Source organism: Rutilus rutilus (genome assembly GCF_951802725.1).
Source record: "Rutilus rutilus genome assembly, chromosome: 6".
NCBI classification, from domain to species: Eukaryota; Metazoa; Chordata; class Actinopteri; order Cypriniformes; family Leuciscidae; genus Rutilus; species Rutilus rutilus.
In genome coordinates, this window is record NC_140214.1 from 31,819,193 (window position 1) to 31,963,371 (window position 144,179).

At 38.2% G+C, this 144,179-nt stretch overlaps 3 protein-coding genes across 9 annotated transcripts; 2 read left to right on the forward strand and 1 right to left on the reverse strand.

Moving 5' to 3' along the window:
* Positions 1–6,529: 6,529 nt before the first annotated feature.
* mpp7b (MAGUK p55 scaffold protein 7b) lies at positions 6,530–66,572 on the reverse strand. The gene is made up of 18 exons (XM_084411466.1): positions 66,429–66,572; positions 65,111–65,187; positions 63,255–63,373; positions 60,702–60,779; positions 56,039–56,119; positions 53,293–53,433; positions 50,470–50,551; positions 49,725–49,810; positions 48,554–48,628; positions 48,245–48,441; positions 47,342–47,406; positions 40,238–40,276; positions 24,288–24,452; positions 20,390–20,470; positions 14,351–14,444; positions 11,538–11,646; positions 9,891–10,034; positions 6,530–7,113 (listed from the first exon to the last, which is right to left on the reverse strand). The coding sequence occupies exons 2-18, from the start codon at positions 65,136–65,138 to the stop codon at positions 6,934–6,936; spliced, it is 1,764 nt and encodes a 587-aa protein (XP_084267592.1). The 5' UTR covers positions 65,139–65,187; positions 66,429–66,572; the 3' UTR covers positions 6,530–6,933.
* A 6,770-nt stretch (positions 66,573–73,342) lies between these two features.
* wacb (WW domain containing adaptor with coiled-coil b) lies at positions 73,343–93,776 on the forward strand. Of its 7 annotated transcripts, none has more exons than XM_084411306.1 (13): positions 73,343–73,844; positions 74,052–74,085; positions 74,723–74,915; positions 78,107–78,183; positions 80,403–80,518; positions 80,598–80,710; positions 80,831–81,067; positions 82,561–82,683; positions 83,664–83,815; positions 87,283–87,380; positions 91,841–92,009; positions 92,121–92,248; positions 92,335–93,776. In XM_084411306.1, exons 1-13 carry the CDS (start codon positions 73,804–73,806, stop codon positions 92,402–92,404), a joined length of 1,551 nt encoding a protein of 516 aa, XP_084267432.1. In that variant the 5' UTR covers positions 73,343–73,803; the 3' UTR covers positions 92,405–93,776. The 7 variants fall into 7 exon arrangements, with proteins under 7 accessions (XP_084267432.1, XP_084267433.1, XP_084267434.1 ...); XM_084411307.1 differs by having other exon boundaries at positions 91,844–92,009; XM_084411308.1 differs by having other exon boundaries at positions 83,670–83,815.
* A 5,677-nt stretch (positions 93,777–99,453) lies between these two features.
* Positions 99,454–103,650, forward strand: bambib (BMP and activin membrane-bound inhibitor homolog b). The gene is made up of 3 exons (XM_084410608.1): positions 99,454–100,018; positions 100,850–101,131; positions 102,085–103,650. The coding sequence occupies exons 1-3, from the start codon at positions 99,943–99,945 to the stop codon at positions 102,498–102,500; spliced, it is 774 nt and encodes a 257-aa protein (XP_084266734.1). The 5' UTR covers positions 99,454–99,942; the 3' UTR covers positions 102,501–103,650.
* Positions 103,651–144,179: the final 40,529 nt, after the last annotated feature.

A 144,179-nucleotide genomic window follows, 5' to 3' on the forward strand; every position in this document is an offset into this window, starting at 1 on the left:
GGTGATTCAAGTTTAAGTGAAGTTCTCGTAAAAATTGAAGCATTGATGGCATATTTCCATCCCAAGCATATTTCGTTCTAAGAGGTGGTCTGTTTTATCCATCTTGATCCATATTGATCGCAGAATTGCTTACCATCTGATGGTGAGGTCAGATTCACCCAGTGTATAGTGGTTCATTAACTAATCAATCTCATGTGCTCCAGTCAGCTGTAAGAATGGTGCGTTCGGCTTGAATCTGTTGTGATTGGCTCTCGATATGTTTAGAATCCCTCTACTTCTCCAGTGTGTGTCTTGTATTCCTCAAGTCTCCATAAATAACGCTTAATTGAAACTGTCCAGCTGTCAGAATGATTACACGCTTTAGTTCGCCATTTGGCGGCAAGAGAAAGAAGTCTATGCGTGCTTGGTTATACAGTACAAGTTTGTGGGGAATTCTTCACTTTCTTAGCCAACATAATCATGCCACTGGAAAAAAGGGCGAGCAACTTACTGAAAACTTAGACGTACACCTGTGTATAGTGCACTAGAGTGATGTGTGCAGATGCTCTTATCAGCTTCGATAAACAAATACTGAAACATTTCTAAGGTCGGGGAGGAGTGGTGGTTTTTGACTATTCCACACTTGGAAAGAAAGAACGGCCAGCTAAAGGACTGCTAGCTCTAGCATGCAAAATCGCAAAGCCATTTTTGCATTGAGCCAACACAGTTGCGGTACAGTGGGACAACTTTATGAAAGACTAAATAAAACATTTTGCTGGTACAAAAGCATCCTGTTCCTGGAGCCTTTTTTTTTGTTGGGAATTTGATCTGTGGACTGTTGAACCAAACAATTCCGCTTTCTATGGCATTAGTTTATTGATTTATAGGAAAACATTCAAATTGTGTGAATTTTGTCACAGAACAAGAGAACTTGCTGAACTGAAAATATTTAGTTTAAATGTATTTTCTTTTTAATCCCAAAAGCAGTTTAAATTTCAGTGAATGCTATTTAGATTTAAATTAAGCATTCTCTCTCTTAAAAATAAAATAAAAATGATATATAACAAGTATCAATATCAATATCTATCTATCTATCTATCTATCTATCTATCTATCTATCTATCTATCTATCTATCTATCTATCTATACATATAAATATATATATATAAACATACACCAATTTTAATTTTTCAAGCTAGGTCTAAGACTGTATGTATATATATATATATATATATATATATATATATATATATATATATATATATATATATATATATATATATATATATATATACAGTGGTACGGAAAGTATTCAGACCCCCTTAAATTTTTTCACTCGTTGTTATATTGCAGCCATTTGCTAAAATCATTTAAGTTCATTTTTTTTCCTCATTATTGTACACAGCACCCCATATTGACAGAAAAACACAGAATTGTTGACATTTTTGCACATTTATTAAAAAAGAAAAACTGAAATATCACATGGTCCTAAGTATTCAGACCCTTTGCTCAGTATTTAGTAGAAGCACCCTTTTGATCTAATACAGCCATGAGTCTTTTTGGGAAAGATGCAACAAGTTTTTCACACCTGGATTTGGGTATCCTCTGCCATTCCTCCTTGCAGATCCTCTCCAGTTCTGTCAGGTTGGATGGTAAATGTTGGTGGACAGCCATTTTCAGGTCTCTCCAGATGCTCAATTGGGTTTAAGTCAGGGCTCTGGCTGGGCCATTCAAGAACAGTCACGGAGTTGTTGTGAAGCCACTCCTTCCTTATTTTAGCTGTGTGCTTAGGGTCATTGTCTTGTTGGAAGATGAACCTTCGGCCCAGTCTGAGGTCCAGAGCACTCTGGAGAAGGTTTTCGTCCAGGATATCCCTGTACTTGGCGCATTCATCTTTCCCTCGATTGCAACCAGTCGTCCTGTCCCTGCAGCTGAAAAACACCCCCACAGCATGATGCTGCCACCACCATGCTTCACTGTTGAGACTGTATTGGACAGGTGATGAGCAGTGCCTGGTTTTCTCCACACATACCGCTTAGAATTAAGGCCAAAAAGTTCTATCTTGGTCTCATCAGACCAGAGAATCTTATTTATCACCATCTTGGAGTCCTTCAGGTGTGCTTTCATGTGTCTTGCACTGAGGAGAGGCTTCCGTCGGGCCACTCTGCCATAAAGCCCCGACTGGTGGATGGCTGCAGTGATGGTTGACTTACTATCTCCCGACTGCATCTCTGGAGCTCAGCCACAGTGATCTTTGGGTTCTTCTTTACCTCTCTCACCAAGGCTCTTCTCCCCCGATAGCTCAGTTTGGCCGGACGGCCAGCTCTAGGAAGGGTTCTGGTCGTCCCAAACGTCTTCCATTTAATGATTATGGAGGCCACTGTGCTCTTAGGAACCTTAAGTGCAGCAGAATTTTTTTTGTAACCATGGCCAGATCTGTGCCTTGCCACAATTCTGTCTCTGAGCTCTTCAGGCAGTTCCTTTGACCTCATGATTCTCATTTGCTCTGACATGCACTGTGAGCTGTAAGGTCTTATATAGACAGGTGTGTGGCTTTCCTAATCAAGTCCAATCAGTATAATCAAACACAGCTGGACTCAAATGAAGGTGTAGAACCATCTCAAGGATGATCAGAAGAAATGGACAGCACCTGAGTTAAATATATGAGTGTCACAGCAAAGGGTCTGAATACTTAGGGCCATGTGATATTTCAGTTTTTCTTTTTTAATAAATGTTTATATATACATATATATATATATATATATATATATATATATATATATATATATATATATATATATTTATATGTATATATATATATATATATATATGTATATATATATATACATATAGATAGATAGATAGATAGATAGATAGATAGATAGATAGATAGATATTGATTATATATCATTTTTATTTTATTTTATTTTTAAGAGAGAGAGAATGCTTAATTTAAATCTAGTTTTCCTATAAATCAATAAACTAATACCATAGAAAGCAGAATTGTTTGGTTCAACAGTCAAACCCCCCCCCCCCCCCCCCAGGCTCCAGGAACAGGATGCTTTTGTACCAGCAAAATGTTTTATTTAGTCTTTTTTTTATTATTATTATAGCAAATGGCTGCAATATAACATAGAGTGAAAAATTTAAGGGGGTCTGAATACTTTCCGTACCCACTGTATATAGAAAAATGGATCCCAGTGTTCTTCAAAATATCTTGTTCTGTGCAGAGAAGTTAAACAGGTTTGGAATGACTTGAGGTTGTAAATCATTTTTGGGTGAAAAATAAAAAATAAAAAAAAATAAAAATGTTTTAAATGATTCAAACAACTACGAAATAGTATAATATAAGCCTTAATGAGCTAATTATACATTTTAAATAGAGTAAATGATTTGTGTTGTACAATGTAAGATCTCAAGGTTTACATGAAACAGGGTTCTAGTATGGCTTCTGAGGTTTGGCAGTAAGGTGAAAAAAAACTTCAAGGCCTGGAGATGCGTTTTTTCAAAGTTAAACTTCTTTCAACTTGGGCGCTGTGTCTTTAGAATACCGTGTCATGAGCGAGCACAGCAAAAGACCCGAGACATGACATTTAAAGGGTTAAAGTGTGTTTAAAAAACATCCCCCTATCAAAAAACTTCATCCCTGCGTGATTAGGTTTTGTAAACATGGAATGGTTAACTTGATTTCACTGCTGACCACAAATGGTCGTTTTGTTGCAGAGAGGAAGGCCTGAATGTGATGATGGCCAAAGCCTGGCTATAATTTGGGAAGCGTTTTGACATTGGGGAAAAAAAGTTTGCTTTGTTTTATGAAGTTACATTAACATTGTTCTTGCACCGCTTTTTCGGCTGTATTTTGTGATAATCAGGAAAGCACAAATCTCTTGTTCAACATGAATTATGGTAGCATATTTAATTCAATCAGCTATTTTAAACCCTTGTCCGCAGCTCTATTGGACTTGCCATGTTTTTGTTGGCATTGTCTTTGTGTGCATGTGCGCGCATGAAGTATCCTGGTCTTTTTAACGCAATCGGGCCTCGCTGTTCAGATAGCCTTTTAATAGCGATGACGTGAGCCCGTGAAGGAACCTGACCTCTCATAAAGCCACAAAGCCTGGGCTGTCTACCCATCCGGCTCCTTCACACAAAACCAGACAAATACAGTGTCCATCTCGACATCCAGATTTATCTGTTTCTATACTGCCTCTTTCATGTCATTATACATCAGTTAGAGATTTTTTTTTTTTTATTGACATGAGCCATGACTGACTAATAAACTAATTTCTCATCCACCGCAGATACATGGAAACTGTGAGAGGAAAACGACAGTATTTAAAAGATGTGATTTCATTATTAAGAAAGAGGTCCCTGAATATATATATAGCTCAGCAGGTGATGTCAGGTGTGACTATTGTAGAAGGCGCACAACGAATGCGATATAAACATAGCCTATTTATTCTAATTCACAAACTGGACAATACTGGACAAATGAACTGCAGAAAGTCAGGGCTTAAAAACTCAGAGAACGTAATCACAAGAGAAACAGAACAGGTGCGTCGAATCAGGGATTAAGGAAACTAATTAACAAACAGTGAAACAGAGCATACATGTGATAGGTGGAATGCTTTTTCTTTTGAATATGTATTAGTTTTAGGGTAGGCTATGTTTACACGACAACGATACGTTTTTCCTTTGAGTTTTCTGCGTGCAGACGGTACAACCGTTTTGTTGTTTACACGGAGACCATTTTCAAAAACTTGCACTTTGAAACCCGTTTTCAAAAGTTAGCGTTTTCAGGCACCCAAAACGCCATTGCCAGCCAAACCGTATAAAAAGTTCAATGTTTTTATTTGAAAATGGTGTCGTATAAACAGACCCTTAAACTCTGTGAATGAGGGGCTGTTTACATGAAAACGTACATGAAACGTTACATGAAAACGTTCACCGTTTTCAACTAAAAACGTAAAACGTAAAACCGTGTTTTGGCCGTTTATTTACACGAAAACGGCGCTTTGGGTGCCTGAAAACGCAAACTTTTGAAAACGGGTTTCAAAGTGCAAGTTTTTGAAAACGGTCTCTGTCTAACAAAAGAAACACAAATCTCTGAAAACGATGACGTCATGCACATGCTTATTACGTGTTCAGTCTATAGTGTGTCATCGCCATCTACTGGCCTGGCAGCAGAATACAGTGTTTTTAGTCGTTTTTGCGGATCCGTGTGAATGGGGATTGTTTTGACAATGGTGTCCTCTGTACGTGGAAAACTCAAAGGCAAAACTTCTCCGTTTTAAGCATACCGTTTTCATGTAAACGTACTCTGACTCTGGTGATAATGCAGAAATATGACCTTGCAGTGTCTATCAAATGATCCAAATCAGCTAGAATTCTGTCACATTAATGTCTAAAGAAATTGTACAGTTGTACCAACCAATTGAAAGAGGTATATGCAACAAAGAGTTGGTGAATATTTTAAACCACACCATTTAATACATTTGCCTGAAATGATAATATTCATACATGCACGTGTGTTTAGATGTCAGAGTTCACATCAGATGTCATGTCAACATCATAATTTATCACAGGCTTCACAAATTATTATATCAAAATGTAACTGTTAAAAAAAAATTGTCTTTAAAAAATAATGTCTAAAACCACATTATCATGACCTTATTTGACGAGTCCTGTTTGGAGTGCTAAATTACATTCATGCAGAGAGTGACAACTGCATTCCACAACCAAAGTGACTGCGTGATATTTACAGGAGTAAGAACCAAATTATTTGAGCGAATTTGGTTTAATGTGTGGTTAATACGTACCATATGAACTGAACCACAATCGGTTTCACATATGAAAGTAGGAGTGAAGGCTTAAAGCACTGAATGTCTCAAATGCTGAAGAACAAAGACACAAAACTAAGTCCTGATATTTACTATCATAATCTGTCACTTCTTTAAAAAGATTCTGGCATGCCACACTGCATCTTCAGTCTGCTCTTCCTTTCATTCATTCATTCATTCACTGGAAGGTAAAGGCATATATGTGTGGAGTTCTGTCCCTCATGCTGACCGGGCAGCCATCCAAGGAAACCCCAGGAACTCTCCCGTTACTCTTTAATTCTGCTTTAATATACTGAGTGCTGGTAAAAAAAAGCCAACATCCTCTTCCTCTTCTGGCTTCCACTGGAACAACTAAGGTCACCTTGAGCAAACGTCTTCCTCTTAACTTCCAACTCAACTCACCTTTCCAAATGCATTGTTTGAGAAGAATTGCTACTTTTTAACCTTAAAAAGCAGTTGTGGTGCTTTGGATTGATTCTTTTGAGAGGTTAACTCATGGATCACCTTGTATACCTGCAAACGTTAATGTTCTTCAACAACGCCAAGGCATTTAAATCACTGAAAACCCCAGAGTTCAATGTCAGGAACAAATCTAAATTTGGATTGGAACTGTTTGTTACAAGAGCTAGCTGGATGTGTTTCAGGGGTCTAATCCAGAGTTCAATCTTGTAGTCACAAGTTACGAAAAGAAAAGAAACTGTAGTCCTATTCCACCTCACTTAAACCAAATTAAGAACACATCTTTTTAATGGAAAATCCACGTCTGTAAGTTATTAATGTCAAAACATGAGCCACAACAGTGCACAAAGCAATTTGTGTCTAGAAATCATTCAGTAATATAGCATAATGTATATCATTATGTGGGAATTAGGGGGAGATAAAAAATTCTTTACAATTACTTGTTTCTCAACATAAACAAAACTGTTTCAACTTCAGTGCATTGTCATGAGTTTGGTGGTTATGAATGGAGTTGATTCATGACAGGCCAGCGCACACTGCTTATAAGCGTATAATTACAATAATATGGTGTGCCTTTTTTATATGCAGAAAATCTCCAAAACATAGTCAAAAGTTATTATGAGTCTAAGTGGTTCAGTGAACATGAATTGCTTTCTCAGACATGAGCCCATGTATTTGGGATCCAGCGAGTCTCTGTTTCTATCTTTGTGAGTTCGTCTCTCAGCTCGGTGAATGCCATGGCCAGATCGTCATTGATGATCACTTTCTCAAACAAGTGGCCGTATTTATTCTCCATGGCTTGGGCACTGGAAATCATGTCTTGAAAGTCCTCCTCCTGTAAATAATGAATAAAATGGCCATGCATGAGTATAATATTACTGTATTTTTCAATATAACAGTTAGGTCCATTCCTAAAATTTGATTGAGATACACTCTAAAAGGCCTGATATTTATGTGGTGCATTCATGTCGGAATTATCGTAATTATGAGATGACAAGTCAACGTTTGGAATTTCATAATTATGGTAATTCCAAAATGGCTTGAGCGCACTATTAGTATAACAACACTTGTTTATATCACTCAGCATGTCTGAGATCTGAATAAATGGATGGGATGAATGGGATTTAAAAAATTATCTTAATTTTAATAATAATAATAAAAAAATGCTATGATAAAAACCTATTAATTGGCTAAAAGTAAGTTCTTTACCATATTTAGTGAAAAACGATAGTTCTAATGCCAGGTTCAGACTAAACAATATTTTTGTCTGTTACGATAGTCAGTGTGTCAGATTATGCGATTTTGACTCCTAAATTCTTGTTGTGTTGTGGATGAGAAACATGTCAGACTATGCGTTACTCCTTGACCAATCATCGCTTGCCGTCTTTAATGACATGCGTGATGTCATCGAGCAGGCGGAACTAACGACTAACTTTCGGAAACAAGAGCATTAACAAACAATGGCTACCAAAGCAGTGTGTTTTGTACTGGCTGTCTTGTTGTCAGAAAAACCCCCCAAAAAGAAAGAATTCCTCCTAGTAGCAGCACCAATACCATCGTCTCTCTTTTGTCCATATTTGAAAGCTTCCTATTGGTCAATGTCACAGATGTGATGGAACCCATCGTGGAGGACAAAAAAAAAAAGACATGCTAGTCTCTCTGTCAGGACGTCGTAAAGTATCACAGATTCGGCGTTGGTTGTCGTCCACTATGACACACTGTATGAGATAAAACGATCGATTCTTGTGTCCCGACGGCCATTGTCATTTACGAATCACTACGACACCCTATGTAAAATTGATTGTGCCAAAATTGGGCTAATATCATGTAGTCTGAACACGGCCTTTTTCACAGTAAAATACTGTTCGTTTTTGGGCGTGAACAACAACAAATCATCTTATGATTTACAGTTAAAAACCGTAAATTGAAATTCCCAGAAATGGACCGTGAGGTGTGACCTTACTTTTTAAGGTTTTTCATTGAAAAACTTTTTCATCTTAGTTTTTTCTTTTCAGTTTTTTACTTGTTACAGCTTACGTTGTGAATTTAATGTTTATTACATTATTTTAATCCATATCATGTGTTGAATGTCAATAAAATATACTTTTTACTGTAAATTTAAGGTCAATCTGTAAAATGTAAAATGCTGCTCCATAGTTTTTATGGTAAAGATCTGCCAACCACGACTTTTCACAGATTTTGTACAACCCAATATTCAATACGCCCTCAACCGAATCAGTAGAAAGCACATCATCTGATTTGTGTTAAATACAACATAGGGATCAACAAGGCAGACTAATACAAATGTAATGCTGATGGGTTTTTATATCATTTGCAGAATGTATGCCAGAAGAGTTAGATTCCACGGGTTGCAGATGGTACATTTACGTGAGATGCCATGCTTTTCAGTGTTTTCCTTGTTTCGGTCAGCCTAGTGAAAGGAATTCCTTAAGTTTAAGCTTTAATTTATGTTCTCTTACGTATATAGTCATCTTGAAGCATTTAGAAAAATAGCCATGACAGTGAAGTTACTCATACAGTTCAGTGTATTTAAGTGTTCCTGTTAAATTCATTCAGGTCAATGGTCAGTATGAGAAATGTTCTTCCTCAGCTATAACATTGTCCACTATTTTTAACAGTGAAAAGACATTTTTACAAATAAACCCAAAGCTCCAGATGTTCCAAAAGAACACTTCTTGTCTATAAATGTCTTTCTGTAGCTCAAAAGGTATTTCACTTTGTGGTTTATGAATTATAAAAATGATATGACATTCTGCGTCAGCCTGAACTGGCTTGGATTGGAGTAAGAAAAGTAAAGAAGACAGTAACAACGAATTGTTCCACTAAATCATAAAAACAAGTGATGTCCAAATGTGTCTTGTTAAGGTCAGTGCTCAGGGCAGTTATACAGGACACGTGTGTCCTTGGTTAATATGGAAAGATGAGCAACACATTTGCACCCAGGAGCTTGGTAGTTTGTGAAACAACATCCAGGTGTGAGAGAGATGACCCAAGTCTTTTATAAGACCCTGGGGTAGACTTAGGTGCTCACGCTCACAGCATGACACAGATGGGTCTCAGTGGGGTTACCAGCAAACCTTCTGCCCCAAGCCTGAAAGACCCTCAGACCGTTGGGAGCGTAAGAAGACAAACCTGTGTGTGCTCATGGGGCACACCTGCAGCCCACCCTGGAGAGGTTTTTAAAAGGGACCCTTTCCAAAGAGGTGCATTAAATGCCAGAGAAGCTGATGTACGGTCAAGACGATGGGTCAGGTCAGACCTTGTCCATCTCAGCTGTGTCCTGAACTGCTGTAGGAAGGTCACGCATTGAGAATTCTCCCATTCCATTTTTGATCCCGCATTGATTCCACATTATATTAAGTAAGGAATAATGCCGGGCCATTGAATTATTCGAAATATAATGCAAACCCGAGGTGGTAATGCGGCCACAACGCAAAGTCGTTGTATATTCAAGTAACTATATTTATTTTATAGATGCAAATCTTTTTAAATGAGGATAAACATAATCAGACAGCACAGAAGTTCTGTTAAACAACCATAATAATCAAACACACAGGGATGACAAGAAACTACAATCATTATATATCTTACCGTAAAGATTTTTGTGACTGTTTGCTCATCCTGACTTGCCAGAACCTTTGCTTTTCTTCGGCTCAGTCTTAAGCGCTCTATTGGTGGAGGCTTCACAAATACAACATAGGGTTTAAACTCAGAGGAATATAAGGCTGCTATGATCTGTTAGAGAATGGAGAGAAGAAGAAAAAAAACAGTGAACAAATGACAGTGAGCTATATGGCAACATATGAGACCTAGGGCCCTATTTTAACGATCTGAAACGCAAGTATCAAGCGCGAAACGTAAGTAACTTTGTGGGCGGATCTCTGTTGCTATTATACCGGCGGGATAAATGACTCTTGCGCCCAACGCAAATCTAAAATGGGTTAGTCTGAAGTAGCTTCATTATTCATAGGTGTGGTTTGGGCGTAACGTGAAATAATCCAATCAGAGCGACATCTCACATTCCCTTTAAGAGCAGGCGTGCTTGTTCCATGGCGGTTTGCTATTATAACGGCGGATTTGCCAGACGCGCGCCAGGAGCGGTTCACAGCCGAGGAGACCGACATTCTCGTCAGGGCCGTAAAACACAGAGAAGTGACATTGGGGATGGGAGAAACCCACCCAAATTAGCTTCGGTTAAACAGGCGTATAATAATTTGGGTAAATGTGTAAGCTAGATTTATGCCTATTTTTTTCATATCTTCATGGACACAACAAGATGTTCCCTCGTGTGTTAATATTTTTCCTTGTAATAATGTATGATTTGCAAAAATGAAAACTGCTGCTTCTGTGTAGATGAGAGAATCAAAGTGTATGCGCGTTGTGCACACGCTACATTGATTATGGCCAAGCATGCGCCCTTAAAATAGCATATGAATAACATGCGCAACGCGCCACTGACTTTAGACTAGGTTTTTCCTTGTCAGTGGCGGAATTGTTTTCTAAACCTGCAAAATAGCACCAGGGAACGCTTGCGCCGAAACACGCCTCGAAAAGTTCATTCCCAAGTTTACCGGCGTGCGTCTGTGGAGGGAAAAGTCTGCTGTGCGCGGGTGCAAAATAGGAATGATACATGCGTCGGTGTACAAAGTCAATTGCGCTGGGTGCAAGATAGGGCCCCTATTCTTCAAAATAATACAGGACGTTGCCTGGTATGAATGTGTCCATGTTATATTGTAACTGTTTCATTTCAAACCAGTTTTCTATGGTATGAAACACTAGACACAGCATCACCCATATATTCTTTGTGCTCACATAGTAGGTTCGTTAATACAGTGAGAATGTTTCTATAAATGTTACAAGCTGATGAAAAATAATCAGACCACAGGAAATGTACCAACTGGAGTAGAGCTGACAGAAGCTCCCCGTCCAAAATGACATAATTCCTGCCCTTGAGTCCGTGTTCCAAAGTCAACAAATATGACATGTAATATAGGACTCCCTGGCTCTCGCTCACTCTGTTTATCCCCGTTTCTCTCTTTTCCTCTTTCGCTTGTGCTTCTGGAGAGAGGCACAAATTGTGGTATTTGTATCATATGCTGCATGTGTGGTTCTTTAATAATATGAAATAAAATCCATTAAAAAATATGTTCTGAAAGGGGCCGCTGTTGTCGAAGATCCCTGATCCAGCGCTCCTTGGCACTCACACACCCTGCCATTCATGAATGATCTTTGACTCACGTGTGGTTCCACATCCAACAGGCACACCTTGCTCTCCGCTATGACCCTGCGCACCGAATCCAGACTCGTACCATAGTAGTTCCCTTTATGTTCACCATACTCCAAAAATCTAGGTGAAAAATTTCAGAGAGCATGCAATATGGGGAATATAGACATTTTTATAAGCTCTAATAATTTAAACTCTTTTACATGACTGTTTTGAATAACATGCTATGAAAATAGCTGATAAATAACAAGATGACCATAAATCATTAGAAAATAAATGACAATTTAGAGCATGCAAACATAAATCTCCAGGTGATGGTTTCCAGTTTGCTGTTACACACTATTGGCATGTTTCTTTACTTCATTTCAAAAAGTATTCGCCAACAGTGCAATATCATCCATTTGCTGCGCGTACAGTATATGTGCTGTTTGAAAGCGCTACATACTTGGCTAGCATTAGAGTTTGTAGTAAAAGGTGGATTAATGGTACGTGTCCTAAACTGTCATATGGCTGATACATCGTGATTTAGTATTAAAGAAAATAATGCTATATAAAATGCTTTGTCTCTTGTCACACAAACATCATCACACTCATTCAGAGTAAATTGTAACATATTTCAGCATATTTTTTGGCACAGTATTTGTATCAGTATCAGTATTTTGGCACAGTGTTATGAATGTTATGTATGTGTTACTTTTGAGGGATGGTCTTCAAAGAATGATCCAAAATTAAAATACAATGCTTTCAAAAAGTGTGTCATATTTGCATAGGAAATAAGACAGTAAATCATTTTGTGCCTCCTCTGTCATGTTTCTTTTTGAAAGTCAGCTGTGCTTCTAATCCTATAAAGTGAATTAGAATTGGAGAGGAGAATTCACTAAGAATTAATTATGTCTACTTATTTGTGCATGCTGCTAGTTGTTTCACTCCTGAATCACTAAAGGAATTATGCAAATCAAGTACGAATAATTACACAAGAACAAATGTGTAACACAATATTAACATTCTAGTAGCTACTATTAACTAACAAGAAATTCGAATTATTAAATTAGTAAGTAATAGCACTCAGTTAAATGAGATCATTTACTATTAGCTAATCAATAACAACTATTTTTCTTACCCCCAGAGAACTGAGAACAATTTCACAATTAATGCAAATAATGCATAATGCATTTAATTCTAAAGTGTAACGTACTAGCAATGACTCAAGTATTATCAAATCCTTCAGAAGGAATTACTTTCACTTGGAACAACATTCTGAAGTGAAGAGCCATTCCGAGTCATAATCGAGCCCTTACTTGTGGGTCACTATGATCTTCACTTTAGACATACTACATAAAACCATATATTTCCACAAGTTACGTTAAATAAATAAATCACTGTAAGTTACAATTTTTCAGGGCATTCGGCTGATGACTCAAAATGTTCCAGTAGTCTCCATGACTCTCTAGTGATGCAATGAGAATTGTGGACTCAAACTGCCTTCTCTTTGTTTAAATAGTAATAATAATGTGGGGAGAAAAAAAATAATACAACTAATGTAATGTTCAGAGGGATGATGGAAAATTATCCATCGGAGTAAGGTCCTGAAAACTGCATTTAAAAATCCAAATTTAACTCTTTCTTATTGTTATTGTATATTTCTGAGCAGTTTGTAAGATATTTGAACAGTAAAAAGATGATCACAACATAGATCAAGTAGATCGAGTCCATCAACACCCTCAAAGCTTGCACTTGTCAATAGCGGGGAAGCGTAAATAACGGAAAAGCATGCCGATGGCTGGGAAAGAGTTAAAATTATCCATAGTTGTATGATGACTGATAAAATGTACTATTTATTAACAGTTTCCCCAGCTTGTCTGCTATTACCAATTGTTAAAAGTGGTGAAATGTTAAAGTAGTAGTTAAAATGTTAATTTGCCGACATTAGTTATTGATAGCTTCACATTAATTATAGAACTGTACTTAGTTTCTTCATTTTTGGGAGGTATGAAAAAGACCAGGGCCGTAGCTAGGGCATTTAGGGTCCCACTCGATTGTAATTGCAGGGGGTCCCTCCGAAAGCCAGGGGCCCCGAGAATCCTCACCACCTTTCTCCAGTTTTCTAAAGTGTTACTCATTTGCCTAGTAGATGGTTTCTACTGAAGTAGAGGTTCCTACTGCTTGAGTTGTGGTAGTAACTTTGGGCTTTAGCCTTTGCCTTCAAGGCATTTGTATGATAATCAAAGATGATGGTAATTCAGAGGAGTGATGCAAAAAGCAGTCCGCTTTTCCTCTCTCTAGTGCGCCTCTCTGGAAAGTTGGGCTGTCTGCTCTCTGTCATTCCTGTCTCACTTGCTTCTTTCCCTATGTCCAACTAACAAGACAAAAAGTCATTTCAAACCACAGAAGGCTCTTAAAATATCCCCCTACTTTAATATAATGTGACACTGTTCACGGACACATGCTTTTGAGATTTCCTCTCGTTTTTGAGTGAAATTTGGAGAAAGAGTATTTCCTGTCAATGGTTGTGATCTGCGTTTCAAGCATTAACAAGGATTAAATGTGTGATTTAAATTCCAGGAGCATCTTTAAAGACAGGAATAATGCAGTTGGCTTCTTATAAATCCACAATTTTAAAGTCATTTTTTAGATAACAACAACCAGGTAAAGTGGTAGATTTCTAGAAGTGTTATTTGATTTTAAAATCTTTTTTTTCAGATTATAATCTTCCATAATTGCCCACTAGACAAAATAGGTTTAGCAAAGTAAAACAACACAACCCGAAACTAGCTTCTAGAATAAACTACAACACGGGCTGGGTACCATTCATGAGTGTTTAGCTTACTTGTGGTTGAGGATATCTTTTTCAAAAGTGTGTTTGGAGACAAAATGGTACTCCACCCCTTCTCTCTCTTGCTTTTTCTGCTCCCGAGTGGTATCTGTTGAAATTTAAAAAGTCTGGAAATAATCAAGTGTCTTAATGCAGTCCAAATCAAATTAAACCAAACCAGCTGATAAACAGGAACTTCAGATTCATTTGCAGATCCCAGAGACCCTGATATGCATGTAAAAATAAAAGTAATGTTGAAACTAACATATTATAACATATTTTTAATAGCTTTCTCTGACCTCAAAACTACTTTTCAGATATCTTTATTGGTTTATCCATCTGGTTTACCACAAAGTAAAAGAAATGTGACTGGTATCCATTCTAGTAACATTATTTCTGTTTAGTGAAAAATGAATAATGAAGTGGAAAATGCAATAAAAGACACAGTATCGTAGCATGTGTAGTTCATTGCATTTGTTCATATTTTATATATGGTGTGCCTGAGACCCCAAACATGAGTAATATAATATTTTTCATAATGGACGATTAAAGTATCTTATCAAGTAAATCTCATGAAATTAGGAAAAGACATCATCATGCTGTTACTTCAAAGTCAATTCAATTGTTGAGCTCTTAAAATTGCTTTGGGGTCTCTGAGACCCCAAACAGAAAATGAGTGTTAAAAACAGTTTACATGTACACTTGCGTAACGGATGTAGGCCAGTAAGAGCTGTGCGTGTAAACCTCAATCCCCTTGCAACAAGAGGCGTCCTTGTTAGCGTGCCCACCTCCCACACCGGAGACCCCGCTTCAAAACCCGCTCGGGGCAGGTCTAGTACAACCGATCACACTTGCACATTTTTACGTTTATTTTTAGAGAGATAATTGACATTATGAAGAAATCATGGTGGAGACCTTTGTGAAAAAGAAGTACACTTTAGCAGTTGTTTAAAAAGAGTACTTGTTATGGAAATAATATAAAAGAATACACTTAAGTGTGAACTGTAATGTTTTTGACACTTAATTGCACGTTATTTATAATTAAATGAGAATGTTTTATAATGTTCAAATTTATACTAAATGCAATTTGTTGGACCCACTTCAGTAGGACTTAAGTACATCTTTATACGTAATTTCATAATTATTTCTATTGTCATTAATATATGATTAAAGTGTACTGCAAAATGTACTGACATATTGACTGTTTTAATGGTATACTAAATTGCTTATTGAAACTTGTATGTATATTGAAACTTGTAAACATATATTTGTAATTCCCCAATTGTAAAGATGCAGTTGCAATTAAAGGAGCTGTATATAAGAAATGTATTTCAATTAATCATAAAATGGCCCTGATATGTCACTAGACATTAAGAAATCATGTTCATTTCAAATACTTATATCACTGACAACAGTAGTCCGGCCAGGATATTGTCATTTAAAAGTGAAGTTGCAGCCCTCAACTAATGTTGATGTTGTCATGTTGTGTTTTGGCCTGAAGCTCCACCCTCCACCTATCTACCAATCACGAAGTCAGTAGTGTTTCGGCATCGGGGTTGCCAGCTCAGCTCTAGTTACCACAGCTGCAGCTACAAACATTCCTGCTGGATCCTGCAGCCTATCTGGCAACCTCGAGTCAGGGGGGAGGGGGAGGGGGAGGGGATACACCGCTCTACAGTAATTTGAAAGTGATTGCAGTACCAGTTTTGGCCACAATCTTACATACGGCTCCTTTAAGTGCATTTAAAATACAGTAATTAAATGTTAATAACACACTACAGTTAAAATTATAATCAAGTACTTTACATGTGTTTTAGTATGGTAGTCAACACAGCAAATAAGTAAAAGATTATTAAAACGATTTTATTTTACATTATTTCAAAGTTCACTTTTCAGTTGTTTTTAAGTTTGTTAAGAAACAGTGATGAATGTGTACTCTCTTTAAGTACACTTAAGTGGCCTTTTATTTCATTCATACTATATTATATTATTGGCAAGTACAGTTTTTAGACAAAACATTTGCACTTTTAAGTTTTGAAGTACACAGCCAGTGCACATTTAGTACAATTAATCACACTTCTTTTTCAAACTGTCTCTGGTAGCATGTGTCCAAAACTGAGCTGGGGTTAGGTAGTAAGACCCTTATTAAACTAGACTGAGTCACACAGAAAATATGCTCAGAGGTGAGCTTAACAAGGCCCGAGGAGCTCACCACACACCCTAACTCTAATTGTCCACACGTTCTGTGCATATTCCTAAATAAACAATAAACTTTTACTGCCACTGCGGGTGCAAGAAGTCGGGCAATGTGATTTGTGTGTGTGCAAATCAAACAACAACTTTCTGTTTATGAAGCCCATCAACAAAACACTGTTCCCAGTCATGAAAAAGCGAATACAAGCCCATTTCAGTGAGTCGGCTTTGAAGTACACGCTTCATTTGCACATTTAGGGGCCAGCGGGAGTCTGTTAAAACCTTTTATTTCTCTGAACTAGTGATCACAGCTGTTGTGGTTGTCATTAGCTGTGACTGTCATGTTGATCCTAAACCACTACCACCATCTTAGCGATCGATTTTAGCACTCACTACTCAAGTGTCATAAATCAAATAAATGGACGTGTCAGACAAAGTTAGACCCTAACCCTGTTTTGCAACAGTTCGGAAGCTTGAAGCACAGTCAGAAATATGGAAAGCTGCTAGTTTGAGCTTCCAGCAGGGAGAAACAGACATGACAAGCGCCAACCTAAGGCAGGAACATGGCCTTTTTCCAGAATAAGGAGAAAAAGTCCCACCGCTCCCTCGATCACCGCATAGACAGTCTAGCTGTTAGTGGCTGTGATTATCCTGTTCTTTCATCGCTCTATCACCCCCTGTCCACATCGCTCTTGGACACCCAGAGTGGCAGTGAAAATCTGGTTCTGTTCTCATCTCCACTCTGGCAGTCTGACACAGCTTTAGGCCTCAGTGTGGAAAATTTTGATGGTCTGCCTACAAATTATTCATGAACATTTACAAGAGTGTGGCTGTTCTTGATTCTTCTTTGTCTGTTTGCTTGCTTGGAGGCAGAGTTATAAAGACAAACCAAAATTGTATCAAATCAGTTGATATTTCACTGGTTTTGGCCATCCTTCTGTTAGACTGTCAGATGAATTAGTTTGAATAGCTGTCAGCTGTTAAATTTAAGGACACGATTAGATAATACCAGTTTAGGTCAACCAATTACTAAGCAATGCTTCATTTTGTTCAGTCTGTGGTCTAAAAAGTTTGCATTAGCAATTTACAACACATGGTCAGGTCAGAGTGTCTGAATACATTTTGGTCCCGAACTTTTTATACATTTTACTGGTAGTCCACTGTATGAAGAATTTGTGGGTATAATTTGTCTCAGTTTATTTTGCTATACTCACTTACATAAATGAACTATAGTGTCCTGCACCCACTAGTAAAAAAATATCACAAATTATATCTGGTGTCCGAATAATTTTTGGTTTGACTGTATGTGCAATTTAGTGGTTCATATGGGTCCGCAATTGTTCAGGAAGTAAAGTAACATGCACATGCGTCTTTACTTTGGATATAAGCAAGAGTGAGCATGCAGTGTAATCTTGAGCCCCTTTCACACAGCGCATTGTACCCGGGAAATTGCCGGCAAATTGCCGGAACGCCTTCTGTGTGAACGCAAACACGACCCGGGATTGATGCCGGGATCGATGCCGGGTTGGGGACCTAGTAACATTGCCGTGTTCAGTCCCGGGACGCGCGCTGTGTGAACAAAAGCCGTAATAATGCCGTGTCGCAGTGATGACGCTGAAGCGCGGGATCGTTCGCCAGCTGTGAAGCGGTACGTAATGCGCAAGTTTATGATCGAATCAGAGAAATAAATGGACAAGCGTGGTTTCCCGAGAGAGAAATCGCAGCTCATAAGCAAACTGAAGACGCTGCTGAGACATTACAAGTCACATCGATGTCACGTGTCTTTCCGGGACATACACGGGTTGTGTGTGAACGCGCTCTCTGATTCCGGAAAATCACTGGCAGTGTGAATGAACCAAAATCAAATGAACCCGGGTCAAATCCCGGGTCACTTTATCCGTGTATTTTCCGGAATCTCTGTGTGAAAGGGGCTTTTCATAGTTAGTGCAATCAGAACAGCAACTGAATGTCTCCTCAAGAGTTCATTTGCAAGTAGCAGAAAGTTCTGGTACAATCACACTCGGAACCAAACCACAGCAAACGTGCCCAGTGTGAAAACTCCCTAAAGCCAAGTCAGTTCACTTGGCGGGAAACAGGTGTGTAGACAACCGAGGGTGCTTGCACACTAGTACTTTTTGGCAGCAGAATAAACGGTAATATCTTTTTAGGAGACCGCTGATTGTGAGCTATTCGTTTGCTGCTCTGACTGCACACACTGTGTGGGACAGCTCTCACATTGCAAATTTTTCCATGATTCCATGCTGCCAGTGTGAAAGCCCCCTAAAAAGGTGGTCCGGGGTACGGTTTATGTGAACTCCGGTGCGGTTCTCTGCTGATCTGAACGGAATCTTACTAAATCGTGGAAGTAAACCTTTGATGACGTACGATTTTGTCAAGTTGAGTTTGTGCTCACTTCGATGACAAGCGAGACTGACGCACTGCAGGCAGAGAGATAATTGCGTAATCTCATTTCTGCTCACCTCCAGCAGAAACTGTCTCCCGTGTTCTTTCGAACCTTTGCAGTACATCTGGGGCAAATGGACGCCAATGCTGTTCTGTGTTGGTGCTTTGTAAACAAAACCAAAATTTTACTCCAAAGTAAAAAACTCAGGGGAGCAACAGTGGCCCTGTTTCAAATGACACATTTCATGTGCACTTATAGGGCCCTATTTTACCAATCTAAGCGCATGGTCTAAAGCGCACGGCGCAAGTGCAGTTAGGGCGTGTCCGAATCCACTTTGGAGGCAAAATGGTACTCCACCCCTTCTCTCTTGCTTTTTCTGCTCTCGAGTGGTATTGGCGCGCGCGGCACATGATCTAAAAGTGTTTTCCCTATTCTCTTAATGAGTAATGGGCGTGTTTTGGGCGTAACGTGTAAAAAAACAATCAGATTGTAATTTCCCATTCCCTTTAAAAGCCAGTTGCTCTCGCACCATGGCAGATCCGTTTCCTCTCTGGAGAAGCGCTCAGTTTTAGTTGCCTCAAAATAGCAATACGCCTGAACACACCTCGTGTTCAGACCAGCACGAAACAAATGCATTTGCTATTTAAACAACGTGGCGCAGGAAGTGAAAATGATAACTGCGTCGGGCTGAAACTAGCAAAGAAACACTTGCGCCGCGCCTGGCGCTGCATTGCATACACCGGGTGTATGATAGGGCCCTTAGTCTTGTAGTCTTTTGTGAAGTCCACAAGACTGTAGGGTGTCCCAATTGTCATTTTAGGTTTCAGAAGGATGCTCACAAGTGCCCCCTTTGCGGTCGATATGCGCCCTCGATGCTCCGCAGCAGACTTCTTCCCGACAGTCAAAACGGTGTTACATCACAGAAGTGCGGACTCGTAGGAAGACTGCAGGTGTTCAGGGTTCCAATTGGGACGGAGCCAGTATCTATTTTGCAGTCTTTCTCCGGGGGTTAACAGCTGCCATCTGACGTCAATAACCTTTAAAACTAATATGTTTCCATTCAGCATTAAAATCTAACAACAATGACGTCATAAATGTGCTTCTTTAGCACAAATGAAGCTAAAAGCGGCAGTTTTAAGAGTAACATGTTAAGAGTAAACAAACAGGCTATATCAAAAAGGCGATTGTTTTTCATTTAGCCATGTTTTTATTCCCACTATATTATTCCCATTCATTTTTCTATGAGTGGTCCATCTAATCCTCTTGATAATGTCTCTGCTGTTGTTTAAGTACTTTAAATTCAGAGTAGCTTGCAGTTTGGATGGTTACAGTTTCCCCAAAACTGAACTATACTTAAAGCAGCTCTAGAGAGGTTTACACACACAGGTCTTCTTGGTTGTTTGAAAGAGATAAATACAATCAGGTTGATTTATTGCACAAATGTTATGTGAACTCACATGGCACAGTTACACTGAAGTGTTCTGGGTCAGAGAGTAGAAGTCTTCTCTTCAACTCGGTCACACCAACCCCAACAGGCCCTGTGCAACACACATAAACACACCAGCAGTTTATCACTAACCAATTAATCAACAATGAGAAAGCAATAAAGCAGCAGTCAGCCTTCACTGAATAATTCATTCAATATAAACACAAGCTTATCTAAATCACCAGTATACATTTTCATCACACTTCAGCACTTATGATCCCTGTTCAAATATTTTATCTTTTATCTTGCGCCCAATATAAAAGACTGCAGACTTGGCTGGTTGAGTGGTACATGAACAACTTCAGTGAAGTCCTTGTTTGTAGGCGGACATGTACTGTATTTAAATGGACTGTCTGGGCCATGAAGTGGCCCATTATTCCGACAGGCATCTGCTGTTTCCATCACTGGGACGCAAGTATGAGGATGATGGGGTAATGCTGTATTGATTTCAAGCTGTGGCTCCCGCCACTCGCACCCATTCCAAAACACAGATCCAGTCTCTGCTCTGGCTTGAGCATCCCCAGAAGGTAAAGCCATATTCCTGTAGTGAAAATGAAGAATCTGTCTGGTGCCCAGTCAAGAGAGACTAAAAGCCAGTGTCTGCCAGCCGCAAACAGACAGGATGGTCCCTGCGGGTGCATCTCAAGAAATCAAAGTATGTATGCAATCGCCACACTGGCTGCAACTGGCCTTCTCGATGTGATTCAGGAGTGAAATTCCTGCCATTCTGATAATGCATGAAATGCCTTCAGCCAATTCACTTCACGTTTGGCCCAGTCACAGCAAACGAGTTTCACAGAGTAAGAGGAAAGAACAGAATCGCATTGAAGTTGAATATGAAAATATCAAACCATCTTGTTTGACCTCACGTTAGCTTTCTGCCTGCCCTCGTAGTCATCATCCACCAGTGCTCATCTTGCAAACAAACCTGTGGGTTGATGGTCTTCGAAATATTTGCAAGCTATGTCTGTGGTCAGTTGAACAAACACATTAAGGAAGATACAGTATATTTTCATTCCAGGATGTCTTTTAAGTTATAGTTCTATATGGCATTCCTAGGCAAGCAGCGATCATAGAGTTAGTCAAATTAGACGTTAATGTTCTGTATCCATGGCCAACATAAACTCATGAGAATGACATACATTACGAGTGAAACTGGTCATTTGTGCAACAACCTGCTCATTAGAGATGAGAAAACTGCTTTGGTGGGCTCAAACTATTGTGGACATCTTGTTTGTCTCATATGCAAAATAAGAAAAATGACATATTAGAAAGTTGGACATTTTTTAAACAAATATCATGAATTATTAATTTATAAATATCAATGTTTTTTGGGAGGAGTCACATCACATGTTATATTACAACCTGAACTAACCTTGCTTTGTCACAAAATCAAATTATCTAATATTTTAAGAGACTTACTGACCTTGATGTCAAGGGTCTGTATGTGTTAGACTAAAGTTTTTAAAATAAAATAAAATATATAAAATATAGAAGAATTTATATATATATATATATATATATATATATATATATATATATATTTTTTTTTTTTTTTTTATTATAAAAACTTCTTCATTATGATACCAGGATAGTTACATTACCCTGACATTTTATGCCCAAAAACTATATCAAAATGCATATAAAAAAAAACATGCCCATTAGAAAAGAGATATGTAAAATTGTATGTACTTATAAATTACAAATTTATTATCATGTCTGTATCAATTACATTTGAATGTATTTTCAATAAATTAATATATAGAACAAAACTATAACATAAATAAAATAAATAATGTATAAACTACATACGATTTTTATATAAGACATGTCATGTCACTGGCCCAAATTCTCCTTGTCTGAATCCAACATAACTCATCAATGGTAGACAACCCAAGTTCTGACTTTGCTGAGATGATTTAACGTCTTTGAAATAAATCCACGCAGTCCTTGAACACATTGGCTCTTTGGCCAGACTTGTCAAGGCTCGCTTGAAGTCCTTCAGTACTGGGAGAGAGTTCACAGTGCTCCTGTACGTTTTCTGTTGTTTGTTTAGGAAAGAAGTCTTGCATTCACCTACACCTTGCCAACAGCTGTTCTCACCCCTGATATATTTAAGAATTAATGCTCTAGATTTACCACAGGGACACATTTTTGATTCAACAGTGGATAAAAAAAGTGAAAAAGTCTGAATGATCTCACACGCCTCATCGAATTTCTAAGTAGAATATCATGCATTCGTAATTATGCAAACACCAGAGCAATGATGACGTTTTAGGCATACAGTTCCTACTTTTATGACAATAGAAATTCTACCTGCCAAGATGCCATTCAATTCAGAATATTTATATATAGATCCTCAGCAACGGAGAAGCTGAACTCCCATTTCATTAAACTCGTGATAGCTCTGGATTTCATGCTTAATGGAATGTCAACTTTTGATTATGGTCATTTTCTAAACTCTTGCAACTGATGGACTGTGGCAACAGGGAACTTAAATGACATACAAAAGTAGTGTGTGGCTCCAGCTGTGTGAAGGGCTTTCATGTTTAGATAATAAGCACATATTCTGTTAGCTCATTTGGAGTCTGCCTTTGGAAAATGACTTTGAGGTGAACATTTTGCAGACCCAGGTCTATGTCCAGGCAGTACAATGAAAACAGATACATCCATGTGTTCATTTAACCTTCCAGACTTGCTCTTTCTCTACAGTATCTTTATATTTCATACAACAGGAAAGAGCAATATTTCAGAAAAAGCAATATTTCACCCCAAAATAAGAATATGAACATATACACACACACACACACACATACACTGTTAGAAAAATCTGTAGAAATTACAGTATTACTGGCAGCTACTTGCCAGTAACTTACTGTAGATTTAAATTTATGTTATTTATGGCAACAATTTGTTCAAAATTAAATGAACATTAAACATTAACAAGTCTTTATCTTTACAGAATAAAACTAAAATAACAGCCTCATGCAAAGCATTCTGGGAACCAAAATCTGAAGGAAAAAAACAGAAAAAGGTTGATGAAGATTTCTGGTTCCCAGAATGCTTTGCATTAGATTGTTATTTTATAATTTTATTCTGTAAAGACAAAGACTTGTTAATGTTTAATGTTCATTTAACTTTGAACAAACTGTTGCCAGTAAATAACATAAATTTTAATCTACAGTAAGTTACTGGCAAACAGCTGCATAACTACAGCAAATTTTTTACAGTGTATATATATATATATATATATATATATAAAATCACCCTCACTGTTCCAAACTTGAGTTCATTTTGTTCTTCTGAAGAACACAAAAGGATAATATACTAGAATATTATACGCATAAAAATTGCATGCAATTACAACGAACAGCAACTGAAGCTGTCAAGCTTCAAAAAGACACAAAAGAATCAGAAAAGTATCGTAAATGTGGCCCATTTCCACGCGCTCTATTTCAAGCCTTCTCAAACATAGCTTTGTGTGCTTTTAAGTTAAAATCCTTACATACTCCCCAGCTCTCCTTCATTAGCGTTCATGAGAGATGTAGCAACGTCCGATTTGTGAATGATTCACTAAGTCTGATCTTATTTTTTTAATTAACTGATTGATCGATTTCACAAAGATGGTCAGAACGATTTCCTCACAAATCAGAATGTTCTGGTTCACAGCTTACTGGTGGGGAAGGTGAGAGTGATGAAAGATGCTAATTTTGGTCTGAAATATAGCTACCACATGAGTTTTTTGGACAGGTTTTCATCTAAATATTATGCTACTTTTGCATAATGGTTCCTTTTTGAAGTCTACAAACATATGATGAAGAATTACATTGTTTTGATTAACTGTTTCTTTAAGCAAGAATATTTCTTACCAGTTAGAATCACAAGGCGGTACGGCTCTTCAAGGTTTCTCTGGTGAGGCAGAACCTCCTGATATATTGGCAAATGGATAATGGCATATTCTTTACCCATCTTCTGCCTCATCTGTTGACTTGTGTTGTCCTTCTGGCTCAGCCGGAAACTTTTCCTTAAACCAGCTGTGGGAAGGGAGAAAACTAAATAAATGTAATTAAAATCAATACTTGAACTCTTTTTAGCATTTTTTTATTGATTTGAATTTTCATAGGTATGAAATAATATGTCAGGCTTGATTTGATTCCTTTTACACTTATATTTAATAATATATTTAGAAATTACTGCATAATTTCCTCAGAGTTTCAACCAAGTAAAGTTGCCAAAAATATTTGGACAGTGGTACTTGCATCTGTTTCTTATTAGACAAGTGTGTTTGTCTGGATTATTAGTGCATGTTTTAGATAGCTGTCAATGTCTAGTTTTGCTTTGGAATTGATTCTTGGAACCTGAAATCAGAAATGAGGACCAAAATAGGGTCAACAAAACTGAGAAATTAGAATACGTAAATCCAAGAGGTAGTCAAAATAATAGTCCAGGCAAGACCAGCTGTTTGGTAAACCTCTGACAAATGCAAGCATTCAGTGACCAAAGAGAATTAACAATGTGGTAGTCAGAGGAAAACATTAACTATGAAGAAACCCCTTCAAGAAACTGTCCAACAGGAGTATTCTCCAAAGACTATCCGTGTGATGGAAGATTAAGTAGAACATTTCAAGGACAGTGGTTCCCAACCCTGTTCCTGGAAGCCTCGAAGCTGTACACATTTTGGATGTCTCTCTCTTATCTGACACACCCATTTCAAGTCTTGGAGTCTCTACAAACGAGATGATGAGTTGAATCAGGTGTGTTTGATTAGGGAGATATCCAAAACGTGTAAAGTTTGGAAACATCGCTCTGGGATATCAAGCAGAACTGATTATTGTAGACCATAATTAAGTGCAGAACAGAATGAACACAATGACTCGTACAAACCTTACTTGGAGAGGCTGAACATAGGCTTCACTATAGTGGTAAGGTGGATCGACATCTTTGTTCTAACTGCTTTGTCATGCTGATGCTTTGTGAACTGCAGATGAGTTATCATGGCCAACTCAGTGATTGGAGCATTGAAGTCCATTAAGAACATCACATAAAAGTTTGAAAACTTTTGGAAGAGCTGAATCCCCTTTACTGAAATGGGTTAGGGCCAGTCCTTAACAATTTAAGTCTTGCTCGGATCTATTTCCATGCAATCAAGATATGAGAAATCTCAAGTAAGACATTGTGGAAATGTGAAGCACATTGTTCCGAACTTGGACAAAGTTCCCTTTCTATAATAGCTTTGTGGACAAGGTACTTAGTAATAAGCATGCTGTCAAGGTATTCTGTTAAGCATGTCTCAAAGCATATCACTGATGAAATTCTGGAAGACTGTAGTAACCTGAAAGACTGGGAGACCGACAAAGTCAATTAACACATTCATTAACTGGTTCAGGTTTGTTTAATATGGGCTAGTTTAGTTCTAGCTCCAATCAAACAAACCTGAACCAGTTGATGAAGGTTTTTGGGATTACTAGCAAGTATGGCAGGAACAGGACTGGACATCCCTGATTTAGAGCCTGCAAAGATCCAGCTTTGTGAAGATGGTGGAACCTTTAGGAAACTCAAAAGCTGAAGCCATCAACTTAAGAAAATAATTATTGTATGATATTTTTTTTTTTACCAAATGTAGTTCTTCATTACAACAAGGAAAAACTTGCATATGCAGGAGATGTGCAGGGATGGATAAAACCAAAACCAGTGACAAGGTCCTTGTCTTGAGGTCTTTCTCAAGCAAGATAGGTACCAAGTGGTAGATCTTTTGCAGGGATGGACAACTCCGGTTCTGGAAGGTCACGGTCCTGTAATGATTACCCTGCTGAAAAATCCAGTATAAATTCCATGCTGGTCCAGGCTGTTTTATGCTGGTTTGTGCTCGTAGAGCTGGATAGTGTTGGTCTAGCTGGTGGACCAGCATAGTCATGCTGTTCTCAAGCGAAATGGAGCTGGTGAAGCTGGTTCACCAGCATAGTCTTGCGGGGTTAAGTGTGAGTAGGCCAGTTTTCTGAATGCAAGCAGTGTTTTGGGGACAAGCATTGTTTTTGCTTGTTCATTTATATATTCATCAAATTCATTATTTAAAGAAAAAAAGATTAGTACATGATTTATGATAATATATAATAATAACAATAACTTCTGTAATTTCTTTTGCTCTCTTTTGAAAGTAGAACTGAGAATTTTAATTGTTTTAACTATGATTATATTATTAATCACTGTCATCTTCAGTTTTGAATAACAAAGACAAATATCAAACTGGTAAAACGTTTCAAAGGATCAAAGGACTTATCTCCTGTTTCAAAGGATCTGTACACATATCAGTTAAAAAGAGCTTGTGTACATTGTAAAACAAACCAAAAATCAAGATATGAAAACAAAGGAGATTGCCAAATAAAACCATAATAATAAGCAGTTTCTTCAATAACTGAGGTAATGAAAAGAGCCATTTCAATGGCACAGTTAATAACAGCTTGATAATGAAAGTTCAAAATTGTTGTTGAAAGTTGTTTTTAAAGACTTTCATGCTCATTTAGGAACTACCATGTGTCAAAATCCAACTGTCAGTCACTGATTCCAAAAAGAAGTGTGAAATATTGTAGACAATTATTGATAGCATGCACTTTCAGCAATTGCTGAAATATTTTATTTAACCAATGTCAAGGGACAAGTGCCCAACTAAAGGGTTAATCACCATAATGGTGACTTCAAACAGACTTCAACAATATTTGTACATGTACCATATGAAAATAATAAAGGCAAACTGGTTTGTAATAAGTGAACCTGGTAATGCTGCTTTTGGAGTTTTTGGAAATGTTATTTATTTTATTTGCAGATGATTTTATCTAAGGCTGTGTGTCTGCTCATCTCTTTTTATGTTTTTGTTGTTCCTCTTATCTTCAGAGATTCTGCTTGTTAACTGCATTTGTCATCCCTAATGCTCAATCATTTTTGTAGAGTGAATACTTTATTTGGGATCATGCCTATGTTCCCACAGCCCTATGTTCCCACAAATGGCCTACCCCTGACCCCACCCCTAAACCTACCCGTAACTGGGGTTTAGACAATGTTCCCACAAATGACCTACCCCTGACCCCACCCCTAAACCTACCCGTAACTGGGGTTTAGACAAATCGTAAAAAAAAAAAAAAAAAAATCTTAGAAATGTGGGAACATAGGGCCGTGGGAACATAGGGCTGACCCCCTTTAGGTCACTACCTGCAACACTGCTTCAGTGTTACTTTTACTCTCTATAGATTTGGACAGTATTAAAATTGAGCAGTGTTTGTTTAACACTGATGATTTTGCTGTGTACAAGTAAACATGTAACCGGCAACAGGTGTTTTTCTTTAATAAATAATTTATTCGAATTAATTGGAAAAATGTCTAAAATAACTATGAGCACACATTAAGAAATGTAATATGTAACACAGGTTTTGTTGTTGTTGTTGCTGTGGTCTTGCTGGGATGATACCAGCACTCAAAAGACAACATATGCTAGTCCAACAGCACACCAGCACCCCAAGCTGGTCCCAGTGTGCAAAACATATGCTAGTCCACTTGCACACCCGCTTCCCATGCTGGAGACCAGCAACCAGCATCCCATAGAATCCAGCAACCAGTGTCCCATTAATAGAGACGCTAAAATTATGCAAGTGAGCAGACCTGAGTAGAAGTGTCAAAGCAAGTCAAGTCAAGCAGCACCATTTTGGATGCACTCAATGTGATGTATGACAGATGCTGGTATCAACGACTTCATGGTACTTCAATGCAAACTATTCTGCTATAGTAAAGTGAGTAAAGTGAGATCTAATCCAAAATTTTAATGTGTATATCTAGGGAAAAGGGTTTCTTTTCTATTAATACAACAGGATGATAAGGAACCCGACCACCTCTTTATCAACACTTTTAGCAGGCATATGGTATCCCAAAAGCTCATATCTCATAAACTATCAAATTCAGCAGCGCAAACTAAACATACAGTAATCACAAGCTTTAATTCAACATATAAATCAAACAAAGTATTGCACAATAAACAAACAAAAGATCTGAGTTTTGTAGGATTTTTGTGGAAAAGATACATATATCAAACTCAATTTCCAAGTAATATTCAACAAACTGACATAATTTATAAACAGATTTGTAAAAATGTTGGGTAATCACAGTCAAAAACATTTTCTGCCATGCCAAGAAATTAAAACGGGAAGCCATTCAACAATTGTCCAATTCATGTGGTAGCTACCTTTTATAAGTCTCATAAACACATTAGAGGGACACTGAATAGCTGTTGATGTTCATCTACACCTCTGGGAATTATGTAGAGGAGGGCCTTGAACATAGGAACATAACTGTCTTGATGAACAGATGTAAAGCATATCTCACATTGTCTGCTGCAGTATCCCCTGTACAAATACTTGTTTGATTGGTCCCACCAATATTAATCTTACTGAATCCCTTAAATACTTCCAGACGTTTAGTGTCCCACATAGAGAGCAAAATCCAGCCTGAAGGCAAAGCTGCTTCTGGATAAATAAATCAAAAAGAAGCTAGAAAGTTTTGTTAAAAACAGTTACTGTGCAACTATAAATTCGAGCCCGATCTCACGGGAAAACGTACAAATTCTACGAGGTGGCTTATTCGTACGAATTCATACGACCTGACTCTAAGTTTTTTGCAAAATCGTACATATTTTACGAATTGGCCAATTCGTATGAATTCATACGAATGACCTACCCCTGACCCTGCCCCTAAACCTACCCATCACGTGGGTTTAGACAAATCGTACAAATTCGTACGAGTGAGGTCGTACGAATCAGTACGAATTAGCCAACTTTTTATCATTCGTACGAATTCGTACGAATTGGTCGTGAGATAGCGTTGTAAATTCTGTAATATTTATTAACAACGTACTAACTAGGGTTAGGGTAAAGATGAGGGTTTGGTTTAGGGTTAGGTGCACGTATGCATAAAATGTACTGTTATTACTATAGTAAGTACATGGAATGTGTGCTAGGACACTGTAAAATAAAATGTTGTTATACTTTATTTTGATGGTCCACTTCAGACACTCCACTAACTATAAGTAACTGTAACTACGTCAACTAACTCTCATTGGAGTATTAATAGCCTCTAGTCGACTGTTAGTAGACTGTTAGTTTATTGTTATGTGTTAGGGTTAGTAGAATAAGTTGACGTACTTGCAAAGTTACTTATAGTCAGTAGAATGTCTTTTGGAGGAGCATCAAAATAAAGTGTCAATGGATATTAAGCACACAGTCTACTAATACTCTAATGAGAGTTAGTTGACATGTAGTTGCTAAGTTACTGTAGGCGCAAAAAAACATGGCGGTGGCAATCTCATGTTATAGATCAAGATCAAGATTATTTATAAAGGTTTTTAAACGACCAAACACACTGACTTACACGTATTTGAGAGTTGGAATATCAGATAGTTGATGACATGGTAAGCAAGTTTGTGAATATTTTGAATAAAAAAGGAAAAAGGAAATAAAAGCGATACATCTGTCATACAGTGTTATTGCGGCTGCAATAGGGGAATGTTCTATAATAACGGTCGCCTTGAAAAAACTCAATCTGGGGGGTCAGTTAGACTATATTAAACTTACGCGTGAAAGATGCGTTTTGGTTGATCAGATCACAAGTGGAAAACACTAAATACAGGTGTGAACTGGGTTTTAAACGTTTTGAGCTTGTCCACTTTAAACCACTTTCAGAAGTAATTCGAAAACGCATTTGACTGGATTGCTTTCATAGTGTAAACCCCAGTTTGTTTTGAAGTAAAAAAATGTACCAAGTTCAATTTTCTCTTACTGATTTCTAACACATCTGTAGTCTTGTGGATATCAGAATAGAAATGAAAGCTGCTGCTCTCCGTATGTTTTAAGACAGTCGAGATGACATGCAACTTAATTCTCTCAAACTTGAAGAAATTAGGACAGAAGTGGTTGAAAGTGGACAACAGAGACAGCTTAAAACACCAGGTGTAAACGGAATGTGTCTCCCTCGTCTACTTGTGATCTGATCAACCAAAACGCATCTTAAAGTGTAAACAGGGTCAAAGACAGATCACCCGTAACATCTTCCCATCAAGAAGCATGGCCTCACACCTTATCTACAAAAAAAAAAAAAAAAAGTCCACCAGAGGAGGGCAGGAGGGGGCTTAGATGGAGGATGCAGGGCAGGCATGAGGGAAGGCGGAGCAAACAGTGGAAGAATCCAGGGAGTATAAGACAGAGGCAGAAGACAGGGAGGGTTAGGGGTTTTGCCTGTTTATTGTATATCATGTTTATTGTATATCAGGTTTATTCAATTACTGTTTTTGCCTTGGTTCCCTCTTTGGACAGTCTATTTTGTTCACCAACCCTTGCCTGTATATTTTGACCATCCCTTTGGCTGTTGAATTGGATTTATTGTTTCAATAAACTTCTGCAAATGGATTCAAACCCAACATCAAGCCTGAGTCCGTTAAATGGTCTCCTTACTGCCAAGAACACTGTTTTAACTCAAAGATCACATTACCATGTTTTACCACGAGTGTGGAAAGCCCAGATACTCACAAAACTACAGTGATTCCAGTTGAAAAATGAATTCTCAGAGGTCTTCAGTAAGGCAAAGGCAAACCAACTGCCTCTCCATTGGCCATTAAACTTCTCCCAAATATTGCACCTCCCAAAGCAAAGTTTACCCCTTGTCACGTCCAGAGACTCTATGAAAGAGTCATATTGCTATGAAAAACTATATTGAAGAAGCATAGCATCAGGCTTTATCCGTCACTCTACATCCCCAGCAGTGGCAGGGTTTTTCTTTGTGGAGAAAAAAGATGGCACATCCAACATGTCAAGACAGTCCTAACCCGGCTCCAACAGAACCAATTCTACATCACCTGTACCACATTTTTAGGATACATCATCAAGTCATCAAGGTGAGGAAATGGACCTATCCACAGTCAAATCAGTCACCGAAAGGCCATAGCCTACAATGTTTTGATATGTGAACAAATTGTGTAAGTGTTTTCATACATGATCGTTGGGTGTAGGTAATCAGTAAATGAGTGTGCCATTTAAATGCTAGCGTTTCCCAAATGAAACACAATAGCTGTTCGTTTTTCACACTTGGTCTCAAGATTGGTACATGAGTGAATGGTTTCACTGCATGGGCCTCAAGTACCACTTTTAGTGTGTAGGCAATAAAATAAAAAAAAAACTGTAATATCTGGATGATTAAATTAACCTTAGCATTGACAGAATACATTTTAAGGTGAAAGCCGTTTCCCTCAGTTTTCTGTCTTTGACAGATACAATAAGGGGAAAAAAAGAGTTCATATTCTTCATATTCATATGATTCTAATATCTAGCACAAAAAAAAAAAAAAAAAAAAAAAACAATTCATGATACATAAGCTATTATGAGGTTATAGGAAAATGTTTTAATGAGCACAACAATGCTGCTAAAGATGTACCAAAGACAATTTCCTAGTCCATGACACTATAATTCCATCAGCCTTTATGCTCATCACTGTTCACAGATGACCTTGGTTACAACTAATGAACATTACTGCTTGTTTCCATCCTGTTCAAAGAAAGCTGAGTGGCTGGCAGTAAACAACTTGGAACAGGCCTGATCCTTATTGCAACTGATGACTGGTGATCATAACATGATGGTGGTGCTGACAGAGGCTGACTTTATCAAAAGATTAGAAATCTGGAACAGGCAGCATTTTTGGTGTCGGAAAAATTACAGAAACATGGCTACATGACCAGTTTCAGAAAATAACACCATGCAGGAGTCACCACTCCAGAAGGTTAATGTTCCTTAATTCATAGGCTACACATAAGCAGGGATTTCACCACATGCATGCGGTCTCACGGAAGCCATGTTGTGGGCAAGTCGAGGCCCTGTCTTACTGAAATGAAATGGGCATCTCCTAGCTCTGACATCTGTGAAATTACACTCCGTGGGTAGAACAGCCTCTGTCTTATTATAAGTTAGAGATGTTTGAGTTTTTGGAAGCCGTTTTGTAGGGATCATGGTAATCCTGGCGGTCATGTTGTTTTCCAGAGTCTGTAACATGGAATATCACTGCAGACAGGGCGCAATGGATCTTAATGCCATTTCATGCAGACTGCCTAACAGAGAAAAAAAAAAAACCAAAAAAAAAAAACAGGATACATAACATCTTGGTTACTGATGTAACCCTCATTCCATGATGGAGGGATGGTGACATTATGTCAAAGACTGACAAATGGGGTCTCACTACATCCCCACCTGCAGGTATTTGCGCCCTGATATTATTCACCACTTGAGGAGGTTCTGAGGTGACGGCATTTGGTGGAGCTGGTAGTGGTGTTGCCGAAAAGAGAGAGAAGGAAGGAATTGATCCCTGGGACAGGTGGAGGGGTAGGAAAAGCTCAAGAAGGGGGGACGGGAGGGGGAAACTGTTACGGGACAGATGTGAGGGATGGCTATATATACCGACATTTCAATAGCTATAGCAGGATCTTTTAGGAAAAGGGCGTGGCCAAGTGTACCCAAAAGCCTATCAGTCCTAAACAAAAACTCTGCGACATTAGGCGAGCATATGCGACACATGATTCTAAACAAGCATGCAAACTTTTATGGAGATCGAGCCATAGGTGGGGCTAGGACTGTTGAAAAGCTTTTTAAAAAACATACATTTCCTTAATAAATTGCTTGAATTGGCTCATCTCTGATCTAGGTGGTTAAAGGCTTGCTTAAAACAAAATGCCTTAAAAAGGTCTTAAAGGGGACCTGTAAGAATTGAGAAATGCCAGGCAGTCTGGTTGAGCAACGACCACTCCAGAGAAGACAAAGGATCTTCCTGGAAATTAGCATTTGACTCTCTCTTGAGAAACTAGCATCCCCGAGTCAATCACCTCCCCCATGTTGTCTCTCTCTCACGCTGAGATCACTAGATATTCACCCAAAAATCTATATGGTTTAGTGTTAATAATTATCACACAGTATTATACATGTTTGGTATCATCTGAAATGTCTCAGTGCGATTGGTACAAATGTCTCATTCCCAAAGAAGTAAACCAAAAGGTTATAAAGTTCTTAAGTGTTTAGAGATAACTTGCACATAGAGGAGTGGTGGGTCCTCCAGGCAAATGGCAATCTGCTCCCAAAAAGGTGTAAACTCTGAATGCAAATTCCCATTGTTAGCAAATGTTTCCTAAAGAAATGCAACAAGAGGCTCAGGGCAATTTGTAACTCAAATTAGCCAGCGATGCGGAGTGTATGCAGGTACTCCGCATCATGTATTTTATAATGTCAGGTTCGCATCTTCTCTCTTTATTCCAGAGCATTTGATGTTTTGTATTTATTATCTTTGAACTGATTATAAAAATTGCCATGATACATTTACCTGACATAATAAATTGTTACATTTGATTTTATTCCGACTGACTCTGAAATTGTTATCCCAAGTAGATTAAACGGATTTGTATGGTACCGCAAGTTTTGCGTCAGATTAGTGACGACTAATATTTGGCATTAATTCAAGTGTACTTGGTTCCCTTTCAGTTCAGTCACATTCAACGTAGTCAGACGTACCGACTGATTGGGATCACGCTTAGGGAGCCTGTCATCTTCGAGTATTGTTAAAACGAGCCAATGCACATTGGCGTGCGTGAATTGCATCACACGCTCCGCCCCGCAGCGCGGGTATAAATACGGAAGTGGATGCACGCACCAGTTGTCTTTCGCTTCAGAGCCGATCGGTCTCTGAAGAGTGTTGTGTATACAACGAGCGTGTCTGTGTTCTTCTGGAAGACTCTCCCAGTGCTGGTGTTTCTACAGCGAGTGCAGCGGTGATCGCGAGCTTCTAGGGTCTCAACTGCTGTTTAAGTATTTTGAGTTGTTGACGGTTGGTAAGAGGGCGTGGAAGTGAGTGCTTCACTGTTTCAGTTCACTGTTTCAGTGTTGCCACAGTCATTCCCCTGTGTGCTCCGGCACTGATGACGGGTCCCATTTCCTGAAAGAGCAACACGGGTGCGTTTGCGTCTTTTTCAAGATGCCATTCCATCCGTGCGTTTCTGGGTGCAGTAGGGATCTGTCCCCCTCTGACGGTCACGATAGGTGCATCACATGTTTGGGCTTACAGCACGCTGAGGCAGCTCTCGTGGATGACTCACTGGGGAGCAACCGGTGGAGCTCCCCGAGGAACACGCTGGTCCCTCTGTAGTGGACCGACAGGCCGTTTCATTCGGGGCCCCTCCAGAGGACAGGATGTCCATCGCAGCATCGGAGGGAGAGCTGGGCTCTGGAAATGATGACTCGGCTCCGCTGCCTCGCTGAGACCAGCGCTCCGAGACCAGCGCTGCCATGAGCCAGATCCAGAGATGGCAGCTATGCTAAAAAGGGCCGTCGAGGCGGTAGGGCTCATCTGGAATCCTCCACCGTGTCCCGAACCATCTCGGTTGGATGATTGGTTTCTCGGGGCGGGCCGGGCTGAATTGCCGGGCAAGCCGCCCCAGTACCTTTCTTCCCTGAAGTGCACGAGGAGCTTACTAGGTCGTGGACGGCACTTTTCTCTGCCCGAAGCTGTCTTAATAGTTCCTCCCCCCTCACTACCCTTGATGGAGGAGCGGCAAAGGGTTATGAGGCTATCCCTCAAGTGGAGCGGTCTGTTGCAATGCAACTGTGCCCGGCGACCTCTACCTCATGGAAGGGGGATCCTCGTCTCCCCTCTAAGGCCTGTAAGTTCTCGTCCGTCCTTACGGGCAAGGCTCACAAAGCCTGTGGGCAAGCCGCTTCTTCTCTGCATGCCATGGCGCTGCTTCAGATCCACCAGGCCCAAGCACTCATGAACATGCACAAGGGTAGCCCAGACCTTGAGCTCATGGGTGAGCTTCGCACTGCAACCGACCTCGCCCTCCGGGGCACGAAGGTTGCAGCTCGCGCGATCGGTCTGGCGATGTCCACCTTAGTGGTCCAGGAGTGCCATCTCTGGCTCAACCTGGCAGATATGAGGGATGCGGACAAGGTTCGATTCCTGGACTCCCCCATTTCACAGGTTGGGCTATTCGGCGATGCAGTGGAGAACTTCGCCCAACAGTTCTCTGCTGCCCAGAAGCAGACGGAGGCCATCCGGCACATCCTGCCCCGGCAGCCCGCTGCTGCCTCCACCCGTCCACCTGGGGCAGATCCTCCGCCTGATCGTCGCAGAGGGCGTCCGTCTGCCGCCGCCTCTGCTCCCACTGAGCCACCGCAGCAGCCTCCACCCAGGCCTCAGTGTGGACCCGACCGCTTCCGTTCAAGCTGGAAACACAGAAATGCATTTCCCAATGGTCTGTCCCCGAGATTGGTCTGCAGCGTTCGACCTGAAGGATGCGTATTTCAGATATCTACCCTTCAGCAACACTGGCCATGCCGGTGTTCTTGCGTTTGAGGGGTCGAAGTCTCTGTACAAGTCCCTCCCTTCGAGTGCTACATAGCCAGTTGGGTCTTCAGGTCAACTGGGGAAGAGTAAACTCGTCCACGGACTGAGGATCTTTTACAGGTTGGAGGTGGACTCGGTCTACACGCCCCTCAAGAGGAACGTGTCCGGTCGGTGCTAAACAGAAGTGAGAAAGGGTCCCACTGAAACTTTTCAGAGGCTCCTGGGGCATATGGTAGACACGGCCGCAAATAGGTTGGCTTCCTCCATATGAAGACCGCTTCAGCACTGGCTTCGTGACCGAGTCCCGAGGTGGCCGGAGCCGAGCGGCACGCTCCGTGTGACAAAAGCCCGGCCTGCCACCAAACTCTCAGCCGTGTTCAGGCCTTTTGTTTCTCCAGGCCAGACGCCCCTAGAACAAGTACCTACCAACACCAGCTGAGGGGCTACGTATAACAGGCATGCAGTAACAGGGTTCTGGGCGAGCTTCCAACTGCATTGGCATCCATTGCCTCGAGTTGCTAGCAGTACACCTTGCTTGATGCCGCAGCTCAGCAAGCCTGCACTGCTCAGTACAGCGACCGTTGCGCTTCGCTTCCTTCGCATTACGCAACTCGCCCGCCACCTCCTCCTATGGAGTCAGAAGCTTCTGAGGTAACTTCATCCACTTTAAGTTACGGCCGGCTTAATCGTGCCGCCACGATGGCTGTGGAGAGTGGAGACTTCATCCCCTTCGGGGCCGCACAGTTACATCTGTTTGCCTGCCTGAACTTGTCCCATTGCCAGTTGTGCCCCGACCGAGCAGAAGACCCTCGGCACACGTTAAACAAGGCGTGAGGATATATATCATTATACATTTTTATAATGATAAAAATCCACCCACTTCTTTTTTTTATTTATTTTTTTATAAATCATAAGCAGTGTCTCAGAACAAGCCATTCACAGAATGTGGGCAAAGTAACGTCACTTTGTACAGGCCCCGCCCACGACTATTGACAGACTCTGCCGTATTAGCATAGAGCCCGCTCTGAGCAAGTTGTACACAGTCCACAATTGTATCAACGCCAGAGCAGCTGTAGCGACAATAATGTCTCGTAAGCAACTCAGGTGTTTTGTTTTTGGATGTAAGAGTGAACAAAGCAGTCTTCATTTACTCCCGAAATCAGAGTGGAATGAAAGGGAGAGCATGCACTTTAAAACAGTCCATCAGAGTTGTTTTACGGATACAAAGTTTACCAGTTTAAGCACTCCCCGAAAAGGCAAAAGGTCTGTATATATTTGTTTACTGTTAGCTGTAATGAGTGTTTTTGTGTAATTCGCTGTGCATGTAGATGATAATACAAGGAAGAGAAAGAGTTTATGAATAAGACTTTAATGTGAACTTGTACTGTGTTTTATTTAGCTCTTACGGTGATTTTTTGGAGTGAAAATCTCCATGCAGCATATATTTTATGGCTCTGGCATCATTGTTCGACTCCAGTTCGAACATATAAAGCTGAACACTGCTACTGACAGTTTCTGACATTTTCAGTGCGTGAGATTGACCTGTTTTGTTGTTGCCGGTGTGCCAGACCATGAGCTCTTGAACCTCTGCTCTGTTCTTGACAGGGGGCTGGGAGCAGCAGCTCACTTGCATTTGAAGGGTGTTTTTGCTCACCCCCCAAAAGTGGCAATTTTAACATAAAAATCTGATCTATGGGGTATTTTGAGCTAAAACTTCACATACTATTCTAGGTACATCAGATACTTATTTTACATCTTGTAAAAAGGGGCATAATAGGTTCCCTTTAAAGCGCTTGAACCCCAATAATTGCTGCTTGCAGCTATATTTTATTTATTTATTTATTTGAGCTTGTAATGTTAAATTAAAATGGAATAACTAGATTTTTGGTAAAATTACACATTCTGTCTCAGTGTTTTTTTTTTTTTTTTTATATACAGTGTAAAACTATATACATTAAGCTCCAATGTTACTTTGTTCCCAATTTCTTCTGTGTTCCGCAGAGGAAAGATAAATGAGTAAATGATGTTAGAATTATTTGGACTATCCCTTTAAGAAATAGTGAGAGGTACCCCAAAACACACTGGATACCCTCTACATGTCCAGACTGCTGCCCTCACGTTCCTAGAGAGAGGCACAGAGCCAGCCTGATGAGACATTAAATCATTGATAGTGATTTAACATGCGAGCAGTGATCCTACACAGACACAGGCACTATCCCATGCTGTGGAATCTGGACAGACAATCCGCTAATATGACGGGAAGCGCTTTGTTATGCGTCTTCAGAAACCATACGCTGCACTTAACCTCATCAAGCACTCAGTCCACATTATCTGCCACAAACGGTACATAAAATGTATGACATATTATATGCGGTTAGTTGCACCAGACTGCATGCTAAAACCATTATCTGTTTGATGGAGAATTTTGATTGCCATATTACCGAAGTCTACTAATGCACATGCGCTGTGGCTACCTGACACCAAAAACATCCAAAAGATCTGGAGAAGTAAGCAAGCTTTCTGGAGTTTCAAACATGCGTTAAAGTATTGGGTCTTTGTTGCATGTGGGACTGCATACTGATTAAATAATCTGGTTTGTAAATAGAGCCTGTTTTTAATGCGTCCCTGTTTTTCCACGTCTGGATCTTATTGGGATTTGCTGATACCTTTTCCAGGTTTCCCCAGTTTAATATCCCACCACACCTCTCCCTCATGACCCTTTTCGTATCCCACAATATCCTGGGCCTTGTATCTCTGCGTGGCTACTCTGAAGAGCACCTCTAAATTTTTGGCTTTGCAGAATAGATTTATATAAGAATGTTGACAATTGCTCAAAAAGCATCCAGTGCTACCAGAGCTCTCCATCTGTGGCAAAGGCATCCAAATTTCCATCACATACTTGCTTGCACTGCTGCTGTGATAAATCTGAAAATCTGGAGCTGGCAAAATAAGCCCAGTATGGCTTGGTCCCATTGTAATGTCTTAAGCATGTTTTCTTGAGGGACTGCAGCAGCCCTGACGCTAGTTTGGCCATTGTGTGTCATGGAGATTAGCTGTGGACATGTTGGCTTTTGAAGTGGAATCAAGGTTGCCAAAGAGCTGAAAATGAGGCGCGTCTCTGCTAGACTCATCCGGTAGCCTTGCCGCTAAATGAGCACAGTGCACGTTCCGCTCTCCAATGGCCTTTATCACTAATGGACCAGCACAAAGCACCCAGTCTGAAGCCATCAGAGCCTCTTCCATTAGCATGAATGCTCAAACCAGATCAGGCTAAATCTAAAACGAATGACCCTCACCTTGAATAAACATCATCCTCATAATGGTGTGGGAACGTAATGCAAAAGTACGAATGAAAAGAGGATAAGATGGATATCTCTAACAACTATCTTGTTCATTAGCACTCTGGCAAACAGGCCAAGTCATACACTGTAAATAAAATAAAATAAAATATGTGACTGTTTGCAGTTGAGTTAACAATACCATTATTTGGGCTCAAACAGCAAATGCATATTTGCATTTATGCATCTTTAAACAGACAAGTTTGATTCAAGATACATTTTACATGTTTCCTTGGAACTAAACCTATGCCAGTTCTACATTAATATGTTTAATGCAATGATTTTTTAAAACACTAAATCTGATACTGTATGATTTTTCATTCTTCTTTCTAGAGACTGGTTGGAAATTATAAAATGAACTGTCTAATTATAGGTTTGTGAAAGAAAAAAACTTCAGGTTTTATACAACAAACATTAAACATTAAGGGATGCAGAATTTGGTCATAAGAATAAGACATTAATATGTGCATTATAAGTACTAATAAACAGCCAATATCCTAGTAATATCGATGCAAATAAGCAAGTAGCTAAAAGTGAGAATTGGACCCTAAACTAAAGTGTTACAGGAAGAGGGTCCCTTGGAAGAGGGCCATCATAATTGGAAAGAGTTCTAACTTTTAATTGACACAAATAATTTTGCAACATTCCTCATACATGCTATATTGAAAAAAAGTTGTTAAACTAATTTGATTATTTTAAACCAAATATTCTTATGTGATGAAATGATGAACTGGATGATGACATCACTGTTTTCACCAGAGATGACCTGAACTCGTTTCAGAAATTTATGAATTTTACATAGTTACTGAACCGAACTGAATAAACACTGAAAAGACTTCAACTGAATAATGATTGTTCACTGTTTTCTTTTTAGAGCTGCTGTACAGTAGAATTGAAGTCTGTTTTTTTCCTGATGATCCCTGTAAAGCTGCTTTGAAACCATCTATTTTGTATAAAGCACTATATAAAGAAACTAAAGGTGACTTGACGTGTCATACTGTGTCAACATTTCTGAGCATTGATGTTCTAAACAGTGTATGGAGCTACAGTTACCATTCAGAAAAATAAATCCTCACCTATATGTATGCCACTTAACGCTCCATAGTCCACATCCTCTGGTCATAGAGTGAAAGCAGGGTGTAGAGAGAAAGGACAAAAGTGCACTCTAATCAAATAATGATAAATGTGAAATGAAGTCAGGGCAACCCTTAATCAAGAAGTGGTGAAAGAAAGGGGTAATTTGCAATGTTACTGTTTTTTACACATGATGTAAACAAAGACAAAAATACCAGCAAATTAGAGCTGGGTTACGGTTTTGTGATTATGTGCTGAAAAGGATGAAAAATTACCTTCCATGTTGTCTGTTCAGTGTGAGTGAGAGGACAAGAGAGAGAGAGAGAGAGAGAGAGAGAGAGAGAGACAGAGAGAGTTGATCAGAAGTTGCACTCACAACTAAGAAATAGTTTTTAGAAAAACATTGATTTTGACAATCTGTAGAAGTTTCTGATGTTGAGGAAATACATTTTCATTCTGAGATTACACAGACATAGCTATGTGTCAAAGAAAGAAGCTGCACTTAAATATATCAAAAGGCTTAGCACTTCATTAATCAATCTTACTGTATAATCAGTGAGCGTATGATGTCAAATTTTACTGCCAAAATTTGTACCATCATGGTCGCAGAGTTACACAGCACCCTCACAGTTCCAGGAGAGAGAGCAAATGGGGTCCAATAAGCTTTAGCAGGTTTTAAAAAAAAATATTTAGGTAGTTAGTTTTATATTACATTATATTATAAGATATTTCACATCTGCCCCTAAAAATAAAATCTAATGTAATATAATAACAATTTACCTATTGCTTTGTTTCACATTGCAGCTTTTAGGGTTAATCAAACTTCATACTACATGAGATTATAGGAACATCACAGAGGGCATTCCTTTAAAAACTCTAAACACCTCTCCTCATCTCTACTCTTTCATTTGGTGGCTTTAGAATGTAAACGAGATGACAAGGGTTTTTTGATGGATGTACCATAAATTGAAAAAAGAAAGGAAAATGAAATTATTTTGGAAGAGAACCTGCAAATGTCCATCATGCTGTGGCCAGAGTGGATTTTCGGAATAGTAAATGCAATTTTTTTGTGCCCAAGCTCAACTTGTCCTAACCATGTCCTCACCTGCGGTTCATTGGGGAATGATGTGTTTCGTGCTTTTACAGAGCCAGTAAAAATGCTGGTGCTGTCTTGAGTTTAACGTGGCATTTTGGTAACCTTCTGCTCCGACCCAAGCTCTGTGTTTGAGTGTGTTATAGGGGAGGCCGTAAAGTGACCTCGTCGATCATCGCCGTGTGAGGACTCGGAGTCGCAGAGCAGCTGTCACTCTCCTCGCATCCAACCCACAGATGGAGCTTTTTATTGGGAAGGCTGTTGCTTTGAACAGACCTACAATGGCTTTTCAAGATGAAATCAAACTGTTCCAGATCCATCTATTGGCTTCTCCCTTTTCCACCCCGCTTTAATTCCCTCAACAATTTATACTGCAGCTAAATGAAGACTTTGCACAATGACAACTACATGTTTTGGTGGACAGCATCACTGTGACTCTCACTGAACAGCATATTATTGAGTTTTGATCTAGCTCCGATGTAATGTTCAGGTATTACTCATTATTATTCACTCATCCGTCCGACTCATCAAAAATGCAAAATTAGCATAAAATAAATAAATAATTGCATCAAAAAATACAAAAAAATGCATTGCTTCGCTTCAGAAGGCCTTTAGCCATATGGATTACTTTTGATGGATGGATGAGCTTTTTTGGGCTTCAAAATCTCAGGCTCTACTCACTCCCATTATAAAGCTTGGAAGAGCCAGGATATTTTTTTATATAACTCCAATTGGTTTTGGCTGAAAGAAGAAAGTAATATACACCTTGGATGGCTTGAGGGTGAGTAAATTATGAGATAATTTTCATTCATAATTCATAATTAATAATAATTATTATAAAAAAAAAAAAAAGATAATTCATTTTTGGGTGAACTAGCCCTTTAATAAAACATCCTGTTAACACATGCAGGAGGTCACCAATGACCCCTTTCTATGTTTAGTGTAATTTACAGTAATACATTTAACCAATGTATACTAATTAAATCTTGACAAAATACACATCAAATATTATTCCAAAAATAGTAGTAGTATTACTACATAAATATAATGTATTTATTAATATTTTTGTCAAATGATATTTATTACATTACTGTAAAGTAATATTCAATACTATTACAATAAAACTGAAAGAGCAGCTTTGAGATTCTGTGTGTAGTTAGTAGACAATAGTTTTTTACTCAGGTTTTTATTCCAAATCTGGAGAAGTGTCATGTCTTCCTGTCTTCTAACACATCTTTACTTAGTCCATCCTGATGTCTTAAGCAATACAAGATGGACTAAGATTGTTCTGAACAGGGTGTCTGCAATCTATCCGTAGCTCAGTATGAATGTGTTCGCACGTAGTAAAACATTTTTTAATATGTCCGGCACAACCACTGTGATTTACAGCAGTTCCTCAGACTTTATCAGGTCATTTATTCAGCTCATGTCTCCAGAGAGCAGCTCCAGGAAGATGCCTGGCACCCTTAGACACGCTCTACTCTCTGACTGACACTAACAGTCTTTGTAGTGATCTTAAGTGTGACATCACTCCATTTCCACAATCATTTCCACATCACTCACTAGTCTAACACAATGTAAAGGATGTTGAGTCTGTCCTTTGTTTATATATTTCGTCCAGCAAGAGCTCAAAAATAAACAACACATGCTAGGCTTATAGGCTATTTGTTGTGTTTGATGACTTATTTAACATACTGTATAGTTTCCACTTTATTTCAACAGTTCACTTTAGACATTCTACTATACGTAACTTTGCAACTACACGTCAACTAACTCTCATAAATTTGGAACTACATGTCAGCTAATTGTTAGGGTTCGGATTAGTAGAAAGTTGACTGTGGGAAGCAAGGCGAGGCCGAGAGCCATGAGAGAATGGCACGATGGTGATTGATAATGAGCGTGCCGCACCGGCCTCGTATCTCACGGAGGACGTACGGAAGCATATAAGGAGGAGCGATAACAGTGAAGGACGAGAAAGGACCAGGCCTGGACTTTACATTATGTTTAGTTTATGTGTGTGCGGCAGTATGCGAGGAGCTGCCAATTTTACTTTCGTTTTGTGTTTGTTTATTTGATATTAAGCAGCAATTTAGATTGTGTGTTCATCCCTGCTCACACTACATCACAGGTGGGGATACACACAATCTTTATGTTGTTTGTATGGAAGCGGAGCGGAGCATGCACAGTCAGCGCTGAAGGGTGCTGTCTGTGTACATTGTAAACAGCTTCTACTACGGACCGAGGCACTGGGTGAGGCACCGGTGCTGCAAATATCCAGCTCTGAGGAGTTGGATGTTGAAAGCATCAAGGCAGGAGAGCTTAAGGGCTCGCCACCTCATTCTCCAGCCTATGAGGAGCTGGTGGAGGTTGTGACTCGTGCTGTTGCCAGACTGAACATTGACTGGCCAGCTGAGAAGCAGGACGTTCATCCCAAAAGTAAACGAAACGAACGCTTCCTGCCCTGACGAGCATAGCCTTTTTTTCGTCGGGGCCTTCCATTTTTTCCCGATCTCCACACTGAGGTGTCCAGATTGTCTAAGAAACCGGTCTCCTATCGAGTTCACAGTGCAAAAACAATAGTTGGCCGCAAAGAGCACGGATATGGGGCGATGCCTAAGGTGGAAGAGATGCTAGCCAGCTATCTCTCCCCAGACTGCATCATCCCTAAAGGTTTTGACACTTCCCACCAAGCAAGTCGTAACTGCTTCAGCTTGGGTGGGCAAAGCATATTGAGCGTCTGGTCAGGCTTCAGCTTGCTTACACACCATGAGCTTGCTGCAAGCCTACCAGGAAGATTTGTTAGTAGACCTGGATGAGGGCGAGGGAATTGGGCCTGACACAGTCACAGAGTTGTGTTGGGCCACAGATCTTTCTTTCCGGGCCACCAAGGAGACGGCTAGGTCCATTGGTCGTGCTATGGCAGCTCTGGAGAGGCATTTATGGTTGAATCTCAGTGCCATCAAAGAGAAAGATAAGAGCCTCCTTATGGTTGCCCCGCTATCACCTCTGTCAACACAGTCGAAGAGAATTTCCAGGAGGACAGCAAACAGGCGGCGGCACTCCAGAGGCTCTCCCCCCGCCACTCTCAGGTCTCTGGGACTGCTGAGTAGGAGCAGCCCCAAACATCGAAAGCAAGCTCCTCACACCATGCCACACAAAAACAGAGCGCTGCTACCTGAAGGGGCCATAGAATGTGTTGGCACATTAAAATGTTGGGGTTAAGGTTAAACGCCAAGAAGAGTGTGCTTTCTCCAGCACAGAGGACCACTTTTCTAGGCGTGGTGTGGGATTTGGTTACGATGCAATCACGGCTTTCCCCTGCACGCATTGAATCAGTCGGGTCAACTGTAAACCGAGTAAAGCTAGGCCAGTCACTCACTGTGAAACAGTTTCAGAGACTGTTGGGTTTGATGGCAGCAGCGTTCAAAGTGATACTTTTTGGCCTGTTGTACATGACACCCCTACAGTGGTGGCTAACGACTAGGGGGTTTTCCCCAAGGGGCAATCCTTTTCGCATGATCAAGGTCACCGGGCGATCCTTACGTGCCTTGGTTATGTGGAAGAAACCCTAGGCCAAAGTCCCGTGTTGGGAGCTCCTTGTTGCAAGATGCTAACTACGGATGCTTCCCTCACGTGTTGGGGAGTGATTCTAGAGGGTCGCTCAACTCAAGGTCTCTGGAGGGGGCACCATCTCTCCTGGCATATCAATCGCCTGGAAATAAAGGCTGTCTTTCTTGCTCTCAAGAATTTTTCTCCAAGATCTCAAGGGTTCAGTCAGACAACACATTGGTGAACACCAACATAAATCACCAGTGTGGTTTGCGCCCACATCCACTCCGCAAACTGGCGCACCAAATCCTCCTGTGTTCGTAGGGAAAGCTGATTTCACTCAGCTTACATCCCTGGGTGCCATAACCAGGGAGCAGACATCATGTTGAGAGAGGGGCTGAGGCCAGGCGAATGGATGGTGCTCAGCCAGGCACTAATGGATCTGTTTACGTCTCGGAGATGTCTTACTGTCCATTCTGGTTATCCCTCACACATCTAGCTTCTCTGGGACTGGATGCTATGGTTCAGGCTTGGCTGAGGCTACGTCTCTGAACACTTCCGGGAGTTCTGGAGAGAGTTCGCCGGTACAAGGTCCGTCTCACCTTGATCGTCCCGCGGTGACCGGGCAGAGTGTGGTTCTTGGATCTTGTGTCTCTCTTCGATGGCTCTCTTTGGGAGATTCCGATCAGGAGGGACCTTCTGTCCCAGGCAGGGGGCTCAATACTTCACCCCCGCCCGGAACTGTGGAAGCTGAGGGGGCCCAGCTCATAGATTCTGGTCACTCAACTGAGGTTGTTGAGACCATCCTTCACTCTAGAGCTTCCTCCACGAGGAAATTGTATGCCCTGAAGTGGAGAGTTTTCACTTCTTGGTGCAGTGTTTGTCAGCTGGGCCCAGTGAACTGCCCTGTTGGTACAGTGCTGGAATTCCTGCAGGAGCGATTTGCTGCGGGGTTATCCCCGTCCACTTTAAAGGTCTATGTGGCGGCCATAGCTATTTACCACATTCCTTTGGGTGGAATGTCTTTAGGGAGAGACACTTTGGTAACACGTTTCCACCGTGGCACATTGAGGCTGAGTCTTGCAGTATGCACCAGGGTACCGGCTTGGGATCTGGCCTTGGCCTGTCCCTGGCTCCCTTTGAGCCTACTGAAGAGGTTCAATTCAAGTTTCTGACTTCTGAGAAGTTGTTCCTCTTAGCTATCACTTCTCTTAAAAGGATAGGAGATTTGCAAGCTCTGTAATTTGCCCAAATTAAATTGTCAAATTAAATGTTTTAATTGTGTCATGTGTTGTCAGGTCTGCCCCTCCTTCCTACACCTAAAGTAGGAACTGAATTGCTTTTCCAACTTGAGAACTACATACAGTCACAAAGAATTGTTCTTTACACAGTCTGAACCAGTGTCATAGACCATAATAATGTCAGCATCACTTGGCCAATGAGTATAGTGTGGCCTTCTCCTAATGCATCCTATAAACGTTGTTGTATGTCTTGCACACACCCAATCTATTTTTCTTATAGATAAATTTGGTGAAAGGCAGCTCTTCACATGCAATTATATGGGCGATCTTGAATTTCATTTTTAGCTCCTTCCATTTTTTTCTCATGTAGAGAACAGGTTTAATAAGAATATCAGAATTATGTGATATAGTGGATATATTTAGCAAAATGCACCTTTCTATAGTTATTTTTCTAGCTGACTAACAAATTTATTAGTATTGAATGGCTTTTCTGAAGTACATTTGACTTAAGCTGTTTTATACAAGCTCTTTCCAAGGTCGAAATGCTGATTGAGCGATCTTTCAGGCCACATTAAAGAGCACCAAAACAACATTTATTGCATGTATTTTGTGATAAAATTGACAGAATTTGAAAGCTGAAAGTTTGTTAATTGTTTACTAAAATTAACAAACACATTAAAAGTGACATATTAAAGGTGTCAGTTACTGCGGTTATGGATGGCTGGAGTTTAGCTACTTTGTGTGCACGACCTTCCTGCACTTTTGGATGTTCATTCATTGACACTTCTCCATAGTTTTCTATCTCAGTAACTCAGTGAGTTTTTTTTTTTTTTCACTGCAAAATCACATGTAAAATTATATTGTCGCCAGTGGCGATCTCAGCAAAAATATCACTCGCAAATTAATATTCAGCCTATTACAAACGCATGTCAAGCTAATAAAACATTTAATGGTTTTCCCAATGCACTACGCTCTAGCAGTTTTCCTCTTAATGAGACATCTGACATGATTTCTCAGTGAAGGCTCAGAAAAACTGCACAATGAGGGTGCAAATTAAAGGTACACCCTACTGCCTTGCCGGGCTAAAGTCTGCAAATGCACCATTTTGGACAGGGCTGGAGAGAGTGGATATTTTTAGCATTTGAATTTTTCAAATAATGTCTTATCTGCATGTTGTTTTAATACAGCTCTGTCTAGTAAATGTCAGGGATTTCTGAGCTTACCGCCGAATGCCTTCGACACTCTGGGTGGGTGAAACAGAACTTCAGGCCTCTGTAAAGTAACTCTCCTGTAGGAAAAACATTGAAACTATGCTGAAAACACAGTTAGCTCCAGTTAATTTCCTTCAGCATTCATTTTTGCAACCATGTAAAAGTCTTAACGGTCACTTTTGATCAATTTAATCCTTGCTGAATAAAGTATTGATTAAAGAACCCAAACCCAAAAGTTGACCCCAAACTTTTCAATGGTAGTGAATATTATACTACAAAAACAAAAACAAGATATGGATATAGAATTTGTGATCTGCAAGTCTAAAAGTAATAAATACAGACTATTTCACAGACAAAACTCTCTTTTACGGTTCTGCTCATTGAAATCAAGTTTAAGTGTCTCAAACCATTCAATTTAACTTATCTGGCAAACTATTCAAATGCACATAAATCAACTAGCTTTTAAATATGATTTTGGGACGTATTAGACGGTCAGTGAACGGACTGTGGTAAACGTGTCATCTAAGGCTGAGACTAGATCAAGTTATTGCCTATAGTAAACCTTTCAATGATGTCACTGTCATGTCATCAGTTGAAAGACACACAAATAATAAAATCTCAGCAGGCTGATAGATTCCCATTGTCTTTCCAGGGACCCCAGTGTCCAGACAAAAGACATTTTATTTAAATGTTGATGAGATTGATTGTTTTTCTTACAAGATTTAAAGTTTGACTAAGGGAGTGTCAGACTGAGTTGCCATTGACTGTGTCTAATTCAACATTGGGAACATGATGACAGGATCCGAGTCTGACTGACAACATCGGTGTATGACTCTGACAACAAAAGGATTTAGTTTCTTCAGTCTAGACTTGGAGTGAAACTTTGCAACAGTCTGATTATGAAAGTTTTCTTACCTTTCCTGAAGCTGTCTTGAGGGAATCAATCCAGCCCTGAGGTTGGCGTCACCGTGCCGTCTGGCCTGCCACCAGGTGTCATCTTCTTGGCTTACAATCTGCAACACATCTCTTCTCCAGAATTCCAACCCGGCGTCTTTGCATGGAATAGCGGGATCTGCTTGGGGATCATAGTCAAAAAGTGCCCTCACAAAGATCTGCAACAATCCACAAACACATGTTGATGTCACCAATTATGGCTTAAATTATCTGGAGTGTAAAATGCAATGCAGAAAACGACTCTGTACGCTTTGATTTTCATCAAGGGACCTTGGTTTCTATGGTCTCCGGCTCTTCTTTGGTGCCTGGGATGACTGTGAAGGTCACTGCTCCTTCTGAATGGGCCTAGAGGATGTGATAAGGACATACAGGCTCAAGAAAAGCTTACAAGGTTCAGATTGAATAACACTTACTCTACTGGTCAAAAGTTTGGAATAATTACGATTTTTTTAATGTTTTTGAAAGAAGTCAAGTAAAGTCACCTTTATTTATACAGTGCTTTTTATAATACAAATTGTTGCAAAGCAGCTTTACAGTGATAACAGGAAAATATTCCTCTTATGTTCATCAAGACTGCCTTTATTTGACCAAAAATACAGTAAAAAAATATTAATATTGTGTACATAAAATGTATAAATTGTAAATAATATTGTTACAATTTTAAAAAACAATATATTTTAAAATGTAGTTTATTCCTGTGATGGCAAAGCTGAATTTTCAGCATCATTACATAGTCTTTAGTGTTACATGATCCTTCAGGAATCATATTTATATGCTCATATAGCAATTATTATTGGTGCTTGATTATTAATAATAGTTATTATTGTTATCAATTTTTTGTTGCTTAATATTTTTGTGGAAGGCGTGATGCCTTTTTTTCAGGATTCTTTGACGAGAGTTAAAGAAACAAATAATTTATTTGAAACAAAAACCTTTTGAAACATTATGGATGACTTTACTGTCCCTTTTGATTCAAAATATTATTATTAATAATATTATTTATTTTACCTACCAATCAAAAGTGTGGGGTATAACAGTTTACACTAAATATTAAGCAGCAAAACATTCATACAAAACATTAATGATTAGCATATTAGAATGATTTCTGAAAAAATTCTAATTATTACAAACTTTTGACTAGTAGTGTATAAACAAAGATAGAATGCAAATTGTTAGGCTCCAGAAAACCCTCAAACACAAATGCACACTACATCAAATTAAAGCACAGACACACCAAATGCCCAAACACATTCAAGCATGCAGCTTAGACTAACATCAGTTTCTATTCTGGATATTGCTGGTCTAGCCAGCTCAGCCGTGTTGAAAAAGAGAGGTTTGCTGGTTAAGCTAATTAAGAAGCCTGATTGGGACAGCAGCACACTAGCATCCCATGCGGGGAACCAGCATCCAAATACGCTGGCGACTGACCAGCAATGCATACTAGTATGGGAATGATCTCCTCTGGGTTCTTGTCCTCTACTGGAACTCCATTGACTTCCTTGAGTTTGTCACCTTCACGAATTAGACCTGTGGCATCCACCAATGAAGCAATGAGAAGAAAGAATCGGCAGAAAGAATTACGTTGAACATTGTGAGGTGAATTAAGTTATTTCAGTACAAAGCTCCATGTGTCTTATTCACTAACCACTCACAATCCAACTTCAGGAACTATAAGCATAACTATAACTATAACATGTTTGGGGCGTGTATTACACTGTTGTCTTATGTGCACCATTTCTTTTGCCAGTAGCATTCAGAATTCTCTCAAATAAGCAAGACTTTTGAGTGTGCTTTTAGCCTGTAATTAGTTTAGTTTTAGGGTTATGTTGTTGTTGTCGTTTTACATGATGTATATTTTAAGTTTACAATGTTACATGTTCAAAATATATAAGTTACATGGTTTGAAACTACTCGCTTTTGTCTTAGTTTTGGTTTATGATAATAAACTTGCAGATTTGAATGTGAGCTTGCAGTCTTTTGAAAGAAAGGAGTGGGGTTTAAGCTGACTAAATGATTGGAGAAGTCCAGCATACATCACTAGAAAAAAAATCTGTCATTTTTGTCAGGGAAATTTCCATTTCAGGTCGACATAAAGGGTTATTTTATGGCATCAATCTATACACAAATTTAGTTTCTAATTATAAGAGTGTTGATCAAGAACACAATGGTGAAAGAGGTTATAATACCACTCCGATCAGCAGCTCCTCCTCTCAGGACCCGGGCTACAACTATAGCACCAGAGGACTCGTCTCTCTTTATGGTGGCTCCCTGGAACATAGAAATGTTTGTTGAGGGTCTGTAGGCTGTCATTCAGAAATACAAGTCGAAGGTTTTAAAATTCATTCAAAGCAAATCGACTGTAAAGCACAAGTTCATATATCTGGAGGGACCAATTTCTAGCAAACAATCCCAGTTTGCCTTGTAAATCAATATGTGACTGTCAGGATAAGTCCAAGAAGAAATCTGGACAGAAATTTCTTTAGAAAGGGCAATACAGGTGTGAATATCACAATAGGAATCTTAAACACATTATGCAGTGGGAGCTGAGTGTTAAATGTTCCATGAAACCATGACGAATAAGTCAAACTTAATGAGGAAAACTCTATTCATGAGAGCTCAAATTAAGACAAAAAAAAAACTTTTGTTTAAATCACACAGCTTGCTGACATATGTCAAACATCAGATTAGTTGTATTTCCTTCATTTGTCTGAAGGGGGGGAATCACCAATCTTTCAGGTTCATTAGATCTAAACACACATCAGATTTGACCTTTCTAAATTATACACAACTGTGTTTTGCTTCAAGTCCATTTCCATTTCATTAGCACCATCTCACATTGCTTAGAGAGAAAACTCGTTTCTGTTTTCACATGCCTCATCTCCCAGCACAATCAATACACCAACCATGGCCACCACACCACATGCACTAATACTGTATAGGTTAAACTCTCCAAAATATATTAACAACTTGCAGAGGTCCTGAAATAAACTAGTCCAAACTATGGTTAAAAGAGCATTTTAGTCCTCAAAGGGCCTCTGACATGACCCGTTTCAGGAGACCAGGCTTTAACAAGCCTGTTTAGAAGCAGACAATGATGGCAGTCAAGCCACATGGGACACTGATACAGGAGTTAGGAGGCCCCGCATAGTTCCTTGACCACAGAAGCCAAAATGGCCTGTAATCCTTAATCACAGGGCTCAGGTCCCCTATTAGAAGCACAAAAAGATCTCTGGATTGTGGAGAACTTTCTAGTTCCTTCACATAAATAGAACACGGAAAAGCCACGACCCAGTGTTTATAGCTCACTACTAATGGTGCAGAGAAAACAGATGGGTTCTGCTCCAACACAAAACGATCATATTTAAGGTTAATGGTTTAATCACTGATCACTAACGCCATCTGCCTGGTCTGAAAACCGCAGACTTGGCAACACTGATTAGATCACTATATATATGCAAAGAAATTGAGAAACAAACCACTGAAATAATACAAGAAAAGAAAGTGTAGATAGATACCATTCAAAAGTTTGGGGTCAGTAGATTATTTTCTTTCTTTCTTATGTTAATCAATCAAAAATGCAGTGGAAACTGTAATGTTTAAAAATGTTATATATATATTTTAATAATAAAAATAAATATATTGTAAAATGTAATTTATTCCTGTGATGGCAAAGCTTATTTTTCAGTATCATTACTCAAATCTTCAGTGTCACATGATCCTTCATTCTGAAATGCTGATCTAGTGATAAAGAAACATTTCTTATTATTATCAATGTTGAAAACAGTTGTGCAGCTTAATATTTTTTGTGGAAACTATGATGCACTTTTGTTCAGGATTCATAGATGAATAGAACGTTCAAAAGAACAGCATTTATTTGAATTTAGTTCTTGAAGCAGCGTAAAAGTCTTTACTGTCACTTTTGATCGATTTCATTGCTGAATAAAAGTATTAATTTCTTCTTTCTTTTTTTTTACTTTTTAATGGTATATTGTATAAAATTAGGTAAGCCAGATATACAGACAGATTTTTATTTGATGAAACTGCATCTATTTGTTCCCTTCAGACTTCTGGAATATTTTGTGTATTTGACTTTCATCTGATTAATTCATCATAGACTATTCCATTCTAATCACAATCATGGTAGAATCAACAGATAAAAAAACAAACAAACATTGAGTCTAGTGAGTGGAAGGCAAGGAGGGACTCTTCGTCACGGTCGTACCAAAAACTGATGATGCTCTTTCCGTTCATTCTCTGCAATTCATAAAGCCTCATTCAAATGGCTGCCTCCTTCGGCATTATTCGCCAGATGTTATAGACAAAAGGAGTAATAACGGAGAAAATCGCCATTTTACAAGCTATGCATTGCGAATGGGAATACAGCCACATTGTGCGTCAGAAGTAGAAGGATAACCCACAGTAAAAAGATAAACCTTGTTTGAGAGGGTTCAATCTGAAGTCATGCGTTTTACATGCAGAGTGCTGTTCAGTGTTTCCTATTTGTATTCAAAGCATCCCATTTAACTAACACAATTGTAAGTCCAGATGGTTTTGTTCAGTGATGGAAAATATGATTCTGGAGGTAGAGTTGAGGGCAAAACTGATCCAGATTGCAATTTGATACTCTTAGCATTATAGGATAATCCAAATCTTCCCTCTAAATTTGCTGGCCTTATTAGTGTTCTGCTGATTACAATCAAAAACAATTCAGCGAAGTAATCAATTTCAGTTGATTTCAATTGATTCCTAATCAACTTCAGAGCCACGACCTTTACCTAAACATGAGGAATGGAAAGTTAACCTATGGATGATTTTAAAACATTATTCTTCAAAAATACGTTTTTAAAGGTTTCTGATAGTTGACAGGGTTGAAGGGAGTCCAATGTACTTTATATTTAAAGCTGAAGCAGATCTCAGAATGAATGAACTGCTGAGCTTTCTACTACTGTAACCTGTTTTTAACCAGCATGATATACTATGTTTTACTCACGTTATCCAGAGGGACCTACCAGTGGCTCCTGGTTTTTCATCAGGCAAACAATCTTGATCGAATCTTCCTCTTTCTCGTCGTTATCAGGGAGTGGAGGCAGAGGCGGCAACCGAGGGTCAAACTCTTTCTGGGCCACCATGTCATGCACTGAGAGAAAAGCCTGAAGAGGATAATGAGAGCACAGGTATGAAATTATCTGGTCGGGAATTCGGTTAGCAGTATTTCTATGGGATAATGGTGGAGAAAATGCATTTATTTTTACAATTTTATAATTGTATCTAACATTACTATAATAGTATAAAAAAGATAAAAGGTTTGCCGATAACTATTTATATAATTTGCTTTAATACAAAGACAATAAAAAAAACTTTTTTTTACAATACTGTCTTTATATTTTTTTATTATTCATAGATTTATGTTACGAAAGGGTCTTTATATATAACAATATATGCCTTCAAGAAAGGGGCGCATGAAAGAAATGCATATTTTGGGGGTCAAAATACATAATTTTGGGAGTTTGAAAATACCTGTTTAGTTGTCATTATACAAAAAATAAATACAATAAAATAATAATAATAATAATTATATATATATATATATATATATATATATATATATATATATATATATACACTCACCTAAAGGATTATTAGGAACACCTGTTCAATTTCTCATTAATGCAATTATCTAATCAACCAATCACATGGCAGTTGCTTCAATGCATTTAGGGGTGTGGTCCTGGTCAAGACAATCTCCTGAACTCCAAACTGAATGTCAGAATGGGAAAGAAAGGTGATTTAAGCAATTTTGAGCGTGGCATGGTTGTTGGTGCCAGACGGGCCGGTCTGAGTATTTCACAATCTGCTCAGTTACTGGGATTTTCACGCACAACCATTTCTAGGGTTTACAAAGAATGGTGTGAAAAGGGAAAAACATCCAGTATGCGGCAGTCCTGTGGGCGAAAATGCCTTGTTGATGCTAGAGGTCAGAGGAGAATGGGCGGACTGATTCAAGCTGATAGAAGAGCAACTTTGACTGAAATAACCCCTCGTTACAACCGAGGTATGCAGCAAAGCATTTGTGAAGCCACAACACGCACAACCTTGAGGCGGATGGGCTACAACAGCAGAAGACCCCACCGGGTACCACTCATCTCCACTACAAATAGGAAAAAGCTACAATTTGCACGAGCTCACCAAAATTGGACAGTTGAATACTGGAAAAATGTTGCCTGGTCTGATGAGTCTCGATTTCTGTTGAGACATTCAGATGGTAGAGTCAGAATTTGGCGTAAACAGAATGAGAACATGGATCCATCATGCCTTGTTACCACTGTGCAGGCTGGTGGTGGTGGTGTAATGGTGTGGGGGATGTTTTCTTGGCACACTTTAGGCCCCTTAGTGCCAATTGGGCATCGTTTAAATGCCACGGCCTACCTGAGCATTGTTTCTGACCATGTCCATCCCTTTATGACCACCATGTACCCATCCTCTGATGGCTACTTCCAGCAGGATAATGCACCAAGTCACAAAGCTCGAATCATTTCAAATTGGTTTCTTGAACATGACAATGAGTTCACTGTACTAAAATGGCCCCCACAGTCACCAGATCTCAACCCAATAAAGCATCTTTGGGATGTGGTGGAACGGGAGCTTCGTGCCCTGGATGTGCATCCCACAAATCTCCATCAACTGCAAGATGCTATCCTATCAATATGGGCCAACATTTCTAAAGAATGCTTTCAGCACCTTGTTGAATCAATGCCACGTAGAATTAAGGCAGTTATGAAGGCGAAAGGGGGCCAAACACAGTATTAGTATGGTGTTCCTAATAATCCTTTAGGTGAGTGTATATATATATATATATATAAGTATAAATATCATAATGACATGACTGACCAATCAGAATCAAGTATAGCAGATAGCAAGAATTGAAGAAAGATTAATTTATCCTTTACAATAGCATTCAAAAGATTGGGGTCAGTAGTTTTTTTTTTTTTTTTTTTTTTTTTTTTTACAGAAATTAATACATTTCTTCAGTAAAGATACATGAAATTGAACAAAAGTGTCATTTTTAAATGTTACATTTAAAATGTTACAAAACGAAATACTAAAATTACCAAAAATAAACAATCTTACAGACCTCAAACCTTTGATTATATATCCAGGGTAAAAAATATTCTCAGGAAATCAAGTAAGTCAACAATCAACACAGTTGATTGGTCTTCTCACTTGGCCTGATAAAGTATCTTTCCACACTGAATATCACCTCACTGAGGCAACCCAGTTTTGCCTTATAAAATGTGAGAGCCAAACAAACGATCCAAGAAGCAACATATCATTAGACCAATCACAAATAAAGCTGTCAAGGCCCTCATAAGTAAAACTCCTGAACTCTATAAACTTAATGTGTGGGTCTGTTTTGTAACAGCTCTAAATGTGAATTTTCTTTCTTTTTATGTCCAGTTCATGCTTGATGTCAGAGAGTAATGTACATTTTCGATATTTTATCAGTTGCATATAATCATCTGCTCCAAAAGAAGAATATGCAAGCCTGCAACAGACAACTTGTGAAAAGAAAGAAATACTCATAACTTGGATTGATTTTACACCAAATAATATGAATGTACTTTATCTAATGACACCAGCCCACCATAAAAGCAGGAATACTTTTATCTGCTTCTGTTTTCAGTCAGTCAGATATGTCAATCCACCTTTCTTGTGATCTTGACCAAATCTTGACCCACATGTACATTCTCTTCTCACCTGTACATGAGGTTTGGAGAGCAAGTGTAACAACTCTGTTGTCTCTGGGCTGGTGACAACACCACGCAGCTCTTCCGCCAACTGGAACGAAACATGAGAAACAACAAAATGTGATAATGTCAATATGTTATAACAGGCAAAAGTCTCTGACCATCCCTTTTGGCGTATAGTTTTTGTATCATGAACCGATCTGGTAAGAGTTTGCTTTGGCAATGCTTGGTGGTCTGGTTCAATCTATCCCAACCCACTTGACAATACTATGCGAGTGTTTACATAGCAGGTCAAAAAGCCACAGAACCATGAGCCCTGGAGAAATAACTGTTTCTGTTGTGGTTCAGCCAAGCAAAAACCAACTAGACTGAACGTGGTTGCGAGTAACACCGGACCTGACGTTAAACATACATTAAATCTCCAAAACTGAAATTTTACACTGAGCTGCAACGCAAGGAAAATGCTTTTAAAGGCTTAATGCTCCAAAATGTCCTCCTCGTTTTCAGTCTGAGAGAAGATGGAAATCGATATCACTTCAAAACCACTCTTTGCCTTAATGAAATACAGCGTGCACAGTCAAAAGATGGCGATAATCTTTGTTTTAAGAGTCTCTGCAGAATTGAGTTGATAAAGACAGGGCTGATTCTTTTTGCAAGATGTGCAAGGAAGAGGAAAAACTTTGTTTTATAGGCTAATAGAAATTTGAATACTGTTAAAGGGAGATAACTGTAATGAAGAAAGAAAGAGGTTGAAGTGTAATCCAACTGATAACGTAAAAATGGTAACGTTAATGATTTTGCGATTTTTACTTTACAGGTCAGAATACTGTGTTGGTTTGAAATCATTAAGATTTTTGAATGTTTTTGAAAATATCAAAACTGCATATTGGCTGCTTTTACTTGATCAAACTTACAGTAAAACCCAAATCAGCATATTAGAATGATTTCTGAATGATCATGTGACACTGAAGACTGAAGTAATGATGCTGAAAATGCTTTTTTTTGCCATAAAATGATGGTGCACAACTTACTGATTCGCATGATGCTTCCAAGACTATCAAATGGAAACATAAACTTATGGGAGCATCCAATGACAACTGGATCTAAGTCTTCAGATGACACACAGCTCATATTACCATGACTTACTGGAACACAACACATGAAATAAGCGTCTTTGCAGTTGTGAGTGTTTCTTGCATTATATGACATGGAAGACATTTATTTGTCCAGTGCGGCTTCATAGTGAAATCAATGTGACAATCGATGGAGCAAGTGGCTGTTGCACCAACTGGTTCAGGTCAATGGCCATGTTTATTGATGAGTGCAGCTTTCTCCTTTCTCAGATAAGCAGAGTCAACAGTAACCCATTATTAATGTTGCATTTCTCCAAAACACTGGTTTAGTCTCCCAAGGCGTGTCTCACAAAGCAGGTTGAGGAAACTCACAAGTGACTAATGATTTGATCCTGATTTATCAGTTAACTATGATTAACCATAATGAGTGTTTTTTCACATGAAGTGTGACATTTACGAACATCATGTGAAACAGAAGAAAGTCAGTGCGATTCAATTCTCATCTTAATGAATGTAAATTGTTTATGTAAATTAAAATGCTAACAAATGTTGTTAAACTTTCAATTCATACATGATCATGCAGTTCTTGAAAATATACAAATGTCATTAAACTTCAGGTCATATAGTACCTAATGGACTTTTTTTTTTTTTTACATTTACAAATGTACAAATGCAAAAAGGTGTTTGGTAGCTATGAGTGATCTAGATTCAACAGAAAATTGAACAATATAAGAATGACTGGTCTTACTTTATATTAGGTGTCTTTAACATGCACTTACATGTATGTATGTATGTATGTACAAAATAATACTAATAATAATAATTAGATACATTTACTTATTGTGTTCATGTACTATTCCAGAACACTCAGGTTTGGTGTATGGGTTTAAGGGTATAAACCCTAAACTGATAAACAGTGCACAGTGGTAAATTTGATACTATAAGGGAACACGGTTCAAACTGTTAGGCTACATTGTTTCGATATATATTTCCTTAAAAAAAAAAAATCTCCTGTTGATGTATGATTCAAGGAATATCCTCTGTTTAAGGATATAGAATACTAAGTGTTGAGGCAATAAGAACATGTTTTGCACCCAAATTAAACCATGTGTTGTTTTTGTCTTTAGCTAGCATTTAGTTAAACTTAGCTATTACACAAACCTTGTTACAGCTAAAATGCACATAAAGGTACTTAATGATTAGTAAACATTTATAAACATTTACAAATAATGAACAGTTTCAACTTTAGATTGGGGTCTGCAAAACATGAACAAATAATTAATAAATAATTTGTAAAGATATGTAAAAAATTTGCCAATTTGCCATTGAAATGGCTGCCCATGAAGGAACTAATTGATTAGTAAAGGTACACTCTTAAAAAAAAGGGTTCCTCGAGGTTCTATATAGAACCCTGGGGTTCAGTACTTGGCCAATAGAACCTTTTACCAAAAAAATGGTTCTATGTAGAACCCTTGCATAGCAAAGAACCTTTTTTTATTAAAATGGTTCTATAATTCATGTTTCATGTTTAACACATTCACAAAGCTTTTTGAGTCAAGACCCATGAGAATGACTGCTGTAGTCAAAAACAAGAGTAAACAAATATTAATATGAGCTGTACATTAGCATGAAACTTATATTTCCTAATATATTATAGTTTAACTTTTTGACAAATCATTTTGTGAAGAAAAAAATAAACTAACCAGGAGTTTTCTTTATTTTGTATACCATATTGTGATGGTTTTAATCTATCGAAGGGAACATTAAAAACAAATAATCGTAAAAATGCTCCCTGGTGGCGTACATGCGTTGCGTTCTGGATTGTTTATATTTTCTTATTTAATAATAACTCGTTTAATAATAAAGAACCCTTAAATGGTTCTATTCAGAACCATCTAACTTGGATTCAAAGAACCATTTGGGGTTCTTTTTATGGAACCCTTTTAAATGGTTCTATATAGAACCATTTTGGAGTTCCATATATGAAGCGGGTGATAGAACCATTTCTTTTAAGAGTGTATGCAGGGTGATCTGAGGATTACAGCGGGAGCTCTTCCACCGGATGAATCCCTGTGGCCCCTCACTCCTCTTTTCCATCACAGGCTGTGGAGCTTCCGGCTGTGGTTGCTGGGCCTTCTAATGGAGGCCCCAGCATCTCATTCAGGGTTCCTGCAGAAGACCGGATGTCGATCTCTGCATGGAACGGTGGGCTAGAGTCCTCTGGGGATGAAGATTTGGCTGCCCTGCGTTCGAGTCGAACCCGGAGCTGACTGGCATGCTTTCCAACCCTCCACCGTGTCCAGATCCTGGGGAAGACGATGTCCACCCTAGTGGTCCAGGAGCACCATCTCTGGCTGAAACTGGCCGAGATGAAGGAGGTCGACAAAGTTCGCTTTCTCAACTCACCCATCTTCCAAGCTGGCCTCTTTGTCCCTGTCAAGAACTTTGCCTGGCAATTCTCGGCAGTACAGAAGCAGACGGAGGTGATTAAACACATCCTGCCCTGTCAGTCTGAGGCTGCCCCCCGCCCCCGCCTGCTCGTCACCAAGGGCGTCGAGGAAGTTAGAATCATTTGAAACATCAGAGATTGACATTGTTCGAGCACAGCCCTGTCCCTTCTTCTGTCACAACAAGTGCGGGGGGACCAGGAGGCTTGCTCAGGCTCGGAAGGGGCAGCAGTGGTAATAAGTGGCTTCCTAATTCGTCAATCATTTAAACATAACGTTGAGTGTGACTGACTAATAGGGAAGGAGGAAGGAGGAAATGGAGACGTTACGCCCCGTAGCCACAATTCCTGTACCTCCTCTTGCACGGCCCGGACCCAGTCTCAGCTCCTCAGCGGAAAACTTAATGTGAGAATTTTCACGCTGCCTTATATACCCGGCTGCAAATCTCACTTGCCAATGTGCATTGGCTTGTTTTGTTACCACTCGAAGGTGATTGGGTTCTCAGGCGAGATCCCAGTTCGTCAGTCGTTCTGAAGTAACGTCATCGTTCCCTCCTTCAGGGAACGGGGACGATCTTCATAAGCTTTTAAAAAAGGTTTTTGTTCTTCATATTCACAATGGTACACACACATATATAGCATGAAATAATACACATTTTAGATAATAAATAATCTGAGTTGTTTCCCAATCTTTCCCTACTTCCTGAGACAGGCCTCTGACCAGCATTACGTAGCATTATCGGCTCAACCAATGGTGCAAGTTTAGGGCAGGACTATTTGTTCGTCCTACCAGGGGCAGATAAAAGGGGTGTTGGGGAAACTTCTTTGAAACTTTTTTTTTAATTTCCGTTTCATCATGTTGGTGGTTATACACTGCGGTTTTAAAGAGTTAAGGGAAAACCAGGTCATTTTGGGCATGTATACACAAAAATGCAGTTTTGGCCTTAGGAGTTGCCAAATTATTTCATTAAAAAAAATAACACAATAAATAAGTGAGTGTCTGTGAGGCTGCATGTGCAGCACAAATATTTATGTGGCTCTGGAGTGTTCAATATAGTAATCCCTTCCAGTACACTTCAAACCGACAACACTAAACAGACTACAGGTCCTGCAACTGAATCTCGTCCCACTAGATGCCCCAGAGGAGAACTTACGTCCTGAGCCAGGCCCTGTGTGCTATCCAGCAGCGGAGCAGGCCGCTGGGCCCTGTACTTCTGCAGCCTGTCATAGACCTGTGAGAAGAGGAGAAGTGGCGTTAGGCTGTCGTCCAATGCCCAGAGGGTTAGTGCTCACCCCTTTGACCCTCACCCTTGAAATTCATCTAGTAGCAAAATGTTTCTCTGTATTTTGTGAGTAATATATCACATTATATGAGCAAAAGTAACCAAAAGGTAATATATCAGTCAAATACAAACTAACATTAAAGGCTAAGGGGTTTTGGGTGTTTATCTGTCTGTCCATCCACTTGGCTCCACTTTATGTGGGGCATAAGCAATGGGAAAGCTATTAGAATATCAGCCAAGAAAGATGTAATCATATTTACGGTCCTCAGCACTCATAAAGAGGAACATGTTTCAAAACAGATGTATTAAGTAAAACAATTTTAAATTTTTTAAAAGATGATATCACACACTAAATCCAGACACATTTTGGCCTGTAGGTTTGGGGCCGCATAGTATTTTTACAGACTTGCTGTCACTTAATGTTTCTTGTTGTTTCATAATGCAACATAGAGGAAGGCCAAAATGATGTGAATTCATATGTCTAAATAAATATGTAAAATATTTATTTCCACAATAAGAGAACTGCCATTATGTCAACCCAGTGATATGCAAAAACTACAATTTATGGAGATGTATTCTGACTCAGACCACATGCTACATTTATTTCAGAATTTTATGGTACATTTCTTGTAAAGTTTCTTCTTGTTTGTAATGGCAGTATAATTGCTTATTTTCCAACAGAAAAAGAGCTCTGATTTCCTTTACAGTCAAAATGGTAGAGCCTTGGAAAAAGCAGAAAGATTCTCTTTGCGCATACTTAGTATAATCCTTTAGTTGCACGTTTGTGTTCGCTGCTGCTGAGACGGACTCTGGCATTAGTTGGAACTTGTTTGTGTGGTGAGAATTGGTCTGAGATATTTCAGACTCATGCAGAAATGTTTTGTACAAAATAAATGAATAGCTTGCTTATTGGGGGACACCTGGCAATGTAACAAACACTTTTTTTTTTTTTTTTTTATGGCTCCTCAACAAGTGTGTGGGTGAAGTTTCAAGAATTTTTTTAGCATTGAATTGTGACTATAAAATATTTAGAATTATGTTACAATTATTATGGTTGCAGGTTTATATGATCTCATTTCAATTTTAAAACTACATGGAATATTTGTTCTTTTAAAATCACTTGAATTTTTCATTATTTGAACTGTAATGAAGGAAAAAAAGATTATAAAGTTACAGAACATAATACATACACCTAGTTACATACATCCAATACTATTCAAAAGTTTGAGGTTGGTAAATTTTTGTTTTAAACATTATTATGGCCTCTTATGTTCACCTATGCATTTATTTTATATAAAAAAAAAAATCGTAAATCAAAAAATATTATTATAATTAAAAAAATATATATATAGTAGCATTTATTTGAAATAGTTTTTTAGCAATATAAAAGTCTTTACTGTCACAGATCACATCCTTGCTAAATAAAATATTAGTGCATTTCATTCATTCATTCACTCACTCAGAAGAATAAGAATAAAACATCATAAATGTGTTTTATATCCTTTGCACATGTTTGTATGAGCATTTTTTATGATATAGCATGAAGCAGTATTCATAAATGCTACTGGTATTTAATGTAGTGCATTAAAATGATCATTGTGGCATGCATTTGTATGACAGAAACAGCTTTCAAACTATTTTCTTGAGTAGTTCTGTAGTTTCTCTAAGGAAAGTAAAAAGTCAGATTGATTGGAAAATCTGATCCTTTCTTAGCATTAAAAGAGCAACACGGAGCAAGAGCACTGAACACTTAACAGCTCCACGTGACTCATGGAACAGAGCACCAGCAGTCCAGCTGAGCTGTGTTTGGGCTTTTATCACAGTCTCCCTTTCCCCTTCGACCTCTCCTCAACTCCCCCTCTCTCAGTGTCGCAGACAGCATGTGCTGGATTCATTAGACTCGTCTGCCAGCAAAATATGATGCTGGGTGTGCACTGACTGCAGTGTTTGGAGAACTCAGCTTGCAAACGATTTCATCCTGAAGAAATGCCAGTGTGCCCAGTGCCCATAACTAAACAAAGTGAGTAAATGAGTGAGTGAGTGAATACATGATTAAAGTAGTGTAGTGAGAGACTCACTCACTGAATGAATGGATGAACAGGAAAGAATTTTGAAATAACGAGTTATATAATACTGAACAAGGTGAAATATGTAATATTGTATGTTATTTTATTTGTTTACCTGCCCAGGGACAGCAGATGTATCTTAATTGAATAATCTTAATCTTAATTGTGCATTGTCCCTGTAAAAAATAAACAATAAAATAAAGTAAGCAAACTAAGAAAATGTGAAGGTGCAGGTGTATTTCTTATGGTCAAGCTAATGGAACAACTTGATCTAAATAATTTCACCCAATTCGAGTCGTAGCACTGGCAAACAGCAGTCACTAAAGTGGGCTGGGTGGCTGCTAAAATAAAATCTGACCTTAATAAGCAGATGCAGAGTATTGCCCATGAGCATGTCCTGTAGAAAAGTGCTGTCCTCTGAGGTGTCCATGTGACACTCCAGCCCATAAAGCAAAGAGGCCAGCAACCTACACACGCCTGAAGATAAGGAGAGGAATATGATAAACAATCTATTAGTCTCTACTATTCTCTGAACTATTCATTACTATCTTTATCATTATGCATTTTCTTTCCTTTAAAGGCATAGTTCACCCAAAAATGAAAATTAGGTCATCATTTACTCACTCTCAAGTTGTTCAAAACCTGTATGAGTTTCTTTTTCTGTTGAACACAAAAGAAGATATTTTGAAGAATGACAGTTGACCAAATTGACAGTGACTTAAATGGTATTTTCTTTCCTACTATGGAAGTCAAAAACCTGGTTAGCGACATTCTTCAAAATATCTTCTTTTGTTCTCAACAGAAGAAAGAAACTCAAAGGTTTGAGGGTGCCGGTGAGTAAATGATGACAAAAATGACTCAAAAACAAAAGCGATCTCTTTAAGTGAGCAAACAGACATGTAAATAAAGGATGTTTATGATTTGTCTCATTCAAATGTCACCCTCTACTGGTATTAAGTAAAAGTTTGCAACTCTCACCCTCTGTATTGAAACTAAAACATGATGGTTAAATTCAGAAATAGTATATGGCTTCTTTGGCTTTTTACATATTTTATTACTAAACTTAAGTTTAGGAGAGGTGCACCAGACTTTAAACAACATTTAAAACAGCTGAATTGAAGAACTACTTCCATATACAGTGCTGGTCAGAATTATTTGCCCCCTTGGCAAATATGATCAAAGATGGCTGTAAAAAATAAATCTGCATTGTTAATCCTTATGATATTTTAGCACAAATCGAACCTTTCATTGAAGTAAAAGAATTGAAAGTGGGGGGGGAAATCACATTATGAAATAAATGCTTTTCTCTAAAACACATTGGGAACAATTATTTGCCCCCTTTTATTAAATACTATGCAACCTCCTTTTTCCAAGATAACAGCTCTGAGTCTTCTCCTACCTGATGAGTTTGGAGAACACCTGACAAGAGATCAGAGACCATTCGTCCATACAGAATCTTTAATGCTGTGGGCCTAATTTTCTGCCAGATGTTCTGGACCTTCTTGTTCAGATACATGGATTCGATAAAATACCAACAGATAAAAAATCAAAACCTGACAGCCTGTGCTAGAAATCTTATAACGGGCCATGTTTGGATCTTCCAACAGGACAAACATCAAAATCAAAACAAAAATGGGTCCCCGAGCACAAAACCAAGCATCTGCAATGGCCATCCCAGTCCCTGACCTGAACCCTATAGAAAATGAGTGGGCTGAACTGAAGAGAAGAAGCGCCAGCATGGATCTGGGAATCTGAAGGATCTGGAGAGATTCTGTATGGAGGAATGGTCTCCGATCTCTTGTCAGGTGTTCTCCAAACTCATGAGACATTATGGGAGAAGACTCAGAGCTGTTATCTTGGAAAAAAGAGGTTGCAAACAGTATTTAATAAAAGGAGGGAAATAATTGTTCCCAATGTGTTTTGGAGAACCCCCCCCCCCCCCCCCCCCCACTTTCAATTCTTTTACTTCAATAAAATGTTAGATTTTTGCATTCTTTTTTAAAAAATAAAATATCAAAAGGATAAACAATGCAGATTTATTTTTTTACAGCCTTCTTTGATCATATTTACCAAGGGGGCAAATAATTCTGACCAGCACTGTACCTTCTATACGCCTCTGATATAAAGCCACATCCCACAGACTCTGCAGTCTGAAATCTGAAATCTATTCACAAGCACCAAACTGCATTCATGACCCTTAAACATCCTTCTCACCTCCTGATCCAGATGATGAGTTTATCATTACTCTGTGGTTTGGTGATGGTATTATTAGACAGAAGATGAAGCCCCTGCTTACAAAGAGAAAAATAAATAATTAACATTTAAAGCAATAGATTGATATTAGTAGACATATATGAAGTTCGTGATAATATCTCAAAATAAACCAAACCTAAAGATTATAATTCTGTAATTTCAAGTGGTTTCACATATGATAATACTTCCACCTAGTGGTACATATTTCTCCTCTTGCTTTTAAGTGGAATGTGAAAATAATGTAAATATATATATTTTTGAACTTCAATTTGAATTAAAAGTGACAGTAAAGACATATACAATGTTACAAAAGATTTAAATTTCAAATAAAAATTATTTTACATTCAATAATCCAGAAAGAAAATGAATCACTGTTTCCACAAACATACTAAGCAACACAACTGCTTTCAACACAGATAATAAAAGTTTCTCGAGCAGCAAATCAGCGTATTAGAATTTCGGATGGATCATGTGACACTGAAGACTGGAGTGATGATGCTGAAAATTCAGCTTTGCATAACAGGAATAAATTATATTTTACAATATATTAAAACAGAAAACAGTTCTTTTTCAATGGTAATATTATTTCACAACAGTTTTTGATCAAATAAATGTAGCCTTGGTGAGCATACAAGGCTTTTTTTATTGGAAAGCAAAGATTTAAATCTTACTGACACCAAAGTTTTGTATACTAAGAATTTCTCAATATTGTATTTGGAACAATACATATTGCTCCTTTGTTGATTGTAACTATATTTTACAAATATATTTTAGCTTTAGATGCTGCTTTTCCTTGTTTTTTTGCTTTTCCACACATTTTTGTGCTTTCAGCTCCATTTCAATTAATTCTGTTTTTCTTATTATACATAACCAACTCTTTTATTCCATTTCAGCCTCAAAAAGAAATCTAATTTTACAATGCCATGTTATTATTTAGTTTTACTAATATAAACATCTTCTTTTGTGAGATCATTCTTTAAAGTCAAAGAGTAGAACATCACTTAATGTCAGTATTGGAAAACTGCAATAGCACACTATTCATTTTGTAGGATTCCTTCACTGTTGTATCAATGCTCGGTTCACTTGGTACCGGACTGAAAATTGCAGTGTGACCCAACATATAAAACAACACGGTATGGACTGCATGCTAGGATAATTATCCTCCTATATTAATCTGCTGAGACATCTCTCACTAGACCCTATAAACAGGATTGACTGTGATTGTCACAAAACTCTTATTTGTATCAGAAATCAAACATTGCAATATTCAATAGCTTACCTGGCCTGCAGAATGAGGTATCAACAATGCTCTTGTCTGGTAGTTCACTTCTAAACTCTGCATGAAGGAAAAAAGAGTGACAATGGCTCATTCACATTTCAAACACTATCAGGCAGATTGGTAATCATCAACAATGACCTGAATGGAGCAGACAAGCAGAAACACTCAATAATGCAGCGCAGCATTTGACCTAATTTAGTTGTCCCCACACATACTGTAGCACAAATAAATCTTCTGCAACAAACAAACAGGCACATTCAAATCCAACAACATTTATTGACTGACCTATTTCAAGTACCGGTAGATATCTGATAATATGGACATGTAGCGCCTTCCAGGACAGAGAAGAACTGCAGAAACTCCCCTCATGTCTCTCTTGTGCTGGACTAGTTTAATGAAACTAAACTAATATTATCATTAAAGTATACATATTTACTTATGTAAACCAATGTGAGCATAATTATTGGCTTTCCAATAATTGGGTCATTCTTAGCATTCGGTGCCATTTGAGTCCTCATGACATAATGTGGTATATTTTGAGTAAAAATGGGCTAATACTTGTTTCTAAATGATCATCTTAAATAGTTAATCCCCCTTTACCATAGAACACAATAATATGAACCCAGGATTAATTCATTAAAAAATAATTGCTCTGATTTTAGTGCAAGTAGGCTAAACTGCCATGTCCCCAAGTAAGCTTGCATAACTTCAGCCACAAATATAAGTAATAAAAATCAAATAAACTCCAATTTTTTTTAATATTGATGTATAATCTTATTTCTAATATTCCTCACCAAAATATATTTTTTGTTAGTAATACATTTTTAATGCTTAAAGTCTTTAAAATATGTTGTGTCCCTGAATTGAATGTCCCCCCTGTTACTCTGATGGAAAATTCCTCTGAACACGCCTCTTGACTGTTCCTCTAATCACATGATACTCAGGAATTTGAATACTTTTTGGCGGCAAATTCTCTTCAAGAAGCAGAGTAAGTATCACTCCTTAATTCACCCTTTTTTCAATGTTTTAGAATGATTCACTGATGTGGTAAAGCATAACATGTCCACCCTGTTATGCCTATTTATAGTGGAAACTGATAATTGTTTGTAATTTTGAAAATATGGTTAATAAACAGTTTAAAAATCTTCCTCAGTGATCACTGCACAGTAGCTTGTTTTTCATCACATGAGTAGCAATGGCTAACTTTAGCATAAAATGTCCCTCCTGTTACTGTCCACCCTGTTACTGTTTTGCACAGTAACAGGGTGGACATATTGTAACAGAGTGGATGTAAATGCTAAATGAATAAGTGTTTACAGCTTGAATTGGTACTTATAATTAATGTATTATACATTTATTTGTTATATACCTTCAAGAAAGAGTAGCTTAAATGGTATGTATGTATTTGTCAGGAAATGGCACTGTTGTCTGCTGCAGAAAAGCAGCAACGCTACAGGGCACATCGTGATGCAGACCCTGAAAAAAGGCAGATACCTATCTGTACCTATACTATATAAATATGTTTAAGTGTGAATTTTAAGTTATCTGAAAAAAAATGTAAGTTTGAATGTTGATGTGGTTTCTTCTTCAGGGGGTGCCAGGGTAAATGAGTTGATGACACTTATTGTTGTTCAGTGGTGTGATGTCCACCCGGTTACCCCTCTGTCCACCCTGTTACCTCTGTGTTTTTTTAAGTTAATAAAATAAGTTCAACAAATGTTATGCATGTCTTTGTGGTTAATTTTAGGGAACGAAAATGGGACATATTCTAAAAGAAATGTGTTGAAATTACCACTGTGCCTTAAAATACAACAACTTTTTTTCAAGATAATGCTTGTTGATGAACACTTTTTGTTTCCGGTACAGACTGCATCTTATGGGAATGTGACGTGACAAAAGAAAGAACGACTCGGATCGGGAGGTGAGGTAAACTAACAGACCGAAGACCTAGCTACGCAATTAATTAATACTTTCTGTTTCTCATAATTTGCCATTGGCTGTATTAGTATTAGTAATTTAAATGGAGAAGTTGGCTAGTAACATAACATTTCAATTATATTCTGAAGAAATTAATTGAAAAAAGATCTGTTCATTTTGCTGAACGAGACTCAAACATCCGAGTCAGTAAAATGATCCGAACTTCCTATCACTAGTATGCAAATACATACGTTTACAGACAGGTAGGACAAATTGTGAACAGATTCAACCAGTATAACAAAAAGTGTTAATGAAAAACATATGCTACATTACCATACATTTATGCTGCAAGTGTTACCTTAAAATTATATTTCTACTTTATCTAACCTGAGAAACCTCTAGTTTAATTTTGTTGGTTTAACCTAATGTATTTGAAAAAAAGAAGCATTTGAATAATCTTTGCTTTTCAAAATTAGTCATAAAACAATCACTCTTGGTAAAAGCTGCCTAAGTGCTAGCTAGCATGTTAGCTTAGCATAGCATAAAAACTTTTATGGGGTGGTTGAATATGATTTCACTTTTCTAACTTTAGTTAGTGTGTAATGTTGCTGTTTGAACATAAACAACATCTGCAAAGTTACAATGCTCAAAGTTCAAAACAAAGGGAGATATTTGCTTTTAAAGAAATCACTTTTTAAGGACTACAACAAATGGCTGGTAGGGACTACAAGACAGTCCTACAGACAGACTACAAAATTGACATAAACCTGCCCCCGGGAACGTGATTTATAGATTATCATCATGACAGAATATGCTAATCAATGACTAGAAGGTAACTACACATAAGCTGCATAAATTCATCATCTAACCTTTCAGAAATGTCCTGTTGCATTCTACATGTTGTCACTTCTTCTTGAGTCTCTCCATCTTTGTCTGACTCCGGTTTGAACATAAAAGGCTAAAAGTTTTAGAAATGTTCAGTGCATGGCTGTGTGAGATAAAAGGACACAAGCTGTTGAAGCTCCGCCCTCTGTGCTGGAAGCAGCAGCTCATTTGCATTTAAAGGGACAGACACACAAACGGTGCGTTTTTGCTCTCTCTCAAAAAGTGACAACTTTAACATGCTATATAAAAATATCTGTGGGGTACTATGAGCTAAAACTTCACATACACACTCTGGGGACATCAGAGACTTATTTTACATCTTGTGAAAAGGAAATTATACCACCCCTTTAAACCATTTGCTCCAAACTCACTTTATAACATCAGTCGGGTGTTAATAACCTTCTGTGATCTGGTGTGGCTTCTTATCACAAAATGAGGCAGAAATATTATTTTATATTATTATGTACTGTGATAAAGGTGTTGATTGCATATATACTTCATTCTTATGAAAATACTTTTTTTTTTGTCTGGTTTGGATAGATAAATTGTTTGCCGCTGGAAATCTTATCGCATCGCGTCTGGTTAGAACACAGTGTTAGGCTGTTTAAATTTGCTTTTCCAAAGCTGCAATTTCTTCCAAAGGCCAACTCAAGCAACAGAACTAACAGGCAGCATCATGAGCTGTTTATTTTCCATGTTTTGTCTGTACTGCCATACTCTGCCATACGTAACACCACCCCTGATCTTGCCGGCATATGGTGGGGAGGAGTCGGAGCTGGCCATAGGGTCTGTGCAGAGGACTTGTCTGGTTCTTGTGGTCTTTTCTGAGGATCTGTGCCGATGGCTGTCGTGGAATCTGTCTCTAGGGCTCAACTAGTTGTCATGGTCTCAGCTGACATCCAGGGCTGTTGTGGTCGTCAAGGTGCTGGTCCACCGTCTGATCTAGATACGGACCGGATCTGGCTGACTGTAACCTCGGGATAAGGATGAAACAGAGAGACTAATATAAGCGTAGATGCCATTCTTCTTAGAATTTAACAAGTACATTGGTTGTCATGGGAAGTGTTCCTGGTTGTGGTTGACCTATAATTAATGCAGCCTAATAGTCCTTTAATGGATTTTAGGAGTGTGACTGTGTGTTATATGCTAGGCTAAAGAGATGGGTCTTTAATCTAGATTTAAACAGACAGAGTGCACTTATATTTTACCGTAGTCAGCCAGATCCGGGCCGTATCTAGATCAGATGGTGGATCTGCACCTAGACAGGACCACAACGCATCCCTGAAGTGTCAGCAGAGATTGTGTCAACTAGACTCTCCCCAGTGGGACTCTCCCATTGGCACTGATCCTCAACAAACTCGTCTCCATACCGTCGTGATGACTCCGACTTCCAACCAGATGGAACTGGATAAATATTCAGAATGATCTGATCCAATCTGACTTCTGACCTGTAATGCTGCCTGAATCATAATCATACACTGTTTGTTTGTTGGCCAGAGGAGAACTGGCTCCCTGACTGAGCCTGGTTTCTTCCAAGGTTTCTTTTCTCCATTCTTTCACCTGATGGAGGTTTGGTTCCTTGCCACTGTCGCCTTTGGCTTTTGGTTTGCTTAGTTGGGGACACTTAATATTTAACAATATTATTGATCTGCCTGCATTGACACCATTAAATGAGAACTGAACTGGTTCAAGTCATACCTCTCAGGTAGGTCCTTTAGGGTGTCGTGTAGGGGTGTGGTGTCTACGTCAAAAAAAAAAAAAAAAAGGACACGTACTGCGTTAGATTAAACTGGGAAGGTTCATAGCACTTGCATATTGTTGTCCTATTGTTAGTTTAACTGCTTCTATTGTTCTCATTTGTAAGTCGCTTTGGATAAAAGCGTCTGCTAAATGAATAAATGTAAATGTAATATGTAAAACCTAGCTACTGGGGTGCCTCAGGGCTCAGTGCTTGGACCACTTCTCTTCTCCATCTACATGACATCACTAGGATTTGTCATTAAGAAACATGGCTTTTCCTATCATTGCTATGCTGATTTAAAACTAACCTTAGATGGAAATAACTTAACTCTGCTGTAAAGCCGAAACAATCTCTGTTACCTTAAATTATACGCTTATCTCTGTAAAGCTGCTTTGAGACAATCTACATTGTTAAAAGCGCTATATAAATGAAGATGACTTGACTTGACTGATGATATAGGAAGCTAGGAGTTGTAATTGATGATCAATTGAACTTCACAGACCACACTGCTAGAACTGCCCGGTCCTGCAGACTTGCCTTATACAACATTAGGAGGATCAGGCCCTTCCTATCAGAGCTTGTTCTATCCAGACTGGACTGTTGTAATGCTCTCTTGGCTGGTCTTCCAGCTTGCTATCAAACCTCTGCAACTGATCCAGAATGCTGCAGCTAGTGGTCTTTAATGAGCCGAAGAGAGCATACATCACTCCTCTCCTCACAAAATTGCACTGGTTTCCATTTGCTGCTCGCATCAAATTCAAGTCACTGATGTTTGCCTACAGAACAACCACTGGCTCTGCTCCCTTTTACCTAGACTCATTACTCCAGATTTACATGCATTCCAGAAACTTGCAAGTGAACGTCGTCTTGTGGTGCCATCTCAAAGAGGCACAAAATCTTTTTCTTGGAGCTTTACTTTGACTGTTCCCTGCTGGTGGAATGACCTGCCCAACTCAACCAGAGCTGCTGAGTTCCGTATAGCCATTTTCAAGAAACGGCTGAAGACGCATCTTTTTATTGTTCTCCTCATTTGTAAGCCGCTTTGGATAAAAGCGTCTGCTAAATGATTAAATGTACAGTGTAATGCAATGTTATGAACTGAGCTGGACGATGACATCACTGTTTTCTCCAGCGAGGCTATAAATATAAATGAACTAAATGAATAACTTTTTTACAACAAAAGTTAACCATCACTGAACTTACTTAAGCTGGACTATGACGCTATTTTCTACTAGAAAATACTGTACAGCCAAAACAAACTTTGTTGCATTATTTTCCTGTTATCACTGTAAAGCTGCTTTGAATCGATCTGTATTGTAAAAAGCACTATATAAATAAAGGTGACTTGGCTTGATCTAACTATATCCTGTTATAAATATTAAAAACAAGAACTCATAAAGGGACCTTTTTTTGCCCCATATCTTTATATTTTGGGGTAATTTTTGCCCCAAGCCCCCGATAATTTTCATCCCTGGTATGTGTACGGTGTGATTGCGTGAGGCAGGGCTCTTTTTTCAAGTAGTTTGTTTAGTTTAAAAATCAAATAAATGTATGAGGTGGTAAAAAGGCTCACCAACATATGGGGTAGCCTAAAAGGCCCCCGGTACAAATACTATAGCTAAAGTAAAATGTTTTGCAAAATATCTAAATTAATACTTGTTCAAAACAATCACTTCAACAAAGTTTTGACAAAAACATAGTTATTTTATTTTATTCAATGCACTTCATTAAAATGCTAATTTTGAAAATGCAGAAACAATTACTTTAAAAAATAAACTTCTTACATCGAATGAGATAATTTAATATGGCTTTACGTTAATAACAATACATTCTATATTTTGCCTATTTAAAAAATAGACATTTTATGAATGTGGTATTTTTAAATATGATGATTTCATTAGTCTATACATATTCTGATAATCTCTAAGATGATACTCAACTTGATAAATAATACTAGTCTCAAGTCAATAACTAAAAGTCAGCAATGCCTTACCCTGACAGTAGGGGCGCTTTTTGTTTTTACCACAAATATACTTTTACATTTTCTTCATTTATTGAAAAAAGTAGGCCTATATAGGCTACAAGTTTTAAGTATATTTAACAAAACTGAAAATCATTAACAAGGCCTTTGTTTCACAATATATTTGGTAATTCCAAGGATTATCATTTGCAACATAAATCTGTAACATTATAAAAAAATATATAAATTAGATCAGCTCAATCGACATGCGACACTGCCAAACGCGAATGTTCAGGAAAGTGCTGCGTTGAGTTTTTGCGCCATCTAGAGGTTAAGAGGAAAACTAAATCAAATGCGCTTTATCCTCCTCGTTAGTAAAGCGTACTAAGTTTGCTTGTATGAGGAAGTCCTATACTTACTGGAATGGCGTCAAACTCTGTATAGATACACTGAATCCTTTAACTATTGAATATTGGAGCCTTGGCTATCTATGGAGAAATGCAAATACATAAACCTGCCGAACGTTGCTTAATTTGATTACATTTTTACTTGTATAAATATGGTTTATTTCTTTAAGTTTTATTTAAATAGGTTAGCAAATATTTTCCGTTTGTCGGTCCGCGAGCACAGTTTTTGCAGTCATCTGCTCGTGCACGTCGCGTGCTGATCTGCTCGTGCACTTGCAGGGCGCAGTCGCGAGCAAAACGAAGAGATGGACCGTCAGCTCTTTCCCGAATAGCGAAGCAGCACTGCAGCAGAGCTACTTTACCTTCATAACAGTGTGTGTTTGCAGACAGCAGCAGTAAAGAGAGCTGTAGTTCAACATAACTGGTTCAGTAGTAACACTTCACTTCCACATCATTGCAGCATTAATGGTAATGCATGCAACGAATCCATCCAGACTCAATGATGGGTAAACAAACATTTACCTCCAGTTTAAATCCTTCAGCTAATTTTTTAAAGCCTGAAATAACTGCATATCACGTTTGAAGAAATTTATTCACAGTAGTTTTTTATATATACCTCTGTTAGCAAGTTGTTTTTATTTCTCTATGTTAGCATTTTAGCTGGCTAGCAGAGCGCGTTTCTGACTACATTAACTTTTTTTTGTCTTTCACAGGTGTAATGATCGAAGAGATCCTCAAGCCTACCAGGTACACAGAGAAGTATTTTGGCAGTGAAAGTAGTTGTATATTTGTCAGAGAAGCCGAAATAGTGTCAAAATTGGATTAGCCGGCTTTAGCATAACACTAGTGCTCGCAGGCCTAGTTCCTGCTTGCTAACTGAAACTATTATCTACATTACACGCCATACTTTGCACGTTATCGCTTTCAATTATCAGTATTTGGCAAATTAATCTATATACTAACTAGTCTATTATAGCTTATAAATTGTCTGATTAGAGAGCTTACGTCTCGTAGCTCGCTAGCTTGTTTTGTAGTCAGCTAACCTAATTACTGGTTTCACAATCACTATATAATAGCTCATAATTCTTATTTACTTTTAGGTCTTATCAGATATAGTATTACGTGTTATTGTGAATTGACTTGGTGAGCCTAAAAAGACAGATAAGCGTGCAGATCATCTGGTTCCCTGTCTGGTTTTGGTTAATGAACATCCTATTTGAGTTTCTTTCACAGCATTTGTAGTAAAATGATTTCCAAAAGTTAATTTTGTTATTTAATAATATTGAAATCATCCACACCTGCTTTTATCCTCAAGAGTAAAAGTTCAGCTGTCTTTGTGAAAAGGTTGTCTGTAGTCCTTCTCTTTATGCATTGTATTTTGCAGCCTGTCAAGTATCAGTCAAAGAGTCACTCGGCAAATGACCATCGCCATGACAAGATGCGAGACTCGTCAGACTCCACGCCACCTACTAAAATGCTGCGGCGATCAGACAGTCCCGACAACAAGCACAGTGATGGAACAGGGCACAGTCAAACGAAAGCACTTCACGTTCACCGGCCCCGTGAGAGGGACAGCGGTAAGAACATGAGCGAGAAGAGGTTCAACATGCAAATGGTTAATGTCATTTACATGTTGTTCCTAATTCCCCAGAACCTTAAAATCCTATTTATTAGTTGGTTATATTGGGAAACATAATTTACAGTTATCAGTTAGTGCTTATTAAAATCTTAAAGTGCCTATTATACCTTTTCGGATATTAACTTTCATGCAGTGTGTAATATAGCTGTTTGTGAATGCAAAAGGTCTGCAAAGTTATTGTCTCACAAAAGAAAGAACCGATTCTAAACTGCTTGAAACAAGTAGTCAGTCATTCCAACCTCACTTCCTGCGCAAACCTACGTAGGTTTGTCACAGATTTGCATAATGCCAGCTTATGGTCTTCATTGTCTACTTTGACCTGCCTTCAAACACTGTAGTTGTAACTGAGGCCTGGAATAGTGTGGTTCATGTCCAGAAGACGCTATTTTCTTACTCACCATTTAGTAAAACAGAACTGTTTGTGTTGATGCATTGTGTGTGTGTATATATATATATATATATATATATATATATAATATAATATAGGGGTGCAACGGTTAAAATTAATCCCGGTTCGGTTTGTATCATGGTTTTAGGTTCATGGTTTCGGTACGGTTCGGTATGTGCTGTCAAATAAAAATAAAGAAAATAAAAAAAATACTCTAACTACAAGCAACAGCACAAATAAATACAATAGAGCAAAGATACTAATAAAAGACACAGTGCTTTTTAGATTTTTCAGGTAGGTCTAACATTAGTTTTCAGGTACAGAAATTGAATAAAGTAATCAAATGTAAAATAACATTGCAAATTTGACTGTATAAATTAAAGATGAATCCTTTATTAAAGTTACAAAAGGTATTCAATCCAGAGCTGTTAGTGATTTCCTTGTCTTTTGATTAACATTAAAACACAGACAGCAAGAATATTAGGCTGCTGTCACTTTAAGACATAATGCACAGATTCAGTACACTGATACTGCACACATGCGTTGTCTTTCTCGGCCATATAATGCACTTAAGGCATAACAGACTGTGTCTGCTAGGATACTCATTAAGATGGACATATTCACAATTTTTGTGTGAATTTGTCCATTCAAGCGTGCCCAATATTTGCGTGAGTTCTCTTTCGCGTCTTGCTCTTAAATGTTTAAATTGGCAACACTTAAATGAGTTTAGTTTAAATTCTGATAGCAACGTGTTCAGTTCAGGTCTCACCTGTGCTCGCGCGCTATCAACACCCGGGTGCGTAAATGACTGGACATGTTTGAGGATACAGCATTCGCATTAAAGGTTGTATCAGTGATTTCAGGCCCCAAAAAAGGCCCCTGAAATCACTGATACAACCTTTTAAACAAAAGCCGTTTTGTTCAAGTTCTTTTGATTATCGCTGTTGTAATGTATTATTGGGGAGCCAGCATGTGCATCCATCGACAGAAATATGCATTAGCGGAACTGTCTGTTTTACACATTATTTTGAACAAACCAGATTAAAGATTTGAGATCAACCACGGTTCGGAGAACGGTATGGTTAGTTTTTTTTTTTTTTACAACGAGAAGAACAGTTACACCCCTAATATATATATACATGTTAATATTAAAATTGGTCATGTGGTTTTTTTCTGTATTTTAATATTTGTTGCCTATTTAATTTTTAATATGGATGCATCAATAGTAAAAATTCTGCTAATATTTTTAACAATGTAATAATTATTTTCATGTTAAGGCCTAGCCTATATATCTGTAGTGTTTTGTCCAAAACTAAAATCAATCACTTTAAAATGCTACTTTTTTCAATGTAGCCATCACAGCATTGTAATGTGCAGATCAAAGGTAATCAGATTACTTTTTTCAAGTAACTAGTAAAGTAACGCATTACTTAGAAATGTACAACGAAATATCTTGAGTTACTTTTGCAAATAAGTAAATGCAAGTTACTTTGCTTTCCCATTTATTGATTGACACCTCTCCTGTCCCCATGTTGAGAGAAATTGAGTAATTAGAGGCGTTGTGTGAGTTTGTAAACATGATGGGTATTTTAGTTCAAGACTAAATGTGAGCATGCATGTGCCCATCTCACTTGCACAAATTCAGTATTTTTCTAAATGAATAAAAACTGTGAAATGCAAACTCAGAATATTATGCAAAGCTGCAATAATTAAATGTATAATAACACAAATATACTTTGTATTTAATCTCACTTTATTAACCAATGCCTTTGATGATCCATTTCAATCATAATAAACAAAAATTAGTTAAATTAGTTAGTCTTTAGTTAAACATCACATTTGTGGTGGATTTTTTGCTATTATTGCGTATTGCATTTCACGTTTGGTGTGAAAGGGCCTGAACATTTGCCAAAAATCTAACTTTGTTTTTGTTTTTAACAAAAAAAGCAAATTAAGCGCAGCCCAGATGAGAAAAAGTAATGTAACGCATTACTGTGCAAAAAAGTAACTTAAGTAATGCAAGTTACTTTTTTACGAAGTAACACAATATTGTATGAATATCTCATATAATTATATTGTGAATCCCTAATTTGCAGTCTTGCATTTCAGAATTCTGCATAATTGCTGTAATTACTCTTGAAAGTGGACATGTTACATGTTATACAATAAAATTAAAATACATTTTAAGCATGAAGTCATTTGAGAAAATTGATATTGATAATAGGCTTTACATATTCATGGAATGGATTTGCATGGCAGATTTGTGTAAATGAAGCACGACAGGAGTTGCGCTCTTGTGCTCTCCCTCCTTTACACTGTTTTACTTCCTGTGCTCGCCACAATCATGTGTTGATGATGCACAGCACTGTTTATCGTATGATCTCGACTCGTCACACAGGCCTCTTAGCGTTGTGATGTTGGTCTTTTCTCTAATAGGAAGTTACAGATGTTGGCTGTTGCAGCTGTTTATACCACACTTTCAACTTGGTTATTTTCAGATATTGGTTATGTGGCATAAAAATAACTTCTTTTTTTTTTGCATCAATTGGACAAAAATGTAAAAAACACAAGGTCTGAAAATGATTAAGACTTTAAAATTAGGCTCAGCCACAGGACTGTCACCTAACAGTCCAATGTGTTAAATGGATATCCAGAGAACCATTTTGTTTCAGTGAATTATATTCTGCAAAGACTTTAACATGCGTGGAAGTTTGTTTCTGATCGTCTCAATTATGTTTCAGGTGTCAGTTCTTCTCCGCAAGAAAACTCTCATCATGCATCCAGCTCTCACCCTCATCCAAACAGAACTTCAGAGATGGTAAGTTGTTTAGCCAGTGGATTGTTTGATCAACTGGTCGGTGTTAAGGACGCCCTTTATAATTAAGCTGGTTTTAGGCCCATGTCCCCCAAACACAGATCAGATGTGTCTGTAAGCCGTATAAGCACAGCCCTGCAATAGAGCGAACAGATATTCAATAAAAACTATGTAACCTTTTATTTAGGGTACTTTTATTTTGATTATTGATTAATCAGTTAACTAGGTCTTTAAAAACGTTAGTAATTTGATTTTAGTTTTATAAAAAAAAATAAAAAAAAATTAAATCACCTCTTGCCCAATGTTTTCCAACAAAGAGTTTACAAACTGAAGAATGCATCTTTGTAGGCTATGCTATACATTGTGCAAAAAACGCACACATTAGCACATATTTCATTTATCACTGGATATATTAAGTTATACCTCGTTGCTATAGTTCCTTCACATTTACTACTTGTGTTCCATGTAGTATTTAAATGTCCAAAAAAATGCATATATAACATAGGGAAATGTATATTTTAGTCGGTATTATTACACTCATATTCTATTGTGCTCCATCAGTTTGACGTGCATTTGTGCACCGTTGTTCGTTAAGTCTGAAAGTGAAGTTTAATGGAGTTGTGCTTTCTGTCAGGACATGCCTTTGTGGAAAATGGAAATGCTTGCATGGCTTTTGAACATTTACAGATAAGAAAATAAACATAAAATGTAAGGTATGCGCTGGGCAAAACATGTATTAAATGCTTTAAACGGCACCCGCGGCAATCAAAGCATCTGGCAGGACGAGCCCCGTTAAACCATAAGCTATGCGCTTAATATAAAGCATTCTCATGTTTAGGATACCTTGGGTCTTGTACTTTTCCTGCAGCAGCTCTTTGTCCTTCACTATATTCGTTTTATCCTTAGAAATGCTTTATTCACTAGTGACATGACTGGTAGATGTTTTTCGTGCCGGTGTTATTAATCAATAATCACATTTGTTGTTGATAATTTTTATTATAGATTGTCAATTAGTTGTTGCAGCCGTTAGACAACAACAATGTCACAGTCCTCTCAGAAAAATCCAGTTGGCATTGGCGACAAAAATGTTGGGAAAAACTGTGCATCCCCGTGATGTTTTGTCTGATACCATCTTATATGAGGTGCCATTGAGTATTACATCTTTAGAGTGTGCACCAGTTTCCAGCACTCAACATTTAAAACTTAATGAGGCGTGATGTCCAATTCGAGAACAAATGACTTGTTTCTTTTTGAGTCAAAAAGTTTCACCTCACAAAAACTCACGTGTGAATTGTTTAGAGCTATTACTAAGTTCATAACTAACTCCCTAACTGAATTTTTCTCTTATGTCTGATCCCAAATAAACCAAGAATTGTTACTGTGATATTAGTCTCGGCCTCAGACGTCACGCCCATGGATCGCTGGCTGATGCATAATGCACACAAAATGGGAAAACACTTCGGAAGTTTCAAAGTCGTCTTCTGATTGGTTGAATTCTACAGGATTTCCAGGAGACGCGCGCGCCGCGTTCTTTATCGGTCCGCCTGGAAACAAAGCTGTCGTGACACCAAACCCCCTCATGGAAGAAGAAAGCCGTCATATTTACAACTGAGACAATGAGCGCTTATCAGGATCAACTAAACGCTGGATTGCCAAAAGTATGTGAAGTTCAGGGCACCATTGTTGCAGTAAAATTGCAAAATGTTCTTGAATGAATAATTTATTAGATGCACGCCCGGTCTGTTATCGCAGGGACATCGACTTTACATTTTCACACCCCTAAACATGACGTGGAACAAAACGAACTGTGATTGGTTGCTTTACATGTCGGTCAGACTCTTAAGCGGACCTTTTTCCAATTAAAGCTGTGATGTAGTCCAGACTTTCTGCCGTCAGCCTGAAGGCCTGGCTTACGCAAGACTTCTGTGATGTATACTTTAGTGTGTGGGATTTTAAATCAGTCTCTTTACAGGTTGCTCTGTTTATATGCCAATGTATAACTAAATATACTCATTCACAGCAGAGCTATATTTTACGAACAAAATGTTATCGGTCATTGTTAAACATGGTGATGCCACAAAAAGAAGGGGAAAAAAAAGACAAAGGAGCTGACCTCACTAATAAATCATTGTGAATTTCGTCTCTATTCCCAACGCGCTCTCAAATGACAGATTTCCCTGCTCTGTCCTTCTTGATATATCAACATTTCCTGTCTCTTTCAGCCCCGGGAGCCAGCAGATGACTGGTCAGAGCATATCAGTTCATCTGGGAAGAAGTACTACTATAACTGCAGGACAGAAGTCTCTCAGTGGGAGAAGCCTAAAGATTGGCTGGAAAGGTGAGTTGCTTTAGATCCCCTGTAACTGCCTCTACTCCTCTTCAACCATCAACTGACGCCAGGCTTCCTGTGTGAACAGAGAACAGAGGCAGAGAGAAGGTGCCAAGAATACGGTTAACAGCTTTCCCAAAGACAGAGACTACAGACAAGAGGCGATGCAGGCCAGTGCCACAAGTGCCCTCAGTAGTACAAGTAAGTAACAGAAACACATTTAGTTCCTTAAAGTTGTATTATGTTGATAGAAGGTTTGCTGATGCTTTCAATGTTTCTGAACACGTGTCTTGTTTTTGAAAAATCCCTTTCTTTCCCCAGAATCTACTTTAGCGGAGAAGCCATCGTCAAACTCTGGTTATTCTCAGCCTTTGTCCATTAACCCCTCCAGCACGTCCAGCTCGTCCTCGTCCTCCACAGTGCCTGTGTCTCCTGCCCTGCAGGCTTCAGCCTCCACTCTGCTTCAGGATCCAGCACTCCTCCGACAGCTTCTGCCCGCGCTGCAGGCCACCCTGCAGATGAACCACAGCAACGTGGACATGGGCAAAATTAATGAAGGTATTAATCGCTAAGTGCTATGTTAACTTGTTTTTGTTTTTATTGAGAAAATACACTTGGAAATGAAATGGATATTTTATAGGGGTGTAACGATTCACTCGTTTTCTCAATGCATCGATTACAAATCTTGACGATGCATATGCATCCGTTTTGAAACTCGTATTTTTGAATCGTTGATTTCGGTCAATAATCGATTTCAAATGCTTGGAATTGAATTAATAACGTTCTGATTGCGATTCAGTGCTTTAAAATATTTGAACATTAAATTACTACGTCATTGCGTGGTGTCTACTGTTTTTCACATTTTTCAGGTTTTCTCAAATTTGCTTGGCACTAAAAGAATGGTTTGCGTTCAAAGTCTGCAGAGTAAAAAAGTAATTTTAAGATTATTATTATTTTCTATGAGATGCACTCCTACAAAATCACCCCAATCATTCTTGTCATCTTGCGCCTATTAAAATAAACTCTTCTTTATGCATAAATCTCTTTGAAGTCAAAATATCAGAGCTTTACTTTTTTTTTTCTGGTCCTGTTACTTTTCATGCTGCTTACACTGTCATTCTTCTCTCTAATCCAGTCTAAATTTCCTGTTGATCAAATGTGATCTGAGCGTTATTATTCAGAGGTAGGGCTGGGTACAGATTTTCAAATTCAGTTCTGATTCACAAGCTCCTGATTTCATTCGATTCCTATTTTTATTTAGTTTGATCTTACTCGTTTGGGTATAGTTATGTACGGTACAGTAAAAATTCAATCTTGGAATTTTAAGAATCAAAATAGGGATTGTTCAGTTAAAGACTGCATTTAATTGGAAAAATCTATATTTTTACCATACCCTATTGACTAGACAACTGGACATCTGTTGCTCAAGGGAATAAGAGTATGATCTGCCCTTGATCAAGAAGAGATGCTCTCTAGGCCAGGCGTGTCAAACTCAGTTTTTGGAGGACCTCAGTCATGCAGAGTTTAGTCTCAACCCTGTTCCAACACACACCTGTGGTTTTCAAATAAGCCTGAATGACTTGATTTGCTGGATTAAGGGTTTAAAGCTGAACTTTGCAGGGCTGTTTCCTTGATGTATTCTTGAATGATCAGTTTGGTGCATTCTCTTGAGTTGACTCTGCAAGTTTACTGATTTCAAACCCATCTGAACCAGTTCGATGTTGTCGTAACTCATATTGTGCTAATACATTCATGAAGTGAAATCCTAAAACCTGTGACGTGAGTTTTTTAATTCCTATGAAAGATCTATACAAATGCACTTTTCTGTAGCAATTAATACTTATTGGCCTTCATCCAAACTGCTAGAAAAGTTGTGCTTTAACCATTTTGACACCTTGACAACTGCTTTTTGCACAATATACGGCATCTTCTCTCCACGTGGTGAACATACCATAAGCCGAAAGGCTAGAGCCTTTTTTCAGATTGCTTTTCAGTGTGTAGGACTGCTTTGACTGTACGTGTGTCTTTTTCTGTCTTTGTCTTCCTCCAAGTCCTCACAGCCGCTGTCACACAAGCTTCCTTACAGTCTATGCTTCATAAGCTTCTCACTGCCGGACCGTCCGCTTTCAACGTCACTACTCTGCTTTCCCAAGCTGCTCAGCTTTCCACACAAGGTACGGCTGAAGTCCCAGTCACCCTTCACACCTCCCCTAACTGATGTTGTGCTGCAGTGCAACTAATCCATTTTTTTGTAATGGAACTATGTGAACATATTTTACAATACTGTGATATAAACCAGTGTTTAAGCTGTTCATCGTTCATACACACCCAAGACTGTGGACGAGAACATACTGAACAATTCTTTAAAGGGTTAGTTCACCCAACAATAAAAATGCTGTCATTACTTACCCTCATGTCATTCCAAACCTGTAAGAGATTTGTTCATCTTCGGAACACAAATGAAGATCTTTTTTGATGAAATCTGAGAGCTTTCTATCCCTTCATTGACAGTCTACGCAACTACGATTTTCAAGCCCCAGAAAGGTAGTAAAGACATCATTAAAGTAATCCATGTGTCTCCAGTGTTTTAACTATGTTTGCGCAAAAAACATCTCCTGCGCGTTCACACAACGTCTGCTCTCACGGTAACACATGCATGCGTCGGGGTGCTCTCATGAACGCGCATTGGAGATTAATATTTTGTAAATAAAATGGTAAATAGTCACATGGAATACTTTTATGATGCCTTTACTACCTTTCTGAGTCTTGAAAAGTGGTAATTGCATAGACTGTCAATGGAGGAATGGAAAGCTCTGTTTTCATCAAAAAGATCATAATTTGTGTTCCGAAGATGAACGAAAGTCTTATAGGTTTGGAATGACATGAAGGTGAGTGATTAATGACAGAATTTAACTTTTTTGAGTGAACTATCCCTTTAAGACACTTTTTTACATGGGAAAACTCAGACTTTGGTGTAGAATTTTATTATAATATTTTTTTTTTTAGGATTCAGTATATTTATGTTTTAGCAAACCAAAACATATTTTAAAAAGCCCTTTTGTTCTCACACCAGTTATCATGTTGCTATTTGTATGTACAGTATAGTTGTGTAAGATTATTTACTGGGTTCCATGTCTATAACGGTGTTTCTAAGGAACAGCTCAACAGTCCGGTCAGTCACCCATGTCATTAGCATCAGATGCCTCTTCACCGAGGTCATACGTGTCTCCTAGAGTCAGCACGCCTCAGACCAACGCTGTCTCTAAACCCCTGCTCAGCTGCGCATCTCTGTCTTCACAACCAAAGGTCAGTAGCAGTTAGTAATTTTATAAACTTTTGTTGTAGTGGCATCAGAAAGTGTTTGGACACTTAAGCCACCCATAATTTAAAGGGGTCCTATTATGCTTTTCCACTTTTTCAACTTTAGTTAGTGTAAGGTTGCTGTTTGAGCATAAAAGGAGATATTTTATTTAACAGAATCCACTTTCCAAGAACTACAACGAGCGACTCGTTTGGACTACTATACGTTTCTTCTGATTCTTATGAAGTCATAATGTTCCTCATTTAAGTAATCCCCGCCCACAGAATACGCAAAAAGGGGACGAGACCTGGTTAAGTTGCATTAAGCCCAAGACGCACCGAGCCGACGGTCGGCCGTCGGGCAGTTTTTGTGCGTCGGCCAACTAAGTTTTCTCAGTGTGTTCCGCACGGTTCAGCACAGTCGGCTGAATTTGATCCTCGTCTGCTTTTTTCCGCCCGATTCATGTCGAAAGCTCCTGAATCGGTTGAATCGGTGTGACCGTCGGTGAGAGAGAGAACTCTGATTGGCTGTTCAGCGAGTCAGTGCACGAGAATAATAGCAAAACAGTGAGCAAAGAAGTAAAAACGGTACAGATTGAAGGCTGTTCTAATGTTATGTCATCTTACCTGAGTGTTCCTTGGCGAATATTTCAATATTAACATGAGCGGAGTGGAATAAAGAAAGTGTTTAGCAGGATTGATATTCAAAACGGTAATGGTTTGATTCTATGTTTATGGTTTGTGTATCTGCAGCATCGGTTTCCGATGTTCTTTTTGATTGACGAATATAGATGATTATATCTTCAGAAATAGACAGTTGTCTCATTTACACGCAGGCGCAGAACGCACATTCTAGCTGACAGTCGGCTGTAGTTCTCTCGGTGTGTTCAAGTGCAGCTTTTTTTCCCCCGACGTAGGCGACACGAGGCAACAACACAGTCGGCTTTTTAATCAGCGCTAGTTCTTTGGCGTCGGTTTGGTGTGTCCCGGGCTTTAGAGAATACAGTGCTGCTATCGCAATGTGAAAGATACACTGTTTTTTTTCCTCACAGTTTCCAAAACTCATTTGTTTGACCTTCCTAAGGCTGACGAGAGTGGTTCAAATTGATTTGAAACACTGTTCCTGAACATTATAACCCCAACATGTATCAGAGAACGTAGAACAGCTTGTTTTCTGTTGCTTTTGTAAGCTCTCGCTTTTGTAAGACGGTTGCAAAGCTTGCAGAGTCTGTGCATGAAATCCATTCTGCACGATCCTCTTGTTCGTTAACATTGTCAGGGTCTGAATCGGGCTCGAATTGGTTTGAAATTGACCATCCGTAATATTTACACCAAAGAAGAACTCGCAGTTATGGAGGGGTGGGACATTTCCCGAACACGCGCTAAGGGGCTTCATCGAATTCTGCGTGTTTGAGACAGAGTGGGGAGGGAGGTGCTGTAGTAATGGAAAATATGTGAAAAATAATGCGTTTTTTTTTTTTTTTTTTTCGATCAAGCATGAAGACACTCCAAAGTACACCCCAAAAACAAAATCAAGACTTCGTAAATGGGCACATTAGGATCCCATTAAGAATGTAATTTGACTGAGTGTGCATTAGATAACAAGATATAAAACCATCTGGCATCTGCTAAAAAAATCTGTTTTGGCCATCATACACCAGAGATGGCAAATGTACACACAATCTTCGCTCAAGTAGAAGTACAGATACTCATGTTTAAAAAGACTGGTAAAAGTTGAAGTACTGAAGTAAAGAAGTATGGGCTCTGACGTGTACTTGGTGTAAAGTAGCCATTACTACCTGTTTTAGTGTCACGCTAGTAACTGGACCTCACATCATATTAATACAAAAGAACTTGCATTTCAGATTTTGTTAGCTAATGAATGTACTGAACAACCACCATGTAGAACACAAGCAGAGTAAAGACTAAGCTGACGAAAATAAACTCTTTGCCATCACCTAGGCCACATTCTAGAGGTGATTCCACCTCTTGTCCTTGGAAACAACTCAGAATTATTATAACGTCTAAAGCCTATGCTGGAAATTTTATTGACATGCAAACAAAAAGAAAATTAAAGTGCAAGCATAATTTACACTTCACCTGGTTTTCCGGTTATACAGCATATGTAAACTATCTGACTAAACCTGTCATGTTTCAGATGAAAACTTAATTTAATACTCTTGGTGCTTGATGGCCAGGTAATGATACACCAATGGGGGGGGTTGTGTTTTCTGTATTACATTAGGTTGAAAAAGGCGCACAATAACAAATAATATTGATCATGCCACTAAATACAGATTAAAACTAAAGTAACGAGCCTGGTTTGAAAATGTAAGTATAAAATACAGATATTTGTGTAAAAAAAATGAAGAAGTGAAAGTAAAAAGTTGTCCAAAAAATAAATAGTGAAGTATTGATACCGGAAAAATCTACTTTGTTACAAAATCCCATCTCTGTCATACACTACTTGTCGAAAGTAAGAGCACAGAAAAATGGTGTAGAGTCAACTCCTCCAAACTGCAAATCATGGCAGAAGTCATGTAATGAATGCCAGCCTTAAATACAGGGCAAATACATGTGTAGTTTATGCTACATCACATTAGTTATGGACTTTTGACAACCAGAATGTATATGTTTGTTTCTTCAACTAACAGACACTTATGGTCCTCCTGACTTTTACATCACACCAGAATTGTCTTCTTTTTTTTTTTACTCTGAAAGTCAAAAATTCCCACCACAGTGTGATTTCTACCAGATTAGCAGATTAATTGATTGTCAATTACGTTTTAAACATTTTTGGAATAAAATGACGTCTTGCTGAGGATAACTCTACAGTTAACGTGTGCTAAAGACAAACTATTCAATATTTTCAAAACTTTATTTGGGGCAATTTTTATTTTTAGTGTGGTGGAAATAATACCACAGATGTGGGGAAGTTACTTTTGAAAAAGGTCATTTGAAAAGTCATTTCAGCAATAAATATGGTTTGATTATTTTGATCTTGGTTTAGATGTTCTGTTTAGGTTTTAAATGTTATAATTCCTGCATTTTTATGATGGATTTGTGTAGTTTAAGGTTGAAAATCTTGGTCTTGGTCAAGGGTTAACCAATTCAGTTTCTATAGAAAAGGCATTTCTGAAAGATTTTAACTCCTTTAATGTGATCTACATTCAAAAAAAAAAAAAAAACTTAAAAAAAGACTTAAATGTTATTTTATTTTCAATATAAATCATCCCCTGGGAAATAAAAGGGCCCAAAACACTCATATTTTATTATGTTTTGTTTAAAATGTGCTTTTGCTATCATTCTTTGAAATAAATGCCATTTTGGATTGATATTTTGTTATCTATTCAGTGACGTTTATACATTTTAGAGAGTTTTACAACTGTAGGTTTATACTATGTATATTTGCCATTATTTAGTTGACATCTCTGTTCAGATTCTCTGATCTCTTTGTTGTTCTTCAAATTCAGGTAAGTTCATCAATTCAGAGACAAGGATCAACGTCCCAGCAGTCCGTCAGCTCTGACAAACCTCTGGAATTCAGTGATCCCCGTCTTCACAGGCAAATGTACGGATCTCTCAGTGGGAACTTTTCTTTTGTTTGTTGGCAATGTAGAAGCAGCCTATCAGATGTTTTCTTACAGCACCATCTACCAGTTCAGTGTGGAAGTGCAACCAAATGAATGTATGCATGTTTGTTACAATTACAAAGAAATGGGTTTTATTTATACATATTTTTTAATGTTTTTTTTTTATAAAATCCATCTATACACACACGCGTGTATATTATCTAAATGTATAACGTGACCAGACATCCCATTTTCCACGGGACAGTCCCGTATTTTAGCTCTAGTTTTAGTGTCCTGACTAACAAAAAAGTGAAGTTTTCTTCTTTCCTAAATTGTCTTTGCTAGGTGATCATAAAAGCGAGTAGTAGTCTTCTGTCACGCGAGAATAGCCTAATAATCAAAGTTAGCCAATCTCATCATAGTATATTTTGGAGGACAAAAGTAACATCCAAACACAATTCGTAATCAGTGTTGGGAGTAACGCGTTACAAAAGTAATTAATTACTGTAATGCATTGCTTTTTGCTGTAACGCGGTAATGTAAGGCATTACAGGGGGGAAAAATGTAATATTTTACTCGGTACAAATGTCAGTAACGCGCGTTACAAGCAGTTAACCTGGAATAAAGTGGTAGTTTTTTTTTCCTTCATGCAAATTCGCCAAAATCACCGCGAGATCAGCAGAGGAGAAACGTCCGCGCAAAATGTTTCACTCCGTTTCCATGGCAACTCTGCGCCGCGGCCGCTCCAGTGTTTGAAAAATAGACAGTATGGGTTTGAAAGCGACATGAATGTTCAAAGTTCACGCGCACGGCCATTGATTAAACCACGTCAAAATCATGCAGCATTTACAAACATCTAGAATTAGAACATTACTTAAATAAAAATCTCATTAATATTACATTATACATTTAAAACTGATTTTGGAGATCTATGACTCGTTCATAGACCAAATGGCCTATGCCCACACTACTGCAGTCACTCACAATAATAATTAAAATAAAATAAAAATATTTGGCTTAGTTATTATTCATTAGTTATTTTTATTTTTGCTAAAGTTTAACCCTAAAGTTTACCCCGGGCTTAAAGTAAAAAGATTTCTGTACCATGCGTCCATGCAAAGTACCATGGTAATATTTGAGGTACCAAGGTTATATCTGAGGAAGTATGTACCATGGTAATATGTACGGCAGAATGTACCATGGTTATATCTGAGGTACTAGGGCATGTACCATGGTAAATCTGAGGTACCATACTATGTACCATAGTAACATACTGTACAGTATAGTACTTCAGATATTATCATGGTACCATGATAATATCTGAAGTACTATAAAGTATGTACCATAGTTATATCTGAGGTACTATGGTATGTACCATGGTAGGTACCACGGTAAATCTGAGGTACCATACTATGTACCATAGTAACATCTACAGTACCATGCAATGTACCATGGTACCATGATAATATCTGAAGTACTATATAGTACCATGGTTATATGTAAGGTACCATGGTACTACCATAGTACTACTATGGAATACCATGGTACTACTATGGTATACCATGGTATGTACTATAGTACATCATAGTAAAATTTCTTATGGGTCCAAGCTCAGTCGGATACCACATCACCTTCTACTGGATGTGTAATGAGCTAATTGAGCATCATAAGCTACATTTAGATTGCCAAATCCATATTTGCAGTTATTTGGGTGAGAGTAACTTAAAAGTAATGCAATAGTAGTGTAATGCCTTACATTTTAAATACAGTAATATTGTAATGTAACGAATTACTTTGAAATGACAGTAATAAGTAATAAATAACGCATTACAGTTTCGAAGTAACTTGCCCAACACTGTTCGTAATCGATTAACTTGCAGTTATTGAAGGCGGGATATTAGAGCGCAGAGGAGAGCAATTCAAACGCGACGATGTCAAAGCAGCGCGTTTACAATTAACGAGGATCTTCAAAAAGAGTGTATCAAATTATTATGCGCAGTAAGTTGTGAAAAAAAGAACTCGATGTTGTATCGAGACCAGAATACAAGTAGCCTGATTAAAACTTCAGTGACACAAAATTACTGGGAAGGCATTGAAACACGAGAAGGATTCTGATTCTAAATATATATCAGTTTATATATACAGTTTATAAAAAAAAAAAAAAAAAAAAAAAATATATATATATATATACATACATACATACATACATACACTGTATATACCGTGTATATATAAGTAAGGGAGGGGTCCTCATCACCTTGTCGGGGGTTATTTTGAGAAAACAACCGGCTGTACATTATCCCGCTCATGACACGAGTAAATAATTAGACACAAAATATTGATCTGGGTTGAAATATTTTATTAGGTCTTTAAACGCAAAGCTTCCTCTGAGAGAGCAGTTGCTAGTACGGCATGTTCAAACTAGACGGACATTTAAGTGATAAGGTTTACAGTCACACCACTTAATTTTGCCACATAAATAATTATGGAGATAAAATATATTGATTTCAGATTAAACTGTTTAAAATCGTACCTGTTTCTATCTCATAATCCAACAGTGTACAAAACAATAGTCACGATATCAGCAGCTGCGTTTGTATGAAACAAGAGAGCGAGTCCACGCTTACTGGATGGCACAATTAAATAACTGTACGCAAAATATTGATTTGACTGAGTTTTAATTCTTTATTAACTCACCAAACGCAAAACTTCCATGAAGAAAAAACGTTCCTAGTAGGCGTATCGCGCTGCTGACTTCAGTGACCCGGATGAGCCTGTTATCTGCTTTGAGAGTTTGTTATCTGGGAATAACATACCGCTGGATGGCGCTATTGACCAATCAGAATCAAGTATTCCACAGAGCCGTGTAATAATACGAGATAATGCCGCACCTTCTCACCAGGATCACCAAATGACATTTCTACCGAGGGGGTCACCATATATCCTACGCCACTGATATACACACAGGGTTCCCACGGGTCCTTGAAATCCTTGAAAGTTTGTGAATCTGACAAAAAAAATTCAAGGCCCTGGAAAGTTTTTGAAAATAAACACTCATAGATACAGGTCCTTGAAAGTGCTTGAATTTATTTTGTGTAAGAAGTTTTCTGGAAAAAAAATTCCATATTATTCCCTCCGGTCCGCTAATGTGTTATTTCGTCAACACTTCGTGGCCAATGCATATTAGCTTGCTGGATTTACTTTAGTTATCCGCATTTACGCATTACGCTAAGTGTTGCCCGCGTGAGGTACTTTGTGTTGTACGTTGCCATGATGTTCACGCGCGCAAAACTGTAACAATGTATCTTAAAAAGTAACACGATGTAACCTTGCTCTCACTTGAAATCTGTCCCCACATTAAGTCCTTGAATTTGAGAGTATTGGACCTGGAAAGTCCTTGAATTTGAAGTTAACCAAGGTGTGGGAACCCTGTACACAGTTAAACGCATAGTCGTATATATATATATATATATATATATATATACACAGTGCTATGCATAAGTTTAGACACCCATGCTAAAGTTGACTAAAAAGAGGAATAAAAAATCATCTTTTGGAAATTGAACTTAATGCCTTAATTTAAAAAATTAGGAAAAATCCAACCTTTAAGGACACCAATTTTCTTTGTGAATGAATAATGTATCGTAAATAAATAAATGGTCTTCCTTAAAATACAGGGTGCATAAGTTTGGACACCCCTATGTTAAATTCCCATAGAGGCAGGCAGATTTTTATTTTTAAGTATTTTTTTTAATTTTTTGTTTAGGATACTATGCATCCTGATAAAGTTCCCTTGGCCTTTGGAATTAAAATAGCCCCACATCATCACATAGCCTTCACCATACCTAGAGATTGGCATGGGGTACTTTCCATAAGATCATCTCTCAATGCAAATCAAACTAGCTTTTAGGCTAACTGAAATAAAACCATGCCAATCTCTAGGTATGGTGAAGGCTATGTGATGATGTGGGGCTATTTTAATTCCAAAGGCCAAGGGAACTTTATCAGGATGCATAGTATCCTAAACAAAAAATAAAAAAAAATACTTAAAAATAAAAATCTGCCTGCCTCTATGGGAATTTAACATAGGGGTGTACTCACTTATGCACCATGTATTTTAAGGAAGAACATTTATTTATTTACGATACATTATTCATTCACAAAGAAAATTGGTGTCCTTAAAGGTTGGATTTTTCCTAATTTTTTAAATTAAGGCATTAAGTTCAATTTCCAAAAGATGATTTTTTATTCCTCTTTTTAGTCAACTTTAGCATGGGTGTCTAAACTTATGCATAGCACTGTGTATATATATATGCCATTTCTTTGTCATTTTAGTGGTGATATGACTTTAATACATAAAATACTTTAATAATTACAGCAAAGTATTATTATTATTATACTACTATTCTAGTTCTATATTCTTTATTTTATTTTAATGAATGTTTCTTTTGTTTTCTAGCAGCCAAGAGGGCTTGTCGAGCTCTAATGGCAGCGCGGGCATCAGCGTTCCCACTTTAGGCAGCACCTCTCGAACCCAAAGCACTTTCACTCCCTCTCTAGCATTGCACTTTGATGAAAGTCTCATCAAGCATGTTCAAGGCTGGCCTGCAGAACATGTGGAGAAGCAGGTGTGAACGTGCCTTCGTCTCTTCAACTGTTTACCGATCTTCTACAGATCAAACATCACTTCTCTAACTAATGAGGTTTCCGTCCTCACTCTCTCTCTCTCTCTCACCCAGGCGTCACGGATGCGTGAGGACATCCACAATATGGGAACCCTCTACATGTCAGAGATCTGCACCGAGCTGAAGAACCTTCGCTCTTTAGTGCGAGTATGTGAAATCCAGGCCACATTGAGAGAGCAGAGGTCTGTAACTCCGATTTAGATCAAATTATCGACAGTGTGTAACTAAATGGCGTTCAGTGAATTACTTTTTATTTGCTTGCGTGCAGGATTCTGTTTCTGAGACAGCAGATCAAAGAACTTGACAAGCTGAAGAATCAGAATTCCTTCATGGTTTGAGAGGGTGTCTATGGAGCTCATGGCGGTCTCTCTCCGAACAAGCCCAATCCCCCACCCCACCCCTGGCTGTTTGGACCCCCGCTCTCAGATCCACAGTCGAACTACAGGCCGCAATGCCTGAAACGGGACCGAGGGATAGGAAGCTTACAAAAGTACTTGGGCAACACGAAGCCCTGAGATCATAGATTAATTTCACTGTCCTTTTACATACTCGGCTTCTCTATTCTCAGATCCACGGGCAATTCGAGAAGCGCTCTCTCCAACCCAGACTGACCTGTGAGGAATCATGCAGTGGATCTGGCGATTCATGTGCTGGTTTTTCAAGGTTATGCCTGTGTTAATGGATCCTAAATTTCACCCCCCCCCCTGTTCTCCAGTGACTGACAGTGATCACGAAAGATGTTAGAAGGGCTATCTGTGCACAAGGACGCTTCCAGCTGTGCTGGCATTTATCAAAGTGACCAATTAAAATAAACCCAATATCATTCTGAGTGCCCATTCTCAAAAGTTAGGAGTGACTGGCTGATTCTCTGCCCCTCAGAAGATTAAATAAGACATGAATGATCTTCCTTAATTCACAGCAGAACAGCGAATGGGTGCTAAAGATTTCTCAACCGGTGATGTGGCACTTAAAAGCTTTTGCCGAAGCGGTAGACGCACATTTTCTGAGTTTCTGACCCTGATGAAGGGTTTTTCGTCACTATCTGCCTTCGATGTTTCTTGTTCTTTGCAGTGCTGTTACACATCTAACTGAGATTTCTATTCATGCTGCACCCCAGCACTGTTTGACTGTTTTTGTATTAATGTTGTTTTGATTTGTTTGTATTTGCTCAGTTTTTTTTTTTTTTTTTTTTTACTCATATAAATGAGTTTAGTCATTCCCATATTGCCCGGTTTTGGGGGATGCAATGAATGGACTCCGTATTTTATACATGAGCTATGGTTGCACTTCCAAAATGCATCTTTTAAGGATGAAAGGGGACCAATGGGACTGTCTCGAGCCGACCAGCGGGAGAAGAGGATGGCGAAGTACAGGATATATGATTGCATTTTTCTCCTCTTTCACGTAAAAAAATATCAACCAGTCTTTAAAAAAATGAATCTGTAAGCATTTAGTCAACTTGTCGATTTGTATTTGACAAGGATGTGAAAATATGGCAAAACTGGTGATTCATCTTTGATGTTTGCAATGTCATTCATAGTTTTTGCTTCATTGTTCTTTCTGTCTTTACTGCCCTCTAATGCAGGGTTTGAACTTAGACCAATATTAATGCAATAGGCTGTAAATGGACTTTCAGAATAGAGATGATGGGTATGTTGCTTTGTATATGGTTTCTAAAAGCTACGGGAAATAAACAATTACTACATTGTGTTTTGGTACATGTTTGCTTTTGTGCATTGGCTGCTTTTAATAAAGTTAGATGCAGTAATAAAGTTAGATGCAGTAATAAAGTTAGAGCTAAAAGAACGCAAAGTACCTTTCAAGGACTTGAAACGTATGCTAGAGGTTTTGTACATGTTCGCCCTCCTGTGGAGAAGAGTTTAATTGCTAAAAATGTTCAATTACATTAGTGAAGAAAAAGAGGTGGATTTATAGTTTAAAGGTAAAGTCAATTTTGCTGCTTTAAAAATAAATAAATAATAATAATCCTCTACGAGTAGAAAGTAGGCTATCACTTCCTATGAAGGCTTTATTTACAATACATTATATTGGTATTCCTAGTGCATTATAAAACATGCATAATGCCTTATAAACAACTTTATAATGTGATGTATCATCTGATAATCAAAACATTAGTTGCAATGCATTATAATACCTATTTGTGGTTATAACTTTTAAGAATATAATGCATTTTAACATTAGATGAAGCCTGCATTCATAATGCATCATAAGGGTGTTCTTAATGCATTACAATGCATGCATAATGAACCTAATAAACAACCTTATAATGTCGTGTGTCATCTCATGAATAATCGTAACAACTGTAACCTGTTACCTTCTTATTAGATTTGGTAAAGCCTTGTGATTTTACAGTTTTTGTGATAAAACATGATTTGCATTGTGAATGTATTGTTCTTTTGTATTTTTCCAAATAACTTTAACGTCTTATAACCACTTCATGATATATCATGGCTGTTTAAAAGAAGACTTTGTTTTTGTCACTTTACTTCAAGCAGTAAAAGACCCCTCATAAGATGTAGATGTAGAATGATACTGTGCAGATCTTAAGGAAACAATGTTGAAGAAATGAGACTATTGGATATATAATCCATTATAATGTACATGGGTAAAATGATGTTCATTCTGTGTCATTAACCATCTATATACTCTTAATATTTGTAACCACAAATAGGTATTATTACTGTTGTTACAATTATTCCTGAGATAGGTTATAACACGTTATAAGGTTGTTTATGAGACATTATGCGTGCATTATAATACACCCTTATGATGTATCATAAGTGCAGGCTTCATCTGGTGTTATAATGTATTGTAACTGTTGTTATTTATATATCAGATGGTAAAACATATAAGGTTAATGTTTTTTTGGCATTATGCATGCATTATAAAAATAAAAAATAAACGCATAGAAAGTGTTATCGAAAAAGAAAAGTTTTTTTTTTTTGTACTTCACTGAAATGAGCTATTTCACACAATGTTTACAATACTCCATCGTACAAAATTAGCTGAATAATAAAAAATGACCTGTTCAAAAGTTTACATACTTGATTCTTAATACCATGTGTTTTATACCTTATAGCTATCTTGTATCCACACCTGTTTCAATGTTCTGTGATAGTGTTTCATGAATTATGTCTTTGTCCTGAGCAGTCAAACTGTCCACAGTTCTTAAGAAAAATCCTCCAGGTCCTGGTTTTCCAGCATTTTCTGCATATTTTATCCTTTTCCATCAGTGACTTCCTGATCCATCTTTTCATATACTAAATACACGTGATATTTAGCAATATTGGGTAAAGCTTTAGATTGCAACCCGGAAAGTACTGAATAATTAAAGCGATTTTACAGTGTAACTTTCTGTAATTATAGTGTACCTACCTATAAAGTACTTACATGTAAGTATATAAGTATACAATATGTAAAGTTTGGGGAATAAAGGGGTAACAACCAGGAGAATAAAAAGAATATATATTTATACTGTAAGTATTATAGAGCTAAGGGGTACTTATTCTACTATTGTAACGGTCACCAGCTGGAGTGCCCTTGAGAGCCACCAGAGGGCACTCCACACCAGACTCATGTTCACTCACAGACTACATCTCCCATCATTCTCTGCCTGGACTCATCAGCACTCATTATCACATTCACCTGTATCTCGTCTTCTTGTTTAGTTCACCCCATATAAGCCTGGTTCACCCCAACACTCACTGTGAAGTTTTGTATGTTGTTGCACTGCATTTCTGAGCGTTTTCCCTGGTTTCATGTCTCTTGGCTTTTGGATTTTTTGCCTGTTCCCTGGATTACTCTTTTGTCTCTGACCCCTGCCTGTTTTGTTTGTTTGTTTGTTTGTTTGTTTGTACGTACTGCCTTCCTGTGTTTGACCCCTGCTTGTGCTGATTATGATTCTGGATCAGAGTTCTCAACGGGCCTGAAAATAACAACCCGACCCGACCCGGCCCGTGGCTTTTAAAGCCCGGACCCGATGTAACCCGACACATCAACATGAATTATCTGCCCGAACCCGGCCCGCGGCCCGACGCCGCGTCAGATTTTTTTTTTTCTCATACACGTATTATCATGACCAGCAGACGGAAATTCAAATCAACCTTCAATGTTCACGCCTTTTAACAATACAAACAACTGAAACAATAAACTTTAAATATATAAATAGGCTGTAGTAGCGACGGTGAATTCACCTGAGGCAAGTTTACTTTTCACCAACTCCATCTTCTTCTCCAGGCTAAAGGCGTGCACGCAGCGGCGTCAGGTCTGCCCCCGCCCCTCTCCGTGATGCGCTTGCACGCAGCAGCCAGACTTTCTTTACGGTGACCAGCAGCGATGATTAATAAATGTTTTGTTTTTTTCACTGACTGGAAAAGATTAAGCCCGAGGTCCGACCCGACCCGAGTCATTTGATTATATTTTCGACCCGAACCCGGCCCGAACCCGCGGGTCCCGTCGGGTTTGTCGGGCCGACCCGACCCGTTGAGAACTCTATTCTGGATTACGCTTCAAATAAAGCTGCAATTGGATCTCAACCTTTGTGTCTCAGAGCAGTTCGTGACAGAAAACTTCACCAAACCAAGATCCAGCAGCGACGACCAACCATGAATCCAGGAGCACAGATTATGCGTCTCCGTCAGGGAGACCGGCCCATAGAGGAATACATCATTGACTTTTTGGAGCTGGCTCGCTTGACCGGTATGGATGAACAATGCCTTATGATATTTTTTCGGGGAGGACTATCTGAACCACTCAGTTCATTCATGCCCTTGCATGATCCTCACGGGACTTTAGAGCACTATATGGACCTGGCCCTTTTGTTGAGCGGCTCATCGTTTACTGTGGGCATGGAGGAGAAGGAGCTCCGTGAACCAGCAGTATCCCCTCAGCCTGATCTTCACGTCACGCCTGCCCAGCCTGAGAATCTTCACATCAGGCCAACCATAAAGCCTGCCACCGGATCGGTCTATGGGCGTCCAGGACTTATTTCCAACGTGACAGATCCACCACTGATGTCAGCACGTACTGCCAAGAGGGCCGCCCGAACAGAGTCTCGTTCCGCCGAGACCACCGTCCCAGGGTCATAGGGCCATATCCTAAGATGGCCACCGTTCCTGAATCTCTTCACGTCAGCCCTGCCGAGCCTGCGCTCCATGTCAGCCCTGCCGATCCAGAGACTGTTCACGTCACGTCTGCCGATCCAGAGACTGTTCACGTCACGCCCGCCGAGCCAGTGTCTCAGGACAAGATGGCCACCACCGAACCAGTGTCTCAGGTCAAGATGGTCTCCGAGGAGCCAATGTCTCCGGACGAGATGGCCGCTGCCACGTCGCCTGAGCCCTCAGCAGAGATGGCCGCCGACACGCCTGAACCTGAGCCCTCAGCAGAGATAGCCGCTGCCACGGTGTCTGTCCCTGTTCCTGAGCCGGTGTCTGTTCCTGTGCCCTGGCCGCCTGAAGGGTCGTCTCCTCCGCCCTGGCCGCCTGAAGGGTCGTCTCCTCCGCCCTGGCCGCCTGAAGGGTCGTCTCCGCCCTGGCCGCCTGAAGGGTCGTCTCCGCCCTGGCCGCCTGAAGGGTCGTCTCCGCCCTGGCCGCCTGAAGGGTCGTCTCCGCCCTGGCCGCCTGAAGGGTCGTCTCCACCCTGGCCGCCTGAAGGGTCGTCTCCGCCCTGGCCGCCTGCTCCGCCCTGGTCGCCTGCACTGCCTGCTCCCGTCTTGCCGCAGTCTCCAGGTCCTCTTCCACTTCACGGGCCTGGCCCTCCATCCCGCCCCCGGGTCCTCCTCTGCTCCACCACCCTCCTGGACTGTTTTTCTGAGCGTCTGAAATCCGCTCCTTAAAGGGGGGGCTATGTAACGGTCACCAGCTGGAGTGCCCTTGAGAGCCACCAGAGGGCACTCCACACCAGACTCATGTTCACTCACAGACTACATCTCCCATCATTCTCTGCCTGGACTCGTCAGCACTCATTATCACATTCACCTGTATCTCATCTTCTTGTTTAGTTCACCCCATATAAGCCTGGTTCACCCCATCACTCACTGTGAAGTTTTGTATGTTGTTGCACTGCATTTCCGAGCGTTTTCCCTGGTTTCATGTCTCTTGGTTTTTGGATTTCTTGCCTTTTCCCTGGATTACTCTTTTGCCTCTGACCCCTGCCTGTTTTGTTTGTTTATTTGTTTGTTTGTACTGCCTTCCTGTGTTTGACCCCTGCTTGTGCTGATTATGATTCTGGATTACGCTTCAAATAAAGCTACAATTGGATCTCAACCTTTGTGTCTCGGAGCAGTTCGTGACAACTATTATGATACAAAAATCGAACATTTGGGAGCAATTTAGCAAGAACATTGCGTTCCTTTTTGTAATAATGGTGTACCAATACATACTGTATAGGCTTTTTCAGAATTACAGGGTATATACCTATTCATTTATACAGTAATCTTTTTAACAAAAGTGCACTGAAAACTAAAACGACTGCAACTTTTGCTTAAATATTGGGGAAAGATACTCTTGTTTCATGTAGTGGTGCTTGTTACCCTCTTGTTCCATGTAGTTACAGGGTAAGTACAATAAAATACATACACAATCTTATATCACTGACTCAGAAACCTTTATTTGAAAAACAACTAAATTCAAAACAGTTTTACAACACTTTTTCTTTTAAAACTGCTTTTTTAAAATCAATTCATTTCAAATGCTTAAGTCTTGACAAAGTAGCACGTTTTGTCCCCCCTTTTTTCCTCTTGCTTGGCTTCTTCCTTTTGTTCCTCTTCTTTTTCTTTCTTTCCAGGGATGAATCTGAAGAAGAAATCATGTCTCTTGTTATTCTGTGTTATGTATTAAAAGAAAATGCAGTACACCCAGAAATACGTCCTCATTTACTAATCTTTTACCCTCATGCCATCCAAGATGTATACGACTTTCCTTCCTCAGATTAACACAAGATTTGACTGCAGTGAGAACTTAGCTGGACGATGACATCACTGTTTTGTCCAGAGCTGCTTTATTACAGCAGAAATTCATAATTGAATTATTTTCCTGTTTATCTCTGTAAAGCTGCTTTTGAAAGTCTCTCTGTATTGTAAAGCGGTAAATAGCTTGGCTTGAGTGATTCATACAATTACAAAATAGTATTGTTTATTACTATGTTTTTTCTTACCAGGGTAAGTTGTACTACTTGTTTTGTCTTCTGGGGATATGGATATGCATGTGTACGTGTATTTACCATATGTATATCCTAATAATTCGTGTATTTAAACTTGTGCGCAGCAGTCAATATAAGGGTTAAAAAAAAAAAAAAGGTAAGGAGAAAATGTTTAACTATGATATTGGTATTTTTAAACACACATAAGTCAAGTCATGCTTTCCCTGCAGAAGATGAGGGTTAAGCTGTATTATCCTTGCATGGGCACACGGGGAGGCAACAGTCCCAAACTCACGCGCGTGAATGAAACAGCCCAGCGGCTCGATGTCTCTGTTATAGGAGGAGCTGCTCTCTCATTCCCAAGTCTTCAGCATTTAAGGGCACTCAAGCGGAGTATAAACACAAGAGATTATCCGTGCGAATAGTTGTGAAGTCTGACAATTTCGCATCCGAATTAAAACAAATGGATTATATGGGGTTTTATTTGTAAAAATCAAACAACTGCGCGTCGGCTTTTCTGCGCACAAATGATTTTATCTGGAAGTCCTGAAGAGAGCACCGAGGACAGAACCACGATGTGATCGTTTCTGTTTAAAAAATGTTACGAAATGCTTTGAACGAAGCGAGTTGGAACACATTTTGGACACCAATACAGTATTTTTTGGCTATAAAGTCCGTGTCTATGCGAATCTGAAAGGCAAAGTGTTTTTCTCCAATGCAGCGGAACAGCAGTCTCGTTTCCATTTGGCTTCAGCTCGAGCTGTGCGCGATGGCTGTTCTCCTCACTAAAGGTGAGCTTACTCAGATAGTCTACAAATTGATATATTCACAATTCCTTTTTAAATATAACGAATTGCATTAGTAATAAATCTAACAAAGCTAAAAGTGATTAAAACCTATGTTATTACATTATTACATTGTAACATGAGCGCTAATGTAAAGTAGGTTACACTTTATTTTAAGGTGTCATTGTTACAGTGTTTAATTATATATTTAAGTACTGAGTAATATTAATTAACTACTAGAGGATCAGGGTTAGGATACTATACTTACTATAGGGTTAGGGTTGGATTAGGATTTGCTTGAGGGTTAGTTGCATGTAATTATGCATAATTTACTGTTGTTGCTATGGTAAGTACATGTAACAAGTTTTCTGAACACCTAATTGTTATTATTAATTTTAATTAGATTTTCCACTGCACTTTGTTTTGCATTACTTTGCAACATAGAGCACATATTTGTCAAAATTAATACAAAATATTTTATTGCTCTGTCAGAGCAATTATCCAGAGCAATATCTTTACAAGAACCAAAAGTCTGAAAGCCAAATACCAAACATGGACTATCAATGTGGGAACTATCTTTGAACAGTTAGGGTAACAGTTTATTTTACAGTGTCCTTGTTACATAATGTTACATGTACTTACTAACAGTACATTATGCATAATTATAAAACCAAATCCTAATCCTACCCTAACCCTATAGTAAGTACATGTACTGTAGTTACTTAATATTACTCAGTACTTAAATATATAATTACACTTTAAAATAAAGTGTAACCAAAATTAGTTCTTGTTTTCAGTTGGAGTATTAACACATGGGTAATTTCTCATTTGTAACAGGAGAAATACGGTGTTACTGTGATGCTCCACACTGTGTGGCCACCGGTTACATGTGCAAATCGGAGCTGAATGCCTGCTTCACGCGCACCTTAGACCCTCAGAGCACCAAGTCTCTTTTATCTCACGGGTGTTACGACCCTCTGCTGAACTCTGGGAAAACGTGCCATCCAGAGTCGACCTATGATACCGTTCATGGATCTGCCACTCTTCAGTGTTGCCATGAGGATATGTGCAACTACAGAGGCCTGCAAGATCTCACATACAGAGGAAGTGAAATTCATGGTACGAGTCTTCTTTAGTAGTTGCTAGCCAGATAAATCAGCCAATTTTTTATCAGCCTTTTTTTTTTTATTAACAGGCCTACTTGGCCAATTAATAGAAGTGTCTAATGAATGTATCTGCCAATTTAGCTACATCTGTGAATTATTTCCAAATAACCATGTCAATGGATAATGCACATTTTTTGTTTTTAGATATTGTAGGGAATTGTGAGATGTATGTGCAACATTTCCTTAATAATAATAATAAAAATGTTTGTGGAAAATATAATGTATTACTATTATTATTATGGTAACACTTTACAATAAGGTTCATTAGTATTAACTTACATATGAACTTACATGAACTAACCATGATCAATACATTTGTTACTGTATTTGTTCATCTTTGCTAAAGTTAGTTAATAAAAATACAGCTGTTCTTTGTTTATTCATGTTAGTTCACAGTGCATTAACTAATGTTGACAATATTTTAATAAAGTATTAGTAAATGTTGAAATTAACATTAACAAAGATTAATAAATGCTTTATAAGTGCAGTTCATTATTAGTTCATGCTAACTAATGTAGTTAGCTAATTAACTACCAAAAAATGGTAACACTTTACAATAAGGTTCATTAGTTAACAATAGTTAATGTATTAACTAACATGAACTAACAATGAGCAATACATTTGTTGCAGTTTATTGATCTTTTTTAACGTTAGTTAATAAAAATCCAGCTGTTCATTGTTTGTTCATGTTAGTTCACAGTGCATTAACTGTGTTAACAAATACAACCTTTGATTTTAATAACGTATTAGTAAATGTCGAAATTAACTAACTAAGATTAATAAATGCTGTAGAGGTATTGTGCATTCTTAGTTCATGTTAACTAAGGTAGTTAGCTAAAGTTAACTAATGAACCTTATTGTAAAGTGTTACCGTTTTTTAAAGTTTTTTTTTTACCGCCTATTCAGACAAACACCGACATCAAACTGAAGGCAGCCGTCAGGTGATCGCACGTCTGCAGGAAATCCCTTCCTCCAAGGAGGTTTGGTTTCGAGCTGCGGTCATCACCGTACCCATCGCCGGTGGCCTCATCTTGGTCCTCCTCATCATGCTGGCCCTGCGGATGCTTCGCAGCGAAAACCGCAGACTGCGACAGCAGCGGCGAGAAATGCTCTCCCGCCTTCATTACAGCTTTCACGGCCAACACCTCACCAAGGGTCACGTGGCCAAACTGGACTTAGAGTGCATGGTCCCAGTAGGAGGCCATGAGAACTGCTGCTTGACCTGCGACAAGATTCGACAGTCCGATCGTAGCAGCCAGCGACTTCTATCATTGGTCAACTGGGGAAAATACAGCGGCCGAGGCAAACTGGAGTTTGTGTGATGACTTTAGAAATTAGCTTCTTTCCTGGGACTTGTTTGACTAAAACTTGTTTTATTTCAACCCTTCTAACGGAGGACCTGCAAACAAGAACTCAGAAGAGAACACTTGAAAGCGCCAACCATATGGTTGTCGCTCTAGAAGCACTTTACTTGAATTAGAGACTTGAGGAGAAGACTGCTTGTATTATAGGCTGCGACGAGGAGTGGCTTCGTGCTGGTATTCTTTATAACCGAAGGATTCCAAGAAATATATTTTGGTTTTAACGTTTGCACTTTTTGTATAAAGAAACTACGGTTGATTTGCTTTAGTAGTGGTGTAAGACCAGCGTGTCAACATTCTCAGAAAAAAAAAAAAAAAAGGCAAAAATTTAAGGGGTATAACAGCTTTTAAAAGATCTTGGTCACCCCTAAAAGGTTCATAGTAGTACCTTAAGGGTACACATTACTAGTTTTTACAGTTTTCAGGGGTAGTTAAGGTACAAAATTGCGTACTTTAAGCGTACTTCCCCAGTGACAAGCTGTTGTAACCCTATTAGATTTTTTTTTTTTTTTCTGACTGTGAAGAATGTCTGCTGGTGTGTGAATGTGTGACTTTTCACTGTTAAAGTTATAGTTCACCCCAACATTTTTATTCTGTAATAATTTACTCACCCTCGTGGTGTTTTAAACTCAACCTTTTACTATTTCAGCTGTTTCAGTCTGTACAGTGGAAGTGAATAGGGTCCAAAACGTTCAAGTTCCAAAAAGGACATAAAGAAAGCTTAAAAATAATCCATACACCTCTAGTAGTTTCATTCAAGTCTTCTGAAGCAATATGATCACTTAATAGGATGAACAAGCAAAATTTAAGTGGTAATTATTCACAGATCCAATCAAATCATTGATAAACTCTATAAATCAAATATGCCGACACATTAGTACCATCAAACCTCATTGGTCCTTTGGTCATGATGTTAAGGAGATTGAAAGTTTTGGACATTATGGACTTGGTATTAGAACTGAAACATACTTCCAAAATCATACAAGTGTGGAACGGCATGATTACTTTTGGGTGAACTTACCCTTTAACATTCACTAGTCACCTCTGACCTGCATGTAGATTTTGTTCACTGTAAATATGTGTCACTGTAAATATTACATGTTCAACAAGTAATCATTGTGGTATTTTTCATCTTTACTGTCTCTTGTTCAATGAAATCGCATTGGGTGGAACTGAAGCTGAACAGCACTGAAAGTACTCAGTGTTGTGTACGATATTGACAAGCTCATTACACCCGGAGGGAGAAGTCTTGGCTAATGCTTCAGTTTGTCAACACATGCACAGTTGCAAGCGCTCGACTGAGGCATTGGAATCATTAGCAGCAGCATAAGGGCATGGCAGTGTAGTGTGGTAGCTATTACAATCATGTCTTGTTTTACAGTAGCGCTACACTGACTGACTCAGTCCCCAGGCCACAATCACTCAGCCTCAAACTCTTTCACAGTTACCGCTCGGCTTCTTTGGAAAGAATTCCGATCCTCTGTGTAAACGTTCCATCTCACACTACTTATTGTTAATTCCACTGGACTGAAGGTGCGGTTGACACTGGTTTCCAGTGCAAATTTGATTTTATGCTAGTCTCTTCGCTGCTTCCTTTTGTATTGCAAACAGGTAGTGCAGTGGGTCCTACAATCATTTTACAAATAATCCCTTGTGACAGCACCATGTCTCTTTACCCATTTTCTTTTGCAGTAATTTTACACTTTAGTCCACTCCCGAGATCCCAAGTCTTAACAGTATCTTTCATACGCTTCCCCAAACATCTGTCCCCATTCACTTTCCAAGTCATCGCGGCACTGCACACTCGGCTTCTGGCTCAATGCACAAGAAGTTAACAGTTATTGTTGGCCCTGGAGAAGAATGCAAGCGTTATTGCAGTGAATAGGATAAAAGGCATGTTCCTCTGACAGTAATAACAGGGAACTTCTTCTGTGGCCCGCACATATTTTAAAACATATACTCAAATATTCGTTGATGTGCATTTTTGCAGAGGTTAACATCAGAACAGAATAAACCTTTCTTTTGCCTTCTTGGGCTTTTGGTGGTGCTATTTTAATATTTGCAATTTTATTTATTTTATCATTGCACAGGAGCTACTGTACGTTTACATGCACCCAAATAATCTAAAATGGTATTCGGATTTATGGCATAATCGGATTGAAAAGCCTTCACATAAACACCCCAGTCATTTTACATTTACATTCACGCATTTGGCAGACGCTTTTATCCAAAGCGACTTACACTGCATTTCAAGGTACACATTTACATTCTTATCAGTTCTTGCTTTCCCTGGGAATCGAACCCATGACCTTGGTTGCAAGCACCAACGCTCTACTGTTTGAGTTACAGGAAAGTCGGTCCAGTTGAGCTCAATCCTAATAAAATTTCGGTTGGATTAAAATGGGCTGGTGTAGACATGAAATTATATTATCAACCGGAAAAAAAAAAAGAAAAAAAAAGGATAAAAATGCTTGAATATTACTATTTTCTCATTAAGATTCAAAAATACCTTGAGCACATGTGCCGTGCCGTGCTGTGATGCGTATATGATTACCAGATCCCTTTTATAATAAGATCTGTTTACACACTTTTTACTTGTTACATGCATTTTACATCTAACAAACTTGTCAGTGGAGACTTTTTCAGATGTCACATCTTCATTAGTACTGCAAATCTTTATGACCTGTTTACAAAAGCCAACAACATGTCATACTTACAGTACATTCTCATGCTGTGAAGTGTGCCTGCTCAAACATGTCAGATAATATCAAAGTGTTTTAAGCAAGGCTGGAGGAAGTCCATGTGTTCCTGCAGACAAATAAAATGAAAGAAATAAAAAAAAAGAGTTTAATTATTCGGATAAAAACTTCTACTGGACGGCCAAAAGTAAATGTAATTTAGCTTCTCCTTGTATATTGTGGAAGTGAGAAAGGTTAGGTTGTAAAAACCCAGAATGTTTAAAAAAAATATTGTAAATAATAATAATAATAATTATAAATGATACAAATAAATAATTGAATTAAATATCATTTGAAACTGAAATAATTTCATCCAAGATGACGCAGAACAGTGGAGAAAAATGGTAAATGTAAACTATAAATCTACATATTGTTCATTTAGAAGTAGAAAAAAATATATCTATAATCATAAATGGATGACTTCACCCAAAATTTGAGTGTATGTATTATTTTGTGTTTAATAGTGTATTGTGTTTAATGGTAAACTATACTGGAATCAACTATGAGTGTTGGAGTCAACGTGGTTCTCGTGAGGAGCATGAATGATCATTAAAGCAGCTAAAATATTTCAAATCAGTCACTTATGAGGTTCCATTTCAGTTTGGATGCTTCCTTGAAAGGTAGCAGACTTTGTAGACCGTAGACAACAAGGCAGCTCAGTTTAAGAAGAGATCAAGTTCTGAGTATCAAGTGATAGATTGCATAACAGGTCTGTTTTTCAGAAAACAAAAAAAGCCCCAAATTGATCTCTGTAACACACTATCATCTCAACATTTGGAGCTGTACAAATGAGTTTTTGAAAGATTTTTCTTAGCAAAACCTGTGCCAGGTGTTTCAAAGAGAGCTGGACCAGCTTCTAAACCTGGCGTATGTTTGGTGACCTTTTTTCTCCAACCTTCACTCATGCCAGTTCTGCCAACAGACAGGAAGTAGTCACTTGATGTTTACTTCAGAAATAGCAGACTCTCTACACCCAAGGGGTCTCACACTTGTAACTTTTTGATGTTCATCTTTTGATTTTTGACTGTAGTAGTCAAGAAAGTAAAAGGAAAAATGTTGTTTTCAGTTCAGTCTCTCTTGATCCTCAAATCAAAGGACATTCAGCAAATATTACATCACTGAGCAGAGAGGAAACTCATTTAAAGTTTGTAGCTACTGTAATTTTTCAACTTTAACTGCTTGACTGTTTTATTATTTTATTTTGGTGGTTCAAATATAAAAGATATTTGACAGAATAAGCAAGCAACTGTTATTACATGAGTCCAACCAAGTCAAAATATTGGTTGGAGGTTCTGTATTCCATGAAGAAATAATATTCTAAGAAAGATAACATAGAAGTCAATGTAACAATAGAAAGATTATTTGTTACTTGTAATGATCCCAAGTAATGAAAAGTAATGAGAACAGAGTGATATAGGTGGACTGGGAGTCATATATAACCTTTAGTTCACTCATGAAACTCTAATCTGTTGTATTATAGCAAATACTTGGATCATTTCCTGAATATTTGCAGTGAAATAAAAATATAGCATTCCTATAACACTGATGGATACAACCACAAATATAGCTGGATACAACCGTACAAGATTATGTGTTAGTCAGAACTAGTGATCTGTAACTGTGGTCATATCTTATATGATTTCAACACAAGCATCGCAAAAACGTTTTTTTATTGTGTTTAGCTAATAAACAACCGGAGACATTGGAGCCACACTGAAAAACCAAATTGTATTCAGACTAGCTATTTTCTGCCCCCTCTTTAAGCGAGGGGGTGATTTTCACAACTGTAATTTTCAGAACGATGATTAAAGTTTTGAGTGCAAGTTTGAAAATGAAAGATCCCACAAAGCCGCGACACGCAGCACCACAGAAACTACCACGTTCTTGTTTATCAAAGCCTTATGCTAACTGCTGAAAAACAATATTCATAAAGGTGGTTTTGAACCAACAGATGAGGGAAGACGCAAATTGACTCTATATGATGGCTTTCTCAGAGAAGCCTCTTATTTGAGCAGTATTGTCCGTAAAACAGTACCGCCTTTCCCCCCACAGCACTTCTCTTCCTGGCTTCCATTTTCTTTGTGGCCTTGTCAAAGACTGGCTATTTTGTATAAGGCTTTGAGCTGAGGAAAGAGCATTTATTGTGTAGTAGTGGCACAGCTGAAAATCTTTTTATTAAAAAACATAAAAATACTTGAATACACCTCTTTTATGATGAGCATGTTTTTAATTTCTGGATTAAATTTCATGTTGGTCTTGATATCAAAACAGGAAAAACGTTTTTTTTTTTTATGGGTTAGTTGACACTTGGCACATTTAGTTCAATAAAAACCAACTTCTGTTCCCGGAGATCTACCTCCCTGCAAAGTTCAGCTCCAACCCTGATCCAACACAACTGAAGCAGCTCATGAAGTTCTTCAGGAGCACATGATAATTACAAACAGGTGTGTTGGATAAGGGTTGGATCTCCAGGAACAGGATTGGCACCCCTGGTCTGAACTGTCACAGCGTGGTTGGAGGGTGCAACAGAGATGGAAAAATAAAAAAGAGCAGGATCTATGCACAGCAGTTGTTTTAATAACAAAATAAAAACAAAAACTCTGGTTACTCAGAACTTTCTCAAATCATGGACAGAACAACCACTAATATAGACTATAACGGACAAAGGGAAACTGAGGGCAATATATACACAGGGAAACACTAGGGCTGTATCTGAAATCGCCCCCCTATACCCTCAAATAGGGCATTCATTTGAGGGGACAGCCATTTGTAATAAATATAAACCATAGTGGACACATAGAAGAGTAAAATAAATGGACACAGCGACCCCATTGGATTCAACGGAGAAAAGTCAATTAGAAGCACTCACTTCCTGATGACTCAAACTGAGCTTGATGACGTACAGTAGATGTGACGTGAGCAACCCGTCTGTCTTCTAGTAGCTGTGCCAAGAGAAATCTTAATCATTCCCTTCCGAAACTTGCAGAGACGGAGAGTGTGAGTAGGAGGTGTCCATGAGCTAGGAGCAGGAGAAACTTTTGCTAAGTATTCTGATTAATTATTTTGTCATTTTGCCTCCACGTCCCCCCGATTGCCCGCGAGCTTCTAATTTCTCTACTGTGCGACAGAGAGTCGCGTGGTTATGACGCAATCGTTAGCCTATTTTTACAAAAACTGCTTCTACGGGGCCATAACGTAAGATACAAGGTAATGGAACCTTTTATACATTTTTGTGTTTCTTTAGAAATAAATAATGGACAAATGGAGTCTTTAAACGCCTCAGATGTAAAGTTATTCGCTGTCAAAGTGACGCCAAAATGAATGGGAGTCAATGGAATGCTAACAGCAGGTGAGGGTCTGCTAATCAATGGCGGCGCCCGGGGAAGCTTCAGTTTTTTCCGAAACATTGGCCCCCTGAGTGGACATTATCGAGTGCACTCATTCAATCCCACAATACATCGCAATAACAATTGTACAGTCGATGTATGCTCAACGGCTGTCCGAATTCGCTGACTCGTTTTCATTCTCTCCTTCAAGTGAACTGTATTAGTGGACTAACGTAGAGAATAGTGAATGAGGGTTTAGGATTTTGGATTCAGCCCAGATCTAAACAAGGTAATTAACAAGACACAGGTGAGACACATTAGGGCAATTAAAAACCATGGCAAAGTATGGGCTTGAACAAAGAAAAAAGGAAACTGAACTGAGAACGGTGCAAAACTAACTCAAAGTTCAAATGAGGCAAAAGACAAACAGACCAGAAGTGACATTACTACCCCCCCCCCCCCCCCCCCCCCCTTCTCCCTCTCTTCAAAAAGGCACGTCCACATGCACAACAACAACAGAGGAGGGCACTTAAGAGGAGGACACAGAGCTGGCAGACAGGACAAGCCAGGTTGAGGGAGAAATCAGGGGCGGGGGGATCCAGGGAGTGACCCCAAGCAGTAATAACAGGATGAAGGTCCACGGTGGAGCCGATGGAGCAATGGTGGAGCGGCCAAGCAGAACAAGGGGCAGACAGACAGAGATGGAGCAGGTGAAGGTGGAGACCTAGGCAGAGTTGAAGAGACCAGATGACACTGAAGGACCTGGAGATCAAGGTGAACAAGCTGCCAAGGCGGAGCTGGTGCGACTGAGGACTGAGGACTGAGGTGAACCCAGAGGGAAGGAGGAGCCCAACAGAGCTGAACGGTTGGATATCCAAGGTGCAGATGAAGGCCCGGAAGTCCATGGCGAAGGCAGAGCGACAACTGACCAAGGTGGAGCCGGAAAGACGAGGAAGCCCGGTGGAGACGTAAGGACGACTGTCCTAGGTGAAGCTGAGGGGGCGAGAAGCCAAGGTGGAGCTGACTAGTTGACAGGCCGAGGTTGAGTGACGGGGTTGGAGGTTCGTGGTGGAGCTAGAGGGTCGACACACCAGGGCGAAGCTGACGTACTAGAAGCCCAAGGCGGATTTGAGCTGCTAGGTGGAGCCAGAGAAGGATAAGTTGAAGGGCTGAAGGGAGCCAGAAGAGACAGGGCCAAATAACTGGATGGACAAAGAGACAAAGAGTTACGAGAGATCTCTTTGTACGAAAAATTACATGCCCCCATTTCTTCTTTCAGTGTGGGGGTTGAAAAATGATGGAAATAATGGAAGGATCTACTTGCAGGCAGTTCTTTGATAAATAAAACATCAAAATTACACTTCATCAGGCTATCTGGAAACAAAAATACAGGACACAGAACAACACCCATAGTGAAACAAGATCTGACTAAGAACAACTGAAAATGAGGGCTAAATATACACACAAGGAAACACTACAGACTAAATAACATAATGAACAAGACACAGGTGAGATCAAAAGCCATGGCAACAGATGAGCAAGAACTAAGAAAACACAGGAAACTGAACTGAGAACAGTGCAAATCTAACTCAAAGTCCAACTGAAGCAAAACACAAACACAGACCATACGTGACATAAATGAACCAAAAACAGGACATGATGTCACAAGATGTGACCCTAAAAAGGTGTTGAAATGCATTGAAAATGCTCAATCATACCTGTTTTTTTCTTCTTGTCATGGTCGCAGTGTTGTTCATTTTAGTTCATTACAGGCATCAGAACGGCATCTTCTTGCAGCAGATCTTTGTTTGTGTGTGTAACGACAGAGTTCCTGGCACTGTATCGACTTCTTTACACATTTTATAAGATTTTTGCGAGTTCTCAGCTGGTAAAAATACCTTCTTTTTGTATGTATGCACATACAACAAGCGTGTTTTGACCACCACACAGCATTGTTTTGGATGTTTGGGTAAGTTCCATTGTAAAATATACATCATAAAAGCATTTTATTTATTTTAGATTCAGTATTAAAATGAACGTGTGAATGCTAAGCGAACCAGGGCTGAATGTATCATTCACCAAAGAAGAAACCGAGAGAACCAAACTACAATGTGAACTAATTTGGTATAATCTTTTACTTTTATGTCTTTAATCTTTTGACAAAACTGCATTAGTCTTATTAATATTAAATATAATGATAAAAAGTTTGGCTGTGAAATCAAAGTCATATGTAGTGTGACCAACAAAGACGTGATGCAACCAACAAGCAAAAAAAAAGAAGAAAAAAAGCAAAAGCAGAGTATATGTGCGGATCTAGGATCAGTTCCCCTTTGTGTTTCTAATGTTCATTGGAACACAAAAGCCAGGAACTGCTTTTAGGTGGGACGTTTGTTATTACACATGTGGATTTTAAAAGTCATCTTTTGATATACCGAAAAACAAAACCTGCAGGTTGTACTGTCACTAGCTCTAGTAGTCAGGCTTTTTTCCCCTCCATTGTACTATATTCTGGGTGACTTTCTGTCAATAGCTGTTATGTTGACTTCTGGGAGGTGTAGTATAGGGTGATAGTAGGTGATCAAAGGAACACACAGCTCCATAGAGGCTTACTGAAGCCGACAGCAGATCTTCTCCTATCATGTCCTGTCATGCTCGTAATTACACAAAGCTGTCTTCTTCTGAACCAAGCCCTTAAACTCCACGCAATCATGTCTCTCTCTCGAAGATACGCACCGAGAAGATAAACACACACTTCCACATATCTTTCACGTTAAACTTTATTTCCTAGTCACATGAGATGGAGGGTATTCCAGTGGCTGAGGACTTAATAACAGGTCAGGATGTTTGTTGCTGAACGTAGGATGTCACTTTGCCTTATGGCAAAAGACTACCAGTGACCAACACCAAACAGATGTATCCTAAACCACTATACACCATCTGGTCCTGAATGCACACCATGATATCACAGACAACAAATATGTGCTATGTATTCATATGACACATAGGGACACTTAGGGATAGTTCACATAAAACCAGCAACAGCCATCGCTTACTTTAATTTTAGGGAATAGAACAGCATGAACATTCTGCTAAATTTCTCTTTATGTGTTCCACATAAGAAAGGAACATATCCCTTGCAAAAAAGAAGTGTGGTTAATTGTAGTTTACTTTACAGCTTATACAACATTTAAAAATAATAAAATATGAATTAAATAAAAGTGTGCTTAAAGAGATGACACTTTCATGACTGTTATTACATATAGTTACATTCCCTTTTTTTTAAAGTGCACTTTGTAGTAATGTCAACCTAAACATTTTCCACTTTATGTACTTAAAAGTACATACTGTAGTGTTATTTGATATTATATTTTAAATGTTCAAGATAAATCACATTAAAGTATATTTTAATTTACCATAAGTGCTTGTCAGTACATTTTGCAGTACACTTTTACCATATTTCTAAGAAAGTAAATCTAAAATCACATAAAATTGTACTTACATCCTACTTGATTCAAAGAAGTGAAACTAATTGTATTTAATATAAATTTAAACTATAATATATTTTCATTTAATCACAAATAACATGCATGTCCAAAAGCATTATATTCAGTTCACACTGAAGTATATTCTTCTAAAATGACCCCCCCTTCTAAAATCCTAAAATTTGGTTTGTGTTAGTCCAAACATCCATGAGATCTAAGGAGAAGCATAGACTTGTCTTGTGATGTTATTATTTCTTGTTACTCTATTTGTTTTGTGTGTCATTTAATCAGAGGAGCTAGGGTTAAAACAGAATTTTAGTTTAGTCTTCAGTTGAAGAAATGGACAGTAACATTATTAAGCTTTGAAGCACAGTGAATAAGCACACAATTGATAGGACATATATGGTATGGAGACTATCTCCCTTGAGCTGGATTGCATGACAGGAAGACCTGGAATCAGGCCGCTGATGAGATTAAGGGTCTTTTTTTCAATGTTTCAAGGCAGTTTTTGTCCTAGATTTATGAGAGCGAGTGTGCCTCAAGACGACTCAAAAAACAAATCAAAGAGTATGAATCAAAATGACTTGGACAAGAAAGATAATGGGATGACGCAGCAGAACCGGTGAAATAAAATGTCATTTTGGTTTTGAAATACATCCTGAATAGTCCTTACCCTGTGCTGCATTGCATTACAGTAGCTTTGAAGCCACCACAATGTGCTGAGCATTCTCTCTCTCTTTCTCTCGCTCTCCCTCTCTAGTCAAGCTAAGTCAAGCCAGCACCCGGTGCTTCTAATTATGGGGCCGGAAGATTGTAGGGTTTGAAGTCATCTCCACAGGCCAGCCAAGATTACAGTGCTGCATCTGTGCTTGTGCTGGAGAAAGAACATGGGGAAACAGACTCTCTGCTGAGTGCTGTATTTAGATGTGCTCGAAATGCAAGATTGTCATCCCGCAATTTTTTTCTTTTTGTTTTTTTGAAGGTGGGTATTGCAAGAGTTGAAGGTGGGTGTTGCAAGAGTTATAGTACAAATGCCTAAATTCAACAGAATTAAGTATTAACAGGAATAAACAATTCAATAGCCTAACATTAAACAATAAAATAATTGGCTTTCCATTTGGCAGGCTTTTTGGATGTAGATTTAAGGTGAAAATTTGTGACAAAAAATAACAAGATCTTTACATTTCTGAAGAAAATGTCCCTGTCCTTTTTTTTCCCAAAAGCATACACTGTAAAAAATTTGTAACACTCCCAAATCAAAAATTTAAATTGACCAATAACATCTAAATTTTTCAATTGGCCCAAGTGAAATTCTGTAAATTCTAAAATTAAATGTACAGATTTTCACTTGGGCCAATTGAAAAATTTAGATGTTATCGGTCAATTGAATTTTTTGATTTGGGAGTGTTACAAATTTTTTACAGTGTATGGTCACAAGTTTCATTGTTAGCAGCATAGCTCAACGATTTGGTATTTCCCCAAAACCATAGTTCTAACATACAACAGCATTGCAAAGTTACATGGGAACATACTCAGAACTCAGAACTCAGTAAGGTTCTTTCAAAGTTATTAACAAATGTTCCTCCAGTAATTTTATTAGAACTTCCGTTAAAAGTTATCTGGCCTTAAATCAAAATGTTAGCACAAAAAACATTGTTTATATATCATTCATGAAATTTTTAAAAAACGTTTTAGTTGGATGTTCATCTAACATTTTTTTTCAATGTTACTGCTTGTTTCATAATGCAGAACATTCAAAAGTAACTATAGGTTCAAGGGAAGAAGGAGGTGGGAACCTGCAAACTATGAACGTAACTATTCATAATAAAATAAACATGAACAACAAAACTAAAATAAAGCATAAACTACAAATAAAACAAAACAACAACATAGAGTCCCTATACCATGAAGCCGGTTTAGGTGGCTAGCCAGGTATGTTTCAGTTTAGTTTGCGCCAACCCTGGGTTTTAGGCACCATGAAAGTGGTTTGGCTTCATCGTCATAGTAACTTACGCTCCACGGCTAACCCGGTCCGGGGCAGGTTATGTTCCATGTAAGAGGTTGCAAACCGAACTTGGACCAATCAGCTGTGACCAAAGTGACACATGTCTGATGCGATAAAGTCACTCCACCTGTTTCTATCCAAATTAAAGGTCACTACATAGCAAATGATTTTTAAAGACAAAATTGTCTGGCTTTTAGTAACGCTTATTTAGAATAATAATTTTGTATGATTTAGATATTATTTATGTAATTATTAATCGATCACACATGTACAATTTTAGTTTATCAATTATTATTACGCACAGTTTAAATGAATAAATATATGAAGGTAAAATAAATACACTTTAGAATCAATAGATAAAGCTATAAAATGACTACATGTGAGCTTAAATGTTCAATTCTCTCTATACCTTTATCAACTGTATAAACTAACTTCACAACTTTTACTTGCACCGATATAGCAAGACTTTTTCTTTTAGTTGTTGTGTTTCATAAACAGCTATTTTCTTCTTGCTGTGTAAATTAGTTTAAATTCGTAATATTTTTCAATCTCGTAATATTCTGCAGAAGAGAGAAGTGAATCGCGCTGCTTCTCTCGCGAGAAATAAAACGTAGTTTCACTCTTTCTCAGCATGTGATTGGCTGTTCGCTACTGATGTCACACCTAAACTCCTAAACGCAGGAACAAAGCCTGGGTTGACAGAGAAAGTTGATGATCAGCATCATGGTACTAACAAAGCCTGGTTGGATTGGTTTGGTTTTGTCAACTCAAAACTAATCCTGTAACCCTGAGTTTGTTCAACTACCATCATGGTACAGGCCTCTGGTCCTCTCTTGTCTTCCAGTGTCGTCACTCCTTCTTTTATCCTTCCGGAGCTCCTCCGTGGGACTCGAGACCGGTTTTGTTCAGGTGTTGCTTTTTAACATTCGTTCCACCGTTCCCACGGCTCTCTGCCCCGCCCCCCTGCTTGCCTCAGTAAAAAAAAAAAAAATTGAACATTCAGAAATAATGTTTCCATAACTTATAGGAATGTTAGCAAAACATTTTTAGAATTTTTTTTGGATAGATGGGTTGAAACATAATTTCTTGTTATAGTGTAATGTGGATCTAAACAGATTTTTCTCTTGAGCTAAATAAGCAAGCTAGCATTGTAACATGAGGTTTCTTTTTTACTTGTGATAGTTCTTGTTTCCTTTGTCTATGTTCATTAGTTGTCATGGTTTCCAGGTATGTTCACATTTGTTACTCATGTGCTAATTGATTAATCCCACCTGTTCCTTGTTTTCTCCCTTCACTGACGGGCTGTTTTACACGACAAAACTTTTTATGCGTTTTGGCCGTTCGTTTACACGACAATGGCGTTTTGGGTGCCTGAAAATGCAATCTTTTGAAAACGTGTTTCAAAGTGCACGTTTTTGAAAACGGTCTCCATGTAAACAAGAATCTCTGAAGACGATGACGTCATGCACATGCGTATTACCAACGCATTCTCATCCTAGGGCGTCATATACTGACGCTTTTGACATTTCGTCTACATCCAACGCACATGGCACCCTTTAGCGTCAATATGACACGCACAGAGCTTTGTTCGGTTATGGGTAGGTTTAGGTCTGGGGTAGGGTTAGGGTTAGACCGCTAGGAGGCGCCTTCTGGCCCATATCTATCTGCGTCTCATATTGACGCTAAAGGGTGCCATGTGCGTTGGATGTAGACGAAATGTCAAAAGCGTCAGTATATGACGCCTTGGGATGAGATCGGGCTGGTATTACATGTTCAGTCAATAGTGTTTCATCGCCATCTACTGGCCTGGCAGCAGAATACAGCGGTTTAAGTTGTTTTCACAGATCCGTGTAATGGGGATTGTTTTAACAATGGTGTCGTCTGAACTTGGAAAATTCGAAGGAAAAACTCAGTTTTAAGCGTCACATCGTTGTCGTGTGAAAGTACCCTCATTCTGTGTATACATAGCCCTCATTTTCAGTTGTTTCTTTGTCTGTTCTCATCCATAGTTATATGTTAGTTAAACTATTACAATAATTTGATTTTAAACTGATTAATTAGCAGAAGTTATTACTCCACCAACTGTGTGACTACATTAACCAATGCAGTTCAAACAACAGATATCTAACAAAGTTACTTTCAGGATCTAGCTAGTTCATTTCTCCAATAATTCATTGTACTAACAGTAGTTAAGCAGTGAGTTACATTGTTGTATGAGAAACGCACCCCTGGATGGTTGCTAGGGAGTTTTGGATGGTTGCTACCCAGACAGCAACATAGTGTCGGCCCATATCCGGGCCACATCTGGTACATGTGGATTCAACGCGTACCAGATGTGGGCCGGATCTGGGCCGACACTATGTTGCTATCTGGGTAGGTAGATACTTACTGGCAAAAAAATAAGTGAAATTCTACAAATTCTAAATTCTAGCCTGACTATAGCTGTGTCTCAATTCAGAGGCTGGATGTTTCGAAGGACGAAGACTTAAAAGGCCAAGGTCAAAGGTCAGGACAGACTTCGTTGAGCGGGTATTCACATTCGGTCTTTGAATGCAGCCTTCAAAGGATGCAGACCCTGAATTTAGACACAGCTTATGTCTCTGGAAATGGTTGCCTGTTTTATCCTTCACAAGGTGAAAATCGGATTACAGGCTAATTTAAATATATATATATATATATATATTTTTTTTTTTAGGGCACATTGTAACACCTTTTAGAGAATCAGCCTATGAATAGCTTACTAAGTTATTATTTTCTCTGCATATTATGCTTTGATGGGGGAAAGTATTTTAATATAGAAAACAATTAAATAAGACATCAGACTGCATGTTAAAAAAAAAAAAAATGAAGGAATTTTCAGTGTAAAATATGAAGTATAACCCAAATGAGGCAGGATGCTTGGCCAGTGTAAATGTGGATTTTGGTTTCGGTGAAACTGACAGTTAACTACAATGTTTCTGAAAATGCGTGTTTGGATGCTTTGTGGCTCCATTCTTCCAGCAGAGTCTGACAGTCTGTTGTCAGAAGCTGTTTAGATGGAGCCATACACAAATTTTCAGCATAACAGAGTGACAGCTACCAATAAACCCTGGGATTCTTTCTTGTTTTGCAACTTTGTACAAAAGCATCTCTAAAACCCATGCATAAGGAAAGGCAAATGAATACCTTAGTAAACGTTTGAAGTGATTGATGGATCTTTGAGAATGGGTGAATGACAAACAAAGCATGATACCTTACTTTAAATTCAGCTCTGTATAATTGTCTCTCAAATTAGAAGCTCCGATAAGATCTTCAGTGACATTTAACAGATATGTAAGTTCCTGGTTTCTTATTTTCCCAGCAACTCTTATAAATAACAGTCATTAAAATGTCAGCAGCATAGCACAGTCCACCAAGACAAAATACATTAACATAGCCGTATTCAAGTAAACATCTGTAAAGATGAGATGAAGATGTAATTTGCTACATTTGAAATATTTACTTTAAATGTAATTTCAAATAACACACTACAGTTAAAATTATAATCAAGTACTTTAAATGTGCTTTATAGATAAGTAAACGCATCAAAATAAGTGTATAAAGCATGACAAATAATTATTAAACCATAATAGTTAAAAAAATACTTTAAAACACATTTTTCTTTTGGGCCTGTCCAAACACCCACACTTGACCGTACATGCTGGTCAGTTACATAATGTATTTCCTGTGTGTGGCCCGAGTGTTCAAGTGTGTGTAGAATTTTTGATTACCTGATGGGACACACTTGCAAAAAAAAAATTTTTTACTTTATTTATTGGTGCTTCTAATTAAGTGATAAAAAGCAGTTGCAAATGTTGTACAAACTCCCATACTCATCTTTGCACCAATAAAATGTGCAACCCTTTATGTTTTACTACCAAATTATATGTTTTACTGTTACTGTTTATGCTTTATGTAATATGTAATAAATGGAAATGTGTCGACCAAAACCCATCTTAATACTAGGTGTAAACAGGGCCATCGCCAACTACTGGACTAACATGGATAATACAGCGTTTTTAGTCGTTTTCGTGGATCATTGTGAACGGGGATCGGTTTGCCAACATAATCGACTGTGTGCGAAAAATATAAAGGTACAAAAACAGTACATCGTAAACGTACCCTAAATATATGTGTACAGTTTTTAAAATAGTTTAAATAGTACGCACTGCCATATCTTACCCTAGTCTCCCTTACTGTGTTTTAAATACATATATGCTTAACAAGTTGTTTTCTTTCAGCTTGCTCCTTGTGTAGGTGTTTTTTTTTTAGCTGTGTGTGTAGAAGGGCGTCTTGCTGTGTCCTGCCCTATGATTGCTGAGCTCGTCACTGCGTTTAAACGTGCTCTGCTCTGTAATTATATGTGTGCCAGGCTGTCTGGGGAAAAACAGGCTGGGAGAGAGAGAGAGAGAGAGAGAGAGAGAGAGAGAGAGAGAGAGAGAGAGAGAGAGAGAGAGAGAGAGAGAAGGAGAGAGAGAGAGAGAGAGAGAGAGAGAGAAGAGAGAGAGAGAGAGAGAGAGAGAGAGAGCGCCTCGGGCCTGGGCTGAGAGAAGGGAGGAGAGCCGCTCTCAAAGCCCCATCCTTGTTATTTAATAGTCTGACAGACAGCCATGGCTGGCTCCACACTACCTTTTTGTTCTACATAATCTGGGTGTTTGATTTGTAATATTCTATGACGAGGCGGCTGATTTGAACGATTTTGAAATTGAACGAACATGTAAACCTGAATGCTGCTAATGCAAAGCAGCTTGCGCATATGAAACCTTCATCTGTAAGTTAATTGAATGCTAAATCTGAATCTGAGGTTTTTGTCATCAAAATATAAACAGACATATAGTTTAAGATTGTACAACACCACAACACCAAACACCACATCAGTTCAGGACAGCTGCTATCTCTGGCCAGACCTGCCGGATCTGTTTCTGCCTTTGTGGCTCTTCTTTAAATAACATCCCACAGTGTGCAAGAGCATATTAATATACTTCTCTTACTATTTATGCATTATTGTGTACACAACATAACTTTACATAATATGCACATAATATAACCCAACTGTTTGCCAGAAGGTGCTGTAAACAATTGAACACACTGTGGAATTTTCCCACAATGCAAAATTCTTGGCCTGCCCTTTCATTTTCAATGTGATGGATGAACCAGAATTAATTACAGCCACAAAAAAAAAAAAAAAAAAAAAAAAAAAAAAATTATATATATATATATATATATATATATATATATATATATATATATATATGAAGAGTTCAGATGCAAAAGCCTCTAAGTGCCATCTGAAATTTTCTTCTAGAATGATAATTTTTATAAAGTTTGTATATTTAAGTTAAGTAATTTCACTTAAATGACAATTAATAGGTAATTTGCATTGCCATTTAAGTGAAATTACTTAACTTAAATATACAAGCTTGATCAAAATGATAATTCTAGAAGAGAATTTCAGATGGCACTTAGAGGCTTTTGCATCTGAACTCTTCATATATATATATATATATATTCTATGATCAGACAGACAAAAGTTAATATATTTTTATACAGAACTGAATTAGAAATAATAATTAAAAATAAACACCACTTTTAATTTTCAAATTATAGCTTGACGCAATATTTTTTATTGTTTATTTTTATTGACAGAAATCAGGGGCCTCATTTATAAAATGATTTGATCTTAGAGTGTGTGCACGGTAAAATCCACGCTAACGTTCTTATTTATAAAAACGGTGCTTAACGGTCAGGGTCTAAGCAGACGTAAGCACTTTTCCTTGTGGCAGAGAATCGAACTACAGGTATTTGGAAATCGAAGCAATTCTTGCCGATCTTAATGAAATGAATTAGGGGAATGAGGGAATCCCTTCCCTTTACAAGGCGGAGATCTGAAACCATTGAGCTGAATAATGCTTACTGTTTCACTTAGTTAAAAAAAAAAAAAAGCAATATTACATATAAATAATAATAATAATAAAAATTATAATAACAATATATAGCACATCTCCTCTCCACCCCCCTGTGTGGTTGTGGTGGTACAAAAAATCTTGTTCTCAATGTTCCCCTTTGTCATTTAACTATTTAGGTGTGTGAAAAATGTCTCATAAAAATATTATCATCATTACAGTAAACTCTACATCCACGGCCCAAAGAAAGGCAAGACCTGTGAGGCAGCAGACAAATGTCACATCTACATTCTAGTTTGATTCACTAAGACTGAATTAGACTACTGAACAATACTAAATGGGTGGTTTAATATGATTTTTAAATCTTCAAAACAGGACTTAATTCCATCACGCGAAAAGACCGATGCTACACTCGTTTATACTCACATTGCGTCCCTGTGTGTTGCTCTTCATAAAATTAAATGATTTACAACACAGTTACGATTTTAGAGTTAAAATAATGTGTACACAAACCTGTATTTTACTGAAGAATTGCACTAATTCGATGGCAGTGGGAACTGGTCTCTCCTGAAGAGGATGCAAAAAGCCTATGATAAATAACTCAACGGCTGGGTTTATATGTCTGACCAGGAGCAGGGTAACACAAAATCTACCCAAGCACTGAAAAAAAGAACCCCCAAAAATAAACCCTTTTTTTAGATGACATATTCCTTAATGAGTTAAGGCATGTGCCTCAAAAAGTAAATTAGCTAATGATTCATTAAAACAAACAGGCAGCTAGAATTTGAAATTCATGACTTTGACCCTTGTGGTAATTAACATTAATTTACACTATTAGCATCACAGCAGAGTGGCAGAGACGAGGAGGTTAACTTTATTTTCCAAGAACATAAAAGAAACAAAACACTCAGGAAACAACCTCTTGACATTAAACAGAACAACCAAGGATATAAAGATGACCACAGAACACCGAACAGGACTATTTTAGGACTTTAACAGACTTTTCCTGTTTAGCACCAAAACTTTGGAACAGTCTTCCTAACATTATCCGGGAAGCAGACACACTCTGTTAGTTCAAATCTAGACTAAAAACACATCTCTTTAACCTAGCATACGCATAACACATTATAGACTTCTATAATTCAGTGTTAGGCTGCATAGATCAGGTCAGCCGGAACCGGGAACACTCCCCATAAATCCTGATGTACTTGTTTCATCATAAGAAGAATGGCGTCTACACTAATATTAGTCTCTCTGTTTATCCCGAGGTTTACCGCAGTCCGTCGGATTCAGGCTGTATCCAGATCTGATGAAGGACCTGCGCCTGGACACGACAACAATGCATTCCTGAAGTGTCAACTAGGCCCCTGTGAAAGCCTCCTTCCCTTCCCTTTACCTCTGTACAGATAAAACGTTGTCGGGATAATTCCAGTTCACGTGGCTACGCGGAAGCGATAAATAATTCTTTATTATCAATTTTTAAGGCCAGACAAATGGTTTGTTGAGGGTTGGTTTGTAAAGAAAGACTACAGGCCTGCACACATATGCAAACGTGCATACCTACACTGTAAAAAATTTGCTGTAGTTATGCAGCTGTTTGCCAGTAACTTACTGTAGATTTAAATTTATGTTATTTACTGGCAACAGTTTGTTCAAAGTTAAATGAACATTAAACATTAACAAGTCTTTGTCTTTACAGAATAAAATTTTAAAATAACAGTCTAATGCAAAGCATTCTGGGAACCAGAAATCTTCATCAACCTTTTTCTGTTTTTTTTTTTCCTTCAGATTTTGGTTCCCAGAATGCTTTGCATGAGGCTGTTATTTTAGTTTTATTCTGTAACGATAAAGACTTGTTAATGTTTAATGTTCATTTAATTTTGAACAAATTGTTGCCAGTAAATAACATCAATTTAAATCTACTGTAAGTTACTGGCAAGTAGCTGCCAGTAATACTGTAATTTCTACAGATTTTTCTAACAGTGTATAGATGAAACACGTAATAGGCATGTGCACGCCGTCAGCGTTTTCGCGGGTTTGAGTTTTTGAGGTTTGCGCAGAGATAACCTTTTTTTCCCCAAAATTTTTTCAAGGCTTGAACCCTTTTCAGGGTTTGAGTTCTCGAGCCACCAAGCACTGTTGTTGTGTGGATGAACAGGCCGGAGCGCGATAAGGGTTTTCTGTTAGAATGGTGTCGTGTTAGCGGCCCCTAAGTTAATAACTAATGATCTTTGCAACGGAAGTGAATCAATCAATCAAAGCTAACTTTAGCTGGACAATAACTTTATTCTAGAGCTGCTGTAAAGCCAAAACAATCTCTGGTACTGTAATTTCCTACTATCACTGTGCTTTGAAACAAGCTATATTGTTAAAAGCGCTATATAAATGAGGGTGACTTGACTTGACTTGACTAAACACAGGGCTTTAATACACAGCAAACAAAAGGGGGCTAATTAACTAGACGCACCTGAACATAACTAAATCAATCAGTAAACATGGAGACAAACAGGCAGGGCACGGAGGAGAACTGAACCAATTAACAACCCAGATTGCAACATTGTGCCGGCCCAGATCCGGACCACATTTGGTACATGTGGATTTCACGTCTAACAGACGTAGGCCAGTTAGAGCTGTGCATGTAAACCTAACTCCCCTAATCTCAAGAGGCGGTCTAGCGACTGAAGTGGAAGACTGCAGTCTTTAGCCACTTCGTTAGTGCGCCCGCATCCCATGCGGACGCTTAGAATGGGCAGTGGGAACTGGAGGGGACGCATACCAGATGTGGGCCAGATAAGGGCCGACACTATGTTGCTGTCTGGGAACCTAGAAGATAATCAAAGAAACTCAGACACGGACACAAAAACAGATTACTCAAACCATGAGAATTAGTTAATTCTAAATGTTTAGGGAATTAATCCATGATGACACATTTAATTAACAGTAATTCATATATGACTTAATCTTTCAATCAGATAGACTCTTCATTGGTTGCTGATACTGCAATCATTAACGAATGGTTTAGTTCTTCATTAGTCATACATTAACCATGAATTAATGCATATTAGTGCACCCATTTTGTAAAGTGTTACCATTTGATAAGCATATCAAATAAAAAAAGCATGTATTTTCCATTTAGTCGCTAATTCAACTACAAGAATAGTTCTCGATGATTAGCTACAGAGGAATAAAAAAAGAAAAGAAAGGTTGTTTAAATTAGTTTAATGAAAAATACCCTTATCATTTCATGTAAACTTCCTAAATACTGTATGGGTACCAAATGTACTAAAATGACCAATTGTGTGCTGATGTATCCTGCACCACAAAGGAAATACTGTTTGTGGAAAGAATGGTAGAGACACCTCTGGCCAGTCCCAAAAAAAAAAGAAGAAGTGATTTCTGCCAGTAGTCTGTTTGTATTAATAACCTCATCAAACGTGGAAGTGACATCGGGAAACACTTGCGGTTACCCCACAAATGAATATTACCTTCCTTCTGAAACAATTCCCTAAAGGGCTCAGGATGTGAAAACAAATGGGCACATCAGTAAATTGACATCTGTTTGTGGTTTGCCTGGACTCCAGAGCAGAACTGGAGTTGATCTGGCTTTAGTGCTTTAAAGTTTAAACTATTAGTCGGTTTAAGCGAAGACCTTGATCTTCTACAAAACAATCATACCCGTCCTCTTTAATTATTCCTGTAAGCTATTTACAGTATAATCACTTTGGATAAAGTAGGCTATTGAAAATAGACCCTGTCCCACCAAATAAATGTTAACTGTGAGTAGCTCAGATGCGTTCCAGGCCTAAATGACGACAAATTTGTGTTTAGCATTTATATTGTTTAGTCTTGTACATGGATATTTTATGACCTGGGGAATTATGTCAGACAAAACTGCACAGTTCCAGGTCTGAAAGAGGTAGAAATGAAAGGAAAGAGGATGAGGAAAACCATTCCCTGTGCTCCCCATAAAAAAAGAAAAAAAAAGAAACAGTTTTGAAATCTGGGCGACTGCATAAAGTCACATAAAGTCACTCTGAGAGGGCCCCTTTTTATTTGGTTCGAACAGGAGGTTTGTGTTAACGCCATCACCAACTGTACACAAGAGAGTCCCTGGTTCTTTTTACAGAGGGGTCTGGAGTTCATTAAGCCCTTTGGTGGGACGAGAGAGAAAAAGAGCCCTGGAGCAGGTCTTTACATAGAAGGACACGAGCTGCCCACTTCTGAGCATGGAGGCCAACACCTGTGCCGACTAGATATCCTGTATGAAGTGGAGAACAGAATTGTTTTATTGCAATTTTAGGGGAAACTGAGTTTTGTTTTATAGTTCCATGTATACTGATCCAGTCATTTCCTAATCATGTAAGTGCTTCTGTGTTGAATGTTGAGTGTTTAATGTAACGTCTGATGATGTCTGTGCTTTTTGAGAGCTTCTTTTTTGTAGACACACTTTTAATAAAATGTAATTCGCACCACAATTTTTTTTTTTTTTTTTTTTTTTATGCAAGTGCGCTCACGAAGAGATTTTCTTGGGGTAATGTTTATAAATGAATCCATATTTAAAATTCAAAGTGACAAGTTTGACGTTTCCATGACAATCAGTCACTCACGTGTCATGTCCATGCTAACACCCGTGCTTTATCCAACATTCAGAGGTCAAAAAAGCCCTTCATTCAGGTCAACCAAGTCAAGTTGCCGTAGGCATGTGGTTTTGCCAAATTGTGTTGCACAATGATGAATACTTTGCATGCTTTGATGGCAATTACAATATTAGCTACCTGCAGAAATGCACTTTTGTAACATCTAACATCAAATAAAAACAAATATGGTGACTGGGTGAGCCCAAATCAAATGGGGAAAGCACTCATGCCCTGCCTGGATTCACCCCAGATCTCAAGACTCCAGCACTCCCAAAGATGCCTAACAACGAGAAGGGATACTTAAAGGCAAATACTACCAGTCATAGTAGTACTCTACTACTACTCTATAACTTCTACTACTCGTCAGGTTCTCAGAGATTGGTCAAGGCTCTCGCTGGGAGCGGATGACCCTACTTCAAGACCCTCAGAAATGGGGGAGTGTTCTGCTCTACGTTCAACCCTGAAGAACAGCATACCAAAGGGAGGCGCTAAGCGCTAGCTGCAACCTAATGATACTGCTATCTTCTTAAAGGGAGCCCTGAGGGAGCTAACCTACCTTAAAGACCCAAGTTCTGGGGGTGGCTGCTTCAACCCTCACAGTACTCATCTAGGGCCTGCTATAGCCTGTACTAAGACAATTAGCATAGGCCACAGTTAGAGACAGAACAAGGAGAGACGCACCCCTGCTGAACATCCTCAACTCGATCATGTCTGCTACACAGAGAGGGAAGGAGGAAATATGTTATTTCTCCTCAGCGATTCAATCTTGTTTGCTTAATCACTTTCTTCCCTCAGTTACTTTTCTCAGATCATCGGCGCTCTACTCCTCGAAGGAAGAGCACGAGGGCGAGACAAACGCATAGAGGAGAAAGGCTTTCTCTTTCTCCTTGATGTCTGACAGGTTTAACCACAGATGTCTCTCCATTGCTACCATCACAATTGAATGGCCAATGGCAGTTTGCTTAGTCGACTGGAGAGCCAGATCTGTGGTGCGGTGCAGGTCAGCGACCTCCACAGGAGACAGACAGGTCTACCTGCCGCTGATCCAAATCTTTGAGCAGTTCTGACTGGTACGCCTGAAACATGGCCATCATGTGTAAGACACCCTCGACCTGACCTACTGCCACATGCGCCCTGCCGTTCAAGCGTGAGGTGGTACGTAACGGCTTAGACAGCAGGGTTGGGGTCTTCAAAGAAGATGTATGTCAGCTAGCAAGCGTCTCTTCAATGGGATGCATATTCAAATTTGTTTGCTGGACTAGCAGGCTTGGAGGCCTCACTTTCAGCGATATCCTCGCCCTCCTCAGCCACGTCCGCCTCCTTCTGGCTGGACGGTGCCAGCAATATGCGATCTGCTGGATTAGAAGATTCAAAAGACTGAGACACAACTTTCTGATATGATTAATCGGTTACATTTTTACATCGCAAAACCAGGTGTTTTTATCTACTGTATATCTACAGAACAGAGACCAAACTATGAAACTATTAGATGTTGAGGTACTGTCCAATGGCCTTTGTTAATCTGTGAAATTATTACTGTAATAACCGTCGGGTTGTGTTGTTTGACTTTTACTTCAGTACCTTGCGGCCAGTTCCCCATATCCCTCATTATTCCACTTCTTCCTCATGAGACGGCCACATTCCTGTGTTTCACAGCCATAAACAACTATTAAGCTAATGGCTAAAAAAGTCATTATAGGGGAACATCTGTGGACCCCAAGGTGCCAGTTAAAGTGGGTAAGGGAGGCGCGGTGTCCAGTAACGCTGTGTCTGATTGAAGTAATGTGGCTTATCTTTTCTTCAAGCCCCTCCTGAGAGCACATTACTTTAAAGTCTGACGGGGGGGGGGGGGGGGGGGGACTCAAACAGAAGGGATGAATAAAATAGAAAGAGAGAGAGTAAAAAGGAGGCTTGAGTTTAAAACAGAAAGCCTAAATTATTAAACAAACAGATGGAAACATTTAGCCCCCAAGTGGTAGCTACAATGCCCCCTCCTCTCTAGTCAGCTTGTTTAATGCTCTTTCATTTAGCCAGACTCAGATTTAAGGATGTCACTGAAAATTGAGGTGGGTAAACTGTCAAGCAAAATGAGTGGGGGGAAAAAATTAAATAAAGGAAAAAGATCTCTGGCTGTAAATCACATAATTACAGGGCCCAACAAGGAACACAGGCTTTTTAAATGAAACCTGCTTTCCACCAGGACTTCCACTTCAATAACTGCACACAGGCAGCCCTGGGGTGAGCGGGCAGGAGTCAGATCTGAAACTGATGCTGTGTCCGAAATCACATACCGTCCGCGTATTTGCTACGTTTGAATTTAAGTTTTGAACGATAAAAAAAAAAAAGTAAGTTCTATATAGTATGACCATGGGTAGTATGAATGAAATTCGGACGGACTACATCCACCATGTTGTTGTTACTGTCAGGTGACCTACCCTTGTCACTTCACTGCCATTCATAAATCCTCTCCCGTCACATGGCCTCATGGGCTAGTAAAGTGTCCATGGAATGCCCACTCCAGAACTTTTCGAATACTATGCATTCGGACATACTACTCTTTTGACGTACTGTTTTTCACATACAATGTAGTAGGGAAGTATTTGATTTCAGATGCAGTGTGAGACTCATAGGATTAGATAACAAATAGGTGCCTGCTCTCACACAAAACATTTATTGCTGTGTTAGTGTGATAAATGAAAATTAATGTAGCATAATTAATAGTGCCTAATTAATTTAAAAGAAAAATGTGAGTCTTTGATCTTTCTTTTGACTTCAGTCACTTTTAAATGACTTTTAATTTTTTTTTTTATTTTTTTACACCATGTTTGTTGTTTATTCATGCTTCTTTTCGAATGGTATTTGATTTTATTGTTTGACTGCAGAAGCAGCCAGAATTTCATCTATGAAAATCGATCATATATTAATTATTATAACTTTATTTTGATTTAGTTAAGAGCTGATAAGCTTGTGGGCAGCGATTCGACAAATAGGGCAGTTATGCTTCAAGCAACCCGAGTTTGAGTCCCGGTTTGTATTCATTTACAATCCCTCTCTCTCTCCAATGTTGCTTCCTGTCAACTCTATACTGTACTGTACAAATAAAGGCATAAAAAAAAACTATGATGATCTAATCAAACTATGAAATAATCATAAACTATTTTAATATTTTTTAAATATAAAATTATTGATATCATCACTTTTATTTCCACAACAGTAATAATAATTAAAATAATAATTATTATTTTCATTTAGCATACCTGTTTAGTAGGGTGACAACAGTGTCAGTGAAGAGATTGATTAGAAGAATAGAAGAATATGAGACATGAAGAAAAATCAAGTTACATGTATACTTATAGCTGAATATTTTTATGTTGTAATTTATTGTGTAATTTCAAGTTGAAATTCTGTAAAATCATGCAAACACATGAAAACTCTGTGTATGTAGGATTCATAAAATGCTACCTATGAAATTAAGAAGAAAAAGAAGAAAATAATTATACTGTGATGCTTGTATGTTGGAAATTAAACTAGTGAGAACATCAAGATAGTGTATTTTCTTCAGCGTTCAGTTCCATTTTTCTTTAATTAAACTATGAAAATTACTTAAATGTCTTTAAACGTTCATAAGAAAGACATAACAAGTACAACCAACCCAAAAAGTTTCTCATTTTATCGTCAAGAATCAAAGTACACATGGGCCCCTCACAAATGAGCTTCATTATTTCATAAAGTGTCTCATGGTCAGTGGTAAAAACTGATATCTTTTGTTTGGATTGTTACTGGTTTGTGACCTGTTTCTTCCTCGCATATCTCTGGGCACAGTGTTGACGTTCTTCAGCCACACTGGAGTTGTAAGTGAACTAAATACCCTGGAGAGGACCTCCGAGCAGACCTCATAAACACCATGAACTGACAGATCTTTCATTTTCAGGTTTTTTTTTTTTTTCACCCCCCTTTCCACTTCTCCAACCACTCCCACACTGTTCTGTCGTGAGCATGGAGGCATGAAAATACTTTCCCAAATGGAGATAATTGGGGGGGAAAGAGCCCTGCCCTGTCTGCCTAATCAACTCACACAACAATCGGTGGATTGTTCCGGAAGGCTGGTGACACAAAACCTTGTCCTGCAACATTTGAGCTGTAATTAGCAAGCACTTACTGTCATTCGTGTCAGATGCGGTTATGTGGTGGATTGAATTGAACAATGCGAGGGCTTATACATTGTGTATAGGCATACAGTAGTAGTGTAAATGCACATATACAAGGTCTACAAAAAATATTGTTTTACAATACTGAACCTCGTTTCATTTGGAGTATCTGTTTATATTGTTGATTTTAAGCCATTGTTCTAAATCTGTGTTTTTATGCTTGGGCTCGCAGTCTTACTGAAAAACACATTTCTCAAGACAGTTTTCACTTCATCAGAGTTTTTTCATCAGGATTCCTGTATTTCCTGTATATTCAGCAGTTTACGCCTTCTAGAATGTGGTGAATGATGTGTTTCTGCACTGTTTGGTTTACAACAAAAAGCTAAATGTTTGGTCTCACCAGACCATTGGAATTGCATATACTGTACTTCCTGTATTCATTCATTAATTCATTCATTTGTTTTGTAGATGTAGATGAAGACCATTTGATTTCTTTCCAAGTTGTTCTTTGGCCACCAAATCTGCATTTCGTCCAACACAAACAAGCTCATTGTTGATTTATTTACCTCCTCCAGTCCATTATAGCAGTATTGTTTATGTGTGCTGCTCGATGGAGTAGTCTTCACAAATATATAAATATTATAATAAAAGATTCAACTCATCGCAGCCAAAGTTCAGCTGAAAGTATTTATCTCTGTTGGTCTCTGTTTGTTATTAGTTTAGCTTTAATGAGCTGCTTTTCATACAGTATACATAAAATGTAGTGTTTTCATAGACATAATGAACATGATCATAAAACAACATGTATAGTAACATTTTGTCTTTTTGATATTGATTTTAGGCAAAAAATAACTAAATATCGTAATATTTACATATTTTAACATTATGTATTTATACAATATTGCATTCTGGTTCCAACTTGTTGCTTTGTCACATGCATGAATTGAGCCTTGTGGAAAAGAAGTACACTTTAGCATATTTATTACTGAAATAATATACACTCTCAGAAAATAAAGTACATAGTTGTACCTTTAGGGGTACAATGGCTGTGGGTACAATATTGTACCTTAACCTTTAAAAGAAACGGTACATATATGTACCTTTTAATACTTTTTGACCCTCAAAAAGGTACATATATGTACCTTGAGGTCCATTAATAAGCCCTATGGGGTACGTTAGTGTAGATTGTACCTTGGGGGACAGAAATGGACTCCAACTGTACCCCTATTTCTGACAGAGTACTTTAAAAAATAATATATTTGAGTGAGAAGTGAATGAATGAAGTGAAAGGAGTGTTTTCGGACACTTAATTGCATGCTATTTACAATTAAATGATTATATTATAGTGTCAATTAATAAATCCAATTAGTTGAACTTAACAGTGCTTAAGGTGTTTTTTTTTTTTTTTTTTTTTTTTTTTTTAACAATTCGACAACCCTTATGTAGCCCTGCTCCTTTTAAGTGCTGCGCTCACTGTGTTCTGTCTTCCGGTTTGTATTTCCACAGCATAAAAGTAAGATCATACCGCTTGTTTTAAAATCTTCCCGATCTACTGTCATTTTGTTGTGACATACGCTTCATACATTACAATGCTCACTTCCGTTAACTCTACAATAAGTCAATCCACTTCATCAGCTAATTACCTTTCGACAGCAAAGCCATATAAATATAACTGAAATTTAAAGACCAAATGAGGAACTAAAGAGCTAATTAATAGGCAACAGTTGAACTGAATATAACAATCAAACACACTGGGAAACTGGGTTACAATGAAACAAAGAAAACAAAACATATCACCAAGGCTGCATTTATTTGATCGAATAGAGTAAAAAGCAGCCATTACTCCAGTCTTTAGTGTCATATGTTACTTCCTAAAACATTCTAATATGCTGTTTTATTATCAATTATTACTGGTGCTCAATCGGTATTAATCATGACTATTATTATTATCAATGTTGAAAACAGTGTAACGGTTATGTTCTGTTTGTGGACTCTTAACACGACCAATGATGTACTAAAAATGGGAACGTTTTTCGTGTACAGATGGAAACGTTGTCAAAATGATCCCCTGGGTCTTGTTTGGTTCATTGCTTAGCGGTTACGTTTCAGCCTCTCTGTGTTTTGGAATCCGTAATTGTTTTGTCTAAAAGTTTAAGAGTGCTGCATATGGATCCTCCTCTCTCACTTCCCTGCATTGCCTGGTTTATTTTTGTGTAAACCATGATATTTTGATCAGGATTCTTTGAATAGAAGGTACAAAAGAACAGCATTTATTTGAATATGAATATTTTATAACATTATAAATGTGATGTGTCCTTGCGGAATAAAAGTATTAATTTCTTTCCTTTAAAATTTTTTAATAAAATTACCCTAAAATTTTGAACTGTAGTTTATCATGCTTTCCACAAAAAATATTAAGCTGCAAAAACTATTTTCAACATTGATAATAATAATAATAAATGTTTCTTAAGGATCATGTGACACTGACTGAAGACTGGAGTAATGATGCTGAAAATTCAGCTTTGCGTCACGGGAAAAAATGACATTTTTAAATATACTGAAATATTTAATCATATTTCCTAATATTAATCTTTTAAGACTATTTTTCATTAAATAAATGCAGCCTTGATGAGAATAAAAGAATGTAAAAAAACATAAAAAATCGTAATTGTTTTAAAAATCGTTATCAAATCATACATTATTGTTACATTATTGTAAAATATTGGTTGTGATTATTTAAGGCAGCAGTGTAGTGACGTAGTCTTTGAGAGTGTGGTTTAAACATGCTCCGTGCCAGACTATTCTTTAATCAATATAACCAACAATCTCACTCCAGACAGACAGACAGAAAGTCAAATAGTCTGGATCCTGTTCTATGTTTAATCAATGATCAGAGTACATGTTTCTTCCTCCCCCGACTCTCTGTGTGACACCAAAAGACTGATAAGAGATAAACCTATCTATCTATGCTTCCATGACCTCTCTTAAAACCAAACAGAAGCACAGATGGCAAGATTGGTGACTTTATTTTCAAGCATGAGGAAATAAAATTTCACAATTTATGTATTTGCGCTTGTGAAAATGAAGTTCACTTCAGCAAACTTTAAGACTAGCTATTTTGGAAATATAATAATTTAAAAGAATATGCTTAAGTGCCAATTGAATGTAATGTTTTTGGACACGTAATTGTGTTATTTACAATTAAATGAAAATTAATTAAAGTTTAAATTTAGCAGTTAGCTAAGTTAGTTGAACTTTAGAGTTCTTGACCCACTTAAGTAGGACTTAAGTACATCTTCATATGTAATGTCATAATTACATCAATTGTCTTTGTGTACCGACAAGCATTTATGGTAAAATATGTAATTTCTATTGAAACTTGTATTTATATATATTTGTAATTACACATTTGTAATCATATTCTAATTTAGTACATTTAAAATATATTAATGTGTAGTTGTAATATCAAATAACCTACTTCAGTCAGAATTATAATCAAGTCTTTACATGTGCATTTACTCTTTAAAGAAGTACACTTATCCAAATAAGTCTACTTCTTTAAAGCACGGCAGAATATCATTAAAACAATTATTTAAAATGTACTTTACATTTATTTATTTATTTATTTTTGTTGACATTATTAAAAAAAGTGCACCTTTTAAAAGTGTACTTAAGTGTGTTAAGAAACAGTCATGGATGTGAATTATTTCTAAGTGAATTCCTTTTATTTTATTAATATTATTTTATCTGCAGTAAAGTACAGTTACAGTACAGTTTAACAATATACTTAAATATACTACAAGTACACATTCAAAACAATTAAGCATACTCCTTTTTCACAAGTGTCAAGATATTCCAAAACATTAAGTTTGAATTCTGCAAATTATTTTTTTAAGAGAATATTGAGTGCACTCTTTCACATTTAAATGAATTAGGACTTTGGCGCCACAATTACAAAAAGCGCCATAGGTATATATAAAAAATGTAATTCCATACAAGTCCATTCAACTAAGTTCACACATCTCAAGTCATACTCATCCTCAAGTCGTTATTCACTTAAAGTCTTGACAGTCTTTGAAAATAATCTCTACAGAAGCTCTCCTTGCATTTTGGAGATTAACAGCCCAAGTTATTAATTTCTAATTAATGGAAAAGAGTGGCATATCCCTCAAAAATGTGCCTTTTGTGTTCCATGGAAGACAGAAAGTCGGGTTCAGAACAACATGACGGTGAGTAAATGATGACAGAATTTTTATCTTTTGGGTGAACTATCCCTTTAAACCTTTGATATATATTCCCCTATAATAAAAATGTTGTTTGTCTTGAATGGCTACTCTGTGTTCTTTATTCAATAAACCTCAAAGAACCATTTCTGCTGGGTTATTAATTGCACTCTGAAGTAAGTTCACAGAGAAACGTCTCTCCTAACTATTCTGAGAGCTTCTCATCCATTTGTCCAATTTCTTGGCAGCCCTTTAAAAAATATCACTGTATAAATCAAAATACCAGCTGAGAGAGAGAGAGAGAGAGAGAGAGAGAGAGAGAGAGAGAGAGAGAGAGAGAGAGAGAGAGAGAGAGAGAGAGAGAGAGAGAGAGAGAGCTAGACCTAGAGCTAGAGCTAGAGCTAGAACTGAATAAATAAGGTCAATCTGATGGTCACAGGGAATGACAGCCCGGGGGGAGAGGTCGTTATCTGACCTGAAGGACCCTGAGGTGCCACTTCCCTGCCTGATTAGATCTCTGACGGCAGGAATGTGTGTTTTGTGACGGTGGTCAGGAAGATCACAGACCCAAGCATTCACAAGCTACAAGTCTAATGAGTCACGTGGACCGAGCTCTTGCTCAGACTAGTCCATCAGTACTTCATTTTCTTTCTAGACCAGATCAACACGAGGCACTCACTTATACTTTACTGGCACGGAGACAATAAGAAAATCAACTGAAAGGGTGAATCTCACAAGCCTGCCAAGAACAAGTCATCTTTCTCTCCAAAATCCAAATAATAATTTTATTTGGCTTAAAGGCAATGAAGTCAATTTTAGATTCATTATATATTATCAAGCCTATTTTAGGACCATTGTATCAAGCCAAGTCAGATTTTTTTACATAACACTTTTCACAATCCAATTTTTTTTTTCAATGCAGCTTTACAAAAAAATCATGATTTTGAAGAGTTACATTGTACAACGGAATAAAAAATCAGGCTGTTGAAATTTGCTTCGTAGTACATATCCCTTTACGTAAGGGTATTGTATGAATAGTATGTGAATAAAGTTAGATAATATATATCCAACTTCATATAGAGCTGTGTTATAATGCAATTTACATTTTAGCTATGATATAAAAAATATATATCTCGAGGCAATTCATAAATATTTTATGTTTTGGCAAATTGGTGGGTAATTTGTATGAAGTCGTACAATCTAATTTGTACATTTTCGTACGATCTGCTTTTGCCCTAGTGATGGATGGACCTGTTTAGGGGTGGACCTTGGTACAATTCACATCGTACAAATTTATACATTATCACCACCTCATAAAATAGTTACGGTTTCCTGTGAGATCGAGTTAGATTTGCTAGTATATATTGCTTACATCAGTATACTGTCAGGTATATGTTCTGTTTTCATGGACTTTTAGTTTGTATCACCTTGATTTCCTGTGTTCTGTTCCTGTTTCCTTTGTTTCCCGCTCTTCATTTGTTACCATGGTTACTTACTGATTTAGTTGCACACCTGTTTCCAGTCTGCTTTGTTAACCTGTGTATTTAAGCATTTAGTTTTCCTCAGTTCCTGGTCGTGTATTGTCTTTGCATTTATAAAGTTGTTGTGTTCTTTCTGACTTTGGATTCCCATTTTATTTTTATTTTTTAACCCTTTAGAACCAGCTGTGTCGTCGCCGACACATACCAGCAAGCTGTATTCATTTTATCATATCTCTTCAACCGTTTGCACTATCAAAACCATTCAAATTGCCCCTGACAGTAGACAACATGCACTTTTCGGCAATATATGGCTTATTGCAGTAGTTTCATGCTTTCCGTCAGCAAATGACAGCAGCTTTCTGGCAGAGCGGGGTCGGAAGGATTTGAACAGAGAGATAAGCAGGTTAGAGTGTTTTGGATTGCATAAAATAATAAAAGAAACAAACAAATACATGGCGAAAGAAGTGGTAGACAGCAGAAGAGGGGATTGGGATGATTTTTAAAGAAACTTGGGAGGCGGATGGCTTTACTCTTTCCCGTATCTTAGTAGGCTATGTGGTGTGTGCATGTGTATGCGTGCCTTGTATGAATGCATGTATGTGTGCGTGTATGAAAAAAAAAGTGTCCTAAATGAAAACTGTGCAACCCAATGTCACAAAAAAGACTTGTATATATGTATTATAGTTCATTTTTCAACTTGAAAATGATTTTTCTGAATTTTTCTAAATATAAATCAGTAAATTTATTCTCGTTTTTTTTGGGGGGGTCTATTTAAATTATATTTACAAACTCACACACAATAATGGTCAATAACTGTAATTTGTTGAAAGCTTATCTTTTTCTGAAAAAGATGACACCTTGCACATGAAGATAGCACATTGTTTTAGAATTTTACAGTAAAAAAATCTAAATATGTGAAAAACACCTATTTTAGCTTCAGGTTCTAAAGGGTTAAATAAAAAACAACAACAACATGTTTTGCTGCATTTGGATAACTTTTTATATATCACCAGGCAATAATAGTTACATATTGTGTTTTGACCATTTCATTTTCTTGACAATGGACTCTTTTTACAGACTGTGACGCATTTGTTATCCACTTATTATCATATTTTTATTTATTTTTAATGTAATGCACATTTATAACACTATACTTTGTGTTGTACCAAAAAAGAAGAAGAAGAAGAAGAAGAAGAAGAAGAAGAAGAAGAAGAAGAAGAAGAAGAAGAAGAAGAAGAAGAAAAGAATTAACACTTAAGGGTGTTTCTAATTCAATGGCATTCTCTTTTGGAAAGTCGTGGAAACACATCATTATATTTTTTTTCTTTTGCTATTGGAGCAAATGGGAATGCAAAAATCACATCTGCTGTCATCTCCCATTCACCGCTATAGATGTTTACCCATGACAGCTTCTGCTTCTGAGAACCCCGGAAATGTTAACCATTAACCACATTACTGTAATGCACTAATTACTGTAACACAGAAATGGTTAATACTGTTCTGTCTTTAATTAAATGATAAACAAAAAAATCTATAAAAAAAAATCTATATCTATATATTTACTAAATAAATAAATAATCCCAAAAGTCTTAAGAGTTCTAAAACAGATGTTGTGGTGAAATGTGACCTGGACATTGAGATTCACAAGAATGTGTATATCTATATGTGATGTGTTAACATGCATTTAATATGCCCTCCAATACTGCAACAATCAAGATAAGGTCCTTAGAAGGTGTATGTTCCAATGTGGTTCCAAACTCTTCAGAGTCCAAATCAAGAGTAAACCGCTGGAAACTCAACTTCCTGTTAATTCACCATAATTGCAGGCCTACACTGGAAAATACACAATATATGGCAAAGAATCAAAGCTTTAAGCCCTCCAAATGAGAGGAAACACTGCTCTTGGCTGCAGGCTGAATTCAGCAGAGAAGGCTTTCTTACTTTGGTTACTGGTTACCTAATTAAACACTTTTGGAGACACAATCTCTATTGAGATGCAGTCAAGATGTTGATTTCTCCAGGGGGTAATGCAAAATGCATATGTATAAAGGCATTGTGTGAGAGTACAATTACAAATCTCCAGCCTGGTGATCAGTCATAAACCTCAAGGTCTTCTGGAGAAATAGTTCTCATTCATTGTGTTTACACACAGGAGTTTAGGAACAATTTTGTAAAGGATGCTGGTGCGTTTATCCTGTTTTAATGGGCTCAATAAAAAAAGGGACTTGGAAGCCGCAATGGGAAAAAGCGAATCAGGAGCGGAAACACCATTGGCTCATTTCCTACCAATGCCAACAGCTGTATATCCCTTACATGTGCCTTTTACCAATTTATTCATCCTTGACAGCTCTCAGCTGCCACCCAGATGAGCCTTGCCCAAATGAGATGATCTCAGGATGATCTCCTTTCAGCATGTTGAATTCAACCAGATTTAGACAAATATCTATAAACACTGATTCATGTGCTTGTAAGAGGAAGTTCTAGCGAAATATTCTCAGCTGCATTAGAAGGCCCTTAAACTTTATTTTCTGTTTACATAGAGTAAATTGAATCCACATCCAAGCTTAACAAAGAGCTATAATGTTAAATCTGTTTGTTGAATATGTTATCATGGCGAATCGAAAAGCAATGTGACCTGTGCAGGGTTTGCTTGAATGCCGATCCCATTGCGCTCTGCTTTCAAGTTGTAAAGGACAAGCACTCTTGACCCTCTTGTGAAAACAAAAGAGAGCCTGGTGCCATAGAGACTAACAGGACTGGCCCCAGGGCCAGGAATGGTTCACCACAAATGTGCCTGTTAGTCTGAGGCCTAGGGCTCTGTCACTAACCTGAAAGAGATTATTGTTGGGTCAAGGATGTGGTTACTGTAAGTGCTGTGAGAATGGTTTGCTTCGTCTTTGGCAGAATAAGGAAACAGAATTTTTGTTTACTCAGGGAAACAGATCTGTCTTGTGCAAGCTTTAATATAGAATGATAAATGAAAAAGACTTTTGTTTCTATTTTCTGAAGTAACAAAATTATAGTTTTTTTAAGCAACCCAATATGATATATTTATAAGAAAGGCATAGTTAAAACGAATAGTTATTCCAATATTAGTAATAATAATGATAATAATAGTAATAATCATGTTGTTACAAAGCCATATTGTAGCAAAGTTTAAAGTTCAGGTAAGAAGGAGGAGGGAACAGGCGAACGTTCAACAAACTTAAATCCAAAAATAAGCAAACAACAAAACGAAAGTAAAGCGGCAGCCCCTCATGGATGACTGCTGCATAAATTAAAATCCAAACCTGGTCCTCTCTCCTCTTCACTCCTCCTTTTATACTTCCAGAGCTCCTCCATGAGACTCGAGACTGGTGTGGTGTGCAGCATTAGCTCATTAGCGTTAGCTAATAAGCTATAAGTAACTTTGCTACTACATGTCCACTAACTCTCACGAGTGTATAAGTAGACTGTGTGTTTTACTGCTAAACACATTATTTTGATGCTCCCCAGACATTCTACTCACTGTAAGTAACTTTGCAACTACATGTCAACTTAATCTATAAGCCATAACCCTAACCTAACAGTATATTACAGTCTACTAATACCATCAAAATAAAATGTAACCAAGATAATTCTCAAAACATTCTCCTTTTGTGTTTCACAGAAGAAATAAAGTTACACAAGTTTGGAGGAAATGATAACAGAATTCTCTTAAACAGAAACAGAAAACTCTTTTTTTTTTTTTAAACAGTCCACAGCACAATGCTAGACACACACTATATTTGCTTTTTCTGCATTGTGAAATGAATGCTTTGTATTCATTTTTGCATGTGTGGCTCTCTTTCTTCCTCTTGACAGATCTGTCTGGACCTGCTGACAATACGGTGAGAGGCAGAAGCTTACTTGCTTATCACAGCCTGCCATCAGACCCCTCTTGTCCCTCAGTGCTCTGACTGCTCCCTGCCAACCCGGTGGTCTCTCCAGCAGGAACAACAAAGGTGGCTTGTGAACGAAAAAAAAATCACCGTTGTCATCATTAGAACGTTTGACTTACTCTTTTGCAACCTTCCCCAGTGTTATAAGCATAATACATTATTTTGAGCAGTCTCAATAGTAAATAGTAAAAAAAAAACAAAAAAACTTTTGTTGATTAAAAATAAAAGTTGTATTGCAAATAATATTAGCATTAAAAAAGTAGTTGTTAAAATTAAAAGGACGTGGACTGTGGAAAAGCATTGCCGTCAAAAGATTTAATCGCTACAGCTGGGATGGTTAGAATACCAACGCTTTTTGATATCATATAGCAAATCTATGACAGACTTCTGTTGTGTCTTACTATGGGGAGTGCAGGACATGTCTGGGCCTATCTTTGGGCCAACATACCTTTATTCCTATGCAGAATCCACCAATTGGATAGTTGTTCAAATGCTTCAACATTAATAATTTTAAGCATAAGGGTAATATGCAGTATGGTAATATGTTATTGCTCAGACTAGCATTAGGATTGCTTGCCTATACAGTATATTTAATAAATTCAATTGAATGTGCAGTTTTAGTGTACTTAAAATTTTAAAAGAATATTTAAAAAACTGTTCTTGCAGATAATAATGAAATAAAATGATCATCAAGTGTAGCCTAGAGTACACTTTCATTTCTTAACACTTTTAAAGAGTGAACGCTGAAATAATGTCAAATTAAAAGTTTTACTTTAAAGTATGTTCAAATTCAGTGTTTTATTAATCTTTAAAGAAATAAGTTTATACTAAAGCATATTTTGCACACAAATTTGATTATAATTCTAATTGCAGTGTCTTATATAATATTATATAAAAAAATGTATATACTTTAAATATACTAAATTGTCAAAGTTTGTCATTACAAGTGTTTATCATAAATGCTTGTCATACTTTTGTTTCAAAGACAATAGAAGTTATTATGTAATTGCATATAAATGTTTTTTACCTTAAGGGTAAAAAAAACACTCTTAAGTTCAACTAATTGCACTTAATGTCACGGTTATGGACTTTTATATTCTAATTTGCTTAGTTCCTGTTTCTCACCTCTGTTTATTTTTATTTTTTTATTTTTTTATCTCCTTGTTTCTATAGTTGTTGATCGTCTTGTATTAAAACTCCCTGTTTTGTTCAGTCCTTTGTCGGTTATTGTTTCATTATGCATGGTTGTTTATATGTCTCCTGAGTTTTGTGTATTATAATAAAGACTACCAGAAAGACTTGATAGGCAGAAAAATATTTGAATACATTTTATTTCCTGAAAGAATTTAAGAAATATATCCAAGCAATAATCATATCACATAGTTCTATGGTGTAAGCCTCATCCTTAGTCCAGGTATTGTGGTAAACTGGCAGGTCCTGCTTGGAGATGAAGGCAGCCCAGACAGCAACATAGTGTCGGCCTAGATCTGGCCTGATCCACTGACCTTGTGGAATTCACGTGGACCAGATATGGGCTGGACCTGGGCCGACACTATGCTGCTGTCTAGGGGGGGCGGAGCCAACCCCCTGACAAATGGAAAGGGCCAACCTGGTGGTGGTGGGGAGGATCGTAAGATCGAGCATTTACATCAAGTGTCGAGCTATGATTGGCTAGATCTAATTAGATCTCATTTTTAAACAATGAATGACGTGGCATTAGAGTCTTCCTTGTAGAACCTATGCTGAAGCTTCCATTTCTTATACCCTTCGTCGTGCGATTCCTACAGCAGCCAAGCTTGACAGAAGAACCTACCCTCTAAATGAGTAAAAACATGAAACATGGACTTTACAGCATTGCATCTCCTCCTCCTCGAGCAGAGGACTTTGGTAGGGTGGGTGTTGCTGCACAGTGGGTCCTCGATCACCATTTGTGAGGCAGAGAAAGAGCCCGAGCCAGAGTCTGCAACCTGGGTCGTCCCAGATTTGACGCAAGCCGCCCAGTCCATCCAAGAGCTTGGAGGAAACATAATAGATCTGTGTACTGTGGATCCAAATTCCCTCACGAATCCCCACAATCGAGTCTTTGCCTTCTCTGTCAGTCCCGTCAAGCTGTCTGGATTCTCTGGTCCCGTCTGGAAATCTTCCTCCTCCAATGTTCCAGCCTGACTTCCTGTGACACCTTGGCCTGTCAGCCCGGTCGACTTTGCCCCGACTCTGTGCTCCCTCGACTTCACTGTGGTCCTTCAGGCCTAGGAATCCTCCAGGCTTCCTCGTTCCTCCGGCTCAGCCTTAGTCAGTCATCGCTCTGCCTACGCCGCGGATTTCCAGGTCTCCAGCTGCACCTCGAACCCTTCACCCCTCGGCTGCACCAGGCTTCTCCTTCCCTCCGGCTTCCCCGTCGTCACCCCGGTCTACCGAGCCCCCATCTCTACCTCGGCCCCGTGAGCCAGCAGCTCCACCTTGGGCTTCCAGGCTGTGGTTGTTGCCCCAGTCCATCGGTCTCTCTGCTCCACCGGATAATGCACCCTGGTTCCGCCACCATCAGCCGGTCTCCGTGTTCCGCCTGGGCCAAAGCTCCGTCCTGGATCCTCCAATAGTCAGGTCTACCATGGTGTCTGTCTCCACCGATGACTCTTCCTCCCCACCCATCCCCAGCTCTGCTCCATCCTCCAAAGCCTCCTCCCTCTCTCCTCAGGTGTACTCGTTACGGTGCGAGGATGCACCTTCCGGGAGAGTCGGGAGAGTACTATCACGGTTATTGACTTCTATACTCTGTTTTGTTTAGTCCCTGTATCTCTGCTCTGTTCAGTTTTGATTTTCTTGGTTACTAATTATCTCGTTCATTTCTATGGTTACATATAATTATCACCTGTCAGTCATTATGTTCGTCTTGTATTTAAACTCCCTGTTTTGTTCAGACAAACAAAACTTTGTCTGTCTCCCTTGTCAGTTCTCGTTTCAGCTTGCGTGGTTGTTTATACTTTATACTTCTATAGTTATGTGGATTATAATAAAGACTGTTATTTCTTATACCCTTCATCATATGATTCCTACAGCAGCTGTGATTTCCTACAGAAACATTACATTCAGTTCACACAGAAGTATACTCTTTAAAAGCTTTATTATTTCTGGAATAAGTATGCTAAAGTGTGTTTTTTTTTATTTCACCAGGGCTTGGGGTTCTTTAATAAGAGAACTATCTTATATATAAGACTGTGTGACTGTGTGTAGCATTGCAGATATTGTACGGTTATTTTTAGCTTCTTGGTTCCCCTAATAAGTTTTTTCCTATTCCGTTCCACATCATGAGCGATCCTGGGAACACTGCGCGCCCTTTTGCCCGAGCTGCAGTAATGGAGAAAAAGTCTAACATTTATTTTCCTGCTTCTCTTTGCGGAGTGCGGAGGCATGTTGTTTTCATTGGTCTGGGGAGACAGTGCTGTGAAAAGTTCTGGTGAACTGGCACCCTTGTGAGAGAACTAAATAGGCGACACTCCATCCCACACACATTGCATACGTTTGGCTCTGTGAGTATCGCCGTGCCTTTTTCCGCTGCCCACAAGTAAAAATGGGGAATATGATGACTGATCCAAGCTAATAAACCTCCTCTCCCAGAGCTCACTGCAACATTACTATTGTTTCATTGTAATTTACATTACATTTATTTGTCTACTAACAACTTAATGAGGCTGGTTTGGATGAATTTACAAAGCAGTAACATGTAAAACTTTAGCAAAGATACAAACTCGTTTGTCAGGTACACAAACATACTTTAAAAAAAGAGTACTTATAAATAATATATATAACTGCTTACTAAATTTAAAATTTTCAGACACTTAATTGCATGTTATTAGTTGTACTTGAAGAATGATTTTTTGACATTAGTATATAAGTACATTAATGAATTAAGACTTTTATATGTAATTTATAATTACTTCTGTTGTCTTTGAAATATGGTGTACTGTACAATGTACTGCTAATACCACTTTTTAAGTTTATTATTATTAATTATACTTTAATGTAATTTATTTTGAAACTTGTATTTCATACATTTCAATATATTTATAATTACACATTTGTAATAATGAAGTTCCAATTTAGTTCATTTAAAATATATTGACTTTGAATGTAAAAACACACAAGGCTACAGTACAATTATAATCAATTTTACGTTTTTGGTATGTCAATCAACACATCAAAATAAGTGTACATCTTCAAAACACGACAAAATAGGATTAAAATATAATTATTTAAAATGTACTTTAATGTAGAGCTTTATTACAAACTGTACTTTTTTTTAAAGTGTACTTATGTCTGTTAGGAAACATTCATATAAGCATTCCTTCTTTAAGTACACTTAAATGGCCTTTTATTTCCCCAATATACTGTATACTTAAAACATACTTTTGAGATATAAAGTACACGACAAGTGCACAATGAATACAATTATGCACACTTTTCAAATAAGGGCCAACAGCTTGACATGATATATTAGTTGTTGAGGTCAGCATTAAGTTGAAATAATATCACACCCACACAGTGTTATTTCCTGTCCAACAGGATGTTTGTTGACCATTGGACTGTTCAGTGTTTAAAAGGGTCACTCGGTTGTAGAAATGTTTATATATGAAAGTCTTTGTGGCTTTCAAAGAGCAACTTATTAAATGCTCCATTCTCTCAATGTAGTGTGTGATCTCACCCTTCCCCCAACATCTACAGTATGGTCATTCCTTCATGCAACTGCTCTTTCGTCATTGCCAAGGCACTCTGTTTTGTCAAAAAACACCTGGTTTGAGATTGGGAGGTTCCTCTGAACTGGTGCTGAACCTGTCCTGATGAGGTAGAGATGGAAATCCATTAATAAGTAAAAAGTAAAGCACATTCGCTGTTTCCTAAAACACAACATGGCTCCAATCCTTAGACATTCTTGGATCTAATGCCAGCTGGAACTTTCCGAAGGAGAGGAACTCTTGATACAGCATGTCTTCTTGCTCGGGTTAAGAGCAACAGTCCTTTCCTGGGCCTGTTATTATGACTGCAGTTGTGAGGAAATGTTATCTCTTCACCTTTGGCCTGTGTACATTTTCCTCTATCAACTAGTGACACATGTACAACACAGAAAGAAACTCAGCAAGGAAATCGCTCCTTTGGGAAACATGAAAGGAACTCCCAAAACACTCTTACATGAATAGTCAACAAAGTTTCCCTTCTAGCCTCGGCTGCCATGCATTTTTTAAACCAAAACAGACTCTTGTTTGTGAAATAGCTTAATCAGTGGAAGCAATTCTGTGACTCCGTATATTTTGTGCTGTACTGTGAGCCTTCAACATATTTGAGTCATTTCCGGGATTGCTGTAGATATGGATCAGTGTGAGGCTGTTACATGATCCGCACGGCCCTCTGACTTCCCTTTCCAAACAGTGCTTTGACAGGGCAAATAAAACCAACGCAGCCTCAAGAATCAAGAATACCCAGAGCAGTGGTGGGCATACAGAGAATCAGGCTTAGGTTTCAGTGCATGGTTTTTGTCAGTTCATACCCCATTTTGTATACTTGGCTGTGTATTGACTTTATGGACTCGACTCAGAGAAATAATTCTGCAAACTAAAGTTTAACTGACTAAATAACATTTTTCAAAGTATTGTTTATCATAAGCCCTGAAAAAGAACAGTATGAAAAGGAAATGAATTCCTATAAATGAATTTCTTTTGTTGTTGTTGAAATAATATCTATAATCGTGCACACATTTTCTTTTCATC

Excerpts from the sequence above, each read along its gene's own strand:
- mpp7b (XM_084411466.1), bottom strand. The coding sequence starts at position 65,138 with ATGATAAACTCATCATCTGGATCAGGAG. Across the intron at positions 63,374-65,110 it reads CTCATCATCTGGATCAGGAG|GCGTGTGTAGGTTGCTGGCC; the intron begins GTGAGAAGGATG and ends CCTTATCTTCAG. Across the intron at positions 50,552-53,292 it reads TGAAAAACCAGGAGCCACTG|GGAGCCACCATAAAGAGAGA; the intron begins GTAGGTCCCTCT and ends TCTATGTTCCAG.
- wacb (XM_084411306.1), top strand. The coding sequence starts at position 73,804 with ATGGTAATGCATGCAACGAATCCATCCAGACTCAATGATGG. Across the intron at positions 82,684-83,663 it reads TGCTCAGCTTTCCACACAAG|GAACAGCTCAACAGTCCGGT; the intron begins GTACGGCTGAAG and ends GGTGTTTCTAAG. Across the intron at positions 92,010-92,120 it reads CAGAACATGTGGAGAAGCAG|GCGTCACGGATGCGTGAGGA; the intron begins GTGTGAACGTGC and ends TCTCTCACCCAG.
- bambib (XM_084410608.1), top strand. The coding sequence starts at position 99,943 with ATGCAGCGGAACAGCAGTCTCGTTTCCATTTGGCTTCAGCTCGAGCTG. Across the intron at positions 100,019-100,849 it reads GGCTGTTCTCCTCACTAAAG|GAGAAATACGGTGTTACTGT; the intron begins GTGAGCTTACTC and ends CATTTGTAACAG. Across the intron at positions 101,132-102,084 it reads CAGAGGAAGTGAAATTCATG|ACAAACACCGACATCAAACT; the intron begins GTACGAGTCTTC and ends CCGCCTATTCAG.